Genomic DNA, 129,973 nt, shown 5'->3' with positions numbered 1-129,973 from the left:
CCCTTTACCCAGAGGTCACGAGGGGAGCTGGGTGGATGAGAGAGAGAGAGCATAATTGCAGAACAAACACAAAGACCAGCCCACTGAGAGGCCCGGCCGTTGTGCCAGCTCGACCTTCGAGAAGCTGTACAGTAGAGTGCCTGTCCACTCTGTTGGTTTGATCTATTATCTATTGTTGACTGGTTAAAACCCACAGGAAGATGAAGTTATAGCATTGTTTACCATGGAAGGGGAAAGCAAGCACAGATACCTGTAGGCAGGATGCAAATGAAGGTGTGTCTACTCTGTTTTGAAATGTTGTGGAGAACTTGTATGGTTAAGAGGTTCTTGCTTTATGAGGCTTAGTAGTAAGATACATGTAACAAGACAGTTTTGAAAGGCTTATTTTCTTCTATTTTAAGGCTGGTCAAAAATGTCCAGATGTTAAAACATCTGCTTATAAGATTGATGAAGATAAAGAATCATCATGGTTCATGCAGTCCCCTTTGAAGGGAGGATGTGGTGTTAGCTTTAAAGGATGGGTTCACTTGTGTCCCTCATTAGAGCTCTTTGAAGCTAGAATGGACAGGAGGATAGATAGATAGAATTGGGAGGGATGAAACCCTGTTTAATGATCACACATGCAGAGCACACAGCAAATGTGTCCTCTGCATTTAACCCATCCTAGTACCAGGAGCAGTGGGCAGCTAATAGCTATTGCTATTCTGAAGTGCCTGGGGAGCAATGGGAGTGAGGGGGGATGTCCGGTGCCTTGCTCAAGGGCACCACGGCAGGTCCTAGGAGGTGAACTGGAACCTCTCCAAGTTGCAGTCCACACTCCATTTTTAGGTCTGGTCGGCGCCCCTACGGCTCACAGTCCAAGCCCCTACTGACTGAGCCACTGCCGAATTAAAGCAACCACTAACCCTTTAACTGTACACATGTACATGTCGATATTGTTTCAAAATAGACATGAACAAGTGTGTATTATATATTTCCCTTCATATGGGAAAACCAGTGTCCTGAACATACATTTAGCAACCAAGTGATGGTGATAATAAAAGCCTATATTCATAATAAAAAAACTAGCCCAGTATTCCAAGTAATTCTCATTCAATGCATCTTCCTATATGTTACTGAGGGTTTGGAAAAAAATACAAGAGGAGACGAGAGATTGGGATGAGATTTTTGTGTGTGTTCTTCGCGGTGGAGTTGACAGCGAGCCATACTTGGCACTTCCAAAGCTGGTGGTTGGTGCCAGGGTCCCAGAGGACCTGAGGTTTTTTCGAGGGAGGACTGTGTGTGTGTGTGTGTGTGTGTGTGTGTGTGTGTGTGTGTGTGTGTGTGTGTGTGTGTGTGTGTGTGTGTGTGTGTGTGTGTGTGTGTGTGTGTGTGTTTGTGTGTGACTGCAGTCCAGTTGGCCCACTCCCGGTCAGTGTGTCAGTCAGTGTGTCGTGTGAGAGGGCATGCTCGCTGCATCTGAAACCTCTGGGCTGACGGCCGGCGGGATGGCTCGGCCGCCGCGCTCCACCTGGCTGATTGATGCGGGCCTGTTTGAAGTCCTCTCAGGGAGAATGAGCTCCATTCATAAGCTGCTGCACCCTCCACACTGCCGGCCCCACCTCTCACTGCTGTCCCTCCACTCTGTTAACAGCTGAAATGCTACACTGCTCAGAGCTCATCGTGGTATGAACCTGCGGTGGACAGATAGCCTCAGGATATTCTCCATCAGCTGCAGCCTGTTGTGGCTTTAGTTTCCTGCTGCTTGATTTGCATATACTGTCCTGTGTGTGAAGATATGATCGTCCCTAAACCTGGTGACTGTTCCCAGTGCATTTACACACAATGTTATAAATAACTGCAAACATTATTGAAAAAAAAGAGGCAGCTGGTTGTTTTTCAATTAATCTGTTATAATATTTGTGTGTATAAATCATCAGAAAATAGTTTAAAATGTCCATCACAATTTACCTGAGTGTATAGGGGCGACATTTTCAAGAAAAAAATGGTCAGTCCAATAACCCAATGATATTTAGTTTAGAATAATGTAAGACTCCTCACATTGAGGAAAATGGAACTGATAAAAAGAACACATTTAGGAAAATGCCATAACACCATCCTTACAACAGTAATGATAACAAATGTGATTATCTACATAGATTGTGAACATTCAAGTATGCTTGACTTAAACCTCAAGGACAGCTTTGTCAGTTGGCATGCTTAACAATTACAATCATCCAGACTATTTGCGCTATTGAGAAAACCAATAACTTAATTTATAAAGCCAGAGAACATATATTTTTAAGCAGATACTTGCAGGAATATGAATAGCAGCGAACTAGTGTTTCTACAATAACTATGTACACTGAACAAAAATATAAATGCAACACTTTTGTTTTTGCTCCCATTTTTCATGAGATGAACTCAAAGATCTAAAACATTTTCTATATACACAAAATAACCATTTCTCTCAAATATTGTTCACAAATCTGAAAAGATCTGTGATAGTGAGCACTTCTCCTTTGCCGAGATAATCCATCCCACCTCACAGGTGTGGCATATCAAGATGCTGATTAGACAGCATGATTATTGCACAGGTGTGCCTTAGGCTGGCCACAATAAAAGGCCACTCTGAAACGTGCAGTTTTATCACACAGCACAATGCCACAGATGTCGCAAGTTTTGAGGGAGCGTGCAATTGGCATGCTGACAGCAGGAATCTCCACCAGAGCTGTTGCCCGTGAATTGAATGTTCATTTCTCTACCATAAGCCGTCTCCAAAGGCGTTTCAGAGAATTTGGCAGTACATCCAACCGGCCTCACAACCGCAGACCACGTGTAACCACACCAGCCCAGGACCTCCACACCCAGCATGTTCACCTTCAAGATCGTCTGAGACCAGCCACTCGGACAGCTGCTGCAACAATCGGTTTGCATAACCAAAGCATTTCTGCACAAACTGTCAGAAACCTTCTCAGGGAAGCTCATCTGCATGCTCGTCGTCCTCATCGGGGTCTCGACCTGACTCCGGTTCGTCGTCGTAACCGACTTGAGTGGGCAAATGCTCACATTCGATGGCGTCTGGCACGTTGGAGAGGTGTTCTCTTCACGGATGAATCCCGGTTTTCACTGTTCAGGGCAGATGGCAGACAGCGTGTGTGGCGTCGTGTGGGTGAGCGGTTTTCTGATGTCAATGTTGTGAATCGAGTGGCCCATGGTGGTGGTGGGGTTATGGTATGGGCAGGCGTATGTTATGGACGACGAACACAGGTGCATTTTATTGATGGCCTTGTGAATGCACAGAGATACCGTGACGAGATCCTGAGGCCCATTGTTGTGCCATTCATCCACGACCATCACCTCATGTTGCAGCATGATAATGCACGGCCCCATGTTGCAAGGATCTGTACACAATTCCTGGAGGCTGAAAACATCCCAGTTCTTGCATGGCCAGCATACTCACCGGACATGTCACCCATTGAGCATGTTTGGGATGCTCTGGATCGGCGTATACGACAACGTGTTCCAGTTCCTGCCAATATCTAGCAACTTGGCACAGCCATTGAAGAGGAGTGGACCAACATTCCACAGGCCACAATCAACAACCTGATCAACTCTATGCGAAGGAGATGTGTTGCACTGCGTGAGGCAAATGGTGGTCACACCAGATACTGACTGATTTTCGGACCCCCCCAGACCCCCCCAATAAAGCAAAAATGCACGTTTCAGAGTGGCCTTTTATTGTGGCCAGCCTAAGGCACACCTGTGCAATAATCATGCTGTCTAATCAGCATCTTGATATGCCACACCTGTGAGGTGGGATGGATTATCTCGGCAAAGGAGAAGTGCTCACTATCACAGATCTTTTCAGATTTGTGAACAATATTTGAGAGAAATGGTTATTTTGTGTATATAGAAAAGATCTTTGAGTTCATCTCATGAAAAATGGGAGCAAAAACAAAAGTGTTGCATTTATATTTTTGTTCAGTGTAGTTTAGCTTAGCATAACGAGTGTGAACAGGAGTAAACAACCATTCTTATTCTGTCCTAAGGTAAACTACAAAGTTTTAGCTTTGGACAAAAAAGGTTACATGCGTGTTCCACTTGCTTCAGTCTTTATGCGAAGCCAAGCTACAAAATGACTGATTAAAAATGAGAGCAGCATCCATACTTTCATCTAACTCCACAAGAAAGGAAATAATTGTATTTGCTGACATTTCAAATGATTCCTTTAAGAAAACAAGTGACAATTGCCCAGTCAAGACGCTTTCAAAACTTGTTTCAAAAAGTTGAAACATTACATTTTTGTATGTTTTGGCATCTGTTTGTATGTGCATGGGTCAGGCCATGATTGCATTTTTCCTGTGACTTTCTGTACCATGCGCGCATGTGAGTATGGGTCCTTTGCAATTTCTATCAGAGAGATCTGCTGTTGACAGGCAGAGCCAAGGTCAGTTCCTGGCCCTCTCACCACGCTTTGTCTGTGGGATCCCTGGAATGTGCTGGAATGTGGGCTCGGACAGGTGGAGAGGTCCTCCTCAGAGACAGACACCAAGACACAACCACAAACCCCCTCTTCCCCCTCGTTTCTCTCCCTCTCCCTCTCTGCCTCCACACTACACCCTGCCTGGTCCCTCTCTTTCAAGTCTCCCCCGAGTCTGTCTGAAGAATGAATGTCAGGAAACCGCTCTTCTCTTTTCTCTCTGCACATAGTGAGCAGAGCAGAACGGGAGGTTTTATTTTTCCCCTTCCTTCTCCGTCTGATTGATTGGGTTTGGACACCATTGTCACCACATATAGAGAGAGATATTCCCATTCTTCTGCAGATGGACTTTCAGGATGTCTCAGGAAAAACCTGGCCTCTCGCTCCCAGCCTTGGTTCATTTATTTCTACCGCAGTAAGAAGTTGGACAGGTATTTCTTCAGGTTAAACTGGAGTAATAACCTGCCTCGAGAGCTGGATAAAACTGGAAAAAACAGTCTACTGTCAGCCTCCCACATCCCCCATCCACCCTCTTTCCTTCACTCAGATTGTTATCGTCCGTTAGATTATTGCTTCCTGTAGAGACCTGGAGCTGCCTCTGCTCTCAGTTTTATGCTCCTCAAGTTCCTGAATGAAGCGTAAGGCAAAATTACTATACACACGCTATGAGATTTAACAGTTAAATATGTTGTTTTTAAATTCCTTTTTTATTCACTTCACTTATATTTTTTAACTTTATATTCTATGTGTGGTCCTGCTGTGGTTTTCCTGCGGCTTTGGCCACGTCTCCATAACAAAAGGATTTAATGGGGATTTCAACTTTTATAATAACTAAACATCAAGCTACCAATTGCAGGTCTCCCTTGAAAAAGAGATCTATGATCTCAATGGGACCAATCTGGTTAAATAAAGGTTTGAAATGAAATGAAAATGTATGGAGTGCAAAACATCATATACAAAGCATTATGAAAAAACGTTGACCCTGCAGGATTGAAGTGAAAAAAACTAAAACAATATGAAAATAAATTGTAAAAATATTCAAAACATTGACCAATCACATTGTGTTGACACAGACAGGAATTGTTGCCTTAAACCATTCTTGGAACCGATTTGCATTGTGATTTTAATCTTCCTACTCACAGTTGCACACCCATTATTCAAATATCTCATGTCTTTCATGTCATGTCCTCTGTGTCCTCACTGACAGTTAAGCAGCCGTCAAACCAGTCCCATTACTGCATCACTTCTGGGGTAACCAGAGCCACCCCGGCCACTTCAACACACTGTCCTGCAAGACTTCTGTATGCTCTGATTAGATTTGACTCTCCGCAAATTGAATCTCCCTCTGAAACAAACACCCTTTTATGCACATGAGAATACACAAACACACATGAACTGGACATTGAAACCCTACTTAGTTGATTGTTTACGTGGTGACTCTTATTCTCAGTAAAAGCTGCTAATAGGAGCAAATTACTGCCAACAACTTGGAAATATCAAGTGCCTTTCTACTCGGCTATAATGGAGTTAACTGCTGACCAATCCAATTATGGGCCTGCGAGGGTCTCAATGGAGCCCGGGGAGAAACGGATGGGATGGAGAGAGGGGTGTGTCGGCCTCAGGGGACGGGGGAGTGGAGGGTACCTGGCTCCTGGGCCGCTAACTGTCCCTGTTTGGCTTTAATTGCATTTGGAGTGCACCATGAGGTAGAGTTGCCCCTGCCATCCAGACTCGAGCAGGAGATGTGATCTGATCAGTATTTATCAGCAAACATGAAACAGCTGCTCATCTTAGGGCATCTCTTATTCCCTGTATGTCTCAAATCAAGTCAATTTAGACTCTTTTGAACTATTTTTCCAAGTCTTCCATTATCACTTCCTGAGCGGCACTGCATGGAGAATTGATGTATTTTCATTTATGAAGGAGAGGTTTGGTTGAAGTAAAATGCTTACGGTGATTGAAGGTTTTATTGAGGTTAAGGACATATAACACCCCTTTGAGTCGGAGCAGTTTTAGCTATTGAGGACCGCAGCGTGTTTGTTTTTGTTCTGCTTTGCGAGAGACATTAGGCTGGTAGTGACCCTGGAGGTCAGCGAGGAACACGGCTCTCAGCTCGCTGGGTCAACTTTGTTTGACGTCTGGAAATGTTATAGCGGTAACTCAAACCAGGCCTGTTAATCAAAGCTAATGCACGTTTGATGCAGCTGTATTTCTCTCTCTATCTCCACTCCATTTAACCTCCATTACCTCGGCCTTCTTTCTTCATTCCACGTCCCTGTCCTCCCTCCTCAACATCCCCTCCTCTGTCTCCCTTTGGTGCTCTGTTCAACTGGCCCCATAACTGGGACCCCCCTCCCTTCATCTCCGCTTCCCTCAGGCATCCCAAACTTCATTTACACAGATATGTTTAGCCAGCACAGGAAGCAACCCGTGCCCTTAACAAAATTACAGTCCAGCCAGCGAATGAGCCGCAGGGCTGGTCTGCAGGGACCAATCATAGAGGGCCTCGGCTCTACCACTTCCTCCTTTGAAAAGAGAAAGGGGGACTCCAAAATGGTGACTTTTTCATATCCCCCCTTTTAGTGAGACGACTTTGGACCCGACCGAAGTGCTCACCTCTCCCAAAGTGAACTAATGTTCTCCATTACAGCTTTTATATGGGCTTCATGTGTAGCTTTGAACGATGTTAATGATAAGGACGGTAATGATGGGATGTACATGCACTGAGTGCTGCGTTAACAGACTCAGGGTGCACCGCCGCGCTCAGATCTCTATCTCTGCGGCGCCTCAGTAATTTGGCTCTGAAGTTTCGCTCTATTAATGCTTTTCCTTTTTCCTCTCATATCCTTTAATACTCCCTGCCCCTGCATTCCTCGTAATGTCTGGTGAAACTCTCTTGTTCTTTCAGTCTTTAAGATATCGCACCGTTAACATAGAGGTTGCGTAGCAAATGTGTTAGCAATATTTGATATTTCCCTAGTAAGAAAACAGTATACTCAAGTGCATCTATTTTCCATAAGTGACATACTTGAAACATTCCTCCATAGCCTAAAGATGAATGTGTCCCTTTGATTCCTGTTTAATATTCCTATGTTGTCTGTGGTCTTGGAAGGAGCATGAGGCCACTTAAACAAGCCCCTCTTCCCACTCCTCCCCCTCAAATCTGTTTCAGTATGCATCAGGGACTCTGGAGGGTAACCATGTGAGATATCTCTCTCCCTCTTTCCAATCACCTCTCCCTCCATGCCCTCTGCTCAGGTAATTAACTTCTCCCTCCCATCTCGATCCCCTCCACGCCCAGCCTCTCTCTGCTCCTTATCTGGGCTCCTTTCAGGCTGTCAAAACTATCACCCTTCTTCCCCGTCCCCCCGTCTAATTCCTCTGACTGAAGGTGGGGAATAGGTAGAAACTAATCCAGCCCTCCTCCTCCACCACCTCCACCTTCCCATCTTGTCTCTCCCCACATCCGCTCACCACTTCTGTCTCACACCAGCTGAATCGCTCTCCAACGGTTTTGGTCCCTTTTTTTTTTTTTAAAGAATCAGGGCTTTTACGCAGTTCATCTTTCTCACCTTCAGTTTCAATAGAGATTCAAGAGCCAGGGATTGGATTAATGAGACATGTTATCCTGATCAGTGAAAGAGAGACTTGATCCATGTTCACTATATCCTGATTAGGACACACAGACACACATACACACACACACACACACACACACACACACACACACACACACACACACACACACACACACACACACACACACACACACACACACACACACACACACACACACACACACACACACACACACACACACACACACACACACACACACACACACACACACACACACACACACACACACACACACACACACACACACCTGAGGAGGTGAGGTGAGCAAAGACAGGCTAAATCTTTGACTTTTGGAACTGCTGGGGATTAAAATAGATTGTAATTGCTTTTCTCCTTCTCTCAGTTCATTTGTATTGACAGCTTGTTAGTCCTCTGTCACACAGCAGAGAGCAGAGGGGTCGCAGCTCCATGAATAGAGTCGGGCCGTCACTTGACAAAGACAGAGCATGAATGAGAGGACAAGGAAGAGTGGAATTAGCTCTCATCTTTCCTTCCTTGGCACTAATGCCAATTTCTGATCTGATTGAAAGCGTATGTAAATGGTAACGTGCACATGTCAATGGAGAATACTAAAAAAGGTACAATCTTTGACAGATAATCGCAGTCATAATTACCATAGTGTGATAATGGAGAGAGAGCTCTGATTGAATGTGAGTGGAATTCAGTAGTAAGACATAAACGCTCCTCTCATGCCATCTTTATTTCTCTTTTCCCTCTTACTATATTTATATCCCTCTTATGTGATTCCTAGTGTGTGCTACTGCTTACTGAGCTAGAGGTCAAGTGGTAAGTATTGTGTGTGTGTAAAGCATTCGTTCCAGATCGTGTGTGGTTAACTGAGACGATGTGAGGTGCACTGGAGAAAAAGAACTGAACTTATGAGCTCAAGCTGAAGTCAAAAGTGAGTTTTCTCACTAAAGGATCGGAAATCTATGATTGTTTGTTGCATCAACACATGCAAGGACCATCTTAGGATCAGTTTAACTAGAAACAAAACTTGTCTCACTACACCATTCACTGTTTATCGTAACTAACCATTAATGTATTGTCAAAAAATTTACATTTTAATATTTATCTAAATAAAGTTTAAAACTATTGGCTATTTTTGTAATGATTATAATTACTTCCTGTTTTCTGAGCTTGCTTTATTTATTTAAAATAATATTTTTAAGAATTTCATAACTTTTTTAATTTTGTATTAACTTGATGTTGATCCAATGGCATTACATCCTTGTCCCTCAAATAATCAAAATGTGTCCCCTTTTCTATTAATAATCTTCTGACCATCATCAAACATACTATTATCAACATCATCCATTTTACCAACTTCAATGGATTCTGGAAACAGCTCCAATGTTTTGTTGTCGACATGTTTTGAGACCATCTCTGGAGAAACCAGGCTTTACAATGTAAATTATTAAAAGTACATAATACATGATAAAACATTTCTGCAGTGTGAAAGCTCTTCAGTCGAGTGTCTCTGATGTGTGTTCAGGAAACGAAACCTCAGCCCTCAGCTTTTACCATCAGCTGATCAGAGATGCTCTCCTGATAAACACACTCTGTGCTTTTGCTTCCACTCAAAAAGCCACAAAAACAGTCTCGGATCATTTCAAATGAAATCATTTTTGTCTTCAAATCCTCCGTCACGGCTGCGCCACACGCACGCACGCACCTACGCACGCACGCACGCACGCACGCACGCACGCACGCACGCACGCACGCACGCACGCACGCACGCACGCACACACACACACACACACACACACACACACACACACACACACACACACACACACACACACACACACACACACACAAGACGGTTTAAATGTCTGAATTGAGGTCTCTTTCCTGTTTTCCTGTTGTATCATGTTGCCAGGACAAAGCCATGCAGATCCCTCCTCCTTTTACACCTCAGTCTATAGCCAGGGACAAAGACCTGATTCACACACCCAGTATACACTCTTCCCTCGCTTTGAGTGTTTACTGTTTACCGCTGCACCCAGGTTGGCCTCTGACTCAGCTAGCTTTGCTGCTGCAGTGAAAGGAGGATTTAAGGCAGTTGGAGCTGAGGCTGTGCAGGTCTGACTGTTGCAGAAGGATGGATGGAGCAAGAGAATAACAGTAGGATACAAGTAGAAATGGAGAGACAGGGAGCTGAAAACGAGAGGGTGCAACAGGAGAAAGAAAGGCAGGAGATTACTCTCTGTGCTTATCTCACAGGGAAACAACGTTACAGTGACGAGAGGAGAGGGAAGGAGGGAGGAAGGGAGAGAGCTTTAGTGTTTTGGGCTTGCTGGACAATGGAGACGATACCTGCAGCTCCATATAAGACCTTGGCCTCTGCTGGTGATCTCCCTGTGTAGTGACGCTGCATGAAGAAGAAATGTAACAGCCTTTCATCCCTCTGCATCACTTCTCTTCTCCAACCTTTTTCAATCATTTCAGAGAGGACGCAGGGTCCATTTCTCACCACTAAAGGGGCTATGGGGACATACATTACCACAAAAGTGAGGGTGACATAAGGAATATTCCTGACACAAGATGCTTTTTTTCAAGAAGAAAGAATAGCACAGAAAATAATAAACGAATGATGTGCGAATTTCATTTAGCTGCTTCATTTTCAGGGTCTTAGTTTTGGTTGTGCTTGCTTTGCTTACCGTCATTTCTTCCTGGGTCTAGCGGTGTGATGTGTGCAAACCATCCACTATTTGAATTGAATATTTGTTTTAGATTAAAAAGAAAATATGACTAAATTAGGAATGTATTAGTGGTAACAGAGTAAGTAAGTCTGAAATACTGAGCTGATATTCTTTCATATTTATAACATGTTTGCTCTCACTGAAAAGGGTTAAATTGTTCTGTATTCTTGTCTCCCCATTATTCCCTAAGTGACCTCAAGCAGCAGCAGCGTGGTCTAAGATTACCCACTATACCCCAGCAGCTTTGTTGGCATGACAAAGAGAGGAGAAGCACTCGAATGACAAACTATGCAGTTGCATAAAACAACCACCACCCCATAATAAGTACAACATCAGGCAGTCATGTAACTCATCCATCAACTTTCTCTTTGTACCAGGCGTGCTGTTCTGATTCTTTGTTTGTTGTAAAACAGCTTTTTCCTCCTTCTCATTTGCACCACTATCTTTCCCAGCGCTTTATACTGAGCCCACCATCATCTTCCTCACCGGGCTGTATCCACTTCTCTTCATGTCATTGTTTTCATAGGTCATCATGAAGTTAAGCTTGGCACAGTTTGACGTCTATCTTTTTTCTTTTCATTTGTATGTTGTTACTTAAATTATGATGTGGTATACAATGTTACTACAACTAATATATAGTCTGTTGTACTGCGTGTTAAAACATGAAATAACAAAACACTGTTTGAGGGTGTCAGAGTAATTTATATGCAGTCATCATCACTCATTCAGTGTGTGACAGATGCTACAAAGTGCCGTTACAAGCAGCTCCCAGGGGAGAGAACAGATAACAGTGCAGGATTCAGCAGGAAAGGGGGGGGGGTTGTGTAATGGGATGCACAGGGTCAGTGGAAGATACGATTTCTGTGTCAATCAACCGAAAGCTAAGCAGAGGGTAAAACTTGTTGGCTGGCAGTCAGATTTGTGTTTATCTTCTAAATGTCATTGCCCACTTACCATAAAGAAGGAGAAAGATTGAGGTGACCTTAGCCGTGTTTCCCCAGCATTGGAACGGCAAATCGACTCACTTTTAGCACCAGGTACTTTTTTGAATTTCTTTTTCCAATGCGTACCCTCTCATTTGAAGTGAGGTGATCAGCTGTTTGCCTTAGCAACAGCTATTTAAAGCGGGAGACTTGCTGAATCCTTTCATATGCATCCAAAGAGAGAAATTAAAGAGTTTAATTAAAGACTTGGTGTAAGGCTACGTTTGCCAGTTACCATTCTAAAATTGGGATTGCTATTGATGGTAGTTTGCTATTTGAAAAGGCTAGGTTTGCGCAGGAGGTATTGTGAGGCAGTAGTGATTATTTTCTCTAGACAATTAGTGGTCTTCAGTGTTTAAACATCACCTTTGAGTATCGGCTTAGCTCGTTTGGACCCTCAACTGAGGTGGTATTAAAAAAAGTACCAGGTACCATCTACAAATTTGGCTAATGGAAAACCAATCAAGAGCTAGTCAAGTAGAGCCGTAGCCTGCAGTGTAAATGCAGCTATCTAGAGCAGCTGGAGTAATGTGTTTTGGATGCGTCCTCCTCTGTGCCCCTCTGGGTCTGTTTCATTGTGTCTAACTGGATTAGGATGGACAGATAGAGATGGAACCAGCAGGAAAATAATGGCATTAGTACCTGCAGACTGAGCACTAGTGATCCGTCGTCAATCCAAACCCACTCGACCATGATTGACTAGTGATAAAGACTTTAAAATGAAGAGCACTTTGCCCTCCATGTGATAAACGTACATTTTAGGAAGAAGCATTCGCAATCTAACGGGCAGAGTACACTTTACATGTATTAGCATTGGTTGCTTTGAATGGTTTGGGACATTGTAAATCAATCAGATGGAATCTCATTGTAAACCAGCTTTCCATTGACCATCTTTGTTTTTAGCGGCACAATAAGAAGTGACAGACTGACTGGAATGTGCTCAGCGAGGAGCGTGCTTTGTATCTTTGTTCCCAGAATAATCGGTGATGGTTGCTGTTTCCTATAAGTCAGCCAAAAAACCTGGTGTAAAAAGTAGAAATACCAGACACGAGAAAGAGATAGCGTAATATAAGAGTAATAGTGAATTTGTGAGCCACAATCTCCTAAGATCTCCATTAAGTGGCAGTGAGCAGAGAGCCAGTCTGATAACCTTGCTGTCTGGGAGCCTGTACTATCTGTAAAAAGAAGACATCATTGGATTAAACATACCCTCCCACAACCCAAAACATCTGATCTCCAATTGATACGTGCCATTATTAATTACTAAGTGCAATTACAGCTGGACAGATGGTAAAATGGTCATTACAGTAAGACTATACTTAATATTAGAAACTCTTGTGTTTTTACGGGATGAAATGGCAATGGGCTGTGCGCAAATACATTTCACATCGTTGTTGTGATCCATGAGTATGTTTTTAGAAAACTACCCCAAATTATCTTATTCCGGCTTCTTAAATTCGTATATATTCTGCTTTCTTTACTGCTCGGCTGCAGCAAATCAAATATTCATCAGTCATTTAAGGACAACTCTTAGGCTTTGGGAAACATTGATCAGCATTTTCACAATTTGTTGACATTTCATAGACCAAACAATTAAAAGATTAATGAACAAATTAATAATTTACAAAATGAATCAACAATGAAAATAATTATTCATCACATGTAGATAACGACTGAGGTATAATTGGAATATGAGTTAACTTGTTTTTTGTTTTTCTTCTAAATACCTTATTATCCCACTGAGTTTTGTCTGTAAATTCAAACAATATATTAAAAACACCTGGAATAATTTCTTGGCGTAGAAAAGCAATACATGCAATCATTCATTTAAACAAAAAAACAGTTCAAAGGAGTCTGATGGCAGATAGGATCAAAACTCACACACACAGCACACATATCGACAGATCTACTTTTAATCCAAATCACATTAAGTTTGAAGGAGAGTTGTAGAAACAAAAGGAGAATAATTGGATAATGAAATAACTAAATAAATACATAACTAGACAAATAATTAAACAAAGAAAGAGTCTGCAGCCGTGCTAGTTGTTATGTGATGTAATTGCTTACGTTAGCATGCTAAATTACTCACATACTGATGTTTGGTCGGCGTAATAGTTAGCATTTGTAGCTTTTTTGTGTGTGTTGCTGTACCATAAAGCGCTAGAGAGAAGTTCAGGAGATCAACATACACTAAGATTTAACATCTGGGGACCATGAAGTTGCACTGGTGTTCATATAGCTTTTTGTAGACTTTAGAGTAATTATCTGCTGTGTGTTTGACTATTTACTATTATTTTCATGTTGTAGCAATGTTTGGGGATTAATAAAGTTCCATCTAATCTTATTTTATCTTTTTGCATGCACATCATATCATTTGCGAGATTTCTCATTCGTTTTTCATTGGTCATTTTATATGAAGAAATTAGCTCGCGGTATGTGTGCAGGGCTGGAGATGGGCGGCTAGAGAGAACAGAAGATGATTGATCAAAAATAAATAAAAGATTAGAGAGAAAAGGAAAATGTCAATATGACAGCTGACTTAAGGACAGAAGACGATGTGATCTCTCATTGAAGATTTTGGAAGGAAGCTTTATAAATGAAAGCACTAAATGTATTGAATAACAAATGTGATCTGGCAGATTTGGTTTGTATTCCCAATATTACATCTCTGAATTATTCTAAATGAGATATTGTGCTGCTGGTGTCAAAGCTGTTGCTTCAGTGTCGGCATGAATAAAGGTGTCTGAATGCAGAGAGGGAGAAAGCCAGCATTAACACAGTGAAAGTGGCGCTGTTCATTTGTCAGGAGATGGATTGCAGCCATTGAGAGGAAAAGCTTTTAATTTGGCTCTGGTGTGGTAATTAGGTTTCAATTCGCTGCGCTCACTAAGAGGAATGGGGAGGGTAATGAAGTTAGTCATCTTACTGTGCGTGTTTAGAGCGAGAGGAAAAGAGGAGGGGGTTAAGTATGCACAGTCTACATGTTTCAGCGGCTCGCTCTACCTCTCATACTCTAATTCATAGTGTAATGCTGTTTATTGCATTTATCACAGTACTTGAATGCATTAGTTAAGAGGCCCGGCACATTACAGTAACCATGCAAACACACTGAACCTGATCTACCTCCTCTCCTGCTCCCTGCTTTCTATCTTAATAACGTTTCTCTTTCTCTGTAGAAAATACTTTTCTCTCTTGTTCGTTGTCATTTCCCAAATGTCTCCTTCCCCCGATCTCCTTCCTTGTTCCTATATCTGAACGGAGCTGATGTCACTAATGGCTCGATGTACTATGCAGAGAGGAAAGAACATGGGGATCTCAGGTTACATGACCTGGGGAAAAAGAGGAACCAAAGGACAAGTAAAAGTGGAGGAAGACATGTAAGAGAAAAGGAAACGCACATGTCTTGACGGTACATTGGGAAAAATGACAAATAATTTGTTTTAATTGTATTTAAAAAAGTAGTAAATACTAAATATGATAACAAAATACTGTGAATTACATAATTAAAGATGGGCTCATCGTCATGTGAAAATCTGCCTTGAGCATATTCATGTCCATGTATGTCCGTTTAAGTGCTTAAGGGCTCTTGTCCCTCTGAACACTTAAGATTTGTTTGTGTGTGTGTGTGTGTGTGTGTGTGTGTGTGTGTGTGTGTGTGTGTGTGTGTGTGTGTGTGTGTGTGTGTGTGTGTGTGTGTGTGTGTGTGTTTGTCAGTGGGCACAGTAGCCATGTGACGACCCCTGTGTGACCCCTGAGAAGCGTGTAGGCGCCGGGTTCAGTCTGACTCTTGTCACATGATCCCGTGCTGCCCTCCCTCTCTATTTACAATGGAGTATTAATCTGTACAACACGCACACAAGAAATCACACATAGAAAAATGCTTTCTTTGTCTTCGAGTGCAGCGTTTTATAAACATGGAGAATAATCAAATATTGCACATGCAGTTTCTATAATCATGGTCATGCGTGCTCTTTGTTTTTCGTCCGCAGCCTGACCTGTCGCTGATCTCTCAGGGCAGAGGCAGGTGTCCTCGTGTCAGTGTGATCGCTGAGTGTTTTTATACCCATGTAATCTTTGTCTTAAGGCCTGACAACTCTCTCCCCCTGTATGCTGACTCATACTATTTTGCCTGAGATGGAGCTATGTTTTATGTAGGACGTGTGTCTTTCTGTCCGTCGTGTCACTCTTTCTTTCCGTCCAACTGGAATTAGAGCCCTTTGCTTCATTTCATTTTTCAAATCATTATTACCTGTTTGGCTGCTACGTTAATACATGCATTTATAATGTTGGCTCAGCACACTAAAGCTGACTTCCTTTTACCTCTCCTGTTTCTCCCACGGTTGGGGCCCAGGGCCTCCAGCCTCCCAGCATCCTTGGTGTGTGGGCTGACTCCAGCTCGGCTTCCTGTTATAGAAATTTGCGGAACCATGTTCCCCACACATACTCAGACACACACTCAGTGTGTGTGTGTGTTTCTGTGATGTATACTGTGCTACTTGCTCACACAATAGTCATAATAAGAAAAAGTGGAGAATGAAAGTTGAGCGGGTGGTGTAATAATGTCACATCACTCATGCACATGGTTTCAGAAAGAATATTGAACTCAACTTGGCACACATTTCTTCAGTGTATAGCTCTGTCAATGTCAAGACATGTATATTAAAGTCAGGGATGGAAGGAGCGCAAACATATAGCACTGCTTTTTATCTTATAGCACATCAACATGATTACATTCACTGTGATCAAATTAAATCAATGATTACGAATAATTTAAAAGTGGTATTTCACTTTGCAGTTCCCCTTAACTTTACGAGCATTTCTGTGTCTTTCAGCTCATTGTTTCGGTTTTCCTTGTGGCTATACCGAACATATCATTTTTACATTTCTCAGATTCTATTGAGGTTTCAATTTCCCCCTTTTTTATTGTATATGTTATTACTGGTGCTGTTGATTGCTGGTGTTTTTTGGTCTTATAATAGACAACATGGCTATGTCCTCACTGTAACTATTCCTACACAGTACCCTCTGCTCTCAAATAATGAACACTTTCTTGTAGTTTTCTTAGAGACCTCCTGATGGGGAAATGTAAAGCAGGAAATACGTTGTTGTTACAGTCTAGGGCTTAGTAACACTGGTTTACAAAGTGTCTGAGGCTCTCATCGTCATGCGAGTGTAACAAGGTACTGCGTAGATGTAATTTATAGGCGGTGATGAGTGGAGAAAGGGAGTAGGGTGAGGTTTCAGAACATGGACTAGTAACCTCTCAGCGTCACTCAATCCACAGCGACTGTGCCGCAGCTCATTGGCTGCGTTGTCACGGCAATTTGAGTGGTATTGTACTCTTATGTGGCTCGGGGCAGTGGTTCATGAAGGAAGTATTTTCTTAAATGACAATAAAAAGTACAATAAGAGGGTGTAAGCGAGCGGTTTGATCATGTTTATTTCACAAAAGATCCAGTTTAGAGGAGACGGTGGATTTTCTTACCCTCTGTGCACTTGAGTCTGGGCGGGATGACTGTGTGAAAATCTCAGGATGAATATCTGTGTTCACATGATAGACGTGTGGCTGTAACTCACACTAGGGCCTCTGTTTTCTTCAGTTTTATGGTATACAAAACAGTAGAACAATTTCTTATTTGTATATTGTCATTGTTTGACATTGGATGCCGTGCGGGTGATTGTCTATGATTGTAGAGTCTCTCAATTATGTAACTGGCTAAGCTAGAGCCCACATTGGCTCCAGGACCCTCTCAATGGCTCAGGTCTGCCGTCTGCACAATAAAAACATTGTACTGAAGCCGGTCTCGAGACCCCCATCTATCTCTGGTTGTGGTGTCGCGGCACAACGTGCTATCTAACCAGCTCATCAGCAGGTCGGGAGAACAAACCCAAAAAAGGACTTGATTAGATGTCTCTATTAGATTAGATGTATGTGAAAAGCTTCAGTTTCACTGAGTTGTGAAGAATGATGAGGAAAGAGTACAACATCCTGATATTAGTATGTTTCAGGAGCTGACAACCTCCACAATTTACCTTTGTTTTCTCACTTTACCTCTGTCTCTTATATGACGTTAATCACCTCAAATATTTTTAATTTAAGGGTTTTGCTTTTTGCTATATTATTTTCCACAACGTGTTCATTGATGATTAATTAAAAAAAATTCTACGATATCTGTTTCTTGGAAAATATCGACTTTTAGCATCTTAAACATGATTCTTTTCTCATGCTAATATTTAGGCACTGGAAGCACTTGTTCATCAGTTCAACATAGTCCAGGTCCTGCGTTTGTACACTCACCGTTTATTTAAATAAAAAACACTTTTCTTCAGTTTCAGAACTATGTTCAATCAAAACAAGCATGCACACTAAAGTTGCACTTTTCAGATTCTTGAAATGTATTGAAATATGTTAGTGTCCCCTTATCTGGGCAAGCAAAAACACTGACAGATCAATATACAAGAGAACTAAATAGTTCAGTTTGCTCAAATTAATTGAGTCTTTATTTGGGAAAGATTTCTTACAAAATATACTGCACTCTTTTTTTCCACTCAAATATTATTCAATTCATTTGTTTAAGAGAGACTAAATGACTATACAGTGTTAAAATGAAGATGTTTTGCAGTTCACAATCCATCCCTTTAGCCCCAAGTGGCCTCATTAGATCTCAGACACCTGTCTGTCTATGAGCGAGTGACTGGTTAATGGGGTTAAACTGTTTAGGAAACACACATTGTCTACTGGCTCATTGAGTTGTAGCAGCTGCAAATGCCTGCAGTGATTTCTGTCTGAGCAAAACGGCTCTTCTGCGGGTGACAAAACAGCCTCACTCTATCAGCGCTGTATAAAGGACAATACAACAGGGTGTTGTGGCCGCCGTAACAATAGCACTGAAATTAAAGATGTCAAGAAGCTGGTGGAGGCCGTGTGGAAATGGTTACAGAGGGTTGTGGTGGGATGGCAGAAGGGGGGGGGGGGTCTGCTGGGTTGTATAGAGCACTAACAGCAGCAGAAGCTACAGGTGAGGCGGATTCATGTCTCCAGTTTCTCTTGGCCCAATTTCCTCCCCTTGCCCCATCTCAGTGTGTGAAAGTTGTGTTGTTAGGTGCATCTCCTCATATTTAGTAAAGTAAACAGTAAATATTGCTCTGATGAGATAACTTGTATGTTTTGATAATAAAACCTGTGAAAATACTCATTTTTATGAGTTTAAAAATTCTAGGAAAGAATAAGTTGATAAATGTATCAAAGGGTGATGGAAGAGTTAAAAAGGCACACCACACAAATTATAAAAAGAGAAAACCAATACAAAAAAGAGAGGAAATGAAAAGCAGCTTGATGCTGGAGGATGATAGGAGGTGCAGTCGTCAAAAAGGCAATCGGTTCAAATAAAAAAAAAGTTGAAGTGAGAAGAAGGAAAGATGTGAGGGACAAGAGGGAGATAGCAGCACACGTGTCACGTCGGGATACCTTTGCGATCAAAGTCTTATGAGGAAGAATCAGAGCTTTATGGACCTCTGTGTGTGCGGGTGCCTGCGTGTGCTGGTTTGCATATTTAGCTCATTATCAGTTTTGACTGCAGTTATTTCCTGCATGTGTAAGATATCAGAGCTGTGATCTGCCTGGGGGAAGTGAGTGCTGTGAAGAAAATGCTGGAGTTGCAACATATGAGCTGTTTGCTGTGAATGGGTTCAATACTCTAATGCTGTTCAGCTCTGCTCACGACAACCTGATTACTTAAATCAACAAACACGAACCCCAACACAGTCTTCTTTTTTTTTTACGAACGTGCTGTTATTTCTCTCACAACTTCCCTTGTTCGTCTGTTGTCCTGAACGACCATTTTAGTGTTTATAAAAGAATGCCTTCAATGAGAGACTAAAAACATTTGCATTGTTATCACTATTTGTACAGTTCACTGCATCTAAAAGTCCATCCCACCTTTTTATCAAAATGTTCAAAGAAACACTTGGAAGGTGGTGTGTTGAAGAAGACAAACGTCACATAGTGCAATGGAACACACTTGAATAAATCTAGACATACATACATATTAATGAAATGTCCACTATTACTTCTGCTCTTCTGAAAAGCTGTTTGTACCCTTGCCAAAACCAGCTGTTATCTCGATGCAGTCGACTCCAAATGTTCGCATAAGAGTATTTGATAGAAACGGCATATTATTTGAAATGTTCTAAATTTGTATGCAAACTTGACTTATGAAAGGTGGCCTTTAGCCCCACCTACAAGTGTGGACATCTGCAAAAGGTGCGCTTTTTGCTTCCCACATGGTCTTATGACACATCGCACAGAGTTTGTTTCTAGCTAATCCTGGTAACCAGACATATATGGGCCTGGGTAGGTGCAATGTACCTGAGAAATGGTGTCCCTCCTTCCCTCTATCCAGCCCTCCCGGCCTAGATACCCCTCCTCTCAGATTTCCTGAGGGCTGATCCCTGGGCTTTTTGTCAACTGTGTTATAAGATAGTGGGGCCCAGACGCCCAGTCCCAGGGGCCCTAACACGGGACGTTAGCCCAATGCCTACAGTGTAGCTCTGTGGGGCCGATGTATTTCTGCCTCCCTCGCTCCTGGAACCTCCCTCCTGCTTCCATTGGTGCATTGGGCAGAAGAAAAGAGGTGATTGTTCGGAGACAAGAGGGATGAATTTGTCTGCCTCAGACAGGAGAAGAAAGGCGGTTTGAAAGGGACTTGTCAGTGGTTGTGGATCGGGTGGTTGGTGTGTGTCCCACTTTTCAGAGAATCCACGTTGTGTCAGAATGTTGTCCCTTTTCTGCAGAGCCCGGTCTACAGTCATAGTGTGTGTGCCTGTGCTTAGTTAGTCTGCACATCTGTGTGTGTGTCTGGTTGCGTCACTGCCCCAGCATATTAACATGAGGATACTCGTGCCCAGATTACTCCTTTTTATCATAATTGATCCTAATAACTGTATCCTGTCCATGTCCATCTCCCTCTTCCTGTTTTGCTTGGTTTCTCTTAGAGGACACTTTATCTCAAACTGTGGTGTCCACATTATCTCTTATCTTAAGGAAACTACATTTCTGTGGCAAATCTCTATTGATGATGCAACTCAGTGAGAGTATGTCTCTGTGGACATGAAAGTTTGTCATGTGTCGTTCATTTCTCCTCTGGGAGACAGATTCTATCGTCTCTCTTTTGACTCTCCTCTTACTTTTTTTTGTGCATGTTGGTCCTCAAGAGATCGCTTCAGAGACAACATGCTTTGCGTATCAAACCCAGATCTCACTGAAGCTTGTCCCACGTGGCAGCAGAGTCCCATTGGTGCAGATTGGATACATCTCAAATAGTCCTTCAAGAGCACAGTGTTGGACCATGTTTTTAAAAATGAAATGACTACATCACAAGTTTATTTTTGTCTGGATTAAAAAGGGAATAAAGGTCTAGAGACCCATTTCGTTTTGGTTTCAGGGTCATGCAGAGTTCTAGGTGGTGCAATGCTCCTTAACCCTTCTATAACACAGCAACCTTATTTTATAAAAAACAAGTCATTTATAGCTAACAAAATATATCAGATTTCCAGTAAGTACTTCCCTTTGAGGTTCAAGTTGCAGATGTACTTAGATATCAACAGTGTTAAGACAGATAATACAAACGTTTTCATGCACAGTGCCTGTACTGAATATATTGATAATACCAGTATGCAGGCCTGCTTGTGATGGATATAACAGTTTATGTACACTTTTCGACAGACTCAATAATAGTTGTGTAGTATAATAATTAGCTGCATGTAAAGTAATGGGGTTGGCGTCTACCAATCAAACGTTCAGTGGTTCGATCCCTAACCCCTGCAGTCAACATGTTGAAGTGTCCAAAACACCTAACCTGAAATTGTTTAGGGGACATGTTATATAATTATGTCACCGCTATACTCCGTGGTTCAGGGGAAAGAGACACATCACTACCAATCACAGCTGTTATTTAGAAGGAAAACAAGAACCATGTCAATATAAACAACATATAGGATCATTAACATGTTGCATGTTTAACTGATTTTGGGTCTGATTTTCTGAATTTAAACTTTTCTAGACTAGCCCTGTAGTGCTAAAAGCTTAACTTGTGTTTGATCCTGTTTTCACCACTTCCTGCCTTTTAGTTCCGTTGATGCTCTTTGACGTGCATAACCGTAACTTCTGAGGATCCAGAGGTAATGTGGATGAGTTGTTCCCTGGCTCCCTTCATCATTATTAGGCCTCTGAACTGGGTACACTCTGCTCCTTCCCACTTTCATCTCCTTTATCACTATCTCCCTGCTAACTCACTCCTCTGAAGTCTCTTCTGACCTTGTTCTCGATTCCTTTAATTTAGTTTGGTAGAAAAACAAATGGTCTAAGGAGGGGGCGCTTGTGCAAATGTTAAAGCTGTAAATCTCCCTGGTTATTTAGGATGCCCACCCAGTCCCCAAACTCCTCCTTTTCAAAGTTCCTCAGAGAGGTTCACCACGAAAAGACACTTGGCTGCTTTTTATCTCCTCTTTACGGGGAAAATCTCATTCTGTTATATCGTCTGGGAGGACATGACATTTTAAAAGGGTCTGTGAATAAGTCTGAGTGCGGTGTGGGGGGGCCTGGGAGAATGACAGAGTAAGTGCTTCCAGGGTGAAAGGTCAGGGAAGTCTTGAGAGGAGGCTGCATGCTGCACTTGGGTTGACCCGTTACTGTGTGTCATCTCAAGGCCCACAGCCTCAGGGCAGACACAAGCATCGGCCTTCGGACTAAAATCTTCATCACAACACAAGAATGGAACACTTTGAGATCATTTCTGTTAGTTTTTTTTTTTTTTTAACCTTATTTACCAATTACCTGTATTACTGCTGACCCATTTCCATATTATATCACTTATTATTTACCACCACAACATTTTTAATTCACCCTTTAAACCAGCTTGAGATAGTTACCTTTTATAACATTGAATTTGTGTTATATGTGTCATAGTTTCACTCATGTTGTGTGTTACTACAGTTAAAAAATATGACATAATTTAAAAGGTTTTTCACTGCACTGCCACACAATGATAATCGTGACAACCAACTCTATGTGATGCTCACTGTGATTCATTCTTTCAAGATAGTTTGTAGCGTAATGTGTATGACAATGACAGGAACTGATGTCAAAGAGGAAACCTACATTTAGGTTTTAGGTTAATCTCATAACAAAAAGGGAAAGTGGTCAGTCTAAAATATAGGTCACACCGTTAATAGGTTGTCAAAGGAAATGTCTTATGTCACAGTAACAATAGCATTATGTAACAGATGATGAGAAGGTCAATTTCGTAAGACTATTATCCGATGAGCAGATGCAACTGGTTAAGTAATTGTGGGAGAACATATGGCTCAACCTGCTCAATTTCTGTCAACAACACTAATCTCCACTGCTCAGTGAAGTCACCTGTTTATCAGAAAAGTGTGGTTCAGGTCAACATGGGTTACAACGCTTACATTTAATTAATTACTACTTTTGTATTGAAAATTATTGAAAAGGTTGTTCTGAAAGGAGAGGATACAAATGACTTATTATGCATCAAACTACATTTTGAATGCGACCAAAGCCCCTCCATGTACCGGTCAGACAATAAACATGAGTCTTTGTTAGTTTGATAACTACCATAGCAGTATTTGTTAAGGAAGATGTTGCAGTAGAAGTTTGTATAAACCCTCCAAAAGAAAATAAGTATTCTCAGTCATCACTGCAAGTTGTATATGGTTTCTTTATTATCAACAGTATGCAATGGCAACCAGGTTTTTTAGCTTTTTGTGACAGGTAGCAAACAGTAAGCATGGATACTCTGACTCTGGCAGTGTGGTAGAAGAGTAGATCAAAGGAATGATATACTGATAGACTAATAGAAAGTTGTACAATACATAATTTATTTCCCTCGTTCAGCTGCAAAGGTGTTCTTTACATTAGCACCGCCTGAAGGTAGAATGGTTTATACCCCAAGAACTCGTAGAGGAATAGGCTGACATTTTGTGAGCTATGCTTGAATATGTTCATGCCGACCTGTCAATGGAAATGTTCACACCACTCTCGTGTCTGCACGGTTAATATGTATCGAGAGCCAGCAGGCAGTTTGATTAACTCATGAAGACTGGAAAGAGCTAGCAGGCAGCTTAAAACATATATATGACTAAATCCATCATTAAGCACCTCCGAATTGTATTTGTTTCAATCATGCAAAAACAAAGTTTAAATGCATTGCCTTTTGTTTTATGGAGGCCTATGTGTTGGTTTACTTCTTGGTCCCGGCACAGTCACTTTTGGGCTTTAGCTATAAGTCTATAAGAAGTTATAGATTGTTGTTGTTGCATTGTCTTACCGATGGACAGAGACAAACAGGCTTATTTCCTGTTTTCAGTCTTTATGCTAAGCTAACCAGCTGCTGGTTGTCGTTTCATATTTACCTTGCAAAATGAGAGTGATGTCAACCTTCTTTACGTGCAAGAAAGCCTATAAGCATATTTCTCAAAATAGACTTAAAAAGAGATGTATAGAAAGATAGAGATCATTTGATGCACAGAATATACACTGAAGATAATGGTAAATGGAAAAAATAGGTGTTACTGACATTAAACTAATGGTGCCTTCATGAAGAGGGTTATTTGAATGTTTTCGGCATGGTAGCTTGACATGTAGGAGATCAAAATTAGCCTAATACATTTCTGTATATGTTCTTACTATGAATACTTAATTATTCATCATTGAATAGAAGGAGCAGATGAAATAATAAACTTGATCTTTTTATTTCTTACATATAAATGTTGACCAGCTCAAAGAAAGCGCTTCAGCTAAAAATATATTCATAACTGGGATAACAGTATCCATATTATGCTTCAGGGGATATAGTAATAGAAAGAAAATCAGTGAAAATAAATTATCTGAATAACAATAATAATTATAATAACAATAATTATAATAAACAGTGTCAAATTAGTATTCATAAACATTTGTTGTTTGCTTTCCTTTTTTGGGAAAATTCCTTTAAAACTGTCCATAAGCAAAACAATCCAGCATATTATCATTTCATGTTTCAAAGGTGATTTCCCTTACTGGGAAGTCCCCTCCGTTCTTACACATTTACAATATTCACAGTTAATATAAACCTGTTGGGCACATACTGAGCCACACTGCAGTCAGCCCGGCTGTCAGTGCGGACAAAACTATGATGTGCAACAACACTTCTGTGTTTACACGTGCCTGGCATACGGCAAGCAGAAACCTCCTCTCTGTCTTCCTCCATGAAAATAGGTACCTACTGTATAGTTAAGAAGTAAAAAGGTCATTTACTCCCCCGATACATCTGCTCTCCAAAATACCATGGCGTAATCATTCAAGAGACAATCAGGATGCAGACACACAAACTGCATGTTGCTAACATTGTACACACTGTCCTCTAATGAGACCCTCCTCTCCGCTCACAACCATCTCAGGTTCCCCCAGCGTTCCTACATATTGACCCCTCTCAGCCCATGGCCGTCACCATGTTAGAGTGGTGCGGGTGCCCGAAGGAGTGGTGTATGGGGGTGGGCGTGGGAAGCATGTGTCCAGCGTGGCTGAAAGGCGCTAGGTGGCTCATGGACATGTGTCCGGCCAGAGAGCTGAAGGGAGAGCTCTTGTCGTGCAGGCTTTTGGAAAACTCCTCGTAGCTGTCGCAGCCCCGTCTGCTTTTTTTGGATTTGTTGGACATTTTCCGGTTGCGTGTCTGTATTCCCTCCTTTTTCATGGTCATAGGCCGGTTCACCTGTGTAGAGAGGGAGAAGTGAAGGAGTGAGTGGTGTTGTAAGGTTTCGAGGGAAAGTTCAAATCCATCCATTTTATAGATTTTTTTAAATATCTGAGTTATTTTGTTGTCCTTGAAGGAAAACCAATATCTATATTGTTGTTATCTATGTCAACAAATACCAAGAAAAGACTAAATCCAACTATGTATGAGTCCCTCTCTTGCTTTCCGACTTCCTCTAAGTCTCCAAATCCATCGGCTGCTACAGTATGACGTTAGTCATTCTTTAAAATTGGGTTACAAGTATGCAGTATCTTTTCAAATATTATAAAGTGTAAGTTTTGTCCAGCTTGTTACTTTAGTTTGTAGCAAACGTCACTCAAAAAGGATTAAATAGTGCAATTGTGGGCACTACTTTGAGCTGCAGATTGATACATATTTGGTGCTCTATAAAGCATAGAATGGTGTGTGTGTGTGTGTGTGTGTGTGTGTGTGTGTGTGTGTGTGTGTGTGTGTGTGTGTGTGTGTGTGTGTGTGTGTGTGTGTGTGTGTGTGTGTGTGTGTGTGTGTGTGTGTGTGTGTGTGTGTGTGTGTGTGTGTGTGTGTGTGTGTGTGTGTGTGTGTGTGTGTAACTGTGGTGCTCATGGGTGTGTTTTTTGTTGTTTTTATAGTTTTTGGTCTGGAAATAGAATTATAGCAGGCTTTGGATGCATAACGATTTATTTATTTTTTAGTATTTGATAAAGGATTTGTTTACAATAGGAAAAATATGAAATCCTCACATTCATTCGTACATCTACATCTATTTTAATGCCTCCAGCTCTAATGCTATTCATATGGACCCAAATGGCAGTCCCTCTCAACAACAGTCCCACCATTGTGACCCTCAAGGGGATTACGCCTACCATGGAAACAATAAAGCACAAAGAAAGAAAACACCAACGAGTCCGCAACAGTGTCTGAGAGTAAAACAGCCTCCCCTCTCTCCCTCTCTCTCCCTCTCGTTTCTGCCTCTCTTATCCTTCAACAATCAGTGTGACCTGCCTGCCTACTTCCCTTCTATTTGACCCTGACAGGACCCAACTTTGCGATCAGCAGTCAAAGACTTACGTTATGCAGTTTATAGTAGAGGCCGCAGGCATTGCACACTGGGTCTCCATTTGCATTGCGCCGCCAGAGTGTGGTGGTGGTCGTCTGGCAGTTAGCACAACAGGTGCCTGCTCGTCTGGCAGCAGACTGTGGAAAGATTCAAGCTTTGATTAGAGCTCAACCGAACAAGAGACACAGCGAGGTTCACTTCAAGAATACATGCATTGGACAGAATGTGCAATGTATTGGACAAGAACATTTTATAACATTAGGGACACAAATTATAGTTATAAATATATTTGTTTTTATTATTATTATTCATTGTTGGACCATTACAATTTCCCAGATAAAATGGTTTCCCAATGTGGTGCTATCATAAACTGGTACAAAACTGAACATATTTACATGTGAGAAGCCGAAACCAATACATCTTAAACGATTAATTTATTTTTACAATAGTTGCTACAGTAATTCATTTTACTGTGGAGTGTCACATCACTAATCAATCCAATCAAATTGTTGATTTAAAGACATTGAGTTTGTGGGAGAGAGTAGATTGCAAATGAATTAATTTACATTCAGACAGCTCTCCTGTTTAAAGATGCTGAGAGGAGTCCTAACTGCCGGAGGGTTTTTTAAGGGGAATATACACCTCATTATTTGATGCTTTAATTGAGTTAGGTCTAATTTCCAGGAATGTACAAGATGATTAATCTGAGTCAAAATGTTCTAATGTATTATCTTACACAACATGAAATAACCTAGATATTGTTATAATCACTATCCCAAAGGATTTGGTTTCTCTGAAACGCAAGTGCACAGTCTTAGGTCAAACCTCAGCTTCCATAACTGTCCCAATCCCCTTTTTTTCAAAATGATTAACTAAGCTGTGCTTTCTCTGTTATGGACAGAGAGCTTGACCACTATGAGGGGAGGTCTGAGCCTATAGTTAGGAGGCCGCAGCAGGAAGCAGGCGCTGGCCCCGATGCTTTATCTGGACCGGTCAGATATCCGGATAGGAAACCACTGCAGGGCTGCGCTGAGCACAGACTCTGCAGCCCTGCGAGCCCCAGCCGAGCCGCACGGAAACAGGCCTGATATATGGCTGTAGTATATGCTATTATAGCTAACAGACACTGGAATAAAACGCTCGTATATTTTGTGTTGGACACTCAGCTGTTTGCATTCACGGTCTGCAGGTCAGCATCGATAGATTTATAAATGCGTCTCGCAGCGATGTAGACTCACATCATCAGCATGCGTCAACAACTCCGGTCGAGTGAATACAAAAAAACAATGTTCTCAAACTAATCGTTAAGGTTGATCTTAAATTATGATAACACTATTCGCAAAATAATGTTGTTTTTTTTCGGGTAGTCTTAACTCCTTTTTAACCGGTGCCTTTTCTCGATTGACCGTTTTCTCCCTGAGTGAGTATAGCGCACTTTGGTGCGTCTGCACATCAGATTATAAATGAGTACCAAACGCTGCTTTTCTTATTGGTGTCTCGTCTATTCCAACTCCATTTGTCCAGGATTCGTTCATAGTATTATCATGTTTAAACCATTTCCATAAGTCCCCTTTTTAAAGGTCTGATGGCCCACTGCACAATATTAAAGGCTAAACACAAAATACACTGATTTGATGATCAATGTGTTTTCAAAGCTGCCACTTAGGCCTACTGCACATGGTTACAGTGCTGCATATTATTTCGAAATTATTATGAGAATGATCAAAAAGTAGGAATAATTATTTTATTTAGTCTATTCTTTTCCCCAAGGTCCAAACCATGTCAAAATGATCATGCTACAACATGCATTTAAATAGTTATTTTGCTTCATGCATGACTTTAAGGTATTTCATTCAAACAGATTTACACCCCTAACAATGTGACTCCCCGAACTATGATATGTTGCTAGGTTATGTATTGCATCGGCTTACTGTATGTGTTTAAAAGTTGAAAAGTTCTTCAGAATGATATGACCTGAGCAGTCAGACCTACTCCCAGCAACACTGATATTTGAATCAGTTCATAATGGAAAATAACTCAAAAACTGCTCTGGCAAAAAAGAAAAATCCAAAATGTCCCTCTTGTGACTATAAAAACAGCCCTGTGGCTGTGTCCAACTTTGTTACAACGTTTATTTTAACCAAACTTTAAGTAACATTTAATCACTCAGTTTATTTAAAAATGTGAACATTCAAATTTGCAGTGAGTGGTTTACACTGGACCCATACTGACTTATTCAACTCGCCCTAGAAATAATAAACAAAAAAACCTGAACACAGCAGCAATATGAGCACAAGCTGTCAGCGAGGCCCTGTGTGTTTTCCAGGGATGCAGAGCTGGCCCTGCTATCAATGACATATCAGAAGTAGCAGTAATAATGATAAGAGAAACAACACAGATAGTCCCTCTCTGCTAACAGCACGAGCACGTAAGGGCAAGAAGTGGGCGGTGGTGGCGAAGTCGGGACTTGGCTTGGCAACTGGAAGGTCACCAGTTCAAGTCCCGGAAAGACCGAGTGCTACCGAGGTGTCCCTGAGCAAGGCACCGTTCCCTACACTGCTCCCCGGGCGCTGTTCAAAAATGGCAGCACACTGCTCCTAACACAGATGGAGAGTCAAATGCAGAGAAACAATTTCCCCACGAGGGATTAATAAAAGTCCATAAAAAAAGATTAAAAAAAAGACGTGAGTGAGAAGCACAATTCCTGGAAACTGTTTGGGAAAATATAACTTTCCTGGAATTGTACCTCCTCCCCCTCTCCCTCCTTCTTCCACTCTTTTATTTACTGCCACCAACACACACACAAAACACACACTGATGGGACTCACCAGTCGTCGTTTGGGTTTGATGAGCGGTCTGTTCTGGCCATTCATCTTGTGGTACAGCCCGCAGGCGTTGCACAGGTAGTGCCCGGTGCTGTCCCGTCTCCACAGAGGTGTTGAGGTGGCTCCGCAGTTCACACACTCACGCCCCTCTGAAGAAGAATACACAGTGATGTCTGTGAAATCAAATGTATATCTGACTGATTACAAATTCCATTATAGGTTAAATACAATGATTTTGAGTATGGGCATGGATCTTTAACTATAGGTAATTCTCTTTTCTAACTAATGTTTACATTCTCCCCTCAATAAGTTATGTGTGCATGCATGCGGGCACATTAGATTTCACAAAGCACCTTCAACACCTTCAATGATAGTCCATATTTGGTTTAACTCCAATGACTGTGTTTTTATTTAGAGTGAGGAGAAAGCAATGGTGTCTGAATTTAATCTGTTAGAGTTGTGCCTTATCAGAAGTACAACACAGCTAAAAGTTGAAGAAGACTTTGCTGTACAATCAGTAAATATATTTCAACTGTGCTGCAAAACCTCTATTTCTTAAACATCAGTTCAACAACAAAGCTTCATTTCATTTACACAAGTACATTTAAGAACAGCAATCATCATATGACCTATAGTAAAGTCATAAACCTATACACTTTGCAGCAAGTTAATACCTCAGCTGTTATTTTTCTTTAAAAACAAGCTGTTAAAAGTGAGTTTATGTTATCCTGCGTTTATCTCAAACTAAACTCAATCAGGCTGGGAGACTCCTGTCTGTAATCAAAGTAGAATCAGGACAATGTATTAATGTCTTATGTAACAGAGAAGCGACTCCTAGCCTAAATACTGAGGTTCTTGGCTCTGTGCGCTGTGGATCTTCCTTTCACACCTCTGGGCTGGTTCCAGCTCGCTCTCTGCTGCAGCCAGCTCAGGCGTAATTACACAGTTACGGTTAACAAAGAGGATTATCAAAGTGGCTTTGTGTTAGAGGACTGTGGAGTGCAGGCTAAGGCCTCTGCAAACATTTATTAAAAAAATAAATATAAATCATTTTTTATTTATTATTCTTCTAAATCAATCTAAAGCAGCTTGTTGGTGCTATGCAAAGCCTGCACATAGCTGGTTTTGTTTAACATCATACAGGATAAATCAACAGAAAATTAATCCGGTTACACTTTTGAATACATTAAATTGCTTAAATTGGATGTTAGAATTTTAAACAATGAATGATTTGTTATAACTGGAGAATATCCGATGACAAAAAAATCTTCTCATTGGAGGTTTTGTTTTGATTGGTAAATTCCTTTGCATAATTAACATTTAATTGTCTTTGTGATAATTGTATTGTAAATAATAATTTGTTATGAATATTTACAGATTACATTTTTGATTTATAAAACCAAACGATGCATTGCTGCATACAAAATAAACTTTGCACCATGGTATTTTAGAAATTCAAGAAGTTGCATTGTAACTTTAATTTAATTGCCACCAACTATAGCACAGCAGAACAATGATAAGATCTTTGAATAAACTCGAACGCAGCTCCTAGATCCAAATACTGTCTTAATATTTTCCTGATGTCATGTATTTTTATTTTACTATTCTGTCTTTGCAGGGGACTCACCGGTGCAGGATCGTGTCTTGCCTTTGTTCCTGGAGAAGCTGGAGGATGCTCCCAGCAGACTGCCGGGGTGAAACAGGCTGCTGCCGTACTCATGCGCCGGGAGAGAGTAGGGATATGTGGGTATGGGGTGGTGGGTGGAGTGGTTCTGTGCGTTCATGGAGGCCAGGCTGTTCCTCAGCGGACTGCAGCCCTCCATCTTCATCCCCTCCGATAACGACATTTGGTATTTGATAGATTCCTTCTCGTCCATTCTGGAGGCCGGTGGAGACGCGGCCCCCGGGTCTGGTGATACGTCCTTAGGGGGAGTAGGGGGGAATGTGTACAGATGCGGGCTGGAGTGAGACGTCGGCGTTAACGAGGATGCGGAGACGGTGTTTGAGTTGCTGCTGCACGGGTACACGGCAGAGAGACCCCCGGGAGATGCAGAGCCCGGGTGGTGCAGGCTGGGCTTACTGAAGGGGCTCACGGCCCAGGCGTTGTGATGGTGGGCAGACAGGGCTGCTTTCCCTCCGTCCAGCCAGGAGATCCCCGGGCTGTGGATGAGGTGAGGCCCCGTCAGACGAGCTGGAAAAAAGGAAAAAACAGTTGTTTATTTATAAGAGAAGAAGACGTGTTGATTTAGTGTATGGTGTTTGCATGTAAATGTGAGCAACACTTGTTGATTCAATACACAGACTGCGGTTTAAGCGTGTCAGTAAAAATAAAACTTAATTCACAAAGATAGACAATCAAACTAGTATTTCCTTATTTTAAATACGCATTTAACATAGTCCTAAATTGCACATATGCACATTTTTCGTAATGCCACTTTTATTTTTATGTTTTACTTGGGTGGATTCCTTAAAATATTTGATTCCAAAACATGGAAATGGATGTTTATCAGACCTATATAGCAGTGTATTTACTATGTATACATTACGTCAGACAAATGGTTAACATTTAATTAACGCTGAAACGGCACACGTAATCTGATTGTGTTAAAAGTAGGCTACCCTACACAATACACATTTGAATTAAAAAAAGAAAACCCATTCAATTGTTTTCAGAATATAGGCCAACTCAAAACGCATTAGTTACAGTTGATAGTCTTCTATTTATTATTTTAAATATTAAAAAATAAATGAGTAGTTGATGTCTTGCAGCCTGTGCATTTGCTAACGTCGCGCCCTTGTGCTGCGGCTCACTCACCGTGCGCCTGGCTGTAGGTCACTCTGGCCCGGGCAGAGTTGTGGTAGTACGGGTTTCCCTGTGAGTCCAGGTGATTAAAGAAAACATCCACCTCGTCCGGAGGCAGGAGCTGGGCCGTGGGCTCCATGTAGTTGTGCCCCAGGCCGTGGTGGTGAGAGTCGGGGTGTTGTCCGTTCAGCATCGCGTGGTGATGCATCCATCGGGGCTGATCAGCAGCCACATCCATCTCTGTGGCTCTCTGTAGCGAGCTGTGCAGGGTAAACGAATATCCAGTGGGATGATCTAATATGTGTCCTTACGAGACTCTAAGTGTCCATTTACAGTTGGAGACTTTGTTTGTGTTCTTCTGACTTAAATTCCTCTCTTCTCCCGGACATCGAGTCGAGTTTGACACTGGAAACCTGCAAGAAGCATCAGATGTTACTATTTTAAATGCAGCAGTGTTGTGCACCAGTTTTTTAAAAACGCCCTGCTCCTGTGGTGCATGTAGTGATGCAATTTAAGATTGTAAAAAAAACAGCCCACCCACCATATTTACTATCACATCACTCACAGCCACAACCCAATACACCAGACATGAATTACACCTAATACGATGCTCCACTCATCATGAACAATAGAGTGAACAGGCTGTACCTTGGCAGTGATATTTTATCCACAGCGTCCGATCAGCTCGCACCTATTTGGAATACTATCCTCTTTTAGCTGCTGCGGGTCCTCTGCTGTACTCGGTTGGTGTTTGTCAGAGTAAACTCCGTCCACTGGGACTTAAAGCAACACGTATAACTGTGGCTGACAGCGCGGGGCAGGCTTGTCAAGCTCCTGGGCGGAGTCTCCATTAAAGCTTTGACTCAACCAATGGCAAAGCACCTCTGCAAAACCTCAGAGGCGGTTCCACATACCAGAAAACCACTAAGAGGCTTTTCTAAAACTCAAGGATAGAGACATCGCCTGGCAAATATCGTCACCTTGTTTTGGTTTATGATATTGAATGTTTTTCCGAAATATAATACTATTCAAATAGGCTGTATAACATTCCAAAGTTTATTTCCCAAAATCCCACTGGACTAGCTGTGACAATTTTTCATAATGGCACAACATGCAACCACAGAACAATTATTATACAAATAAATATAGGCTATATGTGGTATAATTTTCAAAGCAATTAACACAAACACACAGCATGCTACTACCTGTCAGTAATATACACGTCTTTAGGCATGTTTCTAGACTACATGCTTAAAGGACAATTCCATCAGTTTATTAAATGTTTGGGAATGTACAATTCACCTATTAGTTGTTTAGGGTTAATATACCCACTTGTATTTAAATGAAGGGTGAGAGTGATTAGTTTCTGATTTCTGTTGGTCGAGTTCAATCTCTCTCTCTTCTCCTCGCGCGCATGATTGACAGACAATAATTGGAGAAGGGGCGCGTGCAGCCGACACTCCAGCCTGCTTGACGCCGTTTCATGACGTCAGTGCATTTTAGAGAGGGGAACAAAAAAACAGAATCAGGACATGAACTTTTTGTAGGGAGGGAGAGAGAGACGGGGGTTACCCGGAGTCTGCTGCAGTCCCAGCGGATGAACTCGAGGAAGGACACTGATATTTACACTGTGCTGCAGCGTTAATAATATATCATAGCTGCATCCTGCGGAATCTGCTGTGATTTCGAAGAACAGGCCAACAAGCGCTGCGTGGCAAACTACTGCCAAGGTGCACACTAGCAATATATATTAGACCAAATTAGATTAGGTTAGAAAAATCAGTCAGCCCAAATCAAGATTTATTTTTTACAGTAAAGTTAATGAAATATGTGCATGACCAAAACAAACCAGCTTGCTGATATGCAACACTTTTTTAATTGGAGTGTAGCTCACATTGAGAAATCCAACAGGTCCTGTTCAGAAATGTGATTAAGTTTAATTCAGTTTTTGGCAAAATTACGCATGGCCAAACGTTTCTGAAATGGGTTTACCAAAATAATACTACTATAAATAAAAGTTATGATGCCTATTTTGCCAAGTAGACTAAAACTCACAAAACTGAGGATATTGACTTTGCTTCAGGTGAATCCAAGTGGATGTTTCATTTTCTTCTCTTCTTTTCCACCTTGCAGCTACACCACATTTAAGAAGCGATCATAAGGCCTTTTCTATTTTTCCTTATGCTATGCGTATTAGTAGCCACTCTGATGACTAAGAAATAAAAGTAATAATAATGAAGTTACAATGTTAAAGGGTTGTACAATAATAATAAAAAAATCGAAACAAACCCAAATGTGTCTGTTTGTCTGTCTGTCTATCTCTATCTATCTATCTTGGTGTTTTCTTATTGTTTTCTTATACGTACATTATTTATTTAAGTACAACTGCCCTTAATGCTGCATGGTGAGCAACAATGTAAATCATAATTATTATATTTAGATGAATCTGTTCTTTGTCAGATTACAACTGAATGTCATTATTTACATAAACAACAATTTATTTCCAGCGGTATTAAGAGGAGATCTACCGTATAGTGTGAAGAAAGCGGAACATACTGGAGGGACAAGTGTTCAGCATTAGAGCTCATCAGCATGATAATGTGGAAATACATGCTTTGAGTGTGAGCCCTTTTGATCTGGCGTGGCGATAAAACCTTATCGGCGACGAACATCCACTTCCATTTTAGGATTTGACATTAATTCAATCCGCCTTTCTTTTTTTTACTGCTCTTTTTCTCACACGAGAGCAGGAGAAAGAGAGAGGTCGCAGGCCGATTCAGCTCTGAGAATCTCATTATAGGACTGCCGCTGAAAGGAAGTGGTTTTACCTCATAATAAAGATAAAAATGAAATGTCACTATGGTATATTAGACAAAAAGGGACAAAAGATAGCTTAAGTAATATAGACGTTTATTATTACAGTAGCCTACTTGTATTTTAATGAAAGCAGAAATAAATATGAAGTATGATTTATAATAGCGTATCTAGTATTTTTATTTTTTTGATATTATTTTATTTACACAAGGCTAGGACTTTTATTATTATTGTAACTAAGTGTATCACAATAATAATGTTCATGCACTGAGCTCCTTATTGACGTAGTGTGTGTGTGTGTGTGTGTGTGTGTGTGTGTGTGTGTGTGTGTGCGCGTGCGCGCGCGTGTGTGTGTTTGTGTCGCTCCCCCAGATTGAAAGAGAAATCCAATGCTGGTGAGATCCTTGGGTCCCACTGATTATAACCCATCCCGGGGTAATTTTTCATCGGTGCTGGCTAATCTTTGTTCTTTGTGAAGATAATAAATAGCCTAATCGTTATCAGCGAGCTGCTGAAGGTGTCGGGGAGAATGGGGGCTGATCGGCCCGGGGAATAGGCTCTAAAGTGCCGCGGAATAAATGGCATTTCTTATCTCTCTCTCCCAGATTATCGCCGCCTTTTCAAACTCGCACAACAAATACATCTAATGCAGGGAATGCATCATTTACTGGAGCAGATCTGTGTAAATGATAGATAGAAAGATTAGAGGGAGGGGGCATGGTGGGGGGGAGAGGATGGTTTTGGCTATTATTTACAAGTTTAATGTCCTGCATGTGCAAAGTCTTTATTCGATGTATTTAGACAGCATAAATACAGCTCGCTTATACCATTATTTTTTAAGGTTATCTGCGTGAGCCATCTGAGGGTTCCGGTTCTTTGTTGTGGATCTTATTTCTTTCATGTTGGATTTTACTGGATAAGAGTTAAACAGACGCAGCAGTTTATACCCAGGGACAACAATATTTGAATAATGTTTTCATCTGTTGGAAATTTTGCAAATGCGAGAAAGCGTGATGAAACCACGGGTGTAAAGCGGTTTGGTTACTAACAGGCCATGATGGATTTGCTGGATATTTTAAACCCATATGCTAGGAGAAGTGTGGTATTTAGTTTATTTTCATTTTTTTTATCATGGAATAAATCTGGCAGCACGTTATTGTGCACTTGTAAATAGCCTAATAGTGAAGATGATTTGATAAAACCAATGACCAACATTTTCCAAATGTGTCTTATTATATTTCATAATGCCAGCTCTTGTTTTATTTTTCAAAACCTCTAGACCAAAATGTACTTTTCAGAAAACTTGAATTTCCTTTTCTGGTTAGTCTTGAACAAAGGCACACATAAAGAGTTAAATAAAAGGTTAAACTGTATTTGCCTGCTTCACACAAAGATAAAAACATAAAGATGTCTTGTTGTGCACAAAGAAAGAGGAGTAGCCTTTTCATCGTAAGAATTGTGCATGTGTATGTGGGGAGTGACCAGTTATGGCAGAAAAGGTATTTTCCATTATATACAAACTGGATGCTTAATAACTTGGCAGCTGCAGAAGCCCTGGGTGCTGCTGATGGTCTCCAGGGTAACAGAGATAACAGCACAGTCATTTTCCATATCTTACAGTCTATTATATTCAAGGATTAGTTCTCCTTCCCGAAAAGGTCAAACATAAAGTCAAGCAACCAGGAGTGCTCCTTCTCCCCCTCCTCCTTCACCTATCAGTGACGGAGCATTTCCCATTTTCTTTATATTATCTAGTTAAACCAGTGTATTGACCTTTGCTGTCATGCTTTGATAGATGGAGACCTCCCACAGAAGACATCAAACTGCCCTGAGATTTCCTCTAATATTACGAGCACTCATGTGTTAGTGGTGAACAGCCATTTTTGATGGTTAACAGCCATTTTTGATGGTTAACCATCACTTTGCACTTTAATATCATTAATCCTGTTACACTTGTAAAATCCAAATTCCCTTACCTCTTTTATTCACTGTGACAGACATATTGATTTTCCTTGAAAACAGACAAACAAACAAAATAATAAATTGTATAATAGCTAGACCAGTGCAAGGATGTGCTGTGCTTTCATCCCAGATCATATCCAAAGATTTAGGATTTTCTGTGGTAGGGCCGAATTCACAAAACACCCTTAAGACTAAGTAGACATGAGCATGCATGCCTTCTGGCATTGATGCACCAAAGCATATAGTAAATATCTTATCTTAAAAAATACAAGAATAATATGTTTGAGAGCTGGTGATTCAATAAATCAAATCAACTCACCAACAAATCAAAACAATGAAATGACGTCAGAGATGATAGTTTACTCATCTTTTTTTATGTGTTGATGAACTTACATATTTCAGCTGTCTCTGAGAATACTTCCACCAACAATTAATATTTGTCTGACAATGGCACAATAAAATATTCACTAAATTAAAACATAAACAAAGCTGATTTCATGCCCATCTAAAGATAACCTTTAGAGTATGTAGAATAACCCCATCTAATGTTTTATTTTATTTAACCTGATTCAACAAAATCTCAATCTGATTCAAATGTAATTAATTAATAAAAACATATTAAAAAGTTTTGCTATTTTTTTTATTCTGATTAAATAAATAAAAAACATGATAAATAAAACGGAAGCAATTACATTTTTATTAACATTTAAAATAATATTTTCATGATTTAATTTATTTGTATTTGTCATAAAGTTTCATTTGATTTGAATAATTTTTACATTTTATGTAACATTTTGACTCCCCTGTGCGCCATGCAGTCACTGTAGTGATAGGGTAATATGTGGTAATATGTGATATGAGTAAATCCATTCAGGAACTTGAAGTGGTCCACAGGAGGCAGTGTTGAGACGTTGAGACGCCATGTCTTGATACAGCATACTGAGGCCACGTTTACACGGAGACGAAACGGGTTATATCCGCTACAGTTCTATATCGTCCACACGAGGCCGTAACAGAACCGCGGAAACGGAGCCCTCAAACGGTAACGGGTCCCAAGGTGGGTTGATCTGCGGACAAAACGCTCTGGGGGACCTAACGGCTCCGTGTGTACGTCCTATACGATCATTTCCTGATAACGACGACGCCATAGCCCCGCCTCACCCCACCTCTCCTGCTCACCCCCGCGTCACCCACGTCATTGCTGATGTGTTTTCGCCAACAACCTCTGCTGCTCACTGCTGTTGCATGGTCAGTACTGTCTGCTACTGACCATGCTGCTCCTCTACCACAACCATCAGCAACAAGTGGACATGGAGAACTACATGTTGCTAAATCCACCGCGGTGAATAAACAGAAGGGCAACCATGGCAACCATGCTCGGGGGTCTTCTTTTTGATATCGACTAAGGTTCGTTTTTGTTATCGTATCCGTGTAAACGTGGCCTGAGCCTGCTGTTTACTTGAATAAAATAAAACAGAACATTCAGGGAAAATAAGTAAATTAGCAGTATTTATAAAATAAAATGGGTGTAACATTGTAGAATACTGTGTTGGTTAAATATATATATATATTATTTATAAAATAAAATAATATATTTACATAATAACATACAGATTATTGTTGGAATGGACAACCTAAGAAATAGCAGCCAGTAGTAATAATAATAGCAGGAAATATTGTTGCACAACTTGGTTGCATTTTGATGGTTACACTTTATTCTAAAACCATTTTTAATGAAGAATTAAGTATACCTATAACACAGCACAGCGCAAGTTAAACTAAATCCATCTGGGAAAACCTGATAGGAACTAGTTATATATTATGAGAGATACAATTATACAGTTTTATAATTTTCATTTACTTTCCAAGCTGGACTCTGTGCACAAAGTGGACTCTCCTGTTAGTTATCTATCTCACTGACAGTTCCCAGTATCTCCAGTATCTTCTGAATGTCCCTACTTGATCCCTTCCTTCACTTTGTGTAGTCTTGAGAGTCTTTACAAAGTCTTTAGAGGTCAGAGGTTCACAACTTCACTTCCTGCTCAGAGAGCAGCAGGAAGTGAAAGTTTACAGCACCTTGTCACTAACAACCTGTCAATCAAACTCAGTTTCACCAGCGCTGTCCAGGGAGTTGTAGAATTCAAAACACCTCTTTTTTTCCTCAACCTGTGAGTGTTCATCAGTTTCAGACAGCAGGGCTTTATTTTGTCTTTATGTGAATCCAGATCCTGTGTGTGTGTGCCAGTGAAGCTAATGTGGAAGTGTCAAATAATCTGTATTGTTTCTAATGAACAACAGTGCTAAAAAAAAGTCTGTTTGTATAGAAGTCTATGAGAAAATGACAATACTTCTCACATGACCTAACCTCAGTCTTTGAATGAGTTCATGGTCTCAATTCTTTAGTGTTAAGTCTCCTTCAACACAGCGTGATGACCATTTTGCAAAAGTCATTTTTCTGTTAAATTGTTAATAAATGTGGATGGATATGCTTTAGGAGGTTGCTACCTGAAATGGCCTGTGATTGACAGGTCACTACCATGGCGTTGTTCACTTAAAGAGCTTTCCATATATTCGTCCTAAAACGTTCACATTGGGACATTTACATTGTTACAGCAAAAGTGTCAAAATATTAATTAAGGGGCATGAGGCAGGCATAACATATAACAAATACACAAATAATCATTTTAAAAGGACTTTTATTTAAACGTAGCTTAACCCTTTGGTGCCACTATTGGTTCCAAAAAATAGATGACAACAGCCAAAATGTCAAACTTGAGGCTTTAAGACCCCTAACTAATGGGGGATGTCACCATAATAAAGATCACCTTTTATATAGATCCTATGGATATTTCACCTGATAGTGACGACTGTACAAGATGTATAGCATTCCACGGAATACTTGTTGAGATGTCTGGATAAAAGTGGTGAACCGACTGTTTAACGTTTACATCCATACGGCCACGATGCCTTCATGGAGCCCAGATAGACTGACTGTCTCTTGCTTTTCCTCATTTCAGTCACTCACACTATTTAAGTTTTTGTTTCATAGAGGACAATGTTTGACTGGCCTTTACTACCAGCAGCTAAAGAATGTATAACGTGTCCACACCTTAAGTGACAAAGACTTTACCACAGTTTGTAAGGGCATCTGTGTACTTTATGTTGTCTAAAGATTAAGTTTGTGTGTGTTTATGTGTGTGTTAGTTTCATCTCTGTGCCTTTGTGTTTGATCCCCAGTGATTGTGAGTCTATAAATCCCCTGACTCTCCTCCTCCTGTGAAGAAATGTCTGCTCCTTAAGCTGATTTTCCAGAGCTAACCTGTCCTGCCTGTCAACCCCCCCCCCCCCCCCCCCCACACACACACACACACACACACACACACACACACACACACACACACACACACACACACACACACACACACACACACACACACACACACACACACACACACACACACACACACACACACACACACACACACACACACACACACACACACACACACACACACACACACACACACACACACACAGGATCCGTCCCATCCCTTTCACTGCTGTGTGTTGCTCTGTTTCTTGCTCTGATCAAGTCAGGGTAGTTCAGTATAAAGGATGCGGTGAAGCAGCCGAATGGTCAGCTGTGGTTCTCGTCTCTGACGCTCTCTCTGACGATTAGAAAAACACACACGCACACTCATACTGCTAATTCTTCGTAGTTTTTTATACACTGTGCATGTTTGTTGGTTTATTAATTGTCAAACGCTTTCCTGGTATTTGGTGTGGATTACGATGAGCTGCTTTTAACCGGGTGGTTTCCTTTCATGTGTGTTTGTGTCAGTCTGCATTATCAGATTAGATAATCCTTTGATTTCGGAAATAGAGTCTGCCTGATCAGCATTTTCAATCTCATCACCTTTGCCTCTCGCTACAGTTTTTTCTTCTCCTCCCCTCCATATCAGAGTGACAGTGTGGTGGATTAGGTTTAAAACAGTCAACACCAGAGAGAGGGCAACTTATGGTAAGCATTATCCCCAAATATTGTCCTGAGCATCAAGGTTTTAAACAGTATGTCTGCCTGGATACATTATTTTGTATTCTTTGACTTACACAAATATTTAAGAATGGCACAGATTGCCTTGAAAAGCTTTTGTTTTTAATTACAAACCAGAAATAAACCATGACATGAAAAGATAAACTGTACTGATCTGCTTCTCTCACAGTAAACAAACAACGTACACTTCCCATAAACCTGCAATAGCTGGGTTTCTGACAACTTGGGGGCAGTGGAAGTTTGTTGCAATCACAACGCTGAAATATTATAACCTTACTAAGTTGAAAATGATCATATGTTTAATGGTAGCATGTGACATTTTCAAAAAGATGTCAATAAAAGTGAAAGGTGTTGCACCAGGAAGTGCTGAAGGCCTCAACAGTTAGTCTGTCCCCTTTTTGCTCTTGGGAAGCGTTTTATTGGATGGTTTTAAAAATTGTTATCATGACCATTTAAACCAAATTGTATAATCATAATCATACTGAGTTCATCAGCCCATTATCTGCAGTGTCAGTAGAGTCTGTGACAGCGGCCATTTACAACCATGCAGGGGAATTTATATTATTATTAAGCAGAGAAAAAGCCGGTGTTTTGAGTTAATTAATCAAACAAATATCTTAATTCATTGCTACTCAGTGTTACAACATTTCACACACAAAACAGCCTCTTGGGTGTCTTCCCCTCCCTGAAAAAAACACTTTTTCACTTACTTGTAGAGATCTAGAAATGACAAGATATGTAGTGAGGGCTGCCTCATGGCGCCCTCTGTGTCTTCCCCTCCCTCCCCTCCCCTCCTCCCCCCAGCTCCTCACCACATCAGGATACACTTGTTCTGTTGAATTCCGGTTTCAAACGGAACGCTGCATTACTCTGGTTTTCTGCAGGACCAGTATTAAAAGCAAGCACACACTGTCTCTCGGTGGCCCTGTGGTCAGGGAGGGGGAGGCTCCAACGGCCTGTTGTACTCGCACACCTTTGAAACCTCACCCGCTCCTGCTTCCTCCCACTGAGCCTTCCTCCCCTCCTCATCGTCGACAGCTCACATGTTATCACAATGAGAGCAAATTCAAAAATGTAAAGTTATTTCGACTGGAGGCCGCAGAAGCTCCTCACCTTCTCCCGCCTCTTTAACGCTATATGCCACATCACTGATTATTTGTTCTGCTTCAGACTCACTGATGCACGGTGAACACTCTACATAGTTCACTTTAAAACAGTATTGTGAAGTTATAAAACAGTCTATAAAAACATTTTCTCAAACTTTTTTACAAAATAGTCTAAGTTTTGACCTTTGACCTCATATTCTCTGCTGCCCCTGAACTGTAGCACTGCAAGGAGTTTTTTTAAGTTTTAGTTCATCTATATGATTGAATATCAAACCACCAAAAATGTAACGTAACATTTTCTTTTTTGTACATAATTAAAAATCACAGATTTTACTGGAATATACAGCTCTACATATACTGATGACATCATGAACATTCCCACCCCGCAGTTTTTACATAAACATGACAAAGTTATTGTTTTCGAATGCTTGTTTTATTCATATGGAGCACAATATGTATTGTTCTTTAGTTTCTGTAAAATGTTTCTGCCTGTGACAGAGTTGCAGTAGCTTGTGTGAAAGGGCCAGCAAGACATGGAGAAATCATTTCCCAAATCTCCTTTTTGCTAAGCAACATTGCCACCTGGTGTTCAACAGACTGACTTACTGCACATCGTCTCACCTTAAATGTTATCTAAGATGGGAGCAGATGGGTCTAAAACTGCTAATATGACTTCTATTTGGTCAGCTATTGATCTCCACCGTCCTCTCTGTAAATGAAATAAATCTGAGGAAGTAGCTGAACTTACTTTGCTTAACCAGTGAATTGTGAAAACTCTACCTGCTAAAAAATTACAGAGAAGGCAAAGGCAAAACAAATCTTTCTACTAAGCAAGATATGTAAGTACAAATGACTGCCAACTTAATGATACGTCTGGATGTTTTACTTTGCTTTTATCATATCACTGAAATGCATTTTTGTTGTTTATTAGAAAATCAATGACAAGAAGATATCGTACAGTTTCAGATGTGCAGTTTGCCTGGAAACCACTGCAATATGTCTTTTGCAACAGCTGCCCCAACCATACTACCACCTGAAAACACTGGGGGGGGAGTGTAAAAGTTATGTTTACCACTTTAAGGTTGGATGAAATAATAGATGCTAAGCGCCTTGAGAAATGTATGATGTGATCGAGAAACAAAGACTAAGGTGTTTTGCAGTGGCCATGCAGGGGTTTGACATTTAGTAGTATGTTTAATTGTTTTTGACCATAAAACCGACTTTATCACTCCATTCCAGACCCTGTACCAGGATACTGTGGTGACACTACCCTGCGCCCCTGTTGCTCCCAAGTCAACAGGAGTGATGGATAGAAGAAAAGAAGAGGATTCATTGATATGCAGAGTTGAGTATGAGGAATTACATTTACATTTATATATATTTATTTCTTGAGGGGTTACCTTGAGATAAGGAGAAAACATGATAGAAAGAAAGGCAAGGTTGTAAAAAATGAAAAGGAGAAGGTATAAGTAATTTATTTACACATCAGTAACGAATTTCCTTTTTTTAGGTATTAAGATGCACTTGAGAAATCGATCACATTTATAATTTTTCAGACAAAAACTTTATTTAGACTAACACGACAATAAGTAAATTCTAAGTCAACCTACTGCAAAGTTTAATAGTTAGCTTCAGCTAAAATACAGATTTTCTCTGAGTCTTCAATATTATCAAGAGCCACCAGAGGGCACAACATGTAGTCTTTCACCTTTTAATAACACACACACACACACACACACACACACACACACACACACACACACACACACACACCACACACACACACACACACACACACACACACACACACACACACACACACACACACACACACACACACACACACACACACACACACACACACACAATCAAATAAGAAAGCTGATATGTATAATGGCTTATATGGATGATTAATTTTGATTACTTATGATGAAATGTCTTCTTTGTGTGTACGTTTGTGTGTGTGTGTGTGTGTGTGTGTGTGTGTGTGTGTGTGTGTGTGTGTGTGTGTGTGTGTGTGTGTGTGTGTGTGTGTTACAGAGACAGAGACAAGTGGAAGAGGAGCTTGTTGCTCCATAACTATAATTAGAGCGGCATGATCAAGCCATCTTCAATGGAAGCCTTTTTATTTCCAATGTGCACTTGTTTTAGTGAAGTCAAGTCCATCATGCACCTCCTTTTATGCTGAGAGAAGCACCACGTTTTTTGTGTATGTACGTGTGTATGAGTGTGTGTGCACATGAATACGGGCACATCCCAGTGTGTGTATAAGTAGTGTGTGTGAAATACCGTGGCTGGTCTGGACTCTGCCCGCGGTGTTCAGATCAGAGCCGGCTGAGCCCCCTCCCTGGTTAATTTTAGAACCTCTGCTTGTTGGAAGGACTGACAGCTCATTGTGAACGCTGCTAAAATAGCTTCAGCCATCTACACACACACAATATACACACTCTCTGGCACACACAGACAAGCATCACACGTGCACGGCCCAACTCAGCACTCACATCAACTCTAAACTCCCAGAAGAGTCTTTGTGAAGCACAGCCAGAGAGGGAGCCGCCCGCCTGACGCCAACTCCAAAAAGCAGGTGAGGCTGAGTGTGTGTTTCTGTGTGTGTTTGACTAGATAGTGGTGGGCAGAGGGCGGTTTCGTGGTATGATGACAGGGTAAAAATCCTAACGCTCAGCATTAGTGTGTCAAGCTTAGACCTGGGAAAGTATGAACAAGGTAAGGTGGGAAAAATTGCTTCTCCAAAACTGGGCTTCTGTCTGTTTAGTGGCAAACCCTAAGCTTTGGGGTTGGTTCTATATTAACACTGGTGGAGGCAGAACACAGGGGAAACATGTGTTATCCCTATAAGCTCACTGTCGCATGAGCAACATGGTGATACAGCTTGAATTTGAGGAGCTGCGTATCACCCACCAGTTTAAGCCCCCTGCAGGGTGACCTCTTAACCTCAGAGAGTTAGACATTTTCACTCATGGCATCATCTGATCTAAAACATGTGAGTTTTTTTCAGACAATATTTGTAATGGATCATGAAGCTTTAGGCAGGTAGGGGCACTGACAAACTCCTAGTGTTAATCCATGCATTCCTGTAGTCTCACTTTTATGAACAAATTGGATGAAGTTCATCTTTATCATGTGAATGTGTGGCAATAAAAAAAACACCCTTCAACAATCACATTGTAGATGAATGTCTCCCACCGGCATCTAGGTGCTTATTAAAGTACCACATAGAGATCTTTAATGTACAATAAACATTCTGGGAATTTATTACAATAACATCTTCGACAGGCAGTATTTTCACTATTCAATTCTTTGTATCACTGAACTAATGCTAGAAAGGTGCTGTTGCGAGAGAGAAGCCACTTAACAAACCAAATAATATTATAATATGCATTTAGTTTATCTGCTAGTGAATGTTAAAACATTATTTCTTGTATATTTTGTATTGAATCTATTAGCTGCCATCTGCATGTAACTGGTAAGTGACTTGAAAGCTGCTCTAAGTATAGTGAAGTCCACACTGACTTAAAGAAAACTGGTTGACATTCTTATCTGTGAGAATTGTCACCATTGTTTAAGATGTTCCTACAAAGTTCCTGGGTCTCGTCTTCATCTCCACCCTCTTGAAGGAGTAGCGTTCTCCACTTCGTCCGTCTGTCAGGATGTACCATGTCCCCCAGTAGATCCCGTTGGTCACCCCACTGTAGCGTCCACGGTAGTAGCGTCCGTTCAGGTTAGCTGCCAGGCAGGCATCAAACCACCACCCTGCACCGTAGTACTGACCACAGTTCCCAGCTACGTAGCGGTCATGGTCTCGGTCAGCCGTGCTGAAGGGTCTTCCGTCATGGTTGTAATGTTTACTGTAGCTCAAAGCATTGCCTGCATCACCAGAGTACTCCCGCGCTGTTAGACGATACCTGGAAGCAAGAGAAGCGACACATGACAAGTTTGTGATGGTTGTTTGTGTATGCAAGTCTATGTTTACACCAAGAAATCAAGATAAACACACAAACATAACCAGGCTTGCACTGACCCTTCTGGTATAATACCACTACCAAACAAATAACGGGTCAGGGCTACCTGTTTGATGTGTGACTTTAAGAAAATACTTTTAATTGGTCTGGGACTAGATTTTGGTATCCGTAGCACTCTTGTTTGAAGTCTCAGTAGTATTGGCAAATTATGTTAGATAAGGCATAAGATAAGAAGTAGGCCTACTTTATTGATCCCAATTTGGGAAATGTTTGCGTTGCAGCAGCATAAAAAGACAAGGCATTATACATTAGAGAAATTAAAAGGCTAAAATAAATAAACGTAAAAAAACATTTCAAAATGTAAACAGCATTGGTGATACTGTCCGTGTAGAGAACACAAGAGCATTGGCTAAAATGCATCTCGCCTTACGACAATTACGGTATTTGTTTGGTCAATATAGGGGGCTACGCCTACATGTATGCAGGTTGCCATCTACTGAAGGTCAATGGACAAGTACCTCATACAACCCTACTTCAAACCTTATGAACTCTCCCTCTAAGTGACCCTCCAGTCATGAAATGTAACTTGGATTGATGCCTATTTTCAGAGACTATATAATGATTTAATCCCTCCATCTATTGCAGAAAACGTGAGTGCACCTCTGTGCCTCTGAGGCCACTTTGAACTGGTTGTATGTAGCTTGGCGTTTCTGATGGTGCCAGTCCTCCAGCTCGATACGGAGTTGGTGCTGGCCAGTGGATGTGAGGGCGTGCAGCGCTGCATTCCCCAGCCAGTGCTCTCCCTGCGGACCACCAAAGCCCTCCCGGTATTCCTGCCATGTCTTGTTGAAGTCCAGTGAGCCATCCCGCCGACTCTGGATCACCGTCCACCCGCCCCCCGCCAGCTCCATGTCACATTTAGCCTGAGCCAAAACAAAGACTTTGATGTCATAAAGCCTAGATTTGAGCGATCCACATATAGTATACACATCTCTAAAAGAAGAGGAGTGTGGTGGGGGTCCCTCTTTGTGTTTTATGAGTGTGGTGAATCTGAAATACCTCCAATGCCGGCCTGTGCAGGTCAGGCTGGATGGTGTAGATTCCATTCTCTTTGATGCCGAGCCTGTAAATCTCTGCACAGTCCCGAGGATGTAACCTCTCCAAGGGGGCAACTGAGAAACACACACAGTACGTTTGTAATTCACTTATTCATCAGCAACAACTTATACGATCGCTCCTGATGCCCTTACCTGTAGGTGGATACTGTGTGATGCTCTTAAGGAAAAGCAGCAGGTCTCTCTCCCCCTCTCTTCCCACGGCTGCACTCTCTGTCACCCAGAGAATCATTAGGTCATCAGTGAGACACATGGATTAAAAATAGAAGCTTTGTCTTTATAAACACAACAGAGGGCATCCATTATGTATAAAGACTCTTCTTCATAAGTGATACATTATGTGTTTACGTGTGTGTGTGTGTGTGTGTGTGTGTGTGTGTGTGTGTGTGTGTGTGTGTGTGTGTGTGTGTGTGTGTGTGTGTGTGTGTGTGTGTGTGTGTGTGTGTGTGTGTGTGTGTGTGTGTGTGTGTGTGGTGTGTGTGTGTGTGTGTGTGTGTGTGTGTGTGTGTGTGTGTGTGTGTGTGTGTGTGTGTGTGTGTGTGTGTGTGTGGCCTAGCATTACTATACTTTTGGGGACCTAAATCTGTTTACACAGTCACGTGTGGGGACTCACCTCCCTCATGGGGACAAAATGGAGGTCCCCATGAGGGGAATCATTAATTTTAGGGTGAAGACTTGGTTAGGTTTAGGGTTAGGGTAAGGTTAAGGGTACGGGTTAGGCATGTGTTGGTTATGGTTAAGGTTAGGATAAGTCTCCAGGAAATGCGTGTGTGTGCGCGCGCACGCATTTACAGAGTTTTTCTCATCCTCCTCAGTGCAGTTAAATTCCTATGCACTCACCTATGACCGACACTTAGCAGGCCTCATTGAGGTTCTGTTTACTATGTGTGGGGGAGTGACTGTGCTGGCATTTTTGTGTGTGCGTTTGTCTGGTGTTGCAGAGGTGGGGGATATAAGTGTGTACTTCTCACCCAGTCGTTTGGCCATCGCCCCAAGGGCCTGGCTGTGACAGTGGAGGTCACACTCTGTCAGGACAGCTGCCATCAGTGCCAGGATGGCTCCAAGAGAGTTGCTCTCCTGGCCCCCATGGCTCCAGGGGCCCCCTGTTTCCTGGACAGAGCGCATGCAGCGCTGCAGCTGAACGAGACGCTCTTTCACACCTCCAGTCTGCAAAGACAGCGCTCAAAGCTACTACTTCAGAAGACCCCCTCTTGTTCGATAAGTCGCAAGATGCTGTCTATTTGGTGTTAAAAGACTACATTTTTCAGGCTACCTGATTCATTTTCCAAGACTTTATGAGCACATCTCTTTTAAACACATGATCTTGCAATATCTGTCAGTTGCATCTAATTGACTTGACAAAATAAAAATGAATGCTGTGAAATAATGCTGTGTTTTTAAATTTGAGAAATTAGGCTGTTGATTTGCATAAACATGCCTCCTTCAGTTTAGAAGATGACACGTGAAAGGCTAATCCGCAATCAAAACGCACCGCTCACTGGCATGTTTTGTGTCACACTCTATCTGTCTCGTACACTTACATCGGGTCATTGTAGAACACACACCTGTTGCTGCATGAGCTCAGCACAACCATATGATGAGGACATTTTTAAAGCAGATCTAATTGTCTCTCCTTTGATTGCTGACTGTCATTTCTCGATGGCTTTCAGCCTTTCAGGTTGTGCCAAGTTGAGTGTGTCGACTGTCCCGTGAGGAAGGACCTGCTGACCTGTGCCTGATAGTACACTGATCTCTCTCTCTGACACATGTGCATGAGCAGATGGGGGTCAGCTCTGCTTCACCATGTCTACCAATGTATCTGAACAATCTCTCTAAAGCTGCACATATATCATTTCTGATCATCATTGCAATGTCAACTTGCACTATAAACATATTACAAAGGACAGCATTATTAAACTCAGGGATTTATTTGAGTTAAACATTTAGTTGGTGCCTTGTGATCAATTCGAAGTCAATCTGTTCAATAAGAAATGTTGGAAATAATTACCTTTATTTTTTTTTGTTGAACATCCACATTTGTTTTAGCAGTATGCTGAAAGCAGATGAAATGCAGAACTGAGTACACTTTATTATCTCTTCCCAAGCTAAAGCAATATTCAACAATGTTATCACATATTTTCTTCATACCGTGCAGCTACTGTACTGTATCTCACTGTTTTCTTCAAAAAATGTATAAGATTTGTAAATATAAATCTGGACTGCCACCACGCTGTAAGTGATGTCACTCACCTTAGGCTGAATCTCCACCTTCCGAGGAACATCTGAGACGGCTGGTAGTGAAACCCCCATCTTGCAGGCTGTTGACCCAGTTTGACCCTCACAGGCCCCGCTACCTGCTCCTGTCCCGGGCTGGAGGGGAGCAGCCACCAGCCTGTCCCTGCAGGGAGGGTGTGTGCAGGCTGGAGAAGCATCTGAGGACAGCAGGGCGCCCACATACAGCGACAGCAGAGGAAGCAAACTGAGAGAACTGAGTAAAATCATGACAAAGTGCAGAGATGCAGGCTCGTCCTGACCTTTGTTTCAAATTGTTGAACAGGGGTCCACTTTTTCCAGCAGGGGATAATCCTTTTTTCTCTCAGCTGTAGGTTGTTTGTCCTTTTGGAGTTGTTGATTCTCATACAACGTTCACTTCTCTTTCCTTTGTATTTCAACAACTGTCCCTTCAGGTGCAAAGTGTTTGCTGACTTAACCTTTTTTATTGTTGTCCCCGTCTGTCTCGTTTTCTATACTCTTTGTGCTTCATTCATCCTCATCTTCTCCTTTTTTTATTCTCTCAGTTCATCTCACTCTGGGTCCTCCTCTTTCTCCTGCTCTCTGTCTGTTAGTGAGGTTGCTTTGGCTCAGATTCCTAGATGACTGCGGCACTCTTTGCTGTCTGACATGGACTAATGCACCCACCCCCTGATACACACACACACACACACACACACACACACACACACACACACACACACACACACACACACACACACACACGCGCGCGCGCGCACACACACACACACACACACACACACACACACACACACACACACACACACACACACACACACACACACACACACACACACACACACTCACACACTCACACATACACACACAATCTGTCCATCTCCTTAACTCATCTCATGCTCTCTCTCAGACTCCCACACAGCCACACACAGAGGTGAATGTTTACACACTCACACAAATGCTGTGTTACAATATGCAAATATAAAACCAGTATTTCACAGATATATTCACTTTTTTTTTTTTTAAATCTGTGGGTGAGCTCTTTACCTGCCTTTGCGATCATATCTGTCTCACATGCTGCTTGTTTATGCTAGAATAAAAGTGTCTTCTTCTGGAGGACCATGTGTATGCAGCAATGTTTGTAGAGATGAAAAGGCAGCAGATGCTTAAAGTATGTTGCTCCCTTCCTCCTGTGCACCATTTTCTTACTTGTGTCCTTTTGTGTCGCAGTATTTGTGTTTACAAACGGAGTTCCAAAGAGGCCATAAAGACTCTACATTCAATAGGAACGAGAAGACAGGAATTCCTCTATAAACACCAGTCATCAGGATTCTGGAGAGGCACACTGCCACTAACAAGGAGCACAAACACATGTAGACACACTGACACATGAACATGGATCTCAGAAAAACGTAATTCTTATATGGAAAACTGATCGTTCTGATGAGCCAAAGGCAGCTCAGTGTTCTTTTAAAAATATTGTCTACATTTAATTTAAATGCAGATCATAAAGAAGACCCAAGGAGAGTATTTGGAATTACTTTTATTTCAATTGAATATATAACCAATGCAACACCTACAATTATGATAAAACAATAAGATCTCTACAGAGGCTGCAATTCTGAACTTCTTAAAATGATAATGGATTGATCTACAGAAAAACAGTTTTCAGCCAAAGTGATTTATTCTGACTTTTCCATTTGTTAAAAAAAGTACCCTTAAAAGGATATCAACATATCTGTGAATGTTTATGACATAATATCACACACAAGATAGTAAGGACACGTTCATCCATAAATAATGCAACAGGAATACAGATTCAAAATGTGACTATTGTAAATTAATTCAGATCCATTTAATTCTACTAATGTATGGCTGAGAATAAATGTTGTTTTGGTAAATGCAATGAATGTAGTGATTGACAGATCAATCAGATAGTGCAGCATTTTTGACAAAAAAAAAACCTTGTTTCAGATTTCATGAGGAAGGTTCTATTATTGAAACATAATGTTATTCACTCCCAATATCCAGAAATCGGATTATTCTGTCTGTGGTACTTAATTGTAAGTTTGCAGCGAATTTTTAACTATATCATATACAGTACAAGTTATAGGCTATTCTGTTATCAATGTAAAATGATGTACATTGTTTTGTCATGTATTTTAAGTATAAATACAATTATTTTTTTCCTTAGACAGGTGAACTGATGTTTATGACATCTTTCAGTAGTGTTGTTATGGTTTGTAAATACATATTTTTTGCAGACAGGCTGGAAAGCATCGTGCTCATATTTGCATGTTCCTGCAACACTTTCCTTTACTTTTTTAAGTGAAAAAGATACTTTCCTGTGTATCACATTACTATCTTTGTCTTAAACACTGTTCAACACACTGTCAACACCACAGTGTGCTACATAGCTCTACGGAGGTCCAAAACATAGATGGGAGCTTATGTCTGGGGAACCCCCCCCCCCCCCCCCCCCCCCCCCCTCCAGTTTAGAAGGGTCATTCTTTCAAAGTGGGTTGACACTGTCCTCTAGTGGTGGATCATCAGTGCTCTCCCTTTGGCTGTGATTCACTACAACTAAACTTAAACACACTAAACCATCATTCATAGTAACTTAGGTTTCTAAGGTTTAGAATGAACATCATGTTTTAACGGGAGGGTGCACTCCGCTGGATTTTGAGTTCAGTTGCACGCAAATGTCATACGTGTTAGAAAAATAACCCTGTTGATGTTGTAAGTTTGCCAGGAAGAGAGACCACATCTGCAATCCAAAGATCTCCCCTCCATCAATACGATTAATATCCTTCTGAAGATATATTTTCTGTATCCTATTATGTAACATCAAGACATGCTTATTAAAACTTGTTCTCTTATCTGAGTTAGTTATCTTAGTTAAGACTGCTGTTTTTTTGTTTGTAAATCTATGATGCTGAGCTCTTCATATATCATACACTTATGCTCTCTTACTTGACAACTTCTGTGATGTATTTGTTATGTAAAGCATTTTGGTCAATGGTTGTTTTTCAAATATGCTCTATGAATAAACTTGACTTTTCTATTATCGAAAATAATGTAACCAATTGCAATGGTTGCTATATACTCCAAATAGCGACATGGCAATACTTTCTTCAGAAGTAAAGCACAGGTATTATTCATAGACTGTATTTAAAGGTATGAGTCTAAGATAATTAAGAGATGGTTGTTTGCAATCCGCCAAAAACCGAGAGAAGAAGAAGAAGAAATAAAGAGATGTCATAGGTGGGCTGGGAGTGTCAGTCAGCTGCGTTTGACGCAAAGGTGTGACGTAAGACGCAGGCGTTGTTTTGGAGAAGGAAGTGAAAGGGGAAGAGAGAAGCAGACAGTTAGCTCGCTGATAGGCAAGCCTTTACGCAAAGTGCCACATTTACACACCAGTTGTAGATAACCTGCGTCGACAGTTTACTAAAGGCTTTTAGTTTGTGTTCACGTTAACGGCAACACATTGTTCTAAGAGTTTGAAACGAGGTATTGCCAAATCAGCCCTAGCTAACGAGTGCAGTGCCAGCGAGTGAGCTAGCTAACGCAACGCCTCGTTAGCCGCTACGCTAACTGAACAACAACAGCCCGTTAGCCCGTCCAGAAGTCTCCTCCTCGGTGAGTTACGAGTACAAAGTAAGTTTTTTAGATGACAGCTATCTTTTTATATGCTTAATATTTGCTCACTCATCAATTCGTCCAGTGTCGTATTACCGCCAGCGCTACGACGTTAACAGCTAATTGTGGTGCAATGTTTTTCAAGAAGCTGGTTGACAAAAACAAGGCCGGCCTCTGGCTCCTCTGGGTCGGGAAGGAGAACCCGAGAGCCGAGGTCGAACAAAGATGCGTAAAATATATGTCAAAGGTTGACAGCGGGAATATTGATTTCGCTTGATAGGCTACTTCATTTTTTATTTCATGTATACAGAGAAGCAGGGGTTGCGAATGCGATACACACTCCAAATCTCTTATCCATCACTTTCTGTATGGTAATTTACCGTATGACGGGGAGGATTTTGATCACATGTATTGGTGTCAAGTGCCAGAGATTATATTGGTTTTATGTCAACAAGCTCTCTCATAGAGCATCATGAGTATCATGTGCTTACTTGGGTGACCTGCACTGTGTTTATCTGCGTCAAATTGTTTCTTTTCGATGATGACTCGCATGTCACGCAGGTACACGTCCTGTAGTTTATTTGTTTAACCATGTTGTCAGTTGAATGATCTGATGTGGATACAACGCCCTTTACTTGTGCCCCAAAGCTTGCCAAGGTGACAGGTAACATCTTTCATCATACTGGTCTTCACACAACAGTAAGAGACATGTTACGTTGTGATTTTGTTTTGAATGATTAATCGTCGTCATTGACAACCGGCAACAATAATAGAGTTTTACATTTAACTGCCGAAATGTTTGAATCCACTCTATTTCAACACATCACATACGAGCCAAAGTGCTGTACATGCGATAAAAAAGGTTACTGCAAACACATATCCAAGGAGTCGGCATGAATTGGTTGTAAAATGAACACATATATATATATATATAGTGGTTCAGCTCAACATATACTCATGTAGTCTTGTCATGGTTAAAATGCCTCACATTTATTTTCACAGTTAACATGTAGCATACATAGCTGTGTCTCATTTTAGGTTTCACAGAGTACTTTCCAGTTGGTTCTGCTCTACTGAGTACTTCAGTAGTGTTTATAGTTCAGTGTCTGGATTTGTGTGTAGGCTCATGGAAAGGAGTCTTTTTCTTCAAAACATTCCCATTTGATACAATCCTGAATTACAACACCATGGTGAAGCATGTGTTGTGTAAACAACTACTTTTGAAAGCATGATTTAAAAAAATAAGTTGCACATTATATTGTATCCTACTTTCTCACGCTTTACTCAGGCTTGTCTGATGTTTTGTTTATTGTATGTTCCTCCTATCAATATGGCTGATTTTGACCATGCTGTCTTTACTCATGTTGTTAACCCTGGGTCACCAAACCATCTGTTTATCACATGGGCACCAACCAAGATGCATGTTGGGTAGCTTACCAGGAAACATAAAGGTGGTCTAACTTTACGGCGTCTTTGAGCATTGAGAAACATCTGAAGCCGCCAGAATCTATTTTAAGTCCAGAGTTTGATGTTTCTGTGTGGGGGTGAGCATGCATAATCCATATCGGAGAGGACCTGTGAATTCCAGCTGCTTGTGTTGTGACAGTGATTTACAGACATGGAAGGAAATCTGCTGGCAATTTAACTCAAAACACATGACAGCTGTGAACACACACTTCTCAATACAAGTACATAAACAGTTCAATTTGTATATTAGCGTCTTGTGAAGTGGACGGTTGCATCTTTACTAAAAACTCATTAATGAAGATTTTGGTGAAGCCACATTTTTATTTATTTACATATATTTGCCCAGCCATCTGTTTGATTCTTAAATAATGTAATTAGAGTGATAATGAACAATAGATGGATAAAACATTATAATATAGTTTGGTGTGTTTGGTTGTGGCTAACTGAGAATTAATCAATTGTTGAACTCTCTGTTGGCACAATTATTTATATCTTTTTTTTAAAAATATTTGTAGGGATCAGGTTATCAAATTACTCATCAAATTCATATTAATAGACAGGAAATGAAATGCTACCTGACAGACAGAGGACATTCTCAGGAGTAACGCTAATTTCAGGAGTCAGGCGTCTGCAACACTTCTCCAAGTGATCTGACCTTTGGAATATCTTAATGCAAATCCTTGTAATAAAAAGGTCTGCGTATTGTTTTGAGCATTAAACACTGACTTAAGTCTCTGTAACACATTGGCTACTTTAATCAGAAACACTCATTTCTTAACACAGAATCAGGGCCAATCTATACATCCAAGCACATTATTTTAGGAGAATTAACCAGTACAATAATTGCGTCAATTATCACCACAAAACTGCAGATAATGTATGAAGAACTTGGCTGTTTTTTTTTTAATTCAAATTGATTCACTTGCAAAATAAAATATGTCAGTCATGTTGCTGTATCATTTCTTGAGTCTTGATTGGATACTTTTTAATGAGGCTTCCACCTGATTCCCGTCAGCGATGATAGTCTGCTGCACTCAGGAGTCAATGTCTAACGCTCTGCTGTTTGTGAAGGTTAAAGACCAGGGCCCTCATTTATAAAGGGATATACGCTCAAAAAATGGCGTACGCCAGTTTCTACGCAATGTTTGCGATTTATAAAATACTAACTTGACGGGAAAATGTGCGGTCCTCCACGCAAACTCTGACCCATGCGTAAGCACAAACGGGAGAGACGAGAAACTGCTATTTAAAACCACCTCGAATATGTTGTGCTAATGTTATGAAATGTTTTCTCATAAATGATGCGGTAAGCAGGAGGACAGAATTACGTCTAAACTGACGCCGTTTTGCATTTCTATAGGTTGTAGATACGAGCATGGTTTTATATACTACCATGTTTAATCGTGTTTTATGCCGTTTGCCAAGACTTGATAAGTCGCTCGTAAAACACAGGAGGTATGGAAACTAAGAACACCATATGTGGTAAATTGTACACATTAGTTGTATTTCCTTTAACTGGGGGGGGGTTGAGACGCACAGGCTGCAGTGGAGACGCTGCGCACAGCTGATCGATAGCTGGGACACAAACCACCAAATACAAAAACATAATTCAGATCCAGTCGTCATGACTCCACTCCGGAGGGATTCCCCGATCACTTCTTACAGTCTCATCAAGGGGGAGGGTCTCCTGTCCCCGGTGCAAACACACTGCCTGAGGAAGGCTGTGTATTTTTTTTGTCATTAACCTTTTTTCGGACCACTTATTTATTTTGGTGACGATCCGACCTCCATGCTGCTACTCTGGTTCAAACTGCATCCACCAAACAATATGATTTATCTCGACCTCCCCAAAAGAACCAAAATCTGACTCGGTGTGAGATGTCTTTTTTAGCTGTTCTGTCGTCATTTCCTGCGATCTTCTTCATGCAGTCAGTCAAAATGAATGAATGGGCGTTTCTTTGACTGTTTATAGGCAAATATGGGCGTTAAGTGAAGCCCACAAAAGCTGCACCGCATTTCGAGTCGATTGTGATTTATAAAAGGAAACCTTTACGCAATGTTTGGTGAATCCGAAAATGTCGGAACATTTCTTTACCTATTTTTTGGATTTCTACTACGTAAGCAACCTTCCCACGTGAATCCTACGCACGGCGTTATAAATGAGGCCCCAGAGCTGAGTTTTTTTGTGATCATGTGACTTTGGTCTGAGCATGCCTAGCACTCGTTGCTGTTGTTCATGTCTCGGTCATCTACTCAGTCTCTAGCATGCTGCTCTCCTTCACATATAGTGCTGCTTCACATGAAGTGCATAACATACGGCGCTGCTTCACAGGGTGGCAGTCAGTGGGTGCTGTTTTGTTCCTTTCAGAAAGAATGCAGGCGTGTTTGTTCCAGGACCTGACAAGAACTGATGTGTAAGGGTGTTTTTAAGGCTTAGTTTCAATTTCGGATCATATAAAGACTTTTATGATCTCGCTGAACCTGCGTGGTTGGCAGATAGGCTTTTCTAAATGTCTTTGATGATGTGTGTTTACTTTGTTGAGATTTGATGGGGTGTAGTCATTTTTTCTGTTAAACGGTTATAGTTCAATACCAAGTATATATTTTGTTGGTCTTTACTTTTATACATAGCACTTTATTAATTTATCCTAAGTCACAGTTAAAGCCATCTTCAGTGTTAAGAGGAAACGCTGAATGGCGGGCTACGTTATTCCCATTAGACGCCTCCTACTGCTTCTCACTGTCGGTATGCATACCTAAAGTAAACCGGCTTCTCGTCATGTGCTGGACTCTACTTGGCACACGAGACAAAAGTGTGAAATTGAACCTTAGTTTTTTTTAAGGCAAGGGGAGAGAAATGTACGTTTGCATTTAAAGGCAATACAATCAAAGTTCTGACAAATAAAGAAAGATGATTCAATCTTTGAAGGTAGGGGGGTTGGGCCTACTGTAGATGGATAAATGGCTAAATAATTAAAGTAGGAGGGGCTAAAGATGAGCCATGGTCATGCTTTCATAACTCAGACATCCGATGATCAGGATTGACCTCTCAGCTCGTTTTATTTTCAGAGAACATCTGAAAGGTGACATTCTCTAAAACGTCTCATTTCTCCTAACTGGCATTTCTATTGCAGCGTGAACTTCCTCTCTTGTGGTTGAGTGAATCCTCTCCCAGCTGCAATTTAGATGTTTTTTTATGAATCAGAGTCGTGTGGGGACAATATGTCATTTTCCTACTCGTATATGCGTTGGGCAATATCTTTGATATTACTTTAATTCTGATGAGATGGGAAGGAAATGATGAACTCCACTTCTCCTTACCAATGTTTTTAGAAATGTTTGAAGAAATGAAACGGATTGCCTAATGGTGATGAATATATGTACATGAAACTTTTGCATATCATATCTTTCGCTAACCGACGCAAATCAGTGCAACCTTATTGTTGCTTTTTCCAGAACTTCTGCAACATTTTCACACAGGAAGTACCAAAGCTGCGACCTCCTCCTGCGTCATAACCCACCAGGCGCGTTTCAAAACGTTGCGGAAGCGGAGCGTCGTGTGTGCAGCCTCGCAGTTGTTGGATGAATGTTCCACTTCCTGCCTGCGCTGCGTCAAAAATAGGATTCATCCTATATTTTAGAAATTCCTTGCGGCGAGGAGCTTCTGGGACGCTTCGAGCCGCGGGTCTGGTGGAATAGCACCCATTGACTAGAGTGGCCGCGATCGCTAAAAACGCCGCAGCGCAGACGCTCCTGGTGGGATTAGGGGGTTAGTCTCGCCTATTTCAGTTATTAAGTGACATAGTTTGTTCACTTTATAGCTTCATATTTGTTACATATATTATATTTTTTCAAGTGACGTTAACAAGTAGAAATTAACCCACAGATACCTTTAGATATACAGACGGTTTGTCCCAAATCATTGTATACAATCCTGGTAATCTTACACAATCATCCTATATTATCAGTCAATGAGAGTCTGAGAGTGTACTGGAACAACATGTGCTGTGGGTTGCCATGGTTTAGACTTGTAGTGCGGAGAAGGAGTCTGTCCTCTCGGAGGAAACTTCCTGTCGTGTGAAACAGAAAGAATGATGTGATCCTCGTGATTTGTCCAACAGCTTAGAAAGCACATGACTGGAATGAATGCTATTCAAACATGATTGGTCCAGGGGCATAAAACTCAATACACAAGTTTGTAGGTTAATGTTTTCCAAAGGGGATAGTAACAGATTTACCTATGGGTTGATTTTATTCTCCCTGAACAAAAGAAAACTGGTGATTAGGTTGTGACTTGCAATGAAGACGTTAGGAAGGCATCGTATGGTCTTCCCTGTGTGCTAAACTCTGTGTCTTTCTGCAGCTGTGGGAACATGACGTCCAGGAAGAAAGTGCTCTTGAAAGTCATCATCCTGGGAGATTCTGGGTGAGTCACAGCATGTGATATTTCTCATGTCAGAACGAGCAATTCTTGGCATGAAATCAGTTAGGTCTACTTCCTTATTACTCTGCCATCAGCTGTCTCCAGGCAGAACTGCCCTACTGTGTTCAACCACACGTTGTTCTGCAGACCTAATAAAGAATACATTGTAAATGAAAATACAATTGGATCAAATGACAGCCCTACATAAGATATCAGTCAATAGCCGCGTTCACACCAAGTACTTTGCCGTTCTTAGTTCCCAGCACTTAGTTCCCCTATGGAACTAAGTGCCGATCGCGTTCACACCGGAATAAGTTCCCTGAGGGAAGATTACGCAAATGAGCCGCTGACGTCACTTCGTCTTCTTCTGCTTTGGGTTTACTGGCAGGCCGCAAACCACTTCACGGCGTATACTGCCACCAGAAGTCCTCGGCCGGAAGTCCCCAGAGTTGGGGGCTTCTACTGAAGCCTTCTGAGTAAACGGCCAGAACGCCGACACCTCCTCATCTCCACCGCTCCCATGTTTTCTTTTGTGTTGCCATAAGTTAGTCTCTCTGCGTTTCTGCGCTGGGCTAATGCTAATAATGCTAATGCGAGGATAATAAAATGTCGGCTCTACAAAACATTTCAGAGTTTTACGGGGTGTGGTTTGCAATTCTCCCAGCCAATCAGAACTGGGGCACTTTTTTCCCCCAGGAGAGTACCACCTCTCAGCAGGCACTAAAAATGGGGGTAAAAGTTCACGACACTTTTTGGTGTGAACGCGACATAAGGGGTACTAACGAAACTAAACGGGAAAAGTACTCCGGTGTGAACGCGCCTAATATCAGTTTATCATATATATATCTGTTTTGTTTCCCTCTCAGTGTTGGAAAGACCTCCCTAATGAACCAGTATGTGAACAAGAAGTTTAGTAACCAGTACAAAGCTACAATAGGAGCAGACTTCCTGACCAAGGAGGTGATGGTGGACGACCGGCTCGTCACAATGCAGGTACAAATAGAGCTGGAGAGGTATCAGAGTACCTTTATTAGTCCCACAGAGGGGACATTTACATTGTAACAGCAGGAAAGAGCCAGAGACGGCTTCATGTTACCTAAGTAGCATGCATTTAAAAAATACAAAAAAAGGAAAATTATAATAATAAAAGTTACACAATTTACAAAAAACACGTCCTGTAACAGTTCTGAGAATTTATAATGCACATTTATTAACAGCATATATATATATATATATATATATATATATATATATATATATATATATATATATATTGCACATATCTTGGGGAATGCCTCCCTTCTGTTGGACACACACCATGGCGTCAGTGTGTTGCATTATTTCAATAGTTCATGTTTATAGCAGTTTCCTTCTCTTCTGTAGTCCATGACCTTAACTGGTGTCTCTTTGTGTTGTGTAGATCTGGGACACCGCTGGCCAGGAGAGGTTCCAGTCTCTCGGCGTTGCTTTCTATCGCGGAGCGGACTGCTGTGTGCTGGTATTTGATGTGACTGCACCCAACACCTTCAAGACCCTCGACAGCTGGAGGGATGAGTTCTTGATCCAGGCCAGCCCGCGAGACCCCGAGAACTTCCCCTTTGTGGTTCTAGGCAACAAGATTGACCTGGAGAACAGACAGGTTGGTAAAGGGGGGGGGGGGGGGGGGGAAAGGCCTCTTATGACCATCATTGCATAATCTTTATTTATTTTTTAAACCAAAGCCTCTTTTGAGGTTTTCAATGCTTATCATCACCCTAAAAAAGCTCCAACAAAATCATCAATTCCTCAGTTTAAATAAGTTTGCATCTGTATTAAATCAACTTTTTTCAATAAGCATAATGCGTGCTTCCCTTTCTGTGCAGCAAGTGGGAGAACAAACTGTTTATTTTGTTGAATGAAAAGACAAACATCAAAAACGCTGCGTAGTGTTCAAGTGTTGATTTAGAATTTGGATATTACTGTATTTATAGCCTTTACTTCTGACAAGCATACTTAACCACAGTAAGGGTTACTGCTGTTAAAGTGCTTTTCTTCTGGTGCTGGAGTACAGAATAAGTGAGGACTGAGACTAAAGTTTAAATCACATCATCAAGTTCCTCAGTGCACACAAACTGCAGTAGGAGGCAGAGAGTGTGAAAACACAGGGTCACTCTACCTGGGCATTAAAGTACAAGGCTCAAAGTAATGTAGGTTCATAAAGGTATTACATTAATGCAGATCAGCGTGTGCTTGACCATGATCAAAATCGGACAGCCCTGGCGAATAATTATTAGTTATTATTATTAGTTCCCCTATGAGTCTATATTTAGGTTGAAACTAAGCCAGGAAATATATATATATATATATATAAATAAAATCGAATCTTAAAAATAATTTTCGATTATGGAGACTGTAACGAATATTCGAATAATCGCTGGCATCCCTAGTTTAGATCACATGAAAACAAATCAAAAACAAAGATTCTCTGCACAATGTTGTTGTTTTTTTCGACATATGATGATCTTAACCCACTTCACTCAAAGAAGAATGATATGAAATTACATTTAGTTTAACATTTTTGTTTTTTATGTTGCTGTTCTGTTAGAGACATCAACAAACCCATCATTTTACATTCCAGCTCACTGTATTGATAAATCTTTTGTTGCTCTTCTCACACACAGGTAACCACCAAAAGGGCTCAGGCTTGGTGTCAGAGTAAGAACAACATCCCCTACTTTGAGACCAGCGCCAAAGAAGCCATAAATGTAGAACAGGCATTCCAGACAATTGCACGTAACGCCCTCAAACAAGTGAGTTCAAATGAAACACAAAAGACAGTAGAGATGCATAATTTTCAACAATCATAGCTAAATCATTTAAAACCAAGTATTTATTTGTTTGTCAGGTTGTTTTTCTCCTGTACTGATTCTTCCTCTCTTGCCGCCCTTCAGGAGACAGAGGTGGAGTTGTATAATGAATTCCCAGAGCCCATCAAACTGGACAGGAATGACAGAGCTAAAGCTTCAGCAGAAAGCTGCAGCTGCTAAGGGACAGCTTGGACCATCTCCTCTCTTGGCTTTCTGAAACCCCCCCTTCACCGGTCACATCAAACTCCCCCCCCCCCCCCCCCCCCCCCCAAGGGAAAGGACTGGTCTTCCTCCGTCACGCAACTGTTCATTCCATCAACACCACCCCTCACGCAGTACGCTGCACATGGATGTACCCCCCACCCTCCCTTAGCACACAAATCACACTAGCGCCAATAGCTGACAAATCCAGTGCCCTTTGATCACACAAGAGAATAACAACCTCAGTGATGTCCTGTCCCACCCACTTAATTCTAACTGGCCCCCGACTCTCACGCGGAGATGGAGCCACGTTCAAAGAGTGCAATTGGTAACTCTAGCTGGACTGGCTGAAGCTCCGTCATGTGAGACGATGTTGGCTAACGTCAGCATCCCAAGTATCCTATTCTCTTCCCGTTTCCTCTTTGCTTTCTATTGCCTGTCTCTCAAAAACTAATCAAGTTGAACTACATATTATATATTGTAATTGGCTGATGTTACTTCTCAAGCCAATCCGAAACACAAACTTGTTTTTTTTTGCACTTTCTTTTTACGTTTTTGCCTTTAAATATTATAGAGGGATGACTGATTTTGGGCAACGTCTGTCACCACACGCCTTTTGGTGAGCTTCAAATTATACCTCTTCACTCGTTATCACTGTCCAATATAGCCCCTGAGAATCTGTCGAACACTTAGTGATTGTACTGCCTTTCCCCTTCGCGCTTGTGTGTCATTGGGTTCATAACTGCGTCACACAGCAGAATAAATGTTCTAGACATAAAGTAAAAGCTGAAAACGCAGTCACATTGTAAAACATGGAGTAATTCCTCAATATATTAATATTTGCCTTTTATGTAACATTACTTGTACTGCTACTATTACTGCTGTATGTGTCATGTCCTTCATCAGACATCTCTCAACGCTTTGGAATTACAATCGTGTCACCAACACAGCATACACCTTTCTTCTGTCTTGTCTTTGTTATTGCTGTTCTCTCTATTTGCTTGTAGCTCAGGTTGGCTTAGTACTTAATATTTTTAACGGATTGTGCATTACAGTCATACAGTGTATAGATGGTAAAGGTAAATGCCTGATGGATTGAACTGAAATGGATGTTCTCTCTTCCATTTTAAGAAAAGATCCAACATTTTGCCCTGGTATTATTCCTTCTCCTTATAGAAAAGAAATCTCTGCGATGCCAATGATGTTGTCAAAGAAAATTGGGACGTCAAATAATAAAACTCTTGAATATATCAATGGTCTAGCAATATGTGTCTCTGTCTTTGTAATTCCTTACGGTGTTTCATGAATCCATTTTTACCGTTTGATTTATTTTTCTTGTATTACTTAAAACATAAGATGTGTGATTATTTAGGGCTGCTTGATTGACAGCTCCCTATCTTTCCTGTCAGTGTGGCGGTACATTTACTCCTTGTTAAGAATGTTCGATTTACTACATGATACTCAGTCAATTGTTTATTTTATAGTGAGTAGTACATTCTAATTTATACAGTACAGTACAGGTTGTTTTAATGTCAAAAGGAAGTAAATCGGGCAGAAGTATTGCAGAGTTGTGTAGGTCTGCAGGGCCTTGAAGAACACAGCCATGAACACAATCTGTTGCGCCATTGTAGGAAAAGCACAAGTGTTACAAATAACAATAACAGTTAAATCGTAACAGTGAGCCAGCAAGCACACTTGACATGTATTTGTATTATTTGAAACCGTGCCGTTCCTACAGTGCAACACTTGTGTTCAAAGGCCTACAAACCTTTTCTGCAGCAGACCCTTTGAATTGTCATGGCAGGAAAAGCATTTGTAACATTCTAACATTCTTCTCTCAGCTGTGAGTCAGGGCCAGTCATTCAGTCATCCAAACCAAGAAGACAAACGAGAATTTGAAAAGTCTTGATCCTGATCCTGCGGTCCTGTGTCCTGGATCGCGAGCGCTGGATCTTGAGTCGTAGCTGTGGTCCTGGATCATCGGTCCTGGATGGATATCCTCGTGGATTCATCTTCCTATTATACACGCATGCATTTCCAAACATTTGGACTACCTATGTTGCAAATGTATTATCTTTTCAATGTACACACGGCATCTATTGCACGTCTGTCCGTCCTGGGAGAGGGATCCTTCCTCTGTTGCTCTCCCTGAGGTTTCTCCCATTTTCCCCTTTAAACTGGGTTTTCTTCGGAAGTTTTTCCTTGTACGATGTGAGGGTCTAAGGACAGAGGGTGTCGTATTGTCATACTGATATTCTGTACACACTGTGAAGACCACTGAGACAAATGTAACATTTGTGATATTGGGCTATATAAATAAACATTGATTGATTGATTGATATTATTATTTAACGGGTTCACATCATGACCCGGTGAGTTTTTACTGGATTTTAGGGATTATTGCATATTTGGCATTATTGTCATTTAAATTCTGGCACACTACCAAACACTGATACATTAAAGACAATCCTGGACCCCATTGCAATATTATTTGATCACAAAGAATGTGACTATGGGCACGATAAGTAAAGAAACTGAACAAAATGTTAACATTGACAAGTGCTGTCATGTTTTGTCTCCAATGATCTTGTTATTTGTGTTGAAGAAAAAGGGAATCAACTGCCTTTATTTTTGAATAAAGTATCACGGAAAACGTATTTTGTACATTTATAATATTTACTGCTAAATGGTCATTTTGTAATCTCTATTTTGCATTTGTGTATGTTGTGCCAAATATGTCTCTTTACACCATGGATGTATCAGAACCTTTATATATACAGTCTATGATCAGAACATAAGAACAAGAACGTCCGGTGCAGAGCTGAGTTCCGGTGTTGTGTTCACGGAAAACCTGTCAAGTGTAGCTACTTCCGCCTTTAGCCGCCGCTCATCACACAGAGAAATATGGTAAGATACATTTGACATTTGTGCTGATAAACCGACACAGTTAATCAGTTACATGTATCCAACCTTGCCGATGTTAAGTCGTTAACTCTCCTCGACTAACACGGCATTCATTTAGGGAAAACAGCTCGTTTTTTCTCTATTACTATTCAGAATAGCTGCAGGCAGTTAGCTAACATGCTAAGATTAGCTGAAAAGGAAACATCCTTGATAATGTAATGGCCTCTTCGTACCTGTCAGCACAGAGTGTGACAGTGTTTCTGTTATAATGACCCGTCAGGTCGCAGCTCCATAGTAATACTTTGTTGCTAAGTAACGTTCAATGGTGGACACATATGGTGACCCACCTGAACTGATAAACACGGTGATGTTGGTTCGTCCCTCATCTTTAAATTAACATTTTATTGATACATTATCATTTGGTACATTTATACCAGTGGTTCTTACTATTCTGAACACGAACACCCAGTGGTTTGAGCCTAACGTTACATTTCCTCAAGTTACGTAGGCCTACTCTAGGCCTACAGATGTAAGGCTACTACAGTCTATGGTAGTTGTACTAAGAGATAAGATAGTACTTTATCCACTACTTACTTTTTGATATTCATAATGGTCCGAGGAAAGCTAGCTCTCAGAGACAATCGATAATGTATTTTTTGAATGACAGAAAAACAATATTATTATAAATATACTTGTGCTATCTTGCTCGTATTATTGAACATTATGCAACACACATCAATGCAGAATGTTATTGCTACATTGGATGTGTGGGAAAAACTTATTTTGTAATGTTTGATTTTATTGCTTCTCATATTTTATATTAATGAAAAATGAATTAGTTTCCATTGGAACGTTTTTTTCCATAACAAAATGTTCTTAAAATAAAAGTGTACTGATACAATACTACATTGATTTTGGAGTCATTCAACTTTTGAAGGTAAATAATATTTTTCAATAAAGAAACTGCTGATTTGTTTCATAATTGTATAAAATAGGAGAAGCACAACATCTTAAAAAAGGGATATGTGCTTTTGATGAATTGCTGGTTGTGTCATGTGAAGGCAGTCATTGTGTATATCACTGTAGACGTTATTACGTGCAGTGAAACTAGTGAATAGTGTGCTTTTAAAAGGTCTTGAGTCTTAGTTCTACCTGCCTGTAGATTCAGACGTTCTCCTTAGGATTATTTCTCATCTACTTTTTTCTGTCTTCTCTCTCTCAGACGGCCACATTGCGCCCATATCTCAATGCAGTTCGTGCTACCCTGCAAGCGGCCGTCTGCCTGGAGAATTTCTCCTCGCAGGTGGTGGAGAGACACAACAAACCAGAGGTGGAAGTACGGTGAGTTATCACCTCAACTTTGAAATTGACTTTGGAGCATATAACACCCAGCAGTGCATGAATTCTGGGTTTCCCTTCTTAGTCCCTGTGGACTGATTGTGCGACCGAAAATGATTTCTCTGTTTTTCTCCCCCTTTTAGGAGCAGTAAAGAGTTGCTCCTCCAGCCTGTGATCATCAGCCGTAACGACAAAGAGAAAGTTCTGATCGAGGGCTCCATCAACTCTGTCCGAGTCAGCATCGCTGTCAAGCAGGTCGGGTCACAATGGTTATGTGTTTAAGACCCTGACAATAAACAAATGGTTGCTTATCAACAAGTAAATACAACGATTATTATATAAAGATCCAAACTGTACTTGTAATCCTGACTGTCCTTTTAAATACTGTGCAGGCCGATGAGATTGAGAAGATCCTGTGCCATAAGTTCATGCGGTTCATGATGATGAGGGCGGAGAACTTCTTCATCCTCAGGAGGAAACCAGTGGAGGCAAGTGGACATTGACAGTGTCACATTTACAGGGTTTCTACATATATCTATTTATTTATTGGAAGTTAGTTGCTCCATAGTTTCTCTTGGAATAAATGTACATTTTACATTTATATATTCAGTTTAATATTCCATCTTTCACATACTTATACTTATGTATCTATAATACCTTGCTTTACATCTTGTTATTGTACATTTGTAAATTCAACATTTATATTTTCTACTTTCTTGTTTATTTCTTGTCTTTGAATTCTGATTGTACAATACCATGTCATTGCTGCTGCAACACAAAGATGTCCCAAATTGGGATCAATAAAGAACTATCTTATCTTGTCTAAGTTGAGCTCTAGCCTTACGAGCAAGAAGGTAATGGATGGTAATTAACCAAAAATAACAATTGTTTTATACATTATAAAACATCAAAGATGAGTTAATGTAAGTCCTTAAATGGCCAGTAATGGTTATTGCTCATGAACGCAACCTGAATGTTCCAGTTAGTGGAGAAAGCAGAAACCAATCAATGTATTTCAAATGATTTTTGCCATTTTATGTTTAAGCCATTAATGTTTTCCACAAATGCTCACAAATTGACTAGAAAAATGATTTGTTGCTAACAGGGGAAACCTTGATTTGTGTGGTTTATTGCTGTTTGGAGTTTTTAAAACAATCTCTTGTCCCCCGTCTTCATTTCGCAGGGCTATGATATCAGTTTTCTCATCACCAACTTCCACACAGAGCAGATGTACAAGCACAAACTGGTGGACTTTGTCATTCATTTCATGGAGGAAATCGACAAGGAGATCAGTGAGATGAAGCTGTCTGTCAACGCCAGGGCTCGTATTGTTGCAGAGGAGTTCCTCAAAAATGTAAGTTTAAGTTTGTTTCTGCATCTCACGCTCGAATGGATGCAGCATTATGCACAAGTGGCATTCTTTTGAGTTTTGTATGGTAGGACTTTGACTCAGATATGTATACAGTAACAGTTTTGCTATTATTCCATTATTTCCTTCAGATGTTCTGTTTCTTAGACATTGTTTTTCTTTTGACTCTTGCAGTTCTAAAAGGGAGAGAACCCTGGGAATACATTCCTTTTGCGATCTTGGCCGCCACCGCGGAGCTTTCACAGAGCAGAGGAGGCTGAATCTGCTCAGCCGAGAGAAGTTGAGAAACATAAGACGTACAGGCCAACGGGCTTTTGCCCTTTAATCTTTGCTCAGAAATATTGATATTTTTTGTGTGTAAATATTGACTATTCATACCAAACATTAATTTCTGCCTTTAGAATGTTAGAAGTCAGGACAGGTCCTTAAAAAGGTATTTGTATCAATATTTATGAGCACAGGGAAATATGGATTCAAATGTTTTTTAAATATATATATTATATGCATATCCATTTCATTTAGCAATGTTTTGTTATGACAGACCTTAAACCACAAGGGCAATCAATTGGTGCACGTTTCTTCAGTCCACAGCAAAAACCTATTGTAGATGGAAATAATAATAAAAAAAGTATACTTGCTGAAAGTGATGATAAATAAAAATATTATTCTTTGTATTTTAGAGTTTTTTTGTGACACGAAGCACAATGAGCAGATTTGGTTTCCTCAAAAATCGAGGGTTTATTGAATGTTTCACGGCTGGAGACAAACAAGGCATTTGGAATTATATTCTGAGCACAGAAATGGATAATATTACAGAAATTATACATAGTTCTTTTAAAAAAACAAACATGGTAATTCCAACAGAAAATGTACATCAAACAAACATGCGTGTACACAGTTCTTTTTATACTCCAAAAAGGCATTTGTTTGAATGATCACATTATTGTTCAATCGAAAGCGACTGACTTCAGACAGAAGATTTGTATTAGCATTTCACTTTATCGCCAAAATCTGAAGTCCAAAAAAATCCCTTTTGGTTTGAAAAAACGATAACTAGCAGAGCCTCGTCCCAAGAGGTGTGATACAGGACATCTGCTGCATCCGTGTCACTTCCGTTTACAGTGTACCACGTCCTGTGTGGGGAAAGGATTTCATCTTCACCTCTGGGATGTTTTAAGATTTATATCAATCTTTTTACTCAGAGTTTACACACTGAGAAAAATGGCGCTATTTTTGTATATAACATCTAGCGAAGGAAACGCTGTTAAAAAAACAAACACACCCTCTTCTTTGTCTTCTTAAACGTTTCTGATCTCAGGGATTTAAGACTTTCATCAAGAGTCTCTCGTAGTAACTGTCTCTTCACCGCCTTTGCCTTCTTCAGAGACACTTAGATTATATGGCAGTATACATTTCACAATATACAGTGGAATATAAATAATATCATGGAAAAAGGTGCTCAAAGTTAAGGGAATATAATCATTGCAACATTAAAAGTAAACCCATTTATCAAAAATATTAGCATATTCTTTAGTTTTTCTCACAGGGAGTTAAGCTACAGTAGGAGTTCAGTTCACAACAAAACAAGACGTATAAAAATGGATTACGTTTAGTGAAAGTGCTTTACAGTTTGAACCTTGATGCAGTTCAGAGACCCGGAGGAGGAGCAGAGGTCAGAGGTCAGAGATCAGAGGTGAGCTGGGACTGTCAGCAGAGCGTCTTCTGTCGTGCGCTGCGCTCTCACATTCTGAAACGGTGAGAAAAGCACTGCGTTAAAATCCTTCACTACAGTATCTCTGATCAAATGATCAAATGACTTTAATGAAGGCAGAATGCATGCTTATATCTAGTATTCCTTGAGTTTATGAATGGCTGCTGTTATAGAGGTTTTTACGTAAAATAAGTTTAAAAGTTAGATTTACTTTTAGCCAATACTTGCTCATGGTTCAGAATAAGTTATAGCACAGAAGTAAGCATTTTACTCTACAATCATGTATATATTGTATCCATTCATTACTTAACGCTTGATTGGGACACATCAAGTCTGGCACCCCCCCTCCCTTTGATACATGTACTTATTAGTCACTGTTTTTAAAAAAATAATGGGAGAAAGGAGGATTTTTCCATTTTGGACTTTTATATTTACAATAATCTTCACAACCAAAACAAAAACGTTACATTTCATGATAAATAATTTAAGCATGTGCGTGCTCAAACAAATGGTTGAAACTGTAAATGTTGATTTTATCGTCAATTATCTTTATTTAAGGTTAGCATTTCATTTTGGTGGGCATTGCAGATGAACCCTTCACATTTAGGCAGTAAACAGAGACAAAGTAAGAAAATAATTCATGTGCAGAAGAAAATTATGTAAATGTTAAAGTGTACAAAAAACAGGCTTTAATGCAAACTGGCAAACATACACAAAAACAGGGTGAAATTGTATTTTAAGAAATGATATGTAGGTAATGTTCTTATGTTCTCTCCTTCATTACACACACACACACACACACACACACACACACACACACACACACACACACACACACACACACACACACACACACACACACACACACACACACACACACACACACACACACACACACACACACACACACACACACCTCTATACTTGTGAGGCAGATAATTCCCTAGCCCCCACCCTTAGTCAGCACTTTAAACACCACCAAAAGTCTAAAATATGTCGTCGCTCCAGAGGTCGTAGTCAAACTGGTCCTCACAAATATAGATGTACAAATACACACAGCCGAGTGATTCCTCCTGAAACTGGATTCCAGTTATGCACTGAGATGTAAAACGTAGGCCCCGAGAACTCAACACACTGCAGCTAGTGAAGGAATGAAGACTGGAGGAACATCTTCACCAGTCTTGACACCACATTTGCAGCATTTAATAGAAAAAAGCCAAAACCAAAACCAAACATGTTGCAAGTCAGGACACAACAGAAGAACAGCTCGCTGTGGAGTCAGTGTTGGTGGAAAATTAAAGTTTTGATTTGACATTCTGATTATATGGTTTAATGATTATTTCAGATGTCTGCTGTTGGACTACTGATTACTTTGTTTGTATATTCAATTCTAAAGAGTCTTTCTATTAAGCGAATATAACAGTTTGACATCTGTGTGATTGACAGTTTCTGTATTTGGTTGTACTTTGCAGCGTTTTCTTAAGTAGCAGTGTGTTGACCTATTGGGGCCAATACAGAAAAAGACATGAGAACAAATACCCATCACAAAAGACAAACATGAGATGAGAAAAGGTCACTGCTGGCAGGATGGAGGTAGGAGCGTCAATGGTCATTCAGTGTCACAGTTGTCGTTCTGTCAGGAAACATCGGGACATGGGTCCTCTGCCATGTGTGAAAGATGTGCGTTCTCAGAGAGAGGAGGCTCCGCACTGACTGCTTCAGGTGGGAGATGCAGACTTAAAATGATGTAAGACATAGTGTGCTTCTCCAGTAATGATGAAAGTCACACACAGCGTTTAAAGGTGACGTGTTTACTGCGTGACATTCTCCCCTTTGCGTCCCCGAGGAGCTGTGTGGAAAACGCAGTGAAGCGAGTCACACCTGAAGGGGACTCAAGTGGTCTTCTGCTGAGAGACATTTCTGAGAGCTGCCTGTGAGACCTACCTCGGGTCTGTCTCTGTGTGTGTTCACCGAGTCCACGCCTAAATACACAGACTCCACTTTACATCCTGAGGAAGAGCACAGCAATTATTCAAAGTTAGTGGAGATAGCACGATACAAATAATGGAGATTCCCGGTATCATCAAATGTGATTATGACAGCAGGCGTTAAAGTGAAGATGGCAGTGAAACATGCTGAAAAAGCTTTATTACATTTGCATTGAAACACTGATAGGACAGGCATCTTTTTATGGTGAAAAACAATCAAACCATTTGAAATAAGGTACTCATAAATCACGATAAGGGTCCTCCAGCAAAAAAAAGCATGGTCATATGTCTATGATAATTACATTATTTTGTGTCTAGGTGTTTTTTATTTACCTAAGACTGAAAATAGGATTGTTTTTTAATCAAACAACATGGGATTTATACTGTATTGTATCAAAATTAATGAAGTTAAAAAGAATATATTGCAATCTAAGTCTTGAAAATGACAGAACTCACCGTAGGCCATGGGGGTCAACTTCAACACCGTGTGCAAAGGGCACTTGAGATAAGGCAACTCGTCTGTGGAGGCAGAGACGGAAAGCTATGAAACTTCTTTTAGGGTCAAGGTGCATATTTCTATTTACAGCTTGACAATACGTTGTAATCATGTTTTTAGTTCCTACTGCGAGTCTTTCATACCTGCAGTCTTGTCCAGGAAATATGCAAGAAGACACCGCATGACGGCCTGGTGACAAACCACCAGAACGTTCTCCTGCCTCTCCAGCTCCATGATCACAGGCTCCAGGCGCTGCACCAGGTCTTCATAAGACTGACAGAGAAACAGAGACCTGTCAGAATCACAGCACACACACAAATCCATTCCCCTCGTAAGAAGGATCCCCGGCCTTTAGGAAGCATCACGCTCTCACCTCTCCTTTGGGATAGCGGTAGCGGTACTTGTCTTGGTCTCTCAGTGCAAACTCCAGAGGGAAATGCTCCTGGATCTCCTCGTACATCATTTCCTCACACACACCCTTTGTTAAGAAGGGAGAATATGTGTTAAACTTGAGTAAACAAAGCTTAAAATAAGGCTGTTAAATGTATGTTGATGATTCAACGTACAGCATCTATTTCGTTGAGAGACTTCCACTGTTCGTACGGCACTCCCAGGCTCTCCGCCGTCTGGATGGTCCTCTTCATCTGGCTCGTCCACACTTTCAGATCTGTGATGTTCTGTTCCTGGATGAACTTCCTCAGACATTTGGCATACTAGAACACAAGATGAAATCCAATGAGAACAATCATTTCTCCACAAAACTTGGAGGACATTTGATCTCAGGTGTGACACGCACCTCTTTTCCTCTGGCAGACAGAGCAGAGTCTCCTCCGATCCGGCCCTTGATGTTCAGGTCGCTCTCCCCGTGGCGGCACAGGTAGATGGAGCGTGGCGTGATGTGGATGTTCATCAGGTAGTAGACGATCCTGCTTTGGACGTGGTCAAGGACGCGGTTCACCAGGAAACGACAGCCCACGTCGATGATCTTTATGTAGGAGAGATCCCTGGAGAAGAGAGTCAGTCACAGTTCAGTGTTTCCTGTAATGCCATTAACCTGCCAGGCTCTGCAGATGAAAACTAGCCTTTGTGGCTAAATCTGGCATTTTTACAAGACTGGCTCCAGGGCTCATGATAATGTGCATAGTCTCTTCTTAAGCAGATCTTGAGCAGAACGTGTATTCTTCTCTAAATCATCTGTGTTCCTCACCTGTCCAGAACCTCGTCCAGAGGCTGGTAGGACGACTCGTAGCACTTGATCCTCTTCATGAAGTCCTCGATGGCCTCCTCTGTGTTGCAGTGTATGTAATCTGGGCTGTCCAACTTAACTTGCTACACACACCGAGAGCGAGAGCGAGAGCGAGAGCGAGAGAGAGAGAGAGAGAGAACAGTTTTTTTTTACTACTGTATTTTAAGTGATTTGTATGGATAGAATAAGAAGAGAAAAAGGCTTACCACTATATTTTGTGCAATGACATCTGGGTCTTCACACACAGACTCCACAAAGAACACCTGCATTGACAAGATGTTATGATAAACATGGAGTCATGAAGTCAGGAGGAATCACAATCCCACGTTTCCTTATTTGACATACCTTAAAGCCATTCTGCTCAGCAAACTTGACGATGGTCCCTCTTCGTTCTCTTGTTGTATTTGTGGCATCAAACACCTGAAACAACAGGTAAAACATTTATTTAGGCAGCTCCAATGTACAGTTTATGAACTGATATTATTATCATTTGCTAAGGATAACTTAAGGACATCGTTAAGGACTCACCGCCACCTGTCCTCCTTCCACACTCAGGTACTGCCGGACATCGTTGAGTGCAGCTAACGCACACTGACTGTTGGAGGACATAAACAGCAAAGACTTCTTACTTTAATACCCAAATACATCCACTGCTGAATTTATTAGTTAAAATAACATTTAAAAAGGTAGGTAGGTAAGAATGGAGAAACCAGCTCGAGTGTGCTAGAATTTGAAAGTGCACAACCGGAAAAAATCTGCCCCTTCCTTGAGACTTCCTTACAGAGCCCCTCCTCCAACACACACGAACGCGCACATGACCAATGAGGGCACGAGATAAGTTTGTGCATGGAAGGCTGACAGGCAGGTAGGCCATCCAGTTATTTGACCCGGGCCGGCTCAGATGATTGGTCGTGCTTTTTACAGCGCCACGGCTTCCACAGATGACATTTTGTAATGTATTTATTGTCAAAGCATTTAAATGTATTCATTGCTATCGGGATGTTAAGAGCATTCCAAGTGTTTCTGAAGTGAATTACCTACCCTGCCTTTAACAAAACAAAGCCAAAGGCGTAAATTGTGGTATTCTATTATTAAACTAAACAAGCACGATAAAACTACAACACAGCAAGTGCAGATCATAACATACAAAATATCATGTGACAGACAATACGAGACAACCTTGAATTAAAAGAGGTTTACATTTCTGCTTTATTGAAAGGATGTGTTATGAAGATGAAGATATCTGGCACCCAACCCCCATCAATTTAAAACAATGTGTGCACATTAAAGGTCGAAGGTAAACTAGAAAGTAAAACATTTGGACAATATGAACTATGTTCCTTTGTGTTTTCGTTTTCACAAAGGAAGTTTAGGTTCTTAACACTTTATTCTTATTAAACCTTTCACAGAATTACCTACAGAATACTACTTGTTGTCTGATCTGCAGACACACCCCATGCTGTAGTGAAACAGCAGAGGTGGAGGTAGTTGACAGGCCTGCCGTAGACTTACCGTCTGATTTTCAACCCCTCCTCGTTATCTGGCCGGAAGAACTCAAAGGACTTGTAGATCTTCAGACACTCCCTCCGGTACTGGCCAACGTTGAACTCTGTAACATATTACAAAATTACGTTTTTTTACCAGACGGGAGCATTGCTGCTTTCCAAATAAAGTAATATGTGAATATACACTGACCAAAAATATAAACGCAACACTTTTGTTTTTGCTCCCATTTTTCATGAGATGAACGCAAAGATCTAAAACATTTTCTATATACACAAAATAACCATTTCTCTCAAATATTGTTCACAAATCTGAAAAAAATCTGTGATAGTGAGCACTTCTCCTTTGCCGAGATAATCCATCCCACCTCACAGGTGTGGCATATCAAGATGCTGATTAGACAGCATGATTATTGCACAAGTGTGCCTTAGAATGGCCACAATAAAAGGCCACTCTGAAACGTGCATGTTTGCTTTATTGGGGGGGTCTGGGGGGGTCCGAAAACCAGTCAGTATCTGGTGTGAGGGGTAGGGGTAGGGTTAGGGTAATGTTGTGAATCGAGTGGCCTTTGTTCGTCGTCCATTACATACGCCTGCCCATACCATAACCCCACCACCACCATGGGCCACTCGATTCACAACATTACCCTAACCCTACCCCTACCCCTCACACCAGATACTGACTGGTTTTCGGACCCCCCCAGACCCCCCCAATAAAGCAAAACTGCACGTTTCAGAGTGGCCTTTTATTGTGGCCATTCTAAGGCACACCTGTGCAATAATCATGCTGTCTAATCAGCATCTTGATATGCCACACCTGTGAGGTGGGATGGATTATCTCGGCAAAGGAGAAGTGCTCACTATCACAGATTTTTTCAGATTTGTGAACAATATTTGAGAGAAATGGTTATTTTGTGTATATAGAAAATGTTTTAGATCTTTGAGTTCATCTCATGAAAAATGGGAGCAAAAACAAAAGTGTTTCATTTATATTTTTGTTCAGTGTATCTGTGAATGTGTTAGTGGGGCAGCTATTACCTTTAGTTGGCACACCTATCCAGTTCAAGTAGCGTGTGAGCTTCTTTGAGATGTAGGTCTTCCCTCGAGCTGGAAGTCCAACCGTCACGATGAGGGTCGGGCAGTTTGTCATGCACACTGTGTGAGGGAGAGAGAGAAACACAGAGCTTTAAGAGATTTAACTCATTTCTGTATAGGTATTGGCTTAGCATGGCTTGTCAACATTGTTTCATCCAGCAAGAGTTTAATTAGTTTTGAAGACCGCTCATAATTACAGCAGACACTGAGAACACTTGTTGGCTCACATTGAGTGACAGTGACACACATTATTACAACAACTGAAACAGTGAACAAAACATATCTTTCTCTAGACCATGAAACATCTTATAACCCCTTTTGAATTATGTCTAATCAAGACTTGAGAATAGCTCTTAAGGAGACCTTATACTGAATATAAGGATGAGATTGTACAAGTAGAGCTCAGAAGGTTGAAACCTCTCACACACTTCTGTAAAAGCTGAGCAGAGACACACGCTGGTTCATTAGGACAGCGACGTGGAACAATAAGGCTCAGGTTGTTAAGCATTTCTTACTGGGCACAAAAGTCTTGGGGAATTTAGAAGCTGAATCTTTAAACGTTGAGGATGTTTTTGGAAGTAAATCACATTCTATTACCTAGATTTATTTGTCATTCTTACTTAAATATAATAATTTTTCTAGGTTTCCTTTATCATTATTTAGGGATGTCAAACATACAAGCAATGAGAGCATTTGAGATTCTGCAGGCAAATACGTCTACTTTCCATCAACATGTTTTTGGTAATACAAACAAAGGCCAAACCAAATGCTAATAAAAAAAACTAGTCACATCCATATAAAGGTCACAACCCTAAGCACTTCTGCAAATATCCCTGCGGGACACTTCCTGCCCTCACTGATCAAATGAGACAAAGGATTAAGGATTAATGTCTAGAGAGACTCACAATAATAAGAGATGAAGTTGAAGCACAGAGTGTTTAGAGCCAGATACTAGACTGCTTGTGATCGCAGAGCTTGACTCAGCGAAAAGCAGACCGACCTGCAGACTGAGATCTGAAGCCCAGCTGGAGGCGTGTGGTGCAGTGGATTGAGCGTTGGTGTTCGGATCAAGGGGTCACAGGTTCAAACCCCACTGCAGTCAGTATGTCGTTGTGTCCCTGGGACACTTCACCCCAAATTGCCCCTGTGGGGATTGCCCACAGTATTGAGTAGTAAGTCGCTTTGGATAAAAGCGTCTAACAAGTGACATGTAATGTAATGTTCCCTCTCTCCTCCACTCTCTCAGGTCAACACACATCAGACAGGAAGGCTGGTCTTGAGGGCAAATGCATGTATTTGGGTCAAATGTGTCATATGACCAAATCTAATTCACCGAGATTGCAATTCAAATGTACCTCCTCCATGCCCGTATTATAAGGGGGGGGGGGTAAGATTATGCAACACTTACAAAAAAAAGGAAAAAGGGCAGAAATATTCAGCACTTATTTGACTGCGCATGGTTTTAAACAAACGTAAATATCACATATCGGAGTAGCTTTAAAATCAAAGCCTGACTGACCAAGGATACAATAATTAAAAAAAAAAAAAAAAAAATATATATATATATATATATATATATATATATATATATTAAGAACAAAATAAACAAAAAATAAGGATGTGATCAGCAGGAGCCCAAATCAGCTCCCAGTCCAATCCCTGTGCGGCTCGTGCCAGTCCTCCGCATCTTACCGCCTCTCTGCGCGATGTGCGCGCTCCTGCACGGCATCCAGATCTTCCTCAGCGGGTTCTGGGTCAGCTCCCGCGGGGAGTTCTCCAGCATGAACTCTTCGTTGTCTAACATCCTTTAGGTTGGTTCACTGATGCTGCCCTGCTAGCGGTGAAGTGAGCGGTGGGCTGTAGCCCGGCGGTCTGGTGCAGCAGGCTGCCGGGGGATGGATGTCATATCAGCTGAGAAACGGGAGTTGATCCACTACCGTAAACACTAGAGGCGGAGCGCAGCGAGATTTGAGGAGCAAAACAAAGGAGGGACAGGATGTGACTTTGCTTAAGCAGCAGTTCACTAGTGTTATTTTAACCCCGAGCAACTCCCTCAACTATTTAAATAAATACCACACATGATGGACAAAGTATCCTAACTCAAGGTATACTTACTATTTTTCCATGACATTGAAAGTACAAATAGGCTAATCATATAAAATGTCAAAAAGTCGCCAATGCACAACTAAAGGAAACCATTCTGTCAATCACAGATAAGATTTGATCATGTAAAGCTGTTGTTCTTTTTGTTATCTTTTCACATATTTCAGTCGTGTGACGCTTAGGACTTTACTAAACTTATTGAGATGTAAAACACAACCAAAGAAAAGCCCTGAAAATCCTTCTCAGAAATATCTCAAGGAAAACTGACACAATATTACCGTAATGTCACACGGAGTGAGCAACAATAGCAGAAAAAGGCAGACAGTGAAAAACAAGCGTTCAGCTGTTGACATGCTGCACACATGGGCAGTGAATGCAGCTGATAAATTAGCCAATCAGAGAAGAGACGAGAGGTCCAGTAGCCAATAGGAGAGGAGGCTCTGGGACATGGAGGGCGTGATGGCTGGGAGCTCACATAAACATCTTCAGTGAAACCGCCTGCACACGACCCCGCCACGAGCCTCACAGATACCAGCACACAGCCTTCCTGTGGCAAAAGTCATCAACAACCTCTACATAAGATGAGGAAAACATATTTAAAACAATGGATGATGAACCACTATTAGCTTCTTTTTTTTTAAATGACAATAACTGTTCATTTAATGCAATTATTCTAATTATCATAACCTTTTGCATACTTTTTTTTTTTAGAGAAAGTCAGCCACCAACAGTTGCTGTGCAGGTCAATTTCGGGTCGAAACTAATGTCTACTAGATCTGCAAAGATTAATTGATTAGTCATAAACTATTAAATTAATCGACAACTATTCTGAAAATCAATTAATCGTATTGATTCGCTTCAGTTCTTCAAAATGGAGGATATGCCGCTTTATCACATTTTAAATACATATACATTCAAAATCATTGGGTTGAGGGAAGGTTGGACAAAAGGAGCCATTTCAAGATGTCCTTTTGGCCTCTGATGAATCATAATGGTAATTCTGTACTATGTTATCCGGACATTTTCAAAAATAATGACTCCATTAGTTATTACAAATAATCAGCAGATCATTAGATACATCCATAAACTGCAAAATAGGTTGCAGCCAATAACAACAACTTACCACAGACCAAGAGAGCACCGCCAAGTAGCTTGTTTTGTCTGACCAAACATTTAAAACCCAATGCATTCAATCAGCAAAGATATAAAATAACAGAAAACCAGCATCATGAAATTGAAAATGTATGAATCAGCAAATTGTGATAAATGGCCCAAACTATTGTCAATACATTTCCTGCATATCAACTAATTGATTCATAGACAAATAATTTCAGCAGCAGCAAACCTATTATCTGTTCTCTAGCATTTAAGTATTGCATACAAAACACCTTTGTCATGATTTGTTTTTGTTTCTACACAGCAGTGTGTTGGTCAGAAGCCAAAATATGTGTGAATAGCATTTGTACACAACCAAAACAATATGAAACTGGAGAGAATGTTGACTACAGCTACACAAGACAAAAAAGGTCCAGTGCAGCAGCTTTGCACAACACTGACCAGAAGCCACAAGTGGTTCAAGTTTCACTTTCAACTGATGACTAAATCATGTCAATTTTATAACACTGAGTTGTTGGGATATTTAATTGTTTTGTTATTGATGAAGCCTTATGTAGAGTCAGAGATGTAACACCAGGGGGAGCTGCCGACTCACTTCTAGGCCAATTTTTTACTCAACTGATGTTGACATTAAAAAAAGGTTTTACCCTACTGGCCGCTGTGTTATCATCAAACATCTACTGCGACAGTAAACACACTCAGAGGTCAGACGAGATTCAGCATGTCAGCAGGACTAATCCCACCAACAACACACTTCACCACAGACACATGCACATGCACCCACACCAACACAGGAACGCACATGCATTATACTGTATATCCAGTGTGAAGTCTCTTCGTTTGACCTGCTTTAACATAACATTTAAAATAAAAATGATTTGGTTGCGAGTTAGAATTAAGAGCTGGTTCCCTTTAAGAAAATAAGATCTGTGGCAAGCAAAAGTTTATGATACTTTTGTTCAGCTAGATACACACAAAATAAAACCATACAAAGTATCTCTGTTTTCACTGTCTTCATGACATCGTAGCTTGATATTACCTAATTTACAGATTTACAGACTAAAATAGTGTGTCATATTAGTGTCAAGTACCAACCTCCTGTCTATTTCCATGGACTCTTATCTATTTTCATGCACTCTTGTGTTTTTCTATTTCTGTCTTAAGTATAATATGTTGTTTTGCAATTATAGAGTATACTTTATATATGATTGATATTTGCTTTAAGATAAGTAGCATAGTGCGGTTATAACAGCTTCTGCTTTTAGGAAGGACACAGATTGTGGGCAATAAGGCCTTCATTCAGTAAGCATTTAAATACATTTTAAAATATAGACTGGGTTGAGGTGAGGGCTATGTGCTGGCCTGTCAACTTTCTAGTTGAGGACCAACACATATTGGAAGAAAACCTTTACTTTTTAAAGATATCCCTGTTCACAAAAAATGCAGAGCACTATTTCCTAAAATATTAACATTATGCATGCTGTACTATTTTTTAAATAAAAAGGTCTCTAGCTCAAACCATGAAAAACATACTCACAATAAAAGTATGCAGAAAGTTAAAATATAGCTCAAGGCAAGGCCTTAACCCTGTAAGGCACCCGGTTGTAATTTTAACAGCTGGTTGTATACAGTCCGACCAAAAAGACATGCATTTGACAAAGATATAAGTTAAAGAAAAATAGCAAGCACCTACAGCGGAGAAGAGGCAAACAGAGAATGGTTAATATTTATGATTGACCAATGTCTTAAAACTTGGATTACTTGATTATCAAATATATTGTTAATAAGTTTGGTGTCAACTATGATTAATAGACTATTATTTTGTAGTGTAATGCAGAACTGATCTATATGTTCGTTTTGTGTTACATGCCAGGGATGACAGAAGAGGAGGTTTCATCTGAGCCAGAAAGATCAATGTCTCCATTGGACAGAAATGTTGCAACATTTGCAAGCATAAACACAAATAACACAAACAACCTCGCACTTAAATGCTCCCACATGTCAAAACATCAGCAAGATCATTGCAGTGAGCAGGCGTACATAGACTGAGTTGGCTTTACTTTATTTAAGTTTAGCATTTCATTTTGGTGGGCATTGCAGATGAACCCTTCACATTTAGGCAGTAAACAGAGACAAAGTAAGAAAATAATTCATGTGCAGAAGAAAACTATGCAAAGGGAAAAATGTTAAAGTGTACAAAAAACAGGCTTTAATGCAAACTGGCAAAAAAACAGGGTGAAATTGTATTTTAAGAAATTATATGGCTACACAGGCTGCAGCTCTGCCTGGGCCATGGAGCCTATAATGAGATTCTGAGCGAGCGGGTGAACTTTCCCCCAGATAGAGAGCAGACACAGAGAGGGAGGGAGAGAGAGAGAGAGGGAGGGAGAGAGAGAGGGAGGGAGAGAGGGAGGGAGGCGCAATGAGCCAGCCAGAAAGGATGGGAGGGAGTGTTTTATTGTGATTATTTAGAGAAGTGATCTGACGGAGATAAAAATAAATATGAACATTTTGAGTATGACAGAAAATGGGAGATAGAGAAGGTTAATGTACTGCAGCTGGCATGAGGGTAAATATCCTGCCCTGCCACTATGGAGTGCACGTCGGAAAATAATCTGTGATGGTTTGCTGCACCCACTGAAGCATATTTCGCTCCGTCCGCAGTTTTAAACACAGTTAGGACAAAGCTAACTCTATAATTTCACAAACAGTGACTTGTTAACATCCCTGTTTACAGCAGAGGCAGCTTAACGTGCTGGTTGACTTTAGGCCCATACTGAACAGCTAAAATAAAAAGCAGTGTTTGTACTTGACCTTAAAATAACTGGGCCAGGCTCTCCCTCGAATACACATGTAGCATCTTCTAGCATGTTTTCCCTGTCTTTCTGCTTAGCCCCACCTCTCTATGTGGCAGACTGACAGCAGAGCATATTCTGCACACCAACACTGAGCTCTGTTCATCCCTCGTACATCTGCCACAACATTTTAAACCTCTGTGCTCATATGCGTGCAAATGTCCGTGTATCGGTCCCTGGAGTAAGACAATCTATCACGGACTTGTTGGATAGACTTTGTCCTCTCTGCAATATGACAGTACAGTAACACAATGTTAAACAGGCCCTCCAGGCATCATCAGAAAAAGAGTTACGGAAAAGCCATCACCCGAGGCCCTAAATAACATATATATATATATATATATATATATATATATATATATAGTATCTGCACTGTTTCAGATGTAATTCATATGCAAATGAAATCCTTTGTAGTATGTGAAGTATTCATTGAGCATATTAATAGAATAGTAGGTTGGGTTTGACAGTATGCAAAAGTAAAACACAAACAAGTTTAGGCTTAAATGCCAACAGTAACATGCAAATATATTTGACATAAGCCACTAAAAGTTCCACTGCTGCATATTTTGTATCAATTGGGTTTCTTACAATACAAATGTGTAAGTCGCATTTTTAAGCTACAAGTATCCCTATAACAAGACAAAAAACGATTAAAAGCAAGCCTACACTATCCTTTGAAAACAAAAACTCTTAAAAGTGCGTTGAGGTTAAGATCTGCAGTAAAACGAGCCTGGAGGTAAGGTGTTTAAAGATGTCCATCTGACCTACTCTCACCTCCTTCCACATATTATGTCCTCACATCAGCTTTAAAGTAGCAAAAACAACTAGATATTTCTCGAACATTCTGCAGTTGCAACTTCATCTCTCAGATCTGCCATCTCGTGGTCCTTGACCCGAAAACAAACAGTCGTGTTTACATCCTCTCATTAACTGTTCTGTTAGCCCACCAGATAGCTTGCAGGCTAGCTAACCAGCAGCTGCAGACAGGCTTAGCAGCAAATAGGAAGATGCTTTAGCTACTTAGGCATCCCTGTATTTGCATACTATGTATTTACTACACGAACGCAGTCTGTAACCATGTTTCCTGCTGCAGCCTGACCCGTGTTTCCTCGGTATTCAGCCCTGTCAGCTCTGGAGCATGCCTACGTGACAGAGACTTGTTTACTTCCTCAGCCTGCTAGCCCAGCTGCTCTGTAGCACTCACTGCACTCTATGTCGACTTAAGAGAGTTTACAGAACATAAATAAGAAACAGAAAAGTAAGATCTCAGTGGGAGTTTGCACCCTACCTGCCCTGTCCCGGGTGTTTCTGGAGCGACAGGAGCCCCTCATGGTCCCGGTTTTTAAAGCCTCCTCTCTCCAGCGTGTTGAGCATAGGTGGTGAGCAGAGTGAGTCCTGCAGCAGCGCAGCAATGAATGGAGAGAGAGGCGCGGGCTCATATCGCCTACATACGCACGCATGCACGTGCACAAGCACAGCCACTTGTTATTGTTTTGCTTTGCTCATGTGCATCCATCTACCCTGGTTAAATATGTGTAAACCCTTTTTTTTATGTCGGAATAATAATCGGTATTATATGCACCAGCCAGTGCATGAAGCTGCCCCTGAACACCCAGAACACATTTGATTTGTAATGTTTTATAGCATTTGTATTGATTAAATACATTATAAAACAAGAAGCATTTACACACAATCTTCAGGCCATGTCTTTAACTGGAATAACGTCAAAATGTATAGATTTATTTCAGTTTAAGGGTGCAGATTATTAAACATTAAATCACAAAATAGTATTTTAAATGTTCTGGTATTTCCTGGTTCCACAGCCTGTAAGGTAAGAACTGACACAATTCTGGAGTGAAACAGGATTTGAGCTCCTTCAGCGTCAGGTTAAGGGATACTACATATGTTATGATTTTGGATTGCTTTATTCGTTTATTAGTCTTTAGATACTTTTGACCAATTCCACATTTTATTCCTATTGGCTTTGTTTTAGGTTTGTTCTTTTTCAGTGATTTTGTGATTTTACCTTTTTCTTGTGTGCATTTCTTCTTCTCTATTCAACTCAAATAAAGGAAATGGATGAAATTGAAATTAAGTGAATGGAATAATTAAAGTTTTGCAGAAACAAACTTATAATAAAAGCATGTAACCAGGCATATTACATCTAGTAGTTGGATTATGAATATGCTTCCTGGAGGCGACAGTGTCTGATTAAAATGCAGTGACATGGGGGCGCAGCAGTAACTTGTGTTAACAGCTTGATTCAGCTATGGCCTTGTGAGAGAATAAGAGATAAGAGTCAGCATCTCACCATATCACATACAATTTAAATGAGTGTATCACAGCTCAATTCAAACAGGAGTTTCTTCAAAAGGTCTTGTCGCCGTTAGTGTCTGGCTCCACATCTGCACTTGTCTTTTGCATCTGCTTTTGTCTGAAGACTTCCCTCATGGCATTCAGAATAAGGTCCCCTTTTTCTGTAGCTGTTGATGAGCCCACCTGATACCGCAAACAAAAGAGAAGATCACTCACCAAACATTTTACATTTTCAAATGTACACAACTGGAACATCAGCTTACAGGTTTGAAACTTGCACTCTTTCTGATCCTCTCTGGGAGAACTGGAGCGGGAGTAGATGGAGGAGGAGGAATCTGCAGGGGAATTGTACTCTGATGTAGTGAGTCTGTCCACATTGGTGCCGGCCTGGGGGTGCTGCTGCCTTTGGAGGGAACCGGTGGTAAAGGCCCTTTCTTCAGAGAGAGGGAGATGGAGGCCCCTGCAGCTCTTGGCAAAGTGTGAGATACTGGGCCTGTCAAATATGCAAAAGAACTGTCTTAACCCTCCTATTGTCTTCGTTTCCCCCCCTTACTTTGATGTTCACGGTCAAATGTGACCGGTCCTGTTTTAACTGCTATTACATTAACATAAAAACCATTAATCATCACCACATTTCATTTAACACCCTTTCAAACTGTACATATTGTATCAGACTACTGGTATACATGAAAAACTGCAGTAAATATACAAGAACAGACACTGAACACGTATTGCATGTGCCAGGTGTGATCCATGTGGGGGGATGGGCACATAAGAGCGGGAAATGTGTCAAATTGTTCTGTGTGTGTGTGTTTGTTTGTGAGTGCCAGGTGTGATTCACATGGGGGGATTGGGCACATAGGGGGGGACGGACATCTATAGTGTGTGTGTGTGTGTGTGTGTGTGTGTGTGTGTGTGTGTGTGTGTGTGTGTGTGTGTGTGTGTGTGTGTGTGTGTGTGTGTGTGTGTGTGTGTGTGTGTGTGTGTGTGTGTGTGTGTGTGTGTTTATCTGATCCGGATGGTTATTAATTCCTTTTCTTTATGGCGGCCATTTTTGTCCGGGAACACCATGGGTGTTACAAAGTTGACTAAATCATCCCAAATTCAATGAAAGTGGTGATCATAAAGCCTCAATGCAATCGAATGTAAAATAAAACAGTTATGATTGATGAAAGTAGTACATCGGTCAGATTTGACCCGAAGACAACAGGAGGGTTAAAAGATCTTTAATTTTGTTGCATAAAAAACACAAAAGAAGCAAACACTACGAAACATGTTTTCCAGATAAAGTACCTCTGTTCCTCAGCTCTCTCTGCACAGCCTTTAGTCCTCCAAATTGCTTGATGATGCAGTCGACAGCTTCGGCGACGTCTTTTTCTTTCAGATCTTCCTCAGTGAGGCTGGCCTGCATCAACAGCCTCCTCATAGCCGGGTCCAGATCCTTACATTTTTCAAGGAGGGAAACAGGGAATGGACTGAATTAGTGTGCTGTTTCCAGAATGTCTAATCACAGTTTGAGTCTCACCATTTGACTTATTACCGTGGATGTTTCCTCCATCTGAAAATGTGGCTCCTTGTCTAAAAGGTCCAGTGGCTTAATTGTACTGAAAGACAAAGTAAACCATCCCTTTAATCCACCACTCTCTTCACCTCTTTACGTCTATGCCTTTTAACATTTTTGTCACCCAGAACTATGCGGATCACTTGTGGATTTGTTTTTGTTTTCAACATTTGTTTTTTCACTCATCATGGTCATCTTTTCTGAAAAACAGAATGCGTGAAATTAGAGGAAATGAAAAGTGACAGAGCTGTTTTCACCTTCACATTTGAAGTGTGTTTATCATGTTACTGCTGTTATTCTCACCTTGGTCTCTTTGGACAGCCTCGACGGACAGAAGGAATTCTTCTGCCTCTGGCTCATTTGCAAAGTTGAGGCCTACCTGGTTGCCCTGTTCAGACATAGTAAATCCATGAAAAAATACTCAAAAATGTATCACCTGATGGATGATACTTAAAGAATAGATAGATCGGGATATAATTTGTGTTGAATTATTTGAAAGAATAATTGTAATGTTGCAGGTGGTTAAGGTGGAGCCAATTTCCAAAATGTACTTTATTTGTTATTGCAGGGCAGCTTATTCCGTTATAACACATTTAGCAATATTGATTTATACTTTATATTAATAAACTTAATCTGCAAAGTAACTAAAACTTTAAAATACATGAATAGGAGTGAAAAGTAAAAATATTGACTTAAAAAATGCTGTGGAGTAAAAGTATATATATAAGTAGAATAAAAGATATATTCTTAATTTAAGGGAACCTCACAAATCTATTTACTGAAAGCATTTAATTTATGTACTTATAGTAACATTTCAGCACTGAATCTAATGAGCGTGTTGCATTCACTGATGCTTGCTTACATCTGCAGGGAATGTGTGGAAGAACTTGCAAGGTGCGGTGTATTTGAAAGGGATGTACAGCTCCTGCTCCCACAGTAGCATCGCACGCTTTGTTCAGGAAAAGACACAGGAATGGTCAAAAGAAAGGAAAAGTGAAAGGGGTTATAAGCAGATGTTGTACTGTAGAATTGACATTAGGAAAGGTACAGGGACACACAACAAGATGTTAAATGTAATTGCAAATCAAAGGTGTACGTGAAGTAACTCTAATCAGTTCTGCAGTCCGTCTTACCTTGACACAGTACAGGCGCAGGAAGTAGGTGTGGATGGAAGTATCCTCGATGAGACACACAGCGCCACAACCCAAACAACTCCAGCCGGGACTCTCCCCCCCGGTCCCTTCAGACACCAGAACCTGAGCTACTGTGGACTGGATCAGCTGCAACACACCAGTACAAATAAAAACTCAAAAATGCAATGATAATCTTTAACATACTTAATAACCAAAGCAGGCTAAAAGGATTACATGTGCTGAGCTGTTTAAAAGCCTCTTCTCTGCTGGTGAAGGTACGAAAGACTTTTAAGTCCCACCAAGCTTTCCTGATTGGGAATGCGGTTTAGTCTGTGTTTGGGCATCTTCCCTACCACAAGAAACATATTTTTGTACTGGTATTTTGTATTATCCACAAGCCCTCTCCTTTTCTAAATGTTTAACAATCCAACCACCAACCTGCCTTCACTTTCATTTAGCTTTTATAATGTATGATATAACAAACAACTCTTGTCTTTTGATGCATTCTGCTTTAGTTTCAGAGGCAACTTCTCAGACGGACCATGACCTCTTTCAAGAGGGCATGATGCTGAGAAATTATCCATTTAACTTTGTATTATATAACAGCCCAACATAAACGTTGTTACCTTATTTAGTTCCCATGTGTGTGATTTATTATTACCAATAGAGAATGAAGGTGCAGGGTTACAGTTGATCCTTTTTTTCCTATTTATGATACACTTTGACATCTAATGTTCTAATGTTATACTGACACACTGAAATCTGTCTGTAAAAACAACTGCTATCTCTTTTTACTTTATTCTGACACCTTTATTAAATATGCAGCTGCCCTTTAGTTTCTTTAACATTTCGGTAATTAGTCATTAAACCTGAATCTTATTGATTGAAATCTTGCAGTTGGCTACATTTGCAGGAGCATAAGCATCTTGTTTTTTATTTATTTATCACCCGCCTCTAACTTCTTTGCTCTTTAAAGTGCTCTAATCTACATGTTTACATCATGTAGCACCTGCTCTGCTACCATATTCAGGTTGTGTCATGCAACACAAAGCACACAAAACAGCCCTCACAGAAAGCCCATTCATCCACCAGACCTGCTCCGATCAATGTTACTGATAACATGAAAACAACACCAGGCTGCACTCATTCTTAATATGTTCATTTATGGCAATCGCAGTGTTCACCAGACTCAGACGCCCATTTCATTTAGCTGATTCTTAATGTTTAATTTAAACATTCAAAGAACACATAATTATTCTGAGGAAAATTCTGTTAAACTGATCATTTAAATTGACAGTAGTAAACCGAACTGACCTTACACTGAGGGTGGAGCAGAGTGAAGAGGACCCCTTTCTCACGGAGAGTCAGGAGATCACTCATTACCTGACATCCAGGAATCACACCTGACGCCATCACAAGACCCTTGTTCACTCCGTTTGCTCGCCACCACCTCGTCCTTTCATCCAATTCTGATCCCTGTGCATTTACTCCTGACTATAGCTGGTTGGAATGGCAGTATTTCCATTGCAGTTGGTAATCATGCAAATTCATTTGACTTGGTGTTTGCTTTGCACTGCAGCTTTCCTTTTCTAACTGAGCAACTGTACAGTCAATGCAGGAAGGCATTTGTTAGTAAAATGTATGTATGATCTCTTTTTTGTGATCCATTTATGAATATATTAAAGAGGGTAACACTTAATCACATGTGTAACACCTTTTTACTCATCAAACACTTAAACATAAACAGACCTAATAGCAATAGTACAAAAATAACTAAGTTGATTCACTCAAGTTATTCTTTTAGCTTTTGAGGTGAACTTTACCTGATAATGTGCTTATTATGATACGGTACACAGTATACTTACATTTACTATATTTCAGAGGGAAATATTAAGTTTATACCAGCTAAATAGTATATTATAGATGTTACTACATACAGACATCCATCTGCTGCCTTATAACATCGTATTGTTTGATACATTAATAACAATTAGTTAATATTAGGTTCTGCTACACTACTACAAACTGCACGATTGTTACTTAATGGAGGGATTTGACATTGGAGTACTTCTTGTACCACTGGCTACACCCCATATTATCTTGTGCACATGAAGATGTAACAGTAGGTGTTGGGTTTGTACTGCTAAAGGTTAACTGAAGCTCTTATCATTCCATTTGTAAACACATTGAAATGTTTAAAGACCAGCCTCTCCATCCAACAAAATAAAGCACAGCAATTATTTCTCAAAATATCTAATGCAGTTGAACAATAATACAAAATATAATTTGTTACCATTTGTTATCCAATATATCCTTTAAAGCTTGTACTGTAGGATTCTGCAGTACATCCTCTGGAAGCTGTTTCAGCACAACTCATCACATTTAGCTGTGAATGATTTCCTTTTTAAATCAGGTTCATCTGTAAAATCATATGTATTCCTCATATATGACATCTTTCAGACCTGTGATCAGTTTGGTAGCCCTTCCTTAAAGGCAGTTTTCATGGCTTGGTAGAGGCTCCCAGAGGAGGAAGTTTAAAGTACGTGGAAATGTCTGGTAGGGTTGATATCACACATGAGCTTCATCTCGCAAAGTTTAAATGTCCTTTGAACATGCTTTACAATACCCACATCACTAACAATCATAAAAGTTGCCTCAAGGTCTTATAAATCGGATGTAATCTTGCCTAATATATATACGTTATTACTTCCACATATAGTCATATTTTGTTTGCAGCAAGAACACGCTGCCACCAAATCTTTATACTCAATTTACAATTTACAATTTACTGATTTTCACCATAAAGCTAAAACAGATTTCTAAAGAGGTTTTGTAATTCTCTCAGTGTCAATCAAACTATATTAAATAAGGTTATTTGTATGCAAGTGACAATACAACACAGCTGTAAAACATAAAAAACAGGTTTATTTCATGTCTTATATTGGCAACAATGAAAAACACTGACATTAATTGACTATTGAGTGCAGTGATCAAAAAAGAGAAAAAGTAAGTAGTGAAATGTGAATTGGAAAAGTCTGGCGTTGGTGGTTTTGAACTACTTTTATCCAATGATCGTTTACTAATGCTATTCAGAAAAAGTAACTTCTCTGTGGCTGTTACACACCACTCCTCCCCCTCCTCCATCACCCTCTCCTCCTTTCTCCGCTCCTCCTGGCACCGGCCTCTGGCGTCTCTTGTTGAGCAGAGGGTTGTTGGACGTGTCCAGGTCTTTGATCTTCACCTGGTCGTAGTCCACCCGCATGGTGGCCAGGGCGCTGGTCATCTCCTCCTGTTGGGAGACATACTGCTGTGTAAATCGGGTGCTTTACTGCCACCTTGTGTTCATATTCTGAAATTAAACAAAGTTGATCCCACCTTCACATCGTCCCACAGCTCCTTGTCCTCTGTCAAAACACGAGAGGTGTGCAGGGGGGTCGGAGGGACCACCATCGACTGCTGCAGTGTGAAAACATACAACATTCTTATCAATAAAAGGGCCATAAATACAGGCAGTGTCCACAAAGTAGTCATATCAGTAAAAGTAGTGTTACCGTACAGACATACTGCTGTTATAATAATACTGGACAACATTCTATTAAATAATAACATATTATCGTTTATTGTATTATAATGATTGTATTATTATTGATGTATTCACGTGTTCATCATTAATGTTGCATCTGGTTTTAGGAGGAGATCATTTTAATTATTATTATTATTATTTACTGCCAGGTAGAATTTAACAAGGTATCAATAAAGTTGTATCTTAACCTATAATAATACATGATGAACTATTTGTTAATTAATTTGTGGTTATCAGAATGAAAGTAACTGAAGTTAACAGGAGGAGCAATCAAAAAAAGTAGCAGAGAAATTTAAACAATAATAAAGGTGAAAGTATCTTATATACAGTAAACGTTACTGCATACAGGTCAATTTAAAGACAACTTGATAACTTACACTAATCCAGGGATGGTTCATAAACTGTCCGATGGTCATCCTCTCATTGGGGTCTGTCTTCAGTAACTGGACGATGAGCTGTTTGGCTACAAAACAGTTAAACGATATCAAACATTTAACCCAATACATCTTGATAGCCATATGAACCTCTAATAAGGCTGTCTCTTTTGAGTTAACTGGAGATGCTGTCAAGAATTCTAAAACATATTTAAAGCCCTGTTACAATTTTGAAATATTTTCCTTGTAATTTTGAATTTTGTGTCTGACCTTCTTCAGAAACGTCGGCCCACTCGGGGTTGGGGAACTCATACTGTCCCAGCCGGATCCTCTGCTTCATGCCTGGAGAGATGGCCTGACCTGTGTTTGAGTAGAACGGAGGAAACCCACACAGACTAGAAACAGAAGAAGAAGAACATATTTGACTTTGCTTCATTGGTTAATCAAACAAAGAGTTATACATTTACATATAGTGCTATACAGTTAAATGTTTCATTAAGTAGAAACGGCTGCAGACGATACTCACAGAATGTACATGATTACGCCCAGAGACCACATGTCACATGATTTGTCATATTTCTCTGGCCCAAGCACTTCAGGGGCTGAACGGATAAATACAGAAAAACAACGCAATGATGTCGAGAATGAGAGACACACAAAAGCAGATCATTCTGCACCCAAAAGGACAACATGACAGTAAATGTCAATGACCATATCCAAAAACTATATAGCACAATTGTGGAAGGCAACCAAGCAAAGTTCGTGAATTATTTAACTAAAGTAAAATGTTTAGGTCCATTAACTGCTACTTTATATTTCTACTCCACTACAATTCAGAGGCACATTTTATTATTTTTACTTAACTATTTTTATTAGATAACTTTAGTCATTAAAAAAATTGAAAATATTATATCATTCAAACAAATAATTTATTATGTATTAATAAAGGTTAAGATAAACTTTATTGATCCCTTCGAGAAATACACAAGCTGTATATGGAAGAAAAAAACTCTTCCTGACCAGCTGCAGCATTTATGCAATAAACACATTATTGCATGAATATTTATAATCCAATACAAATAAATATATATGATTCTGAAAAGGGCCATGGTGTATATTGAGAACTTTAACATTTTGTGCTTATATTTTGATACTTGAGCACTTTTACTTGTCACAGAGTATTTTTACACTCTGTTAATACTACTTTTACTAAGGAATCTAAAATATCTGAGTAATTGATCCACCTCTGTTTATAATACCGGCACAAGTTCTGTATACCTGCAGATTGCATCAAGCTCCGGATAGCAAACACTCACCAACATAGTAGGGAGTGTAGCAGGGGGTTTGGAGGGAGTTGTGCAGGGTGGTCTCCTTAGCAAAGCCAAAGTCTGTCAGTGTCAGTGTGGCGTTACTATCCTTGGTGGTATACAGCAGGTTTTCAGGCTACATGAGATAAAGTTAATGATTAGAGACTCAAAATAAAGCATTAAACAAAAAATGATTTTAGACTTCAGCAGCACCTTTACATCCCTATGAGCGATGTCCATGTGGTGAAGGAACTCGATGGCCATGCCAATGTCGTGCATGATCTCTGACGCCTCTGATGGACAGACAGGAAATGGATGTAACATGTACAGGACACAGAATAGAGACATTTAAACTGCTCACTGTGACCCACCTCTCTCTGTGAAGGCCTGGTCCCCCCGGGCCTGGATGCGGCTGAACAGCTCCCCTCCCTCCATACTGCGACAAGATTAACAAAGAGATCAGAAATGGGGCAGAGAGGAAGCTCTGGGCAATCACTGTTCTCCACTGCGGTCGTGATTCGACAACAAAGCCAGTCATTGTGAGTCATAATGTACCGCTCAGATGAGTCCAGTCTATTGAGCCAAGACAGCCACAGAGGACTCGAGCAGTGAGGACTTATTCAAGGGAAAATAACAAACTACTGAATTCATTTCATAATCAATGATGATCATGTTTCAACTCCTAGCATTAAAGGTCACCTATTGTGCAAAATCCACTTTTTCCTGTCTTTTATACATAAACATGTCTGAAAATGAAAGATATGTTTTGTATATATCAGAGACCATAATATATTGATGAAAAACAGTATAATAGGGGAAATGTGTTTTGTGAGTCTATTTCAGTCTGAGTTGAATTAAAACAAGAGATAAAGCAACAATGAACAAGTAATGAATATAGGCAAAATGGGCGGTGTGTAATTCATTTAAGAATGTAATTTAATTAAGTTTTGATCCAAATGTATTATCTAAAAGCCCAAGCTGCGATGTGGAAGAAGCCATGAGGAGCAAAGAAAGGTCAGGGAGTTGTTTTATCCATGATGCAAACAAAAACAGAAATGGTTTGGCAGAGTGCAGAGTCACAGAGAAAGAGGAAAAATACATTCCAATCCCAAGTGGTCACTCAAGATGTCTCTCATTTAAATTCTTATACCAGGTGTGAGCTGATCGGGCTCAGCTGGAATGTAGATACCTTCCAGACAAGTGTAGAGACAAGATGTTCATACGTTACATATGAACAGCTTTAGGAGGTATGACTTCACAGTGTGTCTCTCAACTGTTAAACTTTTTTCAATTACTAAATTAACTCAAAGCTTTTTACACAATCATTTCAGGAAAAAGCACATGAGAAATCTATGTCTGCCATTATTTTTAGGGCTGCAGCTTACGATTATTTTCATTGTTGAAAGATTCTGCTGATATAATTTTGTTGTTTGGTCTATAAAAACGCCAAGATGACTCCAAGTCCTAAAATGTCTTGTTCAGTCCACAGCTAAAATATTTTCCTAACACTCATTAAAGAGTAAATAAACTGTAAAAATGTTCACATTTAATATGTTTCAAATAAAGATGTTAAAATTATTTCTTAAAAATTCCTAAAAATTCTCAAAATATTGGGAATAAATATAATAGTTCACAGCTTATTGATACATTGTTGCAGCTCTAATTTGCTTGAACGTAAGCAGACAATAAATGACGTATGGCTGGTAATGCTCACCACTCCATGATGATGAGGAGACATTTCTTCCCCTGGTGCATGTTCTCATACAGGCTGAGTATCCGGACGATGTGAGGACCTCCAGAAACTCGGCAGTGCAGCTCAACCTCCCGTCTGGCTTTAAGAGTGTCGTACAGGATCTGCTCAAAAACACATATTAATGAAATATCTCTGTTTGAGATATGTTGCAACGGTATCCAGTCTCCAAGGTATATCAGATGGATATGTTTTTAAATAATGAGTTGGACAAGACTAGTCAAAAAATCAATAAACCCACACAGACAACACAGCCTCCATTGGGAAGACACTCACCGTTTACAGCACTATTAGTGGTTGCTATTAAAGCCATGAATCCACATTTTCTAGAGAGAACATTAAGAGTGAATACTGTCAGACTTCATTTAGCAATGTGCTCTGTTTTTAAAGACACAGTGCTGCAGCTCTGGGTTCACAGCCAGGGGAGGAGGACATCCTTTTTGCCTCGACATGCAGACCCCAGCCCAAATCATTGTGGACAATACGGTGCATGTTGAGCACTGAAGGAGGAGAAGGGCGCTGCTTGTTTACGTAGGTTGGACTTTCCTCCAAATCCTCTATGCAGAAATCACAGTATTCCACAGAACACTAAACTACTTCCACAGATTCTCATTCCATGGTACCTTTTAGGATGCGGCTAAGCACACATTATATTCCAAATAAATCCTGCAGAGGCACTCATGGGGCTGCTCTTCCTGTTTGTGTTTTCTTAGACTTTGCTTCGTGTGAATTACTCACAACTCATATTTCCCAAGTAGGCTTTAAAAAATACTTGTAAACATTGTATAAGCTGTATACTTAATGTTGCATAACAGAGATACAAAATGCAAGTGTTCAATGTCAAATGATTGCGTGGTATTAACAGGGCAGACCATTGTCCACACAGAAATGGGTGAGTGGAAACAGTTTCAAAGTAACCCAGACAACACATAATTGTCAGACAGACACTGTCTGGGTGGCTGAGCTACTGAATTTGTTTTTGAATATTGCTTCACCCCTCTGTTGTGGAAATCATGATTTATCTGTGTCAAATCACATAAGGATATATATATAATACAAATTCAAAATCAAACTACGTCAATCCAACATTCTTGACACATTTCCAGATTAGGAGAGACCATTAAATGGAGAAGATCACAGAGAGGAAATGAATAATTGATGGAATGCTCTCTTGCTTTCCAGGCAGCAGCCTCCAGAGGACAGTGTAGATCACACAGGCTGAAGGAGCAGACAAACACACACCTTCAGGGCACATTTCTCTCCCATTTTCTTGCAATAACACTCCAGCACTTTCCCATTGATTCCCAGACCAAGAACCTGGGATGTGATTTTATAGTCATCAGTCACTGCATGTCTCTTGAACTCCACTTTGGAGTATGCAGGCGGCTGCTGGTCAGTCGCGGGGTCGCTGTTGAAGTCTCCGTGGAGCGCTGGCCCGGGCTGCGCACTCATCTGATTTACCGACTGCTCCTCCTGGTTATGATGCATTTTGAATTCTTCTGTAAAAAGCGAACAGTGAATCCGAGCAAATGTCATCAGCATGTGACGCAGAAAATATCCGGTGTCATCCTAGTTTATCCGCGTACGTCCAGAGGACTTCTGTGATGCTCGACTGAACATCTCGAACACTGTGCGAACAAAATGAAGTGAGCAGCCAGTCTATAGGAAACTCATTGGAGCACAAAAAAGGGCGGAGGTCAGAAACATGCAAGTAGGCTATAGAGAACTTAAAGAATATGTAAACTGATCTGGATACAGTAGAGATAAAACAACGAGAGGAAATAAAAAGCTGTCTGGTCCCCCTGTCTGTTCCTCATCACGGCTCTCTGCCTTTTCCTGCAGGGATCACCAAGCTCTCCAATTCCCTTACGTCAGCGCGGAGCTCCTCAAATTCCTTTTCTTAAAGGAACAACCACGCGTAAAAAACAAAACCACAGACGCACGTACCAGTGGAGGAAAGAGAATACCAGAAATGAATGTAATATCTACTTTATACTTGCACTATTTTTTGGACTACAGGTGGAGCCTGTGACCTAAGATGTTCATCGTCATAAGTAACTAAACTGTAGCTATGTGGGCTATAGGACTACTAAAAGCCTTGAACCTTGATATTAAGTTTGTTCCCTTTATACCATTTTGTGGAATCTTCCTTTCACTTCCCTGAATACTGAACCATACAAGAAAGGAGGAAAGGACACTGTGACTTGTTAAAAGTTAGCGCTGAGCTTCAGCCTGCAATGTTCAAAACAACAGATAAAGCCAGAAATCTAGGTGTAGTCATGGACTCTGACCTGAGTTTCAACAGTCACATTAAAACAGTTACTAAATAAGCCTACTATCACCTAAAGAATATATCTAGGATTAAAAGACTAATGTCACAGCAGGATTTGGAAAAACTTGTCCATGCTTTTATCTTCAGTAGACTGGACTACTGCAATGGTGTCTTCACAGGTCTCACTAAAACATCTATTAGAAAGCTGCAGCTGATTCAGAACGCCGCTGCTCGAGTCCTCACTAATACTAAGAAAGTGGATCACATCACTCCAGTTCTGAAGTCTTTACACTGGCTTCCTGTGTGTCAAAGAATAGATTTCAAAATACTGCTGCTGGTTTATAAAGCACTGAATGGTTTAGGCCCAAAATACATTTCTGACCTCCTGCTAAATTATGAACCATCCAGATCTCTCAGGTCTTCAGGGACTGGTCAGCTTTCTGTCCCCAGAGTCAGAACTAAACATGGAGAAGCAGCGTTCAGTTATTATGCTCCAAATATCTGGAGCAAACTCCCAGAAACCTGCAGGTCCGCTGCAACTCTGACTACTTTTAAATCCAGGCTGAAGACTTTTCTTTTTGTCGCTGCTTTTAATTGAACTATTCACATCTTAGACTGCATTGTAACTTTTATCCATGTATTTTTTCCTTTTAATGTTTATTTTATTAGCTTTTCTTTTTTAATGCTTAATGTCTTTCATTTTTTGTAAAGCACTTTGAATTGCCTTGCGTTGAAAAGTGCTATATAAATAAACTTGCCTTGCCTTGCCTTGTGTAGAATGTCAATAAAGTTATTAACTGAGCAGTCAATATGGCGTTAAGAGGATGAGAGTGTGATAAACAGTATGACCTTTGTCTGTCTGATATGGTTGAATTTTGGAAGAACCAGTCTCATTTTTATATTGTATGTCTTGAAACATGTGCACATTTTGATTTATGTTTCTCTTCTCACACTTTTGACCCACATGATGACATCACAGACAATTTTGTGGTAAATGTGTCTTTTGCTTAATTTCAAGGTTATTTTTTGAATACCAGAAACTTGAATTATAACATTAAACCAAAAACAACCCGTTACTCTAGTGCTGTGACAATCACTCGGTTTTGGGATCCAGGATGGATTTTTCCTTTTTCTACAATATAAAAATAAACAAAAGCAACATTATTCTGCCTTTAACCTATTATTGACATTTTGACTGATATTTGAGGACATGTTGTGATAAACAAATGACTCTTTTTTTATTTAAACATACTTGTAGTTTAATTTTCAGCACAAAAAAAGGAATACGTCCTTGCAGATTCAATTATTAAAAGAGCCGAGCACAACATTGCTTCAGTGTATTCATGGCAAATAATTTATTTAACAACATTGCACCTGATTCATTAACTACTTCACTTTATGTGTATAATCAAACCTTTAAAATGTCTGACCAAGACACGTCTGAATGGATTATACTGTAGGTACTATTAATCTGTGTGGCTGAACGTAGCTGGCTGTTGAGCTGTGCTAAGACGTTGGCTAGCCCTGCAGGGCCCGGTCCAGCACTTGCTCATCCTGCACAGGGAAAGGCATAGTGACACGCAGCTGCTCGTTCTCCTGCATGGTGGCCTGGATGGTATCGTAAGCGTTTGTGTTTCCAGACCAGCAGCGACGAGCCACCTGCAGCACGCAGAAACATAGAAGAGCATGTTATAAACAATAGGTGAAGCTGGACAGTAATCATGCTGCTCTCCTCTCTGCACTCTCACCCCATTGGAGACGTCCCAGTTGAGCATCAGTCTGGCCCGCTTTGCAGCCTCCTCAGAGCCGTCCAACAGCAAACCAAACCCTCCATTCATCACCTCGCCCCTGTAGGTGATGAACGAGAGATAGTGTTAAAAACACTGAATTGGTGACAGACAAGGATTGATTAACCTTTCACAAAGATGTATTCCTTTAATAGTAGCACTGACTGGATCAACACTTACTTGCTGTTTTACTTGCTGTTTACACCTATTTATACACAAATGTATTACGTCTCTTGATGCATATACATGTACAACATCTGTGTCTAAATTCAGTTCAATCATTTACAACAATTTACTTATTATATATTATATTTGAGTTTTTATTTTAGCCCCATATTTTAACTTTCACAACTTTATGTCCACATTTTCCATTTGCTTTTACTTGTTGGTTTTATTTGACTTTTTCTTTCAAACATATTGCATTGTTTGAGGGAGCATGTGATCAAGGAATTTCATTTTTAAAAACGTAGTTGTGTAATAGTTGTGTATATGGTAATAAAGAACTCTTGAAACTTGAATGAGCAGCCACCCTTACCAGCCAACACCACCGCCGTTGTGCAGAGATACCCATGTGGCGCCCCTGAATGCATCACCAACAAAGTTCTGGACCGCCATGTCTGTAAGAGCAAGGCATATATATTTTCAATAGGACAATTCCAAGCTCTTTACATAAAACATCTAAAAGATTGACACATTAAAAAAAGGTATATTAATACAATTACATTAAAAAGCCATAAGAATATACCATTAAAACAAGCTGAAATATAGTAGAACAACTAATAAATAACAGTTAGTTACTTAAGAAATTAATATTATTTGATTTGATAAAAGGCAGTAGCAAACAGAAAGGTTTTTTGGTTGATTTAAAATAACTGAGGGTTGCGGTGCACCTGCAGTTTTTTGGGAGTTTGAGGGAGGAAAACAGAGTTGTTGTGTTGTATTTTTAGCTTAGTAATGACAAGTAACAGATTCTGTGTGAATTGTAATGTTTGTCCCTCATGTTTGTGTACCTCTTAAGCCAATAGTCTCCTGAATAGCTGTAGTGAACGAAACACATACCTGCACAGAAGGCAGATCCATCATACACATTAGAGGTTTCTCTGAAGGGGCTGTCTGTGCCACTAACGTCATGATGGTCTCTGCTAATAACCACAGGAGCCTGAACAACAGAAATGACACAAGAAACTTGAGACTTCAATGCAAACTCAATATCACGCAGACCGCTGTCAACATGAAACAATCTTCTCAGCAGATGATTTATCCTCTTACTGAAACTCTTCCGTCAGCAATAGCCTGGTTGATAGCTAACGCAATGCAGACTCTGCCTTTCTGGTCAGAGTAGAGGATTCTGGCTTGGGATCCCACAACCTGACCAAAGAAAACACAGATATAAAATCATCTAAATGCATATCTTTAAAATCAGATTTTCATTAAGTGATAGAGATGGCTGCCCAGAGAGTTACCATGTCGTGTTTTCCAGCCTCTCTGATCCAGCGAATGTTATCATTGTACTGCTGTTTGACGCGATCGGTCACGTTGGCACTGATTTCCTCCAGGACGGTAGCGGCGATATTGTCCGTTACAGAAAGATCTTGGGGGTCTCCAGATGTGCACACCCAGCGAAAGGGGCCAAAGCCCAAAGAGAAAATGTCACTGCAGCCAAGGCAGAAGGAGATATATCATTAATTGAGAGAAGAACATTTTGGATTGCAATTATTGATCTTTTTGTAGACCTACACGGGTGTTTACACAGTTCTATCACAGGATGAATGCTAGATGAAAATATAAGAAATAACATCTCACCCCATAATGTGCTGGACATAAGAAGGGTAACGAAATTCTGTGGGTCCTCCGCCAACCTTTTCTACCTCTGCTCCTATAAAAACAAGAAACACAAGTCTCTTCAGTGGTCTGTCATTGGGCTGGATGATAATGATGATATCAGAGTGTATTGTGTGGGAGTTGAATTACTGACCAGCTCTCTGGGCCTCCAGGAGAAAAGCGTTGCCGTAGTCCCAGAAGAACATCCCAGCCTCAGACAGATTGTTGATTGCCTTAACGTGTCTTCGGAGGCTGTGAGCGCATATAAAAAACATGTTCAACACACATTATGTAATTTAAGCCACTAGCCATCTAGAGTTTGGTGGTATTGTAAAGTATCAAGGGATTATGGGAGGTTGGTATTGCAGCCAGCTTCTTACAGTTTGTATAACCTCTTGTTTCAGGAGTTTTTTTTTTACGTCTCTTCCTCTTCAGAAAAAAGTAAATAAAATGGATAAAAACATCAGTGTTCAGGCCCAGCTTAGGGGAACACTGAGATGCAAGGGGGATGAGCTGAGTTGCTATGCATGTTTGCTCGTGTCTCTAGTAACCCAAGATCAAGATGGCCGATGACCATTTTGTTAATCTGGATCAAATGTATATCTAAAAAAAGTGCATTGTAAACAGTTGGCATCAATCTAGATTAAAGGTTTCCACCATTTCCAATACATGTGCAAAGATGGTGAGACCAATGAAACATACTGTTACATTTATAACAATGAAACAGATTTCTCTTGCTTTGTAAATTGTTAGAAATATTTACGATAATGTAGGTGTACATATCCCCAAAATATAGGACATTTTAATTTGTAAAGGTTAAATAATGTACCTTTAATGGACTGATATATTGCTGAAAATATAACATATAAAAGCTAATCTCTGTGATTGAAATGACCTTTCTTGGACCATGGTTATGAAACGTTTAGGATCCGTCATCATGAGCTGATTGGCCTGGCGGAAGCTGAGCTGCACTGGGTAGTAGCCTCCGTTGTACGGGTTGTGAAGCGACGTCTGGTCTGAACCCAAATCCACCAGCAGCTCCCCCGTCCTCTCGTACTCCAACAGCAGCCTCTCCCTGGATGGAAAGTAAGGAAGAGTAGGACAAAGATGTCAAGAGAGTGGAAAAGAGGTGTCTGTGTCTCTGTATCTGCAGATCTGGGTTAGAAACTCACCACAAGTCCACAATGTTGCCATGGAAACCCATACTGAGAGGCATCTTGGAGCTCTTGGCCTCCCTGAAAAACAAAAAATAATCAATGTGTGATTACGTTATCCGAGACAGGTTTACCTATGGGACACATCTTTCTGTCTTTTCTGTGGATACGAGCTTTGCTATCATGATACTCATCTAACAGTAGACAGCCTAGGTCGCAGAGAAGGTGTGTTTATTTATTCAAGCTTCTGTCAAAATGTTAGGAGCTAGTACTACACCTGAGAACGTTCATTTCAACAGGGAATTATTGCAACTTTTACTCAGCGAGACAGACATGTCACATTGCTTACAAATCATATGCTGGCACAAAAAACATCAACAGCTGTATGGTTTAAAGGGAAATGGAAACACTTTTCAAACTGCTTTCCATGCGACAATATTACCATTAGGAAATGTATTTATCTAGTCTATTTCCAATGTAAACGATCGAGATACGCGAATTTACTTTTTGAAATACGTGCCTAATGACCATGGGCGCTTCCATTGCTCCGGGACTTTTCCAGTGACGTCACTGATAGGGTACGGCTTCCTGGGCCAAAGCTCAATAACAAACAACATGGCGTGCAATGCACCAGTAGTTTACATTACAAGAAAACGGTCGTCGTCAGGAGTTTATTGTATTGCCCCAGGCTGCACAAATGGATTTTATACAAAGAAGGAAGAAGTACATTTCCATAGGCTGCCACTAAAGGATGAGAAGCTGCTCAAAGTCCAGTCTGGATGCCTGGTTCAATACAAAACATTGGATTTGAAGCCAGGATCTGTTCCCACAATATTCGATTTCTCAACGTATGCAGTCGGGAAGACCGTCCCAGCACGTCGGCCGCGCAAGACAATGACAGTGTCAACAAACGTGAAGTTCGAGCCACCAAACGAGTTGCTTCAGCTGCCGAGAGAGAGGTAAATATTGCAGCACTACCAGATTACTAGCTCACACATGTTTTTACTGACACAGTGTGACCTTATTAATTAACGCAATCGCGTCCAAACTAAATGGTAGCTATTATTATGACGCACAATAGAGAATTGGGGGTGTTCTATAGCTCAACTAATTAAACTGGCATACACACGCTCATCTGTCGAAAACAGCCCTAAAAAGGCTAGTATTGCTATTGATGGATGGTATTACAGGACCCAGAGCGCACAGAGCGGACAGCAGATAACGGAATTGCAGTTGTATTGCTTATAGATTATCAGAACATTTCAAAGGGGACACAGCCCCATTGGATATTAACCTATGGATTAACTACATCATCGTTTTTATCGTTGTAATGCCATTGAAGACCAGTTTAGACCAGACAATGAGGAAGGTAAGCCGTTAGCCTGGCGTATGTTAGTACCTAGCGCCACTTGTTTTGATGTACGTTTTTGTGGATAACCTCGCGAGTTTGTATCTTCCAGTGTTGAGGTGGGCACCGTTAGATTCTGTGTCTCCTTGCGATCATAAACGATGTGTTGGATTTGCGGCTAGTTTAAGTAATAAGGGAGCTATCGGTGCAGTAATAGGTTAGCATTTTCGCTCGGGGCTAATTCAGAGGCTCACTGTTAGCATTGTGTTTTTTTAATTTTTTTATTCCGGATCGTATGCCACTCTATTCGACCGAATCGGTTCATAAGCATAGGCCATGGGATGCCTGGTAACTGTAGATGCTTCCACATCAATGTCATCTCCCGACGAATAGTCAAATTCATCGTTCAAAACGTCGATCTCATTGCAAAATTCCTCCATCGCTGCCATATCTGCTACGTTGTGTTGACTTTCGGTGGAGCGAAAACACAGCCAGTGACGTCACCATTTGGGACTCCCCTAATGGCGGCGGCCTGGTCCCGGAATTCCCCACCCGGCTGGCGGATAATTAATTTTCTTTTGGCGAGTAATATCATATACAATAAATATTACGATCAATATCCATTGTAAAATGAATAAACTACCGGATTTTTTCCCCTTTAAATGACTTAATAGTACAAAGAGTTGTAATAATAAAGAAATTAAGGACATTTTGGGGAATATGCTTCTTTGCTATTTATCCAAGAATTAGAAGAGAAGATTGAAACCACTCTCTATCTTGTAATATAAGGCTACTGGCATGGTTGGTTATCTGAGCTCAGTGATATTGATATTCTCAGTACCTCCCAACATTTTGAATTATTTTTTAATAATCTAACATCTAAGATTATAACACTCTACATTGTTTTTTTTGTATAGTGTGGTATTGCCACTCTTACTTAAGAATATGATGTGAACACATACTCCAGAAACACACACACATTCCAAGTGTGTCATATGGATTTAAAAGTGAAATTGAATGCAGCAATGATTTTAAATAGTGATTTCCACAACTCTAACCACTTTTCTTTGTGTTACCTGATGCGGTTAATGCAGTGGTCCATGCTGCTGGTGACCTCCATCAGCCAGCCCTGCTCATGTCTCTTTCTCAGCGGAGCCTCATCCACCTACATAGAAATCAAATTCACGTTAACATACAGGACTTTCTTCATTTTTTCTGCCTCAGTCAGCAGTGAGTATAGAGTGCCACTGTGACGCGTCCTAACACCCGGAAGTAAGCTGCGCATGGGTTCCTTCGACAACAAAGCAATGCGATTTCTCCATAGGATTTTGGAAAATAGCTCGAAATAAGGTCTGTGGTTGACACACATTTAAGAGACGGATCACGTTTTGTTCAGTCGGATAATCTCCACATGTCTACCCCACTTTTATAATTTTCTAATCATAAATCTAATCGATAGATGGCACTCTATTAAGAAGAAATGAAACTGAACCAGCTGACCTCTGCGATCACGCCAATGCAACCAGCAATGACGGCAGCTTTAGCCTGGGCTCCACTCATGCCCCCCAGGCCAGAGGTCACAAAGACGCGCCCGCTCATATCATCAGAGCCCAGGTACCTCCGGCTAGCATTTAGCAATGTCAGCTGCACAGAAAAACATCAGGAAACAGATAACAAATCAGGAACAACAACATTACTTCTACAACACACTAAATGTTATGACTTCAAGCAGTGGTCTAAAATGACAAATAATTTGTGTGTAAGATGCTTTTGTTTTTATTTGTTTCATCTTATTAAACTTATCCAATGGACCAACCTCTTCAGGAGTTTCTGGCCACTTATCAAAAATGTACCTTTATTTTGCATATGGAAATACAGGAGTGTACAATAAATCACAAACCATAGTGCCATGAACAATCCCTTGAGGTCCAATGTAGCAGTAGCTGCCTGCTGTCATCTGGCCATACCTGAAAATGAATAAACAAAATAAACACAAATAACATCAAGACATCTGTACCCACATCAGAGATTTGATAAAGCATCATCCTCTTCCTGCAATGCAACAACTTACATTGATACACCGAGGGCAAACATCTTTTCATACTGATTTCTGGAGGAGTAGTTTGGAATAACCTGAGTGATGCAAAATAGGAAAAATTAATTTGAGTGATTTACAGTACAAAGGTGAATGTTTGTGAAGTGTGTTGGGCAGCTACCATGCCGTTGGTGATGATGGCGCGAGGTGATGAAGGCAGGCTGGGGAACAGGCCCATGGGATGACCGCTGTACATCACCAGCGTCTGTTCCTCTGTCATCTCGCTCAGGTAGTGCATCACCAGGCCAAACTGAACCCAGGCACAATGAAATTATTATTACGAACCTATTTACACTCTTTATTACCCAATCCACTGCATGAACACAAAATAACTCACCTGGGCCCAGTTATTGAACACCTGTCCATTCCCTCCGTAGGTGACGAGCTCCTGGGGAAACTGAAAGATAAAGAAGAGTTAACCACAGGCGAGATAAACGGTTTAAAAAACGACTGGCCATGCTTAATTCCAAAGTTACTACGAGCTGTGCGAGAGGCTCACCTGAGCAACGGCTGGGTCCAGGTTGTTCATGATCATTAGCATGATGGAGGCAGCTTGGCGTATGCGGCACGGGTACTGATCTATGGGGTAAGCTCTGAGGAGACAGAGGGACACTCTCATCACTGTGGTGGCGGAAACTAAGAGAACATATCCTACTATCAAGCTGAGTATCATTTCATACTATTGAACTTTTGCTCAGCAGAAGCCACTGTGGACACAGGATTAAGTTCCAGGATGACACATTGAATTATATTAATCTCTGGTGAGCTACAGTGTGTTTTACTTAGATAATGTAGATTAACCATTGAAATGTTTATCTTAAATGTAAATGTAAGTAGGAATAACTTGCATAATGATTTAAAGGACAATCATTGATCAAGTAAGGGGTGGGAATTAATAAGCATTTGCTTCCTCCTGCTCCCTTTCGGACACATATGACTTATTATTATTAATATGAAGACTTTTTTGTTGAATATATAAATATTATCATGAATGTGGATAAATATGATATTTTAACAATACGGTATTCTGTTTTTCACATTTGTTATTTTTTATTTTTGTATCTGTTTGAATAAAGATTGAAATGAAATCTAAAGTCCTGAGGTCAGTAGAAATCTAGATAACTGGCATTGTGGTGGTTATACATCAATGTCTTTCTCAAGTTAACTTACAATAGCCATCATGTTTATACATCTTATGCAGCAGGGATTGTCATAAAAGTGACAGATATATCAGCAGTGAAAGTGTCGGCCCATATGGCGGAAACATCAGTACAAGTGTCTTAGTTTTGTTCTATTTATATTTGATTCATATTTGATATGAATTATTTTACCGCTGTGATCTCTGAAGGTTTACAGTTAATCTGGAAAATACTCTGCTTTTTGATTATAATTTGAAGGACTTTAGTCAACAAACGAATATAAAATGCATTAAAAGGAATACCAACCAAAACAAAAGACATTATTACATGTCAAATATCAATTATGGATATTCGCTCAGGTTTTCTCACCTCATGCGTAATGTGGGGCAGAAGCGGTACATGTAGATGTGCCCGTACTGCCGCAGCTCTTGAGCAAATTCAGGTGCAAGTGTTGCATGGTGGCAAGGAGGGAAGTAACGCAAGGCATTTCTCAGCGCCAACTAGAGGAACATGAGACATTTACAATGGGTTAATGAACACATACTGTATTTATAGATTGATGGAAGCGTAGTTGTTTTACATTTTTAGGGCAGGAGCTCTCTTTTAATCATTGCCTGAACCTCTGCTCTGAGATTGGGCAATCCTTTGAGGACCCGAGAGAATAATCTATTTTTTTGGGACGGCTCACGAGACAACAATGGTGATGCAACAAGTCAGAGTACACAGTATTATGTCAATGTTGTCCTCACATTCAACACATTTAAAGTCAAACAATTGTCTGACATGACAGTGAGCATTTACCTCCTTTAGCTTATTATTACATCTCTCATTGTTACGTGATCGTGTCTAATAGTAGTCCACTTCTTCCATTTGATAATCGTTTGACAGCAGCCAAGCAGGCCCATGTACGGTGCTTTCCATTATAAATATATCTTAATTTGAGAGTTTTACTCACAGAAAGTATTTTTACTCAGTGTAAAAGCACAGGAATGCCTTCATTTCATTCAGCCGTGCATGTAAAATCCTTCGTAAACAAATCATATTATAATTGTATTTGAGAGGGCTATATGTCTCTGGAATACTTATTTATAAATGATTGAGAGACGAATTGACTCACCCGTTCCTCCTCTGCTGTAAGGTTGGGGGTCCGGATGGGTGCGTGCGGCACATTGGGGTCTCTTCCCCGGTTGGGTGGCAGTGGGTCCAGGGGTAAACCGCTGCATATTTCCTTTAAAGAAGACATCCTGGAGAGGATTTTCTGTCACACACGCGAGCAGACGACGATGAAGGCAGCTCTCACCCTCTCTTCAAACCGTCCTCTGTGGAGAGAAAAACTTTGAGGGCGATGACCTTCCCCTTATTGTCTCATTGGCCGTCTTTCCCCTCCGCAATCCACCAATGGTACGCCGGTGTTTGGTAATTATTTATCATGATGGGAGTTTTAAGCAGGACATGCTTCAGTGGACAAATACTACATCTGAAGCTTTACCTAATCATATCACATGGAAGAATACATTTACAGCTACATTTGATACTTTTGACGAGGTCCAGTTTTTGCAGACTAATTATGTGATTGTGAAGACAATGTGTATTGAATTCTAATTCTGTATCCTCCCAAAAAGTATAACCTACTCTTGTAAAGGTTGAATAACTCTGTGAATTACTATTAAAGATTTGAATTAGAATAGGAAAGGTAAGAAATCCAATCATTACATTACATTACATTGCATTTAGCTGACGCTTTTATCCAAAGCGACGTACAATAAGTACATTCGACCAGGAAGACACAACCTTGAAGAAAACAGAATCATATAAGTACATCAGGTTTCATAGAGCCAAGCATTTCAAGTGCTACTCAACTGGCTAGATAAGCCAGTCCTTTATTAGTATATAAGTGCTTTGTTAATAGTTCTTTGTTAGTAATTCTATCGCTCGAGGTGGAGTCGAAAGAGATGAGTTTTCAGTCTGCGCCTGAAGGTGTGTAAGCTTTCTGCCGTCCTGATGTCAATGGGGAGCTCATTCCACCATTTTGGAGCCAGGATAGCAAACCCACGTGTTTTTGCTGATGGGAACAATCACAGGGGTTGTCTTTAGTTATTGTTCAATTGATGTGAATTGTGTAATTTGGTTGAATGAATTGAATCCAGATCCATTCAAAGGAAGTAATGTTATTGGAGCAAAGAGTTTTTCCCCAAAGTTGCCCTCTGCTATAGAAACTCAGTTCACACATTTGCTCTTCTTGACAGCATACACTTGCAATATGGTGAGTCAGCACAGTACAAAGATATTATTGCAATGTCACGCATGGGAGATGTAAGAAGTAAACTACAAAAATAACAAATATTATAAAGGATAATTTATTATATAAAAAGTCACACTAGTCAGACCTGTGTTTGACATGAATGGTTCACTTTAGTTCAGCTGAGGTAAAGTTGTATAACTGGATATACACCACAGATAGCAATCAAGACTGCTCCGTCGAAATAGTGAGGTTGTCTTCAGTGGCAACTTCATCCGTATAACCACTATTATAAACTTTGAGTCAAACATATGAAATGGAACAAAAAGGAAGTAAACTTTGTATATCACGTGTACATACATCATAGGAATCTCTGCAACGAAGAATTACTCGTTCGTTAATTTCTCGATTAATCGCATTTGTCAAAGTTGAAAGTTATGTTTTTCAAATGTCTTGTCGGTCCATAACCTTAAAATATTCAGTTACATTTTATACACACTAAAGAAAAGCAGAAATTCTCCATTTTTGAAATGCAGAACGCTTTTTCTACCATCTTTGCATTTAAAATGACTTTAACAGCTGATCGATTATCAATTAGTGGAGTTTCTCTGAATTAACTTAGTGCTGCCGCTCCAAGAGACAAAGAAAAGGACATAATACACAGTGTGTAGTCCTAAATAAACGTGGTACTCTAGGTTCTTCATTGAACTAAATATATTTGTTTTATCTTGTATTGCCAAAGGCAGGATTTCCCATCCTTAATTTAAACACTCAAGATAGTTGTTGCATTGATAACATAGTTTCACACAAGTATACTGTAAGCCCATCTTATTCATAAATACATTGTTTAGTTCAACTGGAAATACAGGTCATGATAGTTTTTCACATATTTACTATATAACCCAGATGTCCTCTGTAAGTAAAAGTCCAAAAGGAAGAGCTTATATATTCTAAATATAATATAATTTAATGTAGTTTACGTGTTTGGTTTCACAATAGCAGACCCTATACGTTTTGGAATATTTAACCTTTCCATCATTGGATGAAGACCTTTTTTGCATAGAGATATTTAAATCGCATCATGTTGAACCATGTTTTCATAAAGCAGTAGCCATTGAATAACAACCCACATCATCTTCCCTGCTAAAGTCTTCTTCTTATCTAACCTGCCAACATGAAAGAACATTTTTCCTGTACCATAGCTTGTTGAACTAGTGACTAAACAAACATTCAACAGGGAAACGTGCACTGCTATCGTGAGTTTCCATGTGAGATGGAGAAAGTAGCTCATCAGCTGCAGCAACTTAAACATAATGTTAACTCACGTACAGGCATCACTTCGCTCAGTTTAGATTCTTGAGTTGGTTTACTTTTCAGTCCCAACCACGCACTTTCTCCAAATGACTTGTAAATGGCAGAACAGGCTGGTTAACTATGTGACTCGTTCCCCTGCAGGCCACTCAGCCTGCAGTTAAAGAAACAGTGATTAGCATAATGAGCATTTTGGATACACCCTCAAAAGGTTTTTGCTTCATTTAAAAAAGAATTTCAACAGTAAATGTTAAAACACCCACTATGATGTTATTTATGAATGCAACAAGCAATGACTTAATGTGATTTCAGTCCGATTCTTAAGCCTTGGCTTTACATTGTAACCAGGGCTATTCACTAGCTATCCCCTGAGCCCTCTGTGTTAGGTGGCATACTATCAGAGTCCGGCTCGGTGGCAGATGTTGAGTCGGCACCTGGGGTTTCTGCAGATGTTGAGTCGGCACCTGGGGTTTCTGCAGATGTTGAGTCGGCACCTGGGGTTTCTGCAGATGCAGAGTCTTGTGAGGTCGGCTCTGTTTCTGATGATTGTTCTTTTTGCACCTTGTCATCTTCTTGTGGATAGAGCTCGGGGTAACGCTGTATACACTCCTGCATGGCCCTGAAGTGCTCCAGGCATTCAGATCCCTTCACCTCCTCCTTACTGTAGTGGAAACAGGAGAAGGCGTCTTTAAATTCAGTCCCACAGGGTCCGCTGGCCATCCCACCCAGACAGGGGCAGTTCCAGTTGATCTCCCCACTGGGAAGAATCAGCCCTAGGATGAGAAATGAGGTTAATGCACAGGTAATGTAAAAGTATATTTTATCCCCACACCTGAGCTTTAGTAAAGAGTGGCAATTTCATTGCTCCTCACCTCGCTCCTCATAAGGGTCATCAGGGTCTTCCTCTACCAGCTCAGCACTGCTGGGTGTTGCATGATCCTCTTTGGTGACAAAGATAATTCGGTCCTTACCTGTGGTGTTAAATTTGGAAGGACAACAAAAACAAATGCATTGATAAGTACTGTGGCATCTAATCAAAACTAAAGACAGGCTATAGGACATATAAAGGCTCTTCATCATTTATATTCTGAGACTAACTAAATAAACACGGTTAAAACGGTTGCAGTCACAATTTTAACTTCAGGTTTACAAGAGCCTATCAGTGAAATCATCCATATATCTTTTATTTATTTGATATAGGTATAAGATTATGACATGCATGCCGGCTGATCATTTTACAATGGTTAAAATGGTTTGGACATTTACATTAAATAGTTGTCCATTTTACAGAGTTATTTTCCGCTAACACCAAAACCATGTTGTTACATGATGAAAACAAAACAAGAACAATCATTAAGTGACCGCACTCAAGGTGACTTTCTATTAAAATATGGCACTATAAGAACACTAACAATCCTGTACACTCAGATGTGTTAACAGGTAAAGATGTAACAGTCCTGAATCTCATCGTACCAACAGGAATTTTGTACAAATGTAAGAAAAAAAGAACATTAATTTTCATTCAAACTCAAATCAACTTCAGGGTTAGCTTCCCAGTGGAGTTAGTCGGCTAGCACAGCATGTTACCTTCATCTCTGACCGAGCTCATGTCTGCACACCGGGTTGGTTTGAATTCCTCTTTTTGATTGACAGCAACAACTCAGGGCGACAACTGATACTGAGACACGACACAACCAGACACAACACATGCAAAGGGGAAGGATTTAGTGAAGCATCAGCTAGCTTGTTGCTTGTTTCACAACTACCCTTGCCTGAGCGTGGATGAGTCTTCTTCTCCGATTCTATTTCCGGTAGAGCAGAGGCTGTTGAGCGCATTGCCGCCACCACCACAGCAACACATACACACGGATTTTTATATATATACACAAAATAATGCGTTTAAGAACATTAGACATGTTGTATTAATATGCACGATTAGAGTTATTTACATCTTATTTATCGGTCAAAATACCTTACATTTCTGACAAGACTTCATTCAGGTAAAAGTGTAATATCCAGAGGGGATTCACCTTCTATGCTATTCGTCACCATTTTTTTTAATAATGTAAACTAGGCATATACACTTTAAATAAATGCACTTATATCACCCTGGAAAAACTTTTCCAATCCTATTATTAAGTACATTTTTATTTTAGGGGTGGGATATTGGAGTTCGAGTAATAGCCATTCATATATTAAAATATCTACTCATACTTTAACAACAATTATAATCCTTAACAGTAAATCATATAGAAGTTGGATATTCATTCCCCTTTACATAGTTATGTACTGTATGTAAATCACAATATATGGATCAAAATGTTCACTACAGTCGCATTTATAGTCCTTCAGGTTACTTTTCGTATTAAACAAACCATGTGCTAATGAACATTTTGGTGGAACAAAAAGAAGAGACAAGAGACTTGACCTTTCTCCACAAAAAGGTTTTTATTGAGAATGTTTTTCTATAAGGTTTGTTCTGAAATGAATTATCTTTTTTTTTTGTTTACATATTCAAAAGACTTTATCTTACATTTAAGACAAATTCAAAATCATTCAATGCGTGGCCTATATACAGAAAGTCATAGTATTTCTCAGGTGTGGAAAAGCGATTGATGCAAGTGTGCTGAAAGCAGACAATTAAAAAACAAAACAAAATTGCAAAAGTGGGAGCCAAAAATGAATATGACATGTGAGTTAATACTGCAGCTCCCTGGGAATGCCATACATTAAAACAGCGACAGGCGGACCCCAATGTGAGCTCCACATCCTCCTCTTACAAGACCCTGTTCCAATAAAAGCTATAACACAGGGTCACTGATCAGGAAAACGACAGTACTTGACAGTTCAGCTTCTGTTCCACACCTTCACATAATTGGCAGGTTGAGGGAAAAATAAAATAAAGCTGAAAGTAAAAGTATTAACTAAGATAACAGCAAACAGAACATCAGGTGCATTTTTTAGAACACAGCAGTCAGTTGCCCTCCATCATCCGGTCGAGTATGCCGGCATACTGAAGCGTTCTGTTGTCAGTCTGAAAAAAAGGACCAAACTCCCGCAGGACTTCATCTCTTACACAAAGGAAGCCTTTCAAATGAATCTCGGGGAGGTATAATGTAGAGTCAGTTAGAAAATCGGATGAAATACAACTAAAATGTCGGTCTTTGTGTTACTTTGGAAGATACCAGGTAGGGGCAACAAGCTGTGTAGCTCCCCCCACCTCCCAAGGTCCCATTTCAGCTGAGATTCCTGAAGATTCCTCGAACATCCTGAAAGTGGAGAGCTGACGATGCAGGAGCTTCACATAGATGTAAACAAAATGCAAAGTTGGTGATCCTAATAAACGTTGGTAGAAGGTGGGATGAGGTTGGCTTTTTCTAGAACAGCAGAGCCCCCATGCTGCCCACTTCGCTCTGTTCTTTCACAAAGATCTCAAAGTACTGATAGATGATGGTGACGGCCAGCAGGATACCGGTGCCAGAACCAATGGCTCCGAGGAAGTCGGCCATTACTGATAGACCTCCGATACACAGTCCACCAAAGGCAGCTGCTGTAGGAATGTACCTAGAAAACAAAAACAGGAATATTTAGATCAATACTGAGAATTTCACATGACTGTTTCTGCAGAAAGCCTTAAAAGCAGTTTTTATTAAAATACTTTCCTCGTGATCGTTTAAAAAGGATGAATGGAACAGTTCAACAAATACACATTGCTTTCTTTCCACTGGTCACAAGGCTCAAATCTTTAGATAAATATACAAGAACAGTCTTTATCTTTGCTGAGCATTAAGAGCCCCAAGGAGTCGGCTAGTAGAATCTATGTTTTGGCAATATTTCTAAATTGTTGAACTATTCCTTTAAGCATTGCATATTTCCAATGCATGACTAATTAGGATGACAACTGAAGAAAACTTTATTTCATTTCTACCGTCTATTCTTTACCTCACAAACTAAAAGCAAACTAAAATATAGATATATTTTGTAAGTTCTTAGTTTTAAGGTGTGAGGTTCATGTGAAAAAATACATTTGGAAACAGGAGGACTAATACCCCCTTTGATTAAAATCAATAGTAATAATAAATGATTCATCTTTTTCTAATCCTTTTCGCTTTTTATTGTAATACCTTTGGATTTATTTCTGCATTACCTTCCTATCTTACATGTCCTTGTCTTTTATGACACCACTTGAGTCTAAGACTGTCCGAAGAAGATCTACATACAGTATATATATCAAACCTTAAAATATTGACGTGTCAATGTGTTGCTTGATTACAAGATGAGGGTTAATTGCTCGTCAGAGGCAGAAAGATGAAATCATGTAAATGTATGAATAAAGCTTATTTCCATTATAAATGTATGGATTGTGGTTGTCATTGTACCTGTTCAGCTCGTGGACCATTGAGGTTTCTCTGTGTCCCCTCATCACCATCTGCTGCTCCTTCAGCTGTTTCGCCACCTGGATTCAAGTAAAGAAAAGAGCTTTAAAACAAAGTGTGTTTGATATAAATACCCGAGACCACCTGCCTGAAAGTGTTTAGCACTTACATCTTTAGCGGAGGAGCCAGAGACTTCAATCCAGGTCTTGGAGAAAAAGGCACATGATCCGAGCATGAAGACGATATAGATGCCAGCGTGGACCGGGTCATCGAGAACATTACCAAACGACTCCGGCGGAGAGAGGTAGTAACAGAGTCCGGCTACAGGGTAGGCCCGGGCTGGACCACCTGACGTAGCATCCTACAAACATCAGAAAATAATACACACTTCAAAACTGGGCAGACAAAAACCACAAAACAAACCATAAAAATAACATTCAGAACATTAGTTTACCAGCAAACGGCTATTTTCTAAGTATATCATGGAGTAATGTCCCCCTGAGCAAAGAGGAGGCACCATGCCTAATCATATTTGAGTCCTTTTGAGAGACTTCATTCTTGAAATAAAGTTGAACAAACTGAAAAGGAAGGTGTGACTAAATGGTATACTTACAGACCAGGTACCGAGCAGATTGACCAGGAAGTTGCCACTGAAGCGTGTGGAAAGCATCTGGGAGATGACATACAGGTTGGAGACGAGGGCGGACTGCAGGATGATGGGGATGTTGGAGGTGTAGAACAGCTTGATGGGGTAGGTGTTGTACTGGCCACGGTAGCGAGCAGACTTGATGGGCAGATCCACTCTGAATCCCTGTGAGAAGAGGAGAATGTGAGCAATTCAGCCAGTTACCCTCTAGAACTTCATCATCTAGTCTATATGCAATTATTTATTTTCAGGTTCCATGTGGAAGAAGGTTCAGACACTAACCTGAAAGTATATGACTACAGCGAAGACAAACACGGTGGCGATGAGGTTCAAGAGGTTGGGCAGGTTCTGCCTGTAGAAGCCTTCTCTCAAAGCTCGCACTTTGTCTGTACGAGTGGCCAGCAGATGGAACAGGGCAATGATTGCTCCCTCAAACTCTGTACCTAGAAAGAGAAAACATTCACCAGTATGAGGCACAGTTCTGAGGAGTGCAAAAGATTTCTCCAGATATTTACATATCTTTTTATTTCTTACCTCTTCCAGTGTTCACCGTTGTGGGGCTGAAGGCCTTCCACACGATTGTCTCACAGATGTTGGTGGCAATAAACAACGAGATTCCTGAACCGAGACCGTAGCCCTTTTGGAGCAACTCGTCCAGCAGCAGCACGATGAGCCCAGCTACAAACAGCTGAGAACAAAACAGATACAGTCAACGGAAAGAGCACCGAGGAAGTCATGTGAAAATGTTTTCACTTTGCAATACATTCACATAGCCTTGGAGGAGCTTAGCTGCAGACTGGGTTCGCTTTACTGAAGTTATTAAGTGAGTTTTAAAAAAGTAGCACATTATGCTTTGTGAGTACACTTTATTGAATTAAACACACCTGTTAGTCACGTATTGTTCATTATAGACCATGAACAATGACTTTTATTATTTGACATAATTATACGCACGATACTCTGAAATGACCTTGATGCACCTCTTGCACTTAGTAAGATGGCAGTTTAAAACCCTTTAATTGATGGAGGATAATATGTTTGATAATGAATGCTTTAAATGCCATCCTCACTGTAGGAGATTTGTCTTTGATAATAGAAAAATAGAAAGGACACTGGGTTCAATTACAAAGTCACAATCCGCTGTGTTCTATTTCATTCATGTTTTATAATTAGTGCATTCTGAGAGGAGGTTTTGATGACAGAATATAGATTTTAGTCAAAGTAACATTATTGGTTATGACACATTTTAGAAAAGTCCTGTTCTTACCTGAATGATGATGAGCAGACAGATTCCTGCGCCCATCTCAGAGGGATCTCCATACATGCCGGTCATCACATACACGATGGCCTGTCCGATGGTGATGATCATTCCAAACACTAAAGAACAATAAGCGGGGGTTAGACAGTCTATAGACGTGCATATAAATGCCAACCGTCCGTACGTTTATAAATTACCACCCGAGGAGAGTTTACTTACATTTCTGAGCTCCATTGAAGAGCGCTCTGTCCTTTGGTGTGTCTCCGACTTCAATGATCTTAGCTCCAGCCAGCAGCTGCATGATGAGGCCGGAGGTGACGATAGGCGAGATACCGAGCTCCATCAGGGTACCTGGAGAGAGAAATTCAAGTTGGTACAAACCAGTGAGAGAGCAGGCACACACTTATTAGAAATGTCCCAATCAATCGGCCACCAGTGTATCAGTCGCATATCTATGGTGAAACTTATTGCCGGTTAATTTACAGCAGCATAAGTTTTAAATCACACAAAGCTTTGTAATAAATGTAAGTATTTAACAGTCAAGGTTTTATTATGAACACACAATTGAGTTTCAATTTTCAATGAAAGAAGTGTTAAAAAAAATTGTTTAATCCCCAATTAGTGTTTACAAAGGAAACGGAACAAAAATAGTAATCAAATCAATACCAAAATATTGGAATAACAATGGGAGCATCTATATATTTTTAATGTTTTCTTTTGATATATTATCTTGATCATTACCTCTGTTTGAGGCCAGAATGACTCTCATCCAGTAGAAAGGATCTGCAGAGTCTGACGACATGATGCCAAAGAGGGGGATCTGCAGGAAAACAACGAAAACAAATATTACTTTAGTTAAACACAAGCTTAATTGCTACTATGAACTTGCAGGTGTTGATTATTAAAGTCCACCTTTAAGCCTTTTGTTAACAAAATGTCATCATAATTGGTGTAAATCAAAACTCAGTGTAACAGTGTTCAAATCCCTGCCTGCACATTTCAATGCAGGCAGAAGAACCCGTGATTGTTTATTTTTTTAATGAACTAACAAGCTCTTTAAATTTTATTTTTCCCACCATGACTAAGTCCAAATTGAAATAAAATAAAAATAATGCATTCTAAATAATTTATAGGATATCAAAATATACATTATATCCACTTTTCTAGTTCTACAGAAATATGTTAAAACAGAACACTGCGACATATTTACTCACTTTATTAACAGTATATCTGTCCTTAGACCTTTGAATGAAGGTCATACAGAATTTTTTGCTGATAAAGTTCAGAAGACCAAATTGTCATTAATAAAATGCAGGTGAACGTAGTGTGCAGGTTATGTGTTTATAAAACATAATCTTGTTGTCAAATGTTACATAAAAAGAAAATCATATGAAATTTCAATCCATTTAGAGTTGTTGTTGAACAACTAAAACAGTAATTTATTGTTGGCACTTACCTGGCAACAAACCAGGAAGATGAAGAGAGTGATGGCAGTCCATAATACCTTCTCTCTGAACTGGATCTGTTAAACAATCACATTAGGAGAAGATATTTAACAACATATTTTTCATAGCCAAATGCAAATGTAATAATGATTTAAATGCATACCTTTCTTTCAGGTTTTTGGATTTCTGGCAATACTGCACAGAACGGCTTTATCACCTCCAGGAATTTGACTGAAAACAAAAAAACACGAGTATGTGTGAGTGAACTGGGAATGATAGCTGGCTGCCAGTGGGACGTGGCATTGAGTGGTGGGCGGATTCAAGACATACTGGAATTTACAATAACCACATTTGACGTGAAATAGGGCGTTTATTACGGTGTTTCTATATGTTTTCCGAAACCTTTACATAATCATTCCTAGGTGTTCTTATTAGCGGTTGGCAGTTGATTTAGTAGCAGCAGGCTCAAGATAACACCGGTTGTGTTGTGCGTCGTCATCACTAGACTGTCAGTGTCTTTGAATGAGTAGCTAACGAGTTAGCTTAGAAGAGATTTCCAGCCAACAAGAACCAACACGTCGCTTATAAAATCCTTCTACAAAAAACAAATTAGTCCCAACAAAAACACTGCCCAACTGTTTAATGGTATCCACTGACGATTTCCCATCATGAAAACCTCAAAATAGTACAGAAGCTACTGCCGACTAGCTAGCTAGCTAGCAACGTGAGCTAGCGAGCTATCAGAGCCAGTCAGCGCTAACACCGCGAGGTTAGCTATCTAAAGTTGTACAAAACAGATTAAACTGTATTTTATGTTGTTGCTAAACAGACTCTGGTTATCTTTATCTCGTACAAATCGTGTGCCAAAGTCATACTCACTACCCATGATGTCCCAACTGTCCTCCTTCGTGCTCCTTTACAGTGTAAATCTGGGCAGAAATCTCACTACTGACTGTGTGACTGAGAGCCAGGAGGAGGAGGAGGAGAAACTTTAGAGACACGTCACCACTACAGACACGAAGCACAGCGATTTAAAGAACCAGCCCACTGCTGCCATGTTACTGACTTTATACAAATAAATAAAACGGACGTAGTACATTTAATAGCTAATGTAATAAATACAATACAAATAATAACAGAGAGTATATCCTATTTCATGATTTCGTTGTTGTTTGTTAATGTTTTATTTAACAAAGTTGTGTAAGAACAAGGTTTTAAAGAAACAGCCTGTATTATTACACTACAAACATGATTTATAATCCTGATAACCCAGATAAAACATGTTATTGTTCTATGATACAAACAACAATACATTATTATTATTATTATTATTATTATTATTATTATTATTATTATTATTAGCATCATCATCTTCATCTTCTTCATCATCATCATCATCATTATTATTATTATTATTATTAGTAGTATGTATAGTAGTAGTAGTAGTAGTAGTAGTAGTAGTAGTAGTAGTAGTAGTAGTAGTAGTAGTAGATAAGTTATATGATCATTATTACTTGACACATGCCATGATAATAGTAATGATGATAATAATGATAGTATAAAAAAGTGATAATACTAATATTCATTATTTATTATCTACATTTATGAATTAAAAAAGCCACCTTATTTATAGTATTACAAAAACAAGTTTTTTTAAGACACCACATATGACATTTTCCGATAGTAATAATAATAAAAACAATTCAGTAACAGATTCTGAATTGTCTACACATCATTGCTGCTTTTGCTTAAGTGGGGGGTCTGATGTCTGCTGATGACCTTGCTCAAGCTACACTTTTACCTCTTATCAGCAAGATCGTCCGAAAATACAGTTACTTTTCAACTTCCACCTGTATTAATAAATGTATATCTCCACCAGAGAGCAGCAGTGTCCTGAACATGGTTTTTGAATGCTGGCTGGCGAGGGCAGTTAGAGACAGATTTTCACACAAGCTAGCAAGACTGTCAACAAAGTCAGACCATAACACATATGAAGAGGTTGATCAAATAAAAGAACTAGCAATGTCAATAAATGCCATGCAATACTCATTACGCAATTACACTGAACACAAATATAAACGCAACACTTTTGTTTTTGCTCCCATTTTTCATGAGATGAACTCAAAGATCTAAAACATTTTCTAAATACACAAAATAACCATTTATCTCAAATATTGTTCACAAATCTGAAAAAATCTGTGATAGTGAGCACTTCTCCTTTGCCGAGATAATCCATCCCACCTAGGGGTAGGGTTAGGGTTAGGGTAATGTTGTGAATCGAGTGGCCCATGGCGGTGGTGGGGTTATGGTATGGGCAGGCGTATGTTATGGATGACGAACACAGGCCACTCGATTCACAACATTACCCTAACCCTAACCCTAACCCTCACACCAGATATTGACTGGTTTTCGGACCCCCCGAGACCCCCCCAATAAAGCAAAACTGCACGTTTCAGAGTGGCCTTTTATTGTGGTCAGCCAAGGCACACCTGTGCAATAATCATGCTGTCGAATCAGCATCTTGATATGCCACACCTGTGAGGTGGGATGGATTATCTCGGCAAAGGAGAAGTGCTCACTATCACAGATTTTTTTCAGATTTGTGAACAATATTTGAGAGAAATGGTTATTTTGTGTATATAGAAAATGTTTTAGATCTTTGAGTTCATCTCATGAAAAATGGGAGCAAAAACAAAAGTGTTGCGTTTATATTTTTGTTCAGTGTATGATACCTTTGTTGTGTTTGAGAGATGCTGATCAGTGTAAAATATGTACAGCAGTAAGGTTAGTTCATGTCAAAAGTATTGAGTGGAAATAATCATACAAACAGCATTTATGTCCAAAAGATGTCTCAATATATCTAATTGTTTAAAGTACCCATTTTCTTTCTTTAGAGAATGCAGTTAACAATGACAAAGTATCAGTCAACAGGACTTCATAAAACGTTTGGGAAGCATTTCTCACATAGTTGAAAGAGGAGGGTAGCACACACAGAGAAAGAGCTCAGTCTTTCAGAGCATGTGCTGATAACAGTATGCCCATAGTGTTGGGGCAGAAGGGAAAAGATAGACGAGAGAGTCCGACAGAATAAAGCCTTATCCAAAGTATTGTCAGAAGACGGAGATACTGACCAGGTGTGCTGAGGTCAGTGTGTCTCTACATCCTCTCCAGAAACTCACTAATGCCCATTGGTGGAGGCATAATTGCTATCCTTATTCCAAGTAGCACACAATGTAAAAGTGTTGCATGCTAAATTGTAACACTGTTAAAGTATGTAAGATTTTATTGAAGTATACAAAAAAAAACTGCTCAATATACAGACAAACTGGCTGGCTTTTTCATATTACTGCTTCATCCGACAGACAGACAGACAGACAGACAGACAGGCAGGCAGACAGACAGACAGACAGACAAGGCAAGGCAAGTTTATTTATATAGTACTTTTCAACACAAGGCAATTCAAAGTGCTTTACAAAAAACGAAAGACATTAAGAGAATGGCATTTAAAATCAGTCATTAAAAAGAAAATCTAATAAAATAAACATAAAAATAAAAAATACATGGATAAAAGTTAAAGTGCAGTCTAAGATATGAATAGTTCAATTAAAAGCAGCGACAAAAAGAAAAGTCTTCAGCCTGGATTTAAAAGTAGTAAGAGTTTCAGCGGACCTGCAGGTTTCTGGGAGTTTGTTCCAGATATTTGGAGCATAATAACTGAACGCTGCTTTACGATGTTTAGTTCTGACTCTGGGGACAGAAAGCTGACCAGTCCCTGAAGACCTGAGAGATCTGGATGGTTCATAATTTAGCAGGAGGTCAGAAATGTATTTTGGGCCTAAACCATTCAGTGCTTTATAAACCAGCAGCAGTATTTTTGAAATCTATTCTTTGATACACAGGAAGCCAGTGTAAAGACTTCAGAACAGGAGTGATGTGATCCACTTTCTTAGTGTTAGTGAGGACTCGAGCAGCGGCGTTCTGAATCAGCTGCAGCTTTCTAATAGATTTTTTAGTGACACCTGTGAAGACACCATTGCAGTAGTCCAGTCTACTGAAGATAAAAGCATGGACAAGTTTTTCCAAATCCTGCTGTGACATTAGTCTTTTAATCCTAGATATGTTCTTTAGGTGATAGTAGGCTGATTTAGTAACTGTTTTAATGTGACTGTTGAAACTCATGTCAGAGTCCATGACTACACCTAGATTTCTGGCTTTATCTGTTGTTTTGAACATTGCAGGCTGAAGCTCAGCGCTAACTTTTATACGTTCTGCCTTGGCTCCAAAAACCATTGCCTCAGTTTTATCTTTGTTTAATTGGAGAAAGTTCTGACACATCCAGTCATTGATTTGTTCAATGCACTTACTCAGTGTTTGAATTGGAGCATAGTCTCCTGGTGAAATTGTTACGTAAATTTGTGTGTCATCCGCATAGCTATGGTAACTTATTTTGTTGTTTTTCATTATCTGAGCCAGTGGTAGCATGTAGTCGTTAAAGAGAAGAGGCCCCAAGATGGAGCCTTGAGGTACCCCACATGTCATATTTGTCAACTCAGATGTGTATTTACCTATAGAAACAAAGTTGTTTCTGTCCTTTAAGTAGGATTCAAACCAATTTAGAACTGTTTCCGAAAGTCCCAGTTTTCCAGTCGGTCTAGTAATATGCTGTGGTCAACAGTGTCAAACGCAGCACTGAGATCTAATAATACTAACACTGAAGTTCTGCCACTGCCACTGTCTGTGTTTAAGTGGATGTCATTAAAGACCTTTACAAGAGCAGTCTCAGTGCTGTGGTTTGGACGAAAGCCTGACTGGAACACATCAAAACAGTCATTTAAATGCAAGAAATTACTCAACTGTTGAAAAACAACTTTTTCAATGATTTTATCTAGAAATGGAAGGTTTGATATGGGCCTGTAATTGTTCATTACTGAAGCATCTAGATTATTCTTTTTTAAGAGCGGTTTAATGACTGCAGTTTTCAGGGCCTGTGGAAAAATACCTGAGTGAAGAGATTTGTTTACTATATGAAGTAGATCTGAGGCCATGCAAGGCAAAACATATTTGAAAAATCCTGTTGGAATAATATCAAGGCAGCAGGAGGAGGACTTCAGAAGTTGTATAATGTCCTCTAGGTTTTTATCAATAATCTGATGGAATTGTGTCATGGTGTTTGACTTGATGTTAAGTGGACACAGACACAACACATTTGCTGTACCTGATGCAGAGGCACTGACTGCTTGTCTGATTTTCTGAATTTTGTCAGTGAAGAAGGAGGCAAAATCATTGCACGCCAGGGTGGATAGAAATTCAGAGGCTACTGACACTGGGGGGTTAGTTAGTCTGTCGACGGTAGCAAACAAGGCACGTGCGTTGTTTTTGTTTTTGGTAATGATGTCAGAGAAGAACGATTGTCGTGCGTTTTTCAATTCCAAATTATAAAGGTATAAAATTATAGATTTCAAAGTGAACCTGGAGATTTGTTTTTCGCCACCTGCGTTCAGCTTTTCGACATTCTCTTTTTTCTGTTTTAACGGTCATGGCCTTTCTCCATGGAGATATTTTCTTCCCAGTCACTTCCTTTACCTTAATTGGAGCAATGGCATCTATAACATTTTTAATTTTTGAATTAAAATGATCTACTAGCTCATTTACTGAGATGTTAGCAGGGGCAAGTGTGGAAGAAAAATTAAAGTAAGTAAACATTTCCCTAGTATTTTCAGTTAAATATTGCTTTGTGGTTATCTCTTTTTGAACATTTTTGTGAACAGAAATAGAGCTCTCAAAGAAAACACAGGAATGGTCAGAGAGTGCAACATCAGTCACCACAACCTTAGAGATATTCAGACCCTTTGAGATAATTAAGTCCAGAGTGTGCCCCTTATTGTGCGTGGGTTCCGTCACATGCTGAGTCAGTCCATAGTTATCAAGAACACAAAACAGTTCTTTAGCCCCTCTGTCCTGGGGGATGTCAACATGGATGTTAAAATCACCAACAATGACTAGACGGTCAAAGTCAATACAAACTATAGACGGTGGTGGCGAAGTCGATAGGGACTTGGCTTGGCAACTGGAAGATCACCAGTTCAAGTCCCGGCAAGACCAAGTGCTACCGAGGTGTCCCTGAGCAAGGCACCGTTCCCTACACTGCTCCCCGGGCGCTGTTCAAAATGGCTGCCCACTGCTCCTAACACTAGGATGGGTCAAATGCAGAGAAACAATTTCCCCACGGGATTAATAAAGTATATCAAATCAAAATAAAATAGACAGCAGTTCGGTAAAATCATCAAAAAAGCTTGCACAGTATTTGGATGGTCTATAGATATTTAGGAACAGAGCTCGAGAGGAGCATTTCAGCTGAAGGGCCACATATTCAAAATAATCAAAGTTTCCATACGATGTCTTCCTGCATTGAAGGGAATCATTGAACAGAATAGCAACTCCACCCCCTTTCTTATGCATTCTTTCCTGACTCATAAAACTAAAGTTGGGAGGGGTTGATTCGATAAGAACAGATGCACTGTTATTTTGTTCAATCCAAGTTTCTGTTAAAAACATAAAATCGAGATTGTGCTCAGTGATAAAATCATTGATTAAAAATGTTTTTCCTGCCAAAGACCTGACATTTAATAAAGCTAGTTTAAGTTCGTTAAACACACTATCAGTCAGGTTTTTTGTAACAAGCTGTGACAGATAGACAGACAGACATACAGACAGACAGACAGACAGACAGATAGACTCACAGAGAGATAGACCAATACATAGATAAATACATAGATTTTTGATTGATTGATTAAACCAAATTGACTTGCAACTTCAGTATTTCAATCAATATACAATATACAATATACAATCTTGGAACAATGAGTAATTGCAGCATTAATACCACCCCAACACACTCTTAATACATTACTTTTCTTTGGAAGTGTTCAGGGACACATATGCTCTGTGACAGCTGGGGTTCGATACAAGTATTTGACCTTGTAAGGAATGTTACAACTGCACTATTTTCCCACATTCATTTATCTTGTTTTGTCCTCGAGGATTCACCCTCCTCTGATGCAAGATACGAGGGTTTCACTCTCTTGTTCTGTGTATGGCACTCTCCATAAACTCTGTCACTCAGTCCCCTTGTTTCCATTAGTGAGATCAATAGACTCTAAGTTGAACTGTTTTGTGTGATACCACTATGCTCTCTGCCCTCTCCCTGGATTGTTCGTGAGGTTCTCTGATGAGGGGAGCACAGTGGATACATCAGCTCTCGGGTGGAAGTAAAAAGTTACAAGATCACCATGAGACTGAGCGGAGTGAGTCACTCCCTGCTCAGCTGTCTTTTCCCACTTCTCCTGTTGCCTGCCTGCTTAGACTCTGGAAAACTATAGGCTACAGCTATGGTTAGTCAAGAGAAACGTGTTGAGACCTATACATCTGCTTCTCTTTCTCTGCTTATTAATACATTACAAAGGGGTTCTCAGGTCTATAATACAATATAAGCCCAAGGAGACAAAACTACATTTGACCATGAAAATGCGCCAAAAAACAAACAAACAGACAAAAACTAGATAAATTGTTCATTTAAACATTATATAAAAAGGGATTCATGTGATAGCATTGAGCAAAGAGTTATGAAACATAATTATAGAGGTGTTTTATATGCATGTACGACTGATAAGAAGATAAAGAATTTCGGATAGAATATTTAGGGAGCTTTAAACTAAATCTGTGTAACGATTGTCTCAGTTGAAAAGGTACCACAAACTATAAGAAGAGAGGGCAATTGAAATACAAAATAAAAAACTGCAGCCAATGTCTTCTTCTTATGATGGATGATAGTAAATACAGAGTTTTTGTACATTGATCAATGATAAGTTCTGAAAGGACAGTCATGAACAAATATGCATAACCTTATCAATCCTTTAATGACTATTTTCATCATGGTTGATTATGCATTCACTTGTGGGACTGCGCAGCCCCCACTGCTCTGGTTTAGCGGGTCAACTCTGTTAAACAGCTGCCTCGATCTTGTAGCGACCTACAGACTGCTGATAGGCCTACTCCACCACAACATTCATACAGTATATCTGCTGTACAAGAGGTCAGGTGTTAAGGGGGATTTAATTGTGATCCAGCAGGCAGGAGAACATTGTGTCCTCGACCTCATGCACCAGGTTACATAAACATCTACAGATCAAAGACCCATAACTCCTCCCAGCAGATATTTTCTCACACAGCATTAGAGGGTTAATGAAAAACAGCTCAGCTCTCCAGCTAAATTGTGGCGGTGTTGTTCATTCAAACATGGAGGACAAGTCTCTCTACGTCAAACTGAGAATCTGAGTATTATTCATACAGAATAGTTTGTGTAATCTGAGTCCAAATCATAGAATTAGAAAGCCAAAACACACCAGAACTCAGTCTACACAGCAGAGATGTTTTTAGATAGAGGTTAACGTCATCATGTTACATGCTCACAATGAGACTTGTTGCCCGCTAATGTTTAACACCTTAGCATATTATGTGCTAAAATGTGCTATAGCCCTTAACACGAGGCACAGCAGAGACCAATAGAAATGCATTCTTTTTTAATGTGGACCGATCATGCTATATTTGAAAAATATATTGTAGGGCCATACCTATATATTTTTCAATGTCTGTGAAGTTTTTTTTTCAAAATACCAAACAGTTCACCCATTGTAGCCATGCCTCATACTGCTCAAACCCCTCTTTTGAAGCCCTGTTAGAGAAATGCGGATCTTGGGTCCTTAGCTTTAAAAAAAAAAAAAGAAGAAGAGGAAGCGAAGCTAATGCCTGATCAGAATTATACTGGAGATAAAGTTAAATTCGGTTGTGATAAAACGCCATCCTGTTTAAACCACGTCAATGATTATTTATGAAATAATATGTAGCTCAAATGCTTGTTCTCTTGCAGGTTTATCACAAGGTGAGTTCTTTTTTTATATCCTGCTTTTTAAACACATGTGCTCTTCAGTACAGGTTAGCTCTGAGTGTTAGCGAGGCTTGCTAATCAGAGGCGGATTTAGGATTGTAGGAGATCCGGGGCTTAGCCCAGGAGTTGTTGGGGGGGGGGGGGGGTGCAGGGGTAAAGTGCTATTTTTTTACAAGTGGGGGGTGGACCAAACATCCTTTAGGGGGGTCGTCACCTCCTCTAGGGGGGGTCCGGGGGGCATGCTCCCCCGGGAATTTTTTTTTTAAATATTGAAGTTAAAAGTATCAATCTGGTGCACTTTGAGAGCAACATTACCCTACCTTAATAATACCTTAAAGGGGACATATCATGCTATATTTGAACAATATATTGTAGGGCCATACCTATATAAAGTATATAAATAGTTTTTCTTTCAAAATACCAAACAGATCCTGCATTTTAGCCATGCCTCATTTCGCTCTATTTGCTCTTTCCAGCGCTGTTTTTGCAGGGGCTGATTCTGTGAGCTGCACCACGCCCCCCTGTAGCTGACCACGCCCCCTGCAGCTGACCACGCCCCCCTGCAGGAGAGGGGAGCGTGCTTTGAGATCAGCTGCTAGGCTGCAGCGGGGAGAAGAGGGGGAGAAAAAGAGATCTCCGTCCTCCGTGTCTTATTCTTATATTATTATATAGAGTCGTTATTCATTTGTTTTAAAGTCAATAAATAACAAAGAAGACCTTTGACCGGCACTTTCTAATTTTTTCCGGAAGATTTAAAACTTTAACGGACATGTTGACCGGCGAAATAAAAATCTAACTGAAACTCTGCCGCACGGTCCCCTCGTTCCTTGGAAGAGCCGGAGAGGAGGGTGTTTGTCATCGACTGGTGGACTACCGGAGAGAATTACAGCGAGGGAGGGATTGCAATGAATAACAGCAGCGGGAGCAAACGCTTCCCTCGGGGAGGGAGAAAAAGAGCCAGAGCAGAGTATAAAGGGCAACCATGCGCGGGAAAAGTCTTCTTCGCTACTTTTGTGGCAGACTACATCGCCACTTACAGGCCTGGCATATGTACTACAGCGTCTCCAGCGCAGTGGCCGGCCGTGGCCCAACCCCACATTCCCCTGATAGGTGGAGAATTGACCAATAAGCGGAGCACCACTTCTGTGACGTAGAAAATAATTCAAGATCAGTCTGTATCAGATCAGTTGCAGCCCCGTTTTTAGAGATTTGGGTATGGAGGAAAAGAGAGAGGGTTGTGTTTTCTGACACTTGGTGAGTTCCCTGGAACACCGGGGACTAGGGGTGTAACGGTTCACAGAAGTCACGGTGCGGTTCGTACCTCGGTTTGGGGGTCACGGTTCGGTACAACAAGAAAAAGCAAATAAAAGTCCCAAATGCATAATTCCAGGTTTGTTGTTATTTACTTTTGAACAGTAGTGCAAGTTTCAGTTTAAAAAATAAGGAACTCTGACATTTGAATAATTAACTGTATTAAACAGTTAAAAAACAAACCACAAACAGCACCACACACACTCAGATGGCCATAGTATCTATAATGGCTGATGTCAAACAAAAAGGTTTCATTAAGCTGTAAAACTAAAAAGAATGTCTTGAAAATATTACATCATAAATAATAAGAAAGTGTTTCCAGAGCGCAAAGTCGTTGAAAAAATATGCCAAAAGCTTCCGTTATTTATTTTGGTCTCTCGGCTCTCACGTCTATTGGTTTATTCAAAACAGCGGGGATCAGCTGTTGAACTGCTGATGTCTTTTGCCGGACTCCGGTGATTGGCAAATCTGGGTGATGCCTTCTGATGTGATTTAGCATGTTTGGCATGTGGTTCCATTAGCATACCGCACCGCTATCGAACAACGCCGACACACCATCCTCTTCCGATCCACTGCGCATTGCTTATCGTTTTATAGATCTATTCTCATCCACCATCTTTGTTTGTGACGTAAAGAGTGTAAGAGTCACGTTTCTGAATCGGGCACTCTGAGTGGATGCAGTCACAGCCAATCGGATTCAGAGTGTTGCCTGTCAGTTCCGTTGCTATGGTTCCGTTGTTATGTGTACTGAAACGAGAGCCGGTATAATTCCACGCGCGAAAACAAAATAAAAATTGGAATACGTTATTTTAGTGTCTTAAAAGTAGACTGAGGTATGAAGGGTTAACGTTACATCTTAGAATAATTTTTAATTTAAACTGAGCTGTTATGTTCAGCAGTAAAGTGGAACTTCTGTGTGAACTATTCATATCTTAAACTGCACTGTAACTTTTTATTCATGTATTTTTTCTTTTAATGTTTCTTTTATTATCTTTTACTGTTTTTAAATGCCTTTGTCTGAATGTCTTTCATTTTTGTAAAGCACCTTGAATTGCCTTGTGTTGAAAGGTGCTATATAAATAAACTTGCCTTGCCTTGGTTACTCCATGTTTACTAGCTATACGATTAACGTTACAGTACATCACTCTTTTTCACTTCTTACTCAGTCAGCCAGAGTGCAGATATCACCATTAGATTCACAAACCTGAAACATCATCCATTTCTTGACTGCTGGTGATGACATTGTTGTCAGCTGCTGATACTGCTGCTGCTGCTGCTGCAGCTTGTGGCGCCTGCTTCGATGAAAATAACTTTCTAATATCCATAACTTTATAGGCTATTAGCTCTAGGAAGGATCACTTCTTCTTCAGGGCAGGGAAGGCTACGCAGTACGCAGGCTAATGTCCCGCAGCGGCTGCCTCACTGGTGGACTCCGGTACTGCACATTACTCCCGAGACATTTTCAAAAAAAAAAAAAAAAAAAAGTGTATTTAAGTGAAACATCCGGGGCTTTTCAGAAAACATCCGGGGCTTGAGCCCAAGTAGCCACCCCCTAGCGCCGCCTCTGTTGCTAATGTAAACAAAGACGTCCAAAACAGTCAGGCATTGTTTCTGATAGCAACTTTCTGTGGGTCCGCTGCCGATTTGACGTCAGTTCGGATGGAATCTGTATCCGTTCGTTGTACACCCATTTTTAAAAGATTTGGGTACAGAGGAAAAGAGAGAGGGTTTTATTTTCCGACGCTGCGTGAGTTTCTCGACGCACCGGGGACACATATTTATGTATAAAAGACATCACAAAGTGCATTTTGCATGATAGGTCCCCTTTAAGTTTTGGCAAAAACTAAATGTAGTCTTTTGAGCAGATGATTTGGTGATGATACCTAGATTAAAGGTCAATCACTTAAATGATTCCAATTCATGATTTATTTTTAAAATAAGGTTTATGTTAATAATTTGAACAGTTTCTGAGATCGCTCTCTGAAAAACTGAAACATCATTCTGCTAGAGGTGCTATAGAAAAAAATGCACAGGATCTTCAAAGCCAGTAAAACAATTGATTGAGTAACCATGTGAATGTTTGTACAAAAATGTATCACAATCCATCTGGACCAACGCATAGTGATCCCCATAGTCATATACTGTAGGCTACTGCTAGCATGGCTAAAACAGGTATCACAGACCGACAGACAGAGTAGTGGGAGTGAGGAAAATAAAGAAACAAGTGACATGTGATGTTTAAATCAGAGATAAAGCTTTGTACATAATAGCTCCTTCAAATCCCAAAAGGGGAGGCGTTTGCTATCTTTGCTTTTGTCGCCCCGCTAATCTCCCTTTCACCACATACATTTCTTATGTAACATGTTTGAAGACAGCCAAATGACCCCAGCAGTCATGTGTGGGACTTGTTATAACAAAGTAAAATGTCTTGTCTAACAGGACCTTTTCTTCATTAATTATAACATTATTGCCAAGGATATTAGACAGCTAAATCTTAGCAATTGCAAAGCTTAAATAAACACAGTTTAAAGGCAAGCAACCGGAATGCACAACTCTATTCAAAAATAATAGATTTAATATTTCTAAAGGACATGAAACAACACACAATGAACAAGACCTGCTTTGTCTTTTAGACTGAAGACTACCTGCTGAACTATGTTCAAGAGTGATAAACTAGGCAACATGACGTGAAGCCATTGTCAATGTTCCCAGCTATAATCTTTATTACAATAATTAGAAGGTATCCAGCTACAGTATAGAGGACTTTTTAGTTTAAACATCCTGCCTACACCCTGTATAGTCACACTCCCTCATTATAATACATCTATGAGCACTGCAATTACTGCATGGAAAGAGTCTGGTGTCACAACATGTATGGAGTGGAAAAAGTGTGTGAGCAGGATTAATGCAGTCATGTTTTAAAGCCAAAAAAAACTAAAACCATCCCATTGACAGGAGA

General features: G+C 40.2%; 9 protein-coding genes across 15 annotated transcripts; 2 read left to right on the top strand and 7 right to left on the bottom strand.

Annotated features, from left to right (window-relative positions):
* Positions 1–23,528: 23,528 nt before the first annotated feature.
* gata2b (GATA binding protein 2b) lies at positions 23,529–33,046 on the bottom strand. Of its 2 annotated transcripts, none has more exons than XM_034082156.1 (6): positions 32,913–33,046; positions 32,277–32,677; positions 31,089–31,652; positions 29,465–29,634; positions 26,648–26,773; positions 23,529–25,558 (listed from the first exon to the last, which is right to left on the bottom strand). In XM_034082156.1, the coding sequence occupies exons 2-6, from the start codon at positions 32,500–32,502 to the stop codon at positions 25,280–25,282; spliced, it is 1,365 nt and encodes a 454-aa protein (XP_033938047.1). In that variant the 5' UTR covers positions 32,503–32,677; positions 32,913–33,046; the 3' UTR covers positions 23,529–25,279. The 2 variants fall into 2 exon arrangements, with proteins under 2 accessions (XP_033938047.1, XP_033938048.1); XM_034082157.1 differs by having other exon boundaries at positions 29,465–29,610.
* A 12,569-nt stretch (positions 33,047–45,615) lies between these two features.
* LOC117447282 (fibroleukin) lies at positions 45,616–49,607 on the bottom strand. Its single transcript, XM_034083974.2, has 7 exons — positions 49,546–49,607; positions 49,304–49,348; positions 48,267–48,462; positions 47,431–47,508; positions 47,240–47,352; positions 46,841–47,103; positions 45,616–46,123 (listed from the first exon to the last, which is right to left on the bottom strand). Exons 1-7 carry the CDS (start codon positions 49,603–49,605, stop codon positions 45,781–45,783), a joined length of 1,098 nt encoding a protein of 365 aa, XP_033939865.1. The 5' UTR covers positions 49,606–49,607; the 3' UTR covers positions 45,616–45,780.
* Positions 49,608–52,847: 3,240 nt separating this feature from the next.
* Positions 52,848–62,184, top strand: LOC117446650 (ras-related protein rab7-like). Of its 3 annotated transcripts, none has more exons than XM_034082956.2 (6): positions 52,848–53,184; positions 59,015–59,077; positions 59,941–60,067; positions 60,495–60,713; positions 61,735–61,863; positions 62,005–62,184. In XM_034082956.2, exons 2-6 carry the CDS (start codon positions 59,025–59,027, stop codon positions 62,098–62,100), a joined length of 624 nt encoding a protein of 207 aa, XP_033938847.1. In that variant the 5' UTR covers positions 52,848–53,184; positions 59,015–59,024; the 3' UTR covers positions 62,101–62,184. The 3 variants fall into 3 exon arrangements, with proteins under 3 accessions (XP_033938847.1, XP_033938846.1, XP_033938848.1); XM_034082955.2 differs by having other exon boundaries at positions 52,849–53,202; XM_034082957.2 differs by lacking the exon at positions 52,848–53,184 and adding an exon at positions 53,861–53,883.
* A 2,751-nt stretch (positions 62,185–64,935) lies between these two features.
* arpc4 (actin related protein 2/3 complex, subunit 4) lies at positions 64,936–68,406 on the top strand. Its single transcript, XM_034083075.2, has 6 exons — positions 64,936–65,028; positions 66,248–66,366; positions 66,507–66,618; positions 66,756–66,851; positions 67,547–67,717; positions 67,907–68,406. Exons 1-6 carry the CDS (start codon positions 65,026–65,028, stop codon positions 67,910–67,912), a joined length of 507 nt encoding a protein of 168 aa, XP_033938966.1. The 5' UTR covers positions 64,936–65,025; the 3' UTR covers positions 67,913–68,406.
* A 39-nt stretch (positions 68,407–68,445) lies between these two features.
* pfkfb4b (6-phosphofructo-2-kinase/fructose-2,6-biphosphatase 4b) lies at positions 68,446–83,247 on the bottom strand. Of its 4 annotated transcripts, none has more exons than XM_034082632.2 (14): positions 83,133–83,247; positions 75,714–75,830; positions 74,686–74,782; positions 73,702–73,768; positions 73,519–73,593; positions 73,380–73,436; positions 73,135–73,256; positions 72,724–72,931; positions 72,494–72,640; positions 72,301–72,405; positions 72,071–72,200; positions 71,888–71,950; positions 71,388–71,452; positions 68,446–69,479 (listed from the first exon to the last, which is right to left on the bottom strand). In XM_034082632.2, the coding sequence occupies exons 1-14, from the start codon at positions 83,173–83,175 to the stop codon at positions 69,420–69,422; spliced, it is 1,356 nt and encodes a 451-aa protein (XP_033938523.1). In that variant the 5' UTR covers positions 83,176–83,247; the 3' UTR covers positions 68,446–69,419. The 4 variants fall into 4 exon arrangements, with proteins under 4 accessions (XP_033938523.1, XP_033938521.1, XP_033938522.1 ...); XM_034082630.2 differs by lacking the exon at positions 83,133–83,247 and adding an exon at positions 77,463–77,688; XM_034082631.2 differs by lacking the exon at positions 68,446–69,479 and having other exon boundaries at positions 69,971–71,452.
* Positions 83,248–89,759: 6,512 nt separating this feature from the next.
* LOC117447345 (MAP kinase-activated protein kinase 2-like) lies at positions 89,760–95,740 on the bottom strand. The gene is made up of 10 exons (XM_034084053.1): positions 95,111–95,740; positions 93,833–93,972; positions 92,490–92,554; positions 92,332–92,411; positions 92,128–92,254; positions 91,338–91,413; positions 91,082–91,206; positions 90,815–90,900; positions 90,230–90,310; positions 89,760–90,143 (listed from the first exon to the last, which is right to left on the bottom strand). The coding sequence occupies exons 1-10, from the start codon at positions 95,408–95,410 to the stop codon at positions 89,940–89,942; spliced, it is 1,284 nt and encodes a 427-aa protein (XP_033939944.1). The 5' UTR covers positions 95,411–95,740; the 3' UTR covers positions 89,760–89,939.
* Positions 95,741–97,471: 1,731 nt separating this feature from the next.
* uroc1 (urocanate hydratase 1) lies at positions 97,472–106,803 on the bottom strand. Its single transcript, XM_034083644.1, has 19 exons — positions 106,602–106,803; positions 105,854–105,984; positions 104,845–104,938; positions 104,683–104,742; positions 104,467–104,595; positions 104,322–104,383; positions 104,151–104,217; positions 103,751–103,894; positions 103,327–103,415; positions 100,921–100,983; positions 100,644–100,823; positions 99,903–100,000; positions 99,731–99,803; positions 99,391–99,580; positions 99,197–99,295; positions 98,987–99,086; positions 98,463–98,544; positions 97,889–97,988; positions 97,472–97,799 (listed from the first exon to the last, which is right to left on the bottom strand). Exons 1-19 carry the CDS (start codon positions 106,725–106,727, stop codon positions 97,659–97,661), a joined length of 2,028 nt encoding a protein of 675 aa, XP_033939535.1. The 5' UTR covers positions 106,728–106,803; the 3' UTR covers positions 97,472–97,658.
* A 530-nt stretch (positions 106,804–107,333) lies between these two features.
* On the bottom strand, positions 107,334–110,826 carry LOC117447057 (mitochondrial intermembrane space import and assembly protein 40-B-like). The gene is made up of 3 exons (XM_034083645.2): positions 110,622–110,826; positions 109,907–110,005; positions 107,334–109,807 (listed from the first exon to the last, which is right to left on the bottom strand). The coding sequence occupies exons 1-3, from the start codon at positions 110,641–110,643 to the stop codon at positions 109,392–109,394; spliced, it is 537 nt and encodes a 178-aa protein (XP_033939536.1). The 5' UTR covers positions 110,644–110,826; the 3' UTR covers positions 107,334–109,391.
* A 636-nt stretch (positions 110,827–111,462) lies between these two features.
* On the bottom strand, positions 111,463–117,767 carry sec61a1a (SEC61 translocon subunit alpha 1a). Its single transcript, XM_034083042.2, has 12 exons — positions 117,639–117,767; positions 116,923–116,990; positions 116,771–116,836; positions 116,056–116,134; positions 115,534–115,665; positions 115,324–115,433; positions 114,591–114,744; positions 114,339–114,499; positions 114,024–114,221; positions 113,580–113,771; positions 113,414–113,490; positions 111,463–112,598 (listed from the first exon to the last, which is right to left on the bottom strand). Exons 1-12 carry the CDS (start codon positions 117,643–117,645, stop codon positions 112,412–112,414), a joined length of 1,431 nt encoding a protein of 476 aa, XP_033938933.1. The 5' UTR covers positions 117,646–117,767; the 3' UTR covers positions 111,463–112,411.
* Positions 117,768–129,973: the final 12,206 nt, after the last annotated feature.

Source organism: Pseudochaenichthys georgianus, chromosome 5, assembly GCF_902827115.2.
Source record: "Pseudochaenichthys georgianus chromosome 5, fPseGeo1.2, whole genome shotgun sequence".
Classification (NCBI taxonomy): domain Eukaryota; kingdom Metazoa; phylum Chordata; class Actinopteri; order Perciformes; family Channichthyidae; genus Pseudochaenichthys; species Pseudochaenichthys georgianus.
This window is presented reverse-complemented; position numbering and strand designations above follow the sequence as displayed.

Coding starts and splice junctions, on each gene's coding strand:
- gata2b (XM_034082156.1), bottom strand. CDS start 32,502: ATGGATGTGGCTGCTGATCAGCCCCGATGGATGCATCACCACGCGATG. Junction 29,635..31,088: donor CAAGACACGATCCTGCACCG/GTGAGTCCCCTG, acceptor TTGATTTCACAG/ACATCACTGTGTATTCTTCT. Junction 25,559..26,647: donor TCTACTATAAACTGCATAAC/GTAAGTCTTTGA, acceptor CTCTCTACACAG/GTGAACCGGCCTATGACCAT.
- LOC117447282 (XM_034083974.2), bottom strand. CDS start 49,605: ATGGGGGTTTCACTACCAGCCGTCTCAGATGTTCCTCGGAAGGTGGAG. Junction 47,509..48,266: donor GGCGATGGCCAAACGACTGG/GTGAGAAGTACA, acceptor TCTGGGTGACAG/AGAGTGCAGCCGTGGGAAGA. Junction 47,104..47,239: donor TGCACAGGCCGGCATTGGAG/GTATTTCAGATT, acceptor GTTTTGGCTCAG/GCTAAATGTGACATGGAGCT.
- LOC117446650 (XM_034082956.2), top strand. CDS start 59,025: ATGACGTCCAGGAAGAAAGTGCTCTTGAAAGTCATCATCCTGGGAGAT. Junction 59,078..59,940: donor ATCATCCTGGGAGATTCTGG/GTGAGTCACAGC, acceptor TTTCCCTCTCAG/TGTTGGAAAGACCTCCCTAA. Junction 61,864..62,004: donor CACGTAACGCCCTCAAACAA/GTGAGTTCAAAT, acceptor GCCGCCCTTCAG/GAGACAGAGGTGGAGTTGTA.
- arpc4 (XM_034083075.2), top strand. Junction 66,367..66,506: donor AAACCAGAGGTGGAAGTACG/GTGAGTTATCAC, acceptor TCCCCCTTTTAG/GAGCAGTAAAGAGTTGCTCC. Junction 66,619..66,755: donor TCAGCATCGCTGTCAAGCAG/GTCGGGTCACAA, acceptor AATACTGTGCAG/GCCGATGAGATTGAGAAGAT.
- pfkfb4b (XM_034082629.2), bottom strand. CDS start 77,574: ATGTTAGACAACGAAGAGTTCATGCTGGAGAACTCCCCGCGGGAGCTG. Junction 73,769..74,685: donor GAGGGGTTGAAAATCAGACG/GTAAGTCTACGG, acceptor GTCCTCCAACAG/TCAGTGTGCGTTAGCTGCAC. Junction 72,932..73,134: donor CTGGACGAGGTTCTGGACAG/GTGAGGAACACA, acceptor TCTCTTCTCCAG/GGATCTCTCCTACATAAAGA.
- LOC117447345 (XM_034084053.1), bottom strand. CDS start 95,410: ATGCTGATGACATTTGCTCGGATTCACTGTTCGCTTTTTACAGAAGAA. Junction 90,901..91,081: donor GGCCGACGTTTCTGAAGAAG/GTCAGACACAAA, acceptor ACTGTTTTGTAG/CCAAACAGCTCATCGTCCAG. Junction 90,144..90,229: donor AGCTGTGGGACGATGTGAAG/GTGGGATCAACT, acceptor GTCTCCCAACAG/GAGGAGATGACCAGCGCCCT.
- uroc1 (XM_034083644.1), bottom strand. CDS start 106,727: ATGTCTTCTTTAAAGGAAATATGCAGCGGTTTACCCCTGGACCCACTG. Junction 105,985..106,601: donor TTACAGCAGAGGAGGAACGG/GTGAGTCAATTC, acceptor ATGTTCCTCTAG/TTGGCGCTGAGAAATGCCTT. Junction 97,989..98,462: donor AACGGCGGTGGTGTTGGCTG/GTAAGGGTGGCT, acceptor CATCACCTACAG/GGGCGAGGTGATGAATGGAG.
- LOC117447057 (XM_034083645.2), bottom strand. CDS start 110,643: ATGAGCTCGGTCAGAGATGAAG. Junction 110,006..110,621: donor GAGCTCGGTCAGAGATGAAG/GTAACATGCTGT, acceptor TTAACACCACAG/GTAAGGACCGAATTATCTTT. Junction 109,808..109,906: donor TGACCCTTATGAGGAGCGAG/GTGAGGAGCAAT, acceptor TTCTCATCCTAG/GGCTGATTCTTCCCAGTGGG.
- sec61a1a (XM_034083042.2), bottom strand. Junction 113,772..114,023: donor ATCTGCTCGGTACCTGGTCT/GTAAGTATACCA, acceptor TGATGTTTGTAG/GATGCTACGTCAGGTGGTCC. Junction 113,491..113,579: donor CTGGCTCCTCCGCTAAAGAT/GTAAGTGCTAAA, acceptor ACTTGAATCCAG/GTGGCGAAACAGCTGAAGGA.